General features: G+C 35.8%; 1 long non-coding RNA gene across 1 annotated transcript; it reads left to right on the forward strand.

Moving 5' to 3' along the window:
• Positions 1–22,683: 22,683 nt before the first annotated feature.
• On the forward strand, positions 22,684–121,485 carry LOC140520284 (uncharacterized). The gene is made up of 6 exons (XR_011972449.1): positions 22,684–23,147; positions 85,762–85,847; positions 92,623–92,776; positions 100,247–100,504; positions 104,057–104,109; positions 120,368–121,485. It is a non-coding gene; the product is annotated as an uncharacterized lncRNA (long non-coding RNA).
• The last annotated feature ends 22,694 nt before the right edge of the window (positions 121,486–144,179 follow it).

Consider the following 144,179-nt stretch of genomic DNA (forward strand, 5'->3'; position numbering starts at 1 on the left):
ATTAATTCCTCTGATGAACAAGAACAAATAAAAAAAAATCATGTGATTTGATAAACATTTGAAAAGTACTGAGGGTTCAGCTATCATTGCAACTGGAAATCACCATAATCTAATTACTACTCCTGAATGACTAACTAACTCCTAACCAGAATGAAGAAATCCTAAGCTTCAGATTGGTTAAAGAAATTCCTATCTAGAAGATGGTGGAGTAGAAAGACACACATAGTCAGGGTCTCCCCACACAGCCCATAAAATACCTCAATAAATTCTGGAGCAACAGAAGTGGAAAACCATAGAGTGGAGAAGATTTCCAGCCCAGGGTGACCTGAAAGGCCAACGGAAAACATCTGGAACAGATGGAGGCTAATGACTTTATGAGAAGCCAAGAAATCACAAAACAAAACCAAAAGAATAAAAAAATGGAAGATAATGTGAAATATCTCATTGGAAAAACAACTGACCTGGAAGATAGATCCAGGAGAGATAATTTAAAAATTATGGGACTACCTGAAAGGCTTGATCAAAAAAGCCTAGACATCATCTTTTATGAAATTATCAAGGAAAACTGCCCTGACATTCTAGAACCAGGGGGCAAAATAATTATTGAAAGAATCCACTGATCACCTCCTGAAAGAGATCCAAAAAAGAGAAACTCCCAGGAATATTGTGGCCAAATTCCAGAGTTCCCTGGTTCCCAGAGAAAATATTGCAAGCAGCTAGAAAGAAACAATTCAACTATTGTGGAAATGCAATCAGAATAGCACAAGATCTAGCAGCTTCTATATTGAGGGATCAAAGGGCGTGGAATATCATATTCCAGAAGTCAAAGGAACTAGGACTAAAACCAAGAATCACCTACCCAGCAAAACTGAGTATAATACTTCAGGGGGAAAAATGGTCTTTCAACGAAATAGAGGACTTTCAAGCATTCTTGATGAAAAGACCAGAGCTGAAAAGAAAATTTGATTGTCAAACACAAGAATGAAGAGAAGCATGAAAAAGTAAACAGCAAAGAGAAGTCATAAGGAACTTACTAAAATTGAACTATTTACGTTCTTACAGGGAAAGAGAATATTTGTAACTCTTGAAACTTTTTTCAGTATGTGGATAGTTGGAGGGATTACAAACACACACACACACAGAGAGAGATGGAGAGACAGAGAGAGAGCACAGGGTAAAGTGAATAAGATGGGATCATATCTTAAAATAATGAAATTAAGCAGTGAGAGAGAAATATATTGGGAGAAGAAAGGGAGAAATGGAATAGGGCAAATTATCTCTCATAAAAAAGGCAAGTAAAAGACGTTTCAGTGGAGGGGAAAAGGGGGGAGGTGAGAGAAGAAAACATGAAGCTTACTCTCATCACATTCAACTAAAGGAAGGAATAAAATGCACACTCATTTTCGTATAAAAACCTATCTTACAATACAGGACAGTGGGGAATAAGGGGATAAGCAGGGTGGGGGGGTATAATGGAAAAGAGGGCAGTGGGAGGAGGGAACAATCTTGGGGAGGGATAGGATCAAAAGAGAGAACAGAAGAAATGGGGGCAGGATAAGATGGAGGGAAATACAGTTAGTCTTACACAACATGACTATTATGAAAGTCATTTGCAAAACTACACAGATATGGCCTATATTGAATTGTTTGCCTTCCCAAAGGGAATGGGTGGGGAGGGAGGGATGAAGAGAAGCTGCAACTCAAAGTTTTAGGAACAACTGTTGAGTATTGTTCTTGCAACCAGAAAATAATACAGGTAATGGGGTACAGAAATTTATCTTGCTGTTCAGGAGAGAAAAGAAGATGGGGATAAGGGAAGGGAAGGATGTTAGAAGGGAGGACAAATTGGTGATAGGGGTAATTAGAATGCTCGGCATTGTGGGGTGAGGGGAGGGGAGAAATGGGGAGAAAATTTGGAACCCAAAATTTTGTGGAAATGAATGTTGAAAACTTAAATAAATAAATGAATGAATGAATGAATGAATGAATGAATGAATGAATAAATAAATAAATAAATAAATGAAATTCCTAACTGACTTCTTCGATAATGGCCAGAACAAGAACGTCTAGAGAGAAGATAAACCATAAGTGGTTTCAGTTTAGTTAGTCACAAAGTAAATATTTCGTGGAGTAAAAAAAATAACATTTTCCTCTATTTGGTTATATATCCTAGCTCTAAAACTTGCTAAATATATGACATAAGCAAGTCACTCATTTTCTTTGAAATTTATTTTCCTCAGGATAATAATATTTATCCACCTGATGACACAAGGTGACTATGAAAAAAATAAAACAACTTAGCTACCTATAAATGTTTAATAAATGATATTATTGCATTATTATTTGGTGAAGAGTATAATAGATTCTGAAGACAGGTATATGAGACCAATAACTGTCCCAGAAGTTGTCTAGAAGCTAGGTGATTATAAAAAGTGGAGAGGCAGGGTGATATTAAATGGAGAAAAAAAAACCAGATCACAGATTTGCTGCCTGAGTTCAAGTGAGTTTAATTCTATTCTAGCTCCACTGAACAATATTCCCTAAAGTGAACCAATTTAACTCAAAGCAACAATTATTTTCTACTGTTTGTAATGTATTATGCAAGTCTTTTGAGATACAGTGATAGATACGACACAATCCCTCCTGAGAAATTTTACATTTATTCATGCAGGAAAGCCATATACACAAAAAACTCACATGCAATGTATGTGGGAAAGAGAGCTCCAGGAAAATGACCATGAGAAATTTTAGTAAAGAGAGAGGATAGGAGAGAAGTGAAGGGAAAAAAGCAAGAGGGGGGAGAGAGAGAGAAAGAGGCAGAGAGAGACAGAGAGAGTCAAGGAAGTCATAATTGAAGAGATGGCTTATGAAAGAAGTGGGAGGAACTTGAACAGAGAGATGGTGGTGGCAGTGGTTGATTTGTTGTTGTTCTGTTTCTTTGTTGCTGTTGGGTTGTTTCATTCATATCCCCATTTGGACTTTCCTTGGCAGAGATATTAAAGTGTTTTTCCATTTCCTTTTCTAGCTCATTTTGCAGATGAGAAACACAGGGTTAAGTGACTTCTCCAGGATCAAATGGTTAGTAAGTATCTGAAGCCAGATTTGAACTCCAGAAGATGAGTCTTACTGACATCAGTATGTCAGGTAGCTGCTGCAGACAGATATGTAAAAGTCCCTCATTTATTGAATTATCAATAAAGCATTTCAGATTATCATGCAAATCTCTTATTCTACAGATGAGAAAACTAAGCTTCCAAGAGGTCACAAAAGGAATAAATAGGTGATATTTGAACCTAGCTAATCTGATTATCTTTTGAAGATAGCCTCTGAGAAGGTAAAATGGGAATTTAAAGTGATGTAAACCAGCTTAGCTAAAAAAAAATGAATTTGCAGGGGGTGGAACCAAGATTGCAGACTGAGAGCAATGATGCACCTAAGCTCTTAGACAAACTCCTTCAGATACCTCTAAAAAAGAGAATCTAAAAAATTTTGGAGGTGCAGAATCAAATAAGAGACAAACTGTGGCAGATCCAAAGCCCCAGATACACTGGAAGGTCCATGGGAAGGATCTCTTCCTCGGGGGTGAGCCCATAGCGCACAGCTCAGTGGGTTGAGCTCAGCAGATCAGGAGGGCCCTGGGGAAACCTGAGACAGCAGCGGGCAGAATCGGCAGAATGGCAGTACAGGGTGAGAGAGCAGCAGAGCCAAGCAAGTGACAGTCACTGAGCACAAAATATTAGCTGCAGCAGTTCCTGAGATTTTCAGCCCGCAGATTAAATCACTGTAAGTCACCTACTTGAATTTCTGGGAGCCAGGATGGCAGAGTGACCAGTAAATGCTCTCCTCTCCCCTCGATGACCTTGAAAGAACCTCCCCATAAAAATCCTGGATCAGTGGGAACAGCAAAGGGGGCAAATAGTCTCATAACACCTGACACTAGGAAAATAGCTAAAGGGGATTCCTCCTACTGTGGTGGAGGCAAACTGGAAGAAGAGGGGCTTCAGGGCACTGGAAACTCGCAATAGGACCCAGGCAAGCCTCAGCGACAGGAGAGGAGCCCCAGGAGGGGTGGAAACTTACACTAGGATCTAGGCATGCCTCAGCACTCCAGGGGAACTGGGAAGACAATACGGCAGCTGGGATCATCATCCCCTGAGCTTGCCTTGGCCTAAGTTCAGCTAAGGAGATCTCCTGTGACCAGACCACCCCTCCCCCACACTTAACAAGCCAACCCCAGGGCAGATTGGAGAAGCAGAAAAAAATACAAAAAGACACTTGCTTTTAGCTTTTTCACGCAAGTCAGCTCAACACCAAGTTTTGTAGTTTCTAACTGAAAGAACCAGAAGCTACAGCACACAGTCACCATCATGAACAAGAAAAAGCAAAACAAGTGAGAAAAAACCATAAAATCTTTCTGTGGGGACAAGAACCAAAACAAAAATACCAAAGAAGTCAGTAGTGAGATTGTACTTCCATTTGAAACTTCAGAAGGGACTATGAACTGCTCACATGCACATACAGCTCTCCTGGAACAGCTGAAGAAGGAAATAGCAGAAAAACTGGTCAATGATTTTAAAAGTGTAAAAAAGAATTCACCAATGAGAACATCTCTTTAAAAAGGAAAATTGAACAAATATAAAAGGAAGTACAAAAATTAACTGGAGAACATAACACCTTAAAAGGAAAAATTGGACAGATGGAAAAGGAGATGCAAAAGTTAACTGAAGAAAACAATTTGATAAAAATTAGAATTGGGCAAGTAGAAACTAATGACTCTATGAGACAGCAAGAATCTGTCAAACAAAATCTAAAGAAAGACAAGAGAGAAGAAAATGTAAAATATCTAATCAGAAAAACAACTGACCTGGATAATGTATCCAGGAGAGAAAAATTAAGAATCATTGGCCTGCCAGAAAGCCAAGAAAAAAAGAAAGTCTGGACAATATCTTCCAGGAAATCATCACGGAAAACTGCCCAGAAATGCTAGATCCAGAGGGCAAAATAATCATCTAAAGAATCTACCATTCACCTCATGAAAGGGATCCCAAACTCAAAACGCCAAGAAATATCTTTGCCAAATTCCAGAACTATCAAATGAAGGAGAAAATAATACAGGCAGCCAGAAAGAAATCATTCAAATATCGAGGAGCTACAGTCAGTATCACACAGGATCTGGCAGCTTCTACATTAAAACATCAAAGGATTTGGAATCCAATATTCCCAAAAGCAAAAGAGATGGGATTACAACCACGGATCAACTACCTAGCAAAGTTCAGCATAACATTTCAGGCAAGGAGATGGTCATTCAATGAAGTAAGGGATTTCCAGACCTTCCTGACAAAAACACCAGAACTTAATAGCAAATTCGATCTTCAAATGCAGGGCTCAAGAGAGACATAAAAAGGTAAACAGAAGAGGGGGAAAAACTTGAAACTTGTTACTCAATTTGGGCAAACTGTTTACCTCTCTATAAGGGAAGATGATAGCTGATAATCTTGAGAATTGTGCATCTATTATGAAATAAAAAAGGGATATACAAAGGGAATGGATATAAAGCAAATGATGTCATGTTAAAAATATGATTTAAGGATGTGAAAGGATTGTAGCAGGAGGTGTGAAAAGGAGGAAGTAGAAAATGGTAAATTACATTACAGGAAGAAATACAAAATTATAGTAGAGGGAAAGAGGGAGAGAGATGAGCATTGTTCGAGAGGAACTCTCATATGATTTGGTTCAATGAGGGAACAATAAACTAAAGTATATAATTCTAAGTAGCTCTATATATGGTATGAGGAGAAAGGGGTAGAAAGAGGAGGGAAAACTAAAAGGGAGGGAAGAAGAAGTAAGGGTAAAGGGGAGTAAAAGGGAGGTGGGCTAAAGGAAGGAAGAGAAGGCTGCAGGAAGTGTTGGTGAAAAGTGAAAACTATTGAAGAGGGAAAGGGGGATGGGAGAGCTAAAAGCACAAACAGTGGGAAAGAGGATGGAGGGAAATATACAGACTGTAATCATAACAGTGAATGTGAATGGAATAAACTCTCCTATCAAATGGAGACAGATAGCAGAATGGATTAAAAGCCATAATGCAACAATATGCTGTTTACAAGAAACACATTTGAAATGGAGGGATACACACAGGGTAAAGGTTACAGGCTGGAGCAGAACATATTGTGATGTAAGAACAGAAGGGGTAGCAATCCTAATCAGACAAAGCAAAAGCAGAAATAGATCTAATCAAAAGAGATAAGGAAGGAAACTATATTGTGCTAAATGTACCACAGACAATGGAGCAATATCATTATTAAACATGTATGCTTCAAGTGTTATAGCATTCAAATACTTAGAGGAGAAGTTGGGGGAGTTGAAGGAAGAAACTGACAGCAAAACTATACTAGTGGGGGACCTCAAGCCGCCCTTCTGTGAACTTGATAAATCTAACTTCAAAATAAGCAAGAAAGAGGTTAAGGAGGTAAATAAAACTCTGGATAAGGTAGATATGATAGATCTCTGGGGAAAATTGAATGGGAGTAGAAAGGAATATACCTTTTTCTCAGCAGTACATGACACATATACAAACACTGACCACGTACTAGCACATAAAAACCTCACAATCCAGTGCAAAAAGGTAGAGATAATCAACACATCTTTCTCAATAAAAATTATATGTAATAAAAGGCCATGGAAAGGTAAACCAAAAATCAATTGGAAAGTAAATAATCTAATCCTAAAGAAGGAGTAGATTAAGGAAGAAATCACAGAAGCAATCAACAACTTCATTCAAGAGAATCACTACAATGAGACAACCTATCAAATCTTATGGGATGCTGCAAAAGCAGTTCTTATGGGAAGCTTTATATCTTTGAATGCCTGCATAAATAAAATAGAGAAAGAGGAGATCAATGACCTGGGCATACAGCTGAAAAAGCTAGAAAAAGAACAAACTGAAATTCCCCAAGTAAATACCAAATTAGAAATACTGAAAACCAAGAGAGAGATTAATAAAATTGAAATTAAGAAAACTATTGAATTAACAAATAAACCTACCATTTGTTTTTATGAAAAAAACTTATAAAGTTGAAAAACCTTTGGTCAATTTGATTTTAAAAAAAGAAATAACAAAATCAAATTATTAATATCAAAAATGAAAGGAGTGAACTCACCTCCAATGAGGGGGAAATTAAAATATTAATTACAAATAATTTTGCCCAACTTTATGCCCACAAATTCGACAATCTAAATGAGACGGATGAGTATTTTAAAAATGCAAATTGCTCAGATGAACAGAAGAAGTTGAATACTTAAACAATCCCATCTCAAAAACAGAAATTGAACGAGCCATGAACGAACTAGCTAGGAAAAAATCTCCATGCCCAGACGGATTTACAAGTGAAATCTATCAAACATTTAAAGAAAAGTTAATTCCAATAATATATAGACTATTTTTGAAAATTGGGGAAGAAGGAGTCCTCCCAAATTCTTTCTATGATACAAATATGGTTTTGATGCCTAAACCAGGAAGAGAAAAAACAGAGAAAGAAAATTATAGGCCAATTTCTCTAATGAATATAGATGCAAAAATTTTAAATAAGATTTTAGCAAAACGAATATAGCATCTTATCACAAGAATGATACATTATGACCAGGTAGGATTCGTACCAGGAACCCAGGACTGGTTCAATATTAGGAAACTATTAGCATTATCTATCATATCAACAACAACACTAACAAAAACCACATGATCTTCTCAATAGATGCAGAAAAGCTTTCCACAAAACACAACACCCATTCTTATTAAAAAACACTGGAGAACATAAGAATAAAGGAAGCTTTCCACAATATAATAAGCAGTATCTACCTAAACCATCAGGAAGCATTATATGCAATGGAGATAACCTAGATGCATTTCCAATAAGATCAGAGGTGAAACAAGGAGGCCCATTATCACCATGATTATTCAATATGGTACTAGAAAGTTTAGCTGTAGCAATTAGACAAGATAAAGAAACTGAAGGAATAAGAATAGGCAAAGAAGAAACTAAGTTATCACCCTTTGTATATGATATCATGATATACTTAGAGAATCCCTGAGATTCAAGTAAAAAACTACTTGAAATAATAAACAACTTTGGCAAAGTTGCAAGTTACAAAATAAACCCGGGCAAATCTTCTGCATTCCTATATATTAATAACAAAGTCCAGCTGCAAGAGATAGAAAGAAACATCCAATTTAATGCTAGGGTAGACACTAAAAAGTATTTCGAAGATTACCTGCCAAAACAAAACCAGAGACTATATGAACGCAATTACAAGACACTTTTTGCACAAATAAAGTCAGATCTAAGTAACTGCAAAAACATTAGCTGCTCATGGGTAGGCAGAGCCAATATAATAAAAATGACAACTCTTCCTAAATTTATTTACCTATTTAGTGCCATACCAATTAAACTATCAGGTAATTATTTTCTAGAGCTGGACAAAATAATATCAAAATTCATCTGTAAGAACAAAAGGTCCAGAATATCAAAGGGAAGAATGAAAAGAAATGTTAGGGAAGGTGGCCTAGCGCTACCAGATCTCAAATTGTATTATAAAGCAGCAATTACCAAAACCACTTGGTACTGACTAAGAAACAGAAGGGTAGACAAGTGGAATATACTAGGCACTCAAGACACAGTAGACAATGAATATAGCAACCTCATGTTTGACAAACCCAAGGACCCCAACTTCTGGGATAAGAACTCACTGTTCCACAAAAATTGCTTGGAAAACTGGATAACAGTGTGGCAGAAACTATGCGTAGACCCATGCCTGACACCATACACAAGAATAAAGTTCAATTGGGTACACAATCTAGGTATAAAGATTGATGTCATGGACAAACTGCAGGAGCAAGGGATAGTGTATTTATCAGATTTATGGAGAAGGGAAGAATTTTTGTCTAAAGAAGAGATAGAAAGCATTGTGAAGTGCAATTAAACTGAAACTGATTACATTACATTAAACTGATTACATTAAAGGAGTAGATTAAGGAAGAAATCACAGAAGCAATCAACAACTTCATTCAAGAGAATGACTACAATGAGACAACCTATCAAATCTTATGGGATGCTGCAAAAGCAGTTCTTATGGGAAGCTTTATATCTTTGAATGCCTGCATAAATACTAGGCACTCAAGACACAGTAGACATTAAACTGAAAAGTTTTTGCAAAACCAAACTCAATGCAACCAAAATTAGGAAGGATGTAGTATATTGGGGGAAAAAAATGTACAGCTAATCCCCTGGGATAAAGGCCTCGTTTCTAAAATATATAGAGAACTGAGTCAAATATGCAACAATACAAGTCATTCCCCAACTGATAAGAGGTTAAACGATATGGACAGGCAATTTTCAGAGGAAGAAATTAAAGATATCTATAATCATATGAAAAAATGCTCTACATCTCTTTTGATTAGAGAGATGCAAATCAAAACAATTCTGAGGTACCACATTACACCAATTAGATTGGCAAACATGACAGAACAGGAAAATGATAAATGTTAGAGAGGATGTGGAAGAATTGAAATATAAATTCATTGTTGGTGGAGCTGTGAGCTTATCCAACCATTCTGGAGAGCAATTTGGAACTATGCCCAAAACGCTATAAAAATGTGCCTACCCTTTGATTCAGCAATATTGCTTCTAGGACTGTATCCACAAGAGATCATAAAAATGGGAAAGGATCCCACATATACAAAAGTATTTATAACAGCACCCTTTTTAGTGGCCAAAAACTGGAAATCAGGGGATGTCCATCAATTGGGGAATGGCTGAATAAATTATGGTATATGAATATAATGGAATACTTTTGCACCATAAGAAATGATGAACAAGAAGACTTCAAAAAGGCCTTGAGAGAATTATATGATCTGATGCTGAGTGAAAGGAGCAGAACCAGGAGAACTTTGTGAACAGCAATGACCACAGTGTGAGACAGGTTTTTTCTGGTAGACTTGGATGTTTATAGCAATTCAAGGACATTAAAAAAAAAATTCCCAATGGTCTTCTAAGGCAAAATGCCTTCCACATACAGAGAAAGATCTATAGAATTCAATCGCAGAATCATGTGTGTGTATGTGTGTGTGTGTGTGTGTGTGTGTGTGTATGTGTATTATGTTTTGGTTCGTTATATGATTTCTCCCATTTATTTCAGTTCTACACAGCATGAATATAATGAAAACGTATTCAGTAAGAACATATGTGTAGATCTTATATAGAATTGTGTACCGTCTTGGGGCGGAAGGGGGGTGGTGAGGGGTGGTAGGGGGAAAATATCTAAGTTTTATTTTAGTGATTGAAAAGCATTAAAAATAAATAAAATGAATATATTATAAAAATGCATTTGTGAAAACAAGAATAGGATAGAAAGATTGGTTGTAGGTCAGTTATGAATGGATTAAAATGCCAGAAGATAGAGAGATAGATAGATAGATAGATAGATAGATAGATAGATAGATAGATAGACAGACAGACAGACAGACAGATAGATAGATATAGATATGTATAAACATATATACATGTATATATGTATATATGTATGTATATACATGTGTATGTACATACATATATGTGTATGTATATTCAAGATGGGATGGGGAACTAGGGTCCTTAAACTTTTTCCACTTCTGATCCCTTTTCATAAAAAAAAAAAAAATACATAACTACAGGTATGTAAGTATACAAATCAAACATTTACAGATAAAAATCATAAAAAAACTTATTTCGAAACAATTTTGGTCATACGTATAATTTTAGCATTTATTAAAGATGAAAGCAAATTTGAGTGCTAGTGAGACAGATGTGATAGTTTATTTTTACATAAAGAATTAAATTTTGGTGGAATATTCGATACTGCAGTACATACAGAATCTACAACATTTGTAAAATATGAGGTATATTTTGATTTACAGTCATCAATACTGGGAATGCCACTATACATATTAAATACATAGCACAAAATGTTGGAAGTATATTTAAGCCATTTCAGAAGTTATTGAAAATTCTGTCCTAATCCCAAGCTACAATTCATATAACAATTTTGTACGTACAGTAAAAACACTGCAATTCATAACATACAACAATCTTGAATTTGATCCAAGGTGTTTCTGGCAGCATTCATTGGCATTGCATGTCATGATGGCATACACAAACAAGAAGTGTGCATGTTTTGTGTTCGGAATTAAGGCTACAGGGAAGTTGCACAATGCAATAAGGCAATTGCTGCCAGAAACACCTTGGATTTATTATGCATTTGATTTTGAATTAATTTGTGGTCATTTTGAACTCATAAAACCATAAAAATTTTTTGCCAAAAATTTTCGAGACTCCCCGCATTCAGTTATGCCACCCCACAAGGGGTCATGATGCATAGTGTAAGAAGTGTTGTTCTAGATCATATTTCTCCAGTCAAAAAAACAGTTGGCTGTAAGGTTGTACAATTTTTAACTGAAATATTACACATCCATTACTATTTCTCACATTGTTCTTTACCTAAATTTTTAAAGAATTAATTCAAGAAATGGGTTCTCCCAGCGTTTCTCAAGTTTTGGGATGAGATAAGCATTTACTAACAACGTTGTTCAGTGGATAGAGCTCAGCAGATAGAGAACTGATCTGGAGTGAGGAAGACCTGAATTCAAAGAGGGCTTCAAACACTTACAAGCTGCTTTACCCTGGGCAAGTCACTTAACCTCTGCTTTCCTTAAATCCACTGGAGAAGGAAATGGCAATCCACTTCAGTATTTTTGCCAATAAAACTTCATGGACAGTGTTGGCATGTTGTGGTCTGTGGAATCATGAAGGTTTGGACATGACTGAACAAAAATATTTACCGGTACTATGAATGCAATTCTGAAAGTACCACATAAAATATATTAGATGAGTGTATAGGGGAAATAGAAACTGAAAGCATATTTTATTTTTGGTTAAGAACTAATGGCCAAAAGACAATATAAACTAAGGACCAAAACACACACACACACACACACACACACACATATGCAAGCACGTACACACACATCAAATAAACCTGTGAGCCTGTGTGCATGGTAGCGTATCAATGTTTTCTATGAATCAGTAGCATTGAGTTTGTTTTAAAGATTATCCATTCTTTTTGTAGAGATTTGGAAGTCTATGTTTGAATGGACAATCTTCACTGAAGTATACTTTTAAAAACATGCTTTATTAAACATAGTTTCTCCAGTGGTAGTCTTGTTTTTATTTTTGAAATATTTTTTGACAATTCAGTTGTTACAGAAGTTTAGACCATCATAATCTAGTGGCATTCTGTTCAACTTAATACACAGGTATAGACTCAGAATTCAGACTTGGGGTGATGCATGTGCCAGTGTAAAAACTGCTGTTAAACTAAAAGAGCCTTTTTTGGGTGAAATTTGGGTGATGTAATTGTAGCTGAATTAATACGTGAATGGAAAAAATTGTCCCTTTAACAATTATAAAAATATCATAGTTATCAGGATTGGTGCTAAAGTTTGTTTTTATCTTGAATGGCCAGGAGTTAGCATGATGTTTTTTATATAAACATAGGGATAGAAAGACGTTTTCAACCTGTTATTTCTTTGGGAACTCCCAGATTAGGAAATGACCTCTTACATTGTAGGTTGTCAGTGGGGAAAGGAGAAGTTAAATGACTTGCTTAAAATCACAAACCAGTATATGTCAGAAAATAATAGGTCAGCCTGGCTCTAATCCCAATTCCTTATGGCTAATTTTATACATTGCACATAATAGTTCCCTAATAAATATTTGTTTGATTGAATTGGATTGCATTTTACCATTTTGAGGGGATAGTGTTTGATGAATACACATGAGTAATAATAGTGGTGTCTAGAAATAGTTATTTTCTTTTAATTCTATAATCATTGTATTCTTTGCTATATATCTGGGTTTTTGCTAGATCTGGTAAAAGTAGGTGCAAAGACATGAATCAAAACAAAGTGTACCTTCAAGTAATTTTCACTTAAGAAACTACGTTTACATAGACAAGGAAGCTGAAAGTATATACAAAAGTACATAATCTCATTTATGTGGGGGTGGGGGCAGTAATGATGTGGGGACATGATTGAAATATTCATATATGAAGTCATACTTGAACACAACATTGAAAGAAACTATGGATTCTAAGAGGCAAGGGTGAGAAGAGAGAAGATTCTCAATTTTGGGAGACAACCTATGTAAATGCAGAAAATGATATTCGGAATTAGTAGGGTTAACTGTTATAGGGAGTTGGTGGAACTAGACAAACTCTACATAGAGATGAGATGGGCCACATTGGTTAGTATAACAAACACTATTAAGATGAAAGAACACCTCTGAAAAAACTAGGACTGCAATGTTAAATTTTAGAAATATTGTCTTCTTTTGTACTGCTTTTGCAATCGTGTTTTTTTTTCTTTTCCCTCTTAAACTGAGAAATTGTGTTTCAATTCACTATACAAAACTCGAATGTACTCAGAATTTAACTGTTCAAATTATATGATCCTAAATTAGTGTTGAATAAAAGAAGAGGAAAGAATCATTAATAACATTACATGCATCCTAATATATATGACAAAAGAAGGGACAGATATAGTATTTATGAAGAATAAATGAATAAAAAACAGCTCTTATTAAGTCCTAACTACATGTAAGACACTGAACTAAGTGCCAGGATATATATATATCTCCAGTCTCTGCTTTTAAGGAGTTCAGATCTTAATGGGAGAAGATACTACATACAGTATTGTGCAAATGTAAATTAGATGAAAAGATCTCATGGTTCTAAGAGTGCTATGGTAAAAACAAAAAAAGATTGCAATACATCTTCTTTAATGTTATTTTCATCAATAAAGTCTCATCGATTTTTCATGTTGTACCATTTGACAGTGCCAAGGACTTTGGTAGTAAGAACTTCTATGGTTTTTCAATAACTTTGAAAGTCAGTTTTTAAGTTAGATCTAAATAATCAACAACCATTTATTGAGCACTTAATAAATGCCAAGTAATATAAAAGATGCAAATACACACAGAAAAATATTCATATTCATTTGGGAGATTGCCTTCTCTCAGGAAAGACAATACATATGTATATATTGTAATGCAATTTATAATTATGCATAACCTATATATATAAGGGAAATATATATGTTAAATAATATCAATATTACAAGATACAAATTAACACACATGTATGTGAAATCTTCTTGATCTCCTGGGGGATAACCTCCTTTTCCCATATAATCTGAAAAATCTCAGTCAGCTTTTATATGAGCAATGGTTCACCTACCTTGTAAATCTCAACTGTAATAGAATCAGCACCAGGAGCTCTGCCACATGAAAGGAGGCTAATGACACTCAAAACTTATTCTTCAGTTGGAAGTTCAGCTAGGGAGGGATTGACTTCAACCTGAGGTTAAGAATCAATGGCCTCAGCATTGATTGATGATGATCTGTTGAGAACACTGTGGAAGCGTTCAGCCTTTCTCTCTAGGATCATGTCCTTATCAGTAATCAATGTGGCTCCATCAGCACTGAGTAGTTGTGATGCACCATAAGTTTTTGATCTATAAATACCTTTCAGGGAATCATAAAAGCACTTTGGATTGTTATTATCAACATAAAACTGAATTTCATCTGTCTTCTTACTGAGCCAGGAATCCTGCATCTCTCTAAGCTTTGCTTGTACTTGTCACCAACACTGTCTTCCATTTACCTAAACACAATACAACTTCATGGATGCACCCTCACAGCAAACACTGGAATCTAAAAGGTTATGTGATTTTAAGGAGAAGAGACAGACAAGATGTGAGAATGGCAAAGGCAACGTGTGGTGCAGAGTGCTAGACTGATCACAGACTTATCCTTTCCAAGCTACATATTCGCATTCATCAGAAGTGCCACCCACAAGGCAAAATGACAACTAGAAGAATTAATGTCAACAAATTAGAGATCTTCTCTGAGCCTGAATAGCTTGCTGCTGAGTTGGAGGGAAGGTTGAGCCAACATACAGTTGGAAACATTGGAGCAGAAAACGAGTGGGCAGTTCTCAGAGATTTGGTGTACAGCACTGCATTTGCTCATCTGGGTCAGAACACTAGCAAACACCAAGACTGGTCTGATGAAAATGATGGGGAAATTTAGAAGCTGCTAAATGAAAACATGAAAGCCATAGGACTTACCAGCAAGATAGTTCATCCACCTCTAAGAGGGCAGCATTTAATTCATTCAAAAGCAAAGTACAAGCAAAGGAACATAGTAAACATTATGTAAAAGTTCACTATCTTTCTCATCATTCTGTATATTGTTATTTTTTGGATTCTGCTTTATTCATTTCACAATATTATATGAAAGCTCCCTCTATTGTTTTGATGTTCTCATCTATTACTTTGTAACAAGTAGCATTATATTCACAAACCATATTATAGTCACATCCAGACTTTATGTAGTGAACCCATATTTTAGAAAAAGGATATATCTAAAAATATTTCACACAACCATTTTCATAAAAATTGAATTATACTATATTAGTTATAATATAATATGATACAATATAATATAATACAATATGAATTATATTAGCTAGGCCTGCCCTCTAGCAACTGATGTTTTTCCAATTTTTACCTGATCATACTGTATTATTCTCGTGATAAGTTGCTGTATTGTTTTTGCTAAAATCTCATCTAAAATTTATGCATCTATATTCATTAGAGAAATTGGTCTATAATTTACTTTCTCTGTTTTTTCTCTTCCTGATTTAGGATTCAAAACCAAATTTGTATCATAAAAAAAATTTATGAGGACTCCTTCCCCAATTTTCCAAAATACTCTATATAGTATTGGAGTTAGCTGTTCTTTAAATGTTTGATAGAATTCACTTGTAAGTCTGTCCAACCCTGGAGATTTTTCCTAGGGTGCTCATTGACAGCTTGCTCAATTTCTTTTTCTGGGATGAGGTTGTTAAAATATTCAACTTCCTCTTCTGTTTATCAGGGCAGTTTATATTTTTTTTAAACTAATCATCCCTTTCATTTAGATTGTGGAATTTATGGGCATAACGTTGGGCAAAGTAATTTCTAATTATTGTTTTAATTTCCTCCTCATTGGAGGTGAGTTCATCACTTTCATTTTTGATATTGGTAATTTGGTTTTTTTTTCTTTCTTTTCTTCAATCAAATTGACCAAAAGTTTATCAATTTTATTGTTTTTTTCCCATAAAACCACCTACAACTTTCATGTATTAGTTTGTTTTCTTAATTTCAACTTTCTTCATCTCTCCTTTGGTTTTCAATATTTCTAATTTGGTATTTACTTGTGAATTTTCAATTTGTTCCTTTTCAGGTTTCTTCAGCTGCCTGTCCAATTTACTGATCTCCTCTTTCTCTATTTTATTCATGTAGGCATTCAAAGACATAAAATTGACTATATAGTGGGGCATAAAATCCTCACAATCCACTTCAGAAAGGCAAAGATAGTAAATCCATCCTTCTCAGATCATAATACAATAAAAAATTCATATAATAAAAGGCCATGGAAAGACAAACGAAAAATTAATTGGAAACTAAATAATCTAATCCTAAAGAATGAGTGGGTTAAACAACAAATCTTAAAAACAATCAACAACTTCATTCAAGAGAATGACAATAATGAGACAACCTACCAAATATAAAAGGATACTGAAAAAAACAGTTCTTAGGGAAGTTTTATATCTTTGAATGTCTACATGAATAAAATAGAGACAGAGGAGGTTGATGAATTGGGCATGCAGCTGAAAAAGTTGGAAAAAGAACAAATTGAATATTCCCAAGTAAATAACTAGTTGGAAATACTGAAAACCAAAGGGTGATTAATAAAATTGAAGTTAAGAAAACTATTGAACTAATAAATAAAAGGAAGAGTTGGCTTTATGAAAAAAAAAATAAAATTGAAGCACCTTTATTCAAGTTGATTTAGAAAAAGAAGAAAACCAAATTACCAATATCAAAAATGAAAAGGGCGAACTCACCTCCAAAGAGGAGGAAATTAAAACAATAATTAGTAACTACATTGTCTAACTGTGTGTCCATAAATTCGACAATCTAAATGAGACAGATAAATATTTTAAATATACATATAAATTGACCATATTAACAGAAAAGGAAGTTGAATGCTTAAATAACCCCAACCCAGAAAAGAAGCCAAGAATGAACCACCAGAAAAAATCTCCATGGCCAGTTTTAAAGAACAATTCAGAGGAAAGCCCTGCATAGTCTGAGGAAGCAGGATGAGAGTCAAGTCGAGCCCAGGGAGTGAGAGCCTCGGGGTGGAGGCCCAGGAATCTCTGCAGCAGCTGGGCCTCAGACTTTCAGCTAACAGACTGAATGTCTGTAAATCACCTACCTGAACTTCTGGGAGCCAAAATGGTGGAGTGATCTGTAAATGCTCTCTTCCCCCAGTTTGCTGACCTTGAAAGAACCATAAAATATTTCCCAAGAAAATTTCTGTATCAGTGGAACCAGCAGAATGGGCAAGCACTATCTGAGCACATGAAACTAGGAAAATGGAAAAGGAGTATTCCTTTTACTGTGTCATAAGACAGGAGCCCCCTGGGGGCATGGGTGGAGCCTCGCACAGGGACCTCAGGCATGCCTCAGGGGAAACAGAAAGACAATAGGGTAGCTAGGATCACCAATCCCTGAGCCTGCCTTTGCTCTAGCTCTGCTGAGGAGATAGCCAGGGACCATACCATCCCTTGCCCACACTTAACAAGCTAGCTGCAGGGCTAATCTGAGAAAAACAAACGAACATACAAAAAAAAAGCCAGCCTGCCTCTGTTTTCTCACACCAGCCACTTCAGCACCACAGTCTTTAGCTTTTAGCGGAAACAGCCAGAGGCCACAATACATAAAGCATCACCAACAGGAGTAAGAACCAAAGGAGGAAGAATAAAACCATAGAATCTTTCTATGTGGACAAGGACCAAAACACTACTACCAAAGAGGTAAGTATTGAGACTGTACTCCTATCTAAAACTTCAGAAGGGGCTATGATTTGCACACATGCACAAAGAGTTCTCTGGGAAGAGCAGAAGAAGGAAGTAGAAGAAAAAGTGGCTAATGGTTTTAAAGTATGGAAAAAGAATTCATTGAAGATAACAGCTCTTTAAAAAGGAAAATTGAGCAAATTTAAAAGGAAGCACAAAACCTCCTGGGGAAAATTGGACAAATGGAAAAGGAAGCACAAAATCTACCTGGGATATTTGGACAAATGGAAAAGGAAGTACAAAAACTGGAGAAAATAATTCCTTAAAAGCAGTAATTGGACAGATGCAAAAGGAGATGCATAAATTAAATGAAGAGAGCAATTTGATGAAACTTAGAATTGGACAAGTAGAAGCTAATGACTCTATGAGAAAAAGAACTAATTGAAAATCCCGTAAATACCAAATTTGAAATACTGAAAACCAAAGGAGAGATTATTGAAATTGAAATTAAGAACACTATTGAACTAATAAATAAAACTAAGAGTTGGTTTTATGTAAAAGCCAAAAAATTGATAACTCTTTGGTCAATTTGATTTAAAACAAAAGAAAGAAGAAAACCAAATTACCAGTATCAAAAAAGAAAAGGGTGAACTCACCTCCAGTGAGGAGTGAATTAAAACAATAGAGGGAAATTACTTTGCCCAACTATATGTCTATAAATTCTACAATCCAAATGAGACAGGTGGCTATTTTTAAAATATATATATATAAATTGCCCTGATTAACAGAAGAGGAAGTTGAACACTTAAATAACCCCATGTCAGAAAAACAAATGGAACAAGGCATCAATGAACTCTCTAGGAAAATATCTGCAGGGCCAGAATGATTTACAAGAGAATTCTATCAAACATTTAAACAACAGAAAATTCCAATACTATATAAACTATTTTGGAAAATTGGGAAGAAGGAGTCCTGCCAATTTCTTTTTATGGTACAAATATGGTTCTGATACCTAAACCAGATAGAGCCAAAACAGAGAAATAATATTATAGATGAATTTCTGTAATGAATATAGATGCAAAAGTTTTAAATAAGATATTAGCAAAAAAGAATACAGCAACTGATCAAGAGAATAATATATTATGATCAAGTAAGATTTATACCATGAATGCAGGGCCCATTCAGTATTACAAAAACTGTTAGCATTATGGGTCATATCAACAACAAACTTACGGAAATCACATGATTATCCTAATATATGCAAAAAAAGCTTTTGGCAAAACAAAACACCTATTCCTATTGAAAACACTGGAGAACCTATGAATAAATGGAACTTTCCATTAAATAATAAGCAGTATCTACCTAAAACTTTCAGCAAGCATTATATGCAATGGAGATAAACTAGATGAATTTCCAATAAGATTAGGGGTGAAACAAGAATGTCCATTATCACCACTATTATTTAATATGGTACTAGAAATGTAGGCTGTAGCAATCAGAGAAGAAAAAGAAATAGAAGGAATTAGAATAGGCAAAGAAGAAACTAAATTATCACTCTTTGCAGATGATATGATGATATTATAGAATCCCAGAGAATCAAGAAAAACCTACTTGAAATAATAAACAGCTTTGGCAAAATGGCAGGATACAAAATAAAAGCACACAAACCCACACAAAAAGAAATCCTATTTAAAGCTAAGGTAGACACTATAAAATATTTGGGAGACTACTTGCCAAAACAAACTCAGGGAATATATGAACACAATTACAAAACACTTTTCACACAAATAAAGTCAGATCTAAGAAAGTGGAAAAACATCAACTGCTCGTGGATAAACCAAGTCAATATAATAAAAATGATTATTCTGCTTAAATTAATGTAATTTTTCGGTGCCATACCAATCAAACTATCAGATAATTATTTTTTATAGCTAGAAAAAATACTATCTGGAAGAACAAAAGCTCCAAAATATCAAGGGAACTGATGAGAAAAAATGCAAGGAAGGTGGTCTAGCCCTAGCAGATCTCAAATTGTATTATAAAGCAGCAATTACCAAAACCACTTGGTAATGTCTAAGAAATTGAGGAGTAGAGCAGCAAGATAGGTTAGGTACTCCAGATACAATATTCAATGAATATAGCAATCTATTCTTTGATAAACCTAAGGACCCCAGCTTCTGGGATAAGAACTCACTGTGCAACAAAATGTGCTAGGAAATTGGATAACAGTGTGGTAGAAAGGGGGCATAGACCAATGCTTGACACAGTACACAAGAAAAAAGTCCAAATGGATTCTTGATACATGCATAAAGATTGATATCATAAAAAAAATTAGTGGAGCAAGGAATAGTGTGTTTATCAGGTTTATGGAAAATGAAGAAATTCTTCACAAAACAAGAGATAGAGAACATGAAGTGTAAAATGGACAATTCTGATGACCTTAAATTAAAAAGTTTTTGCACAGACAAATCCAATACAACCACCATTAAAAGGGAAGAAGAAAATTGGGGAAAAAATTTTTCAACTAGTGTCTGTGATAAAGACCTCATTTCTAAAATATAAGGAGAACTGTGTCAAATGCACAAGAATACAAATCATTCCCCAATTGACATATAATCAAAGGGAGTGTAGTGGAACAGCGGACTGGGCCAAGATGGTAGACTAAAAAGACACACATACTCTAGCTCTTCCCTTACAGTCCACAAAATACCTGTAAAGAATGACTCTCAACAACCTGTTGAGCTGCAGAAGCTATATACCGATGGAGTCAAGGAGATTTCCAGCCCATGGTGACCTGGAGGGCCAAAGAGAAAGGTCTGTCACAGAGTCCAGCCCAGCCTTGGCAGCACAGCACCAGGAGGAGCAGGACAGGAGCAGGCCTCAGAGTCAGAATCCCAAGCAGCAGTGGCAGTTCTCAGATCCCTCAATTGATTAGCTCGAAAGACACTGAAAATGTGAGTGAGAGAGCTTTTTCACCTCTGTGACATGGGAGCAGGGTCTTCCTAAGCCCTAGTCTCAGGCAGAAACAGCAACAGTGGGGCGGTGGCAGCTGCAGTGACAGTGGCCATGGCAGGCAGTAGCCAGCATCCATTGTTGGAGCCTCAGCTTAAAGTCCTTGAGGGAATTGAGCAGCTGATATGAATCTCAGCCAGGAGCCAGGCTAGGGAGTAAACTCCTCTCCCTTGATTTTGTCACCTTGGAGGAACTGAGACACTACAGGTCCACAGAGTATACCCAAGTCTTGACAAAGGACCCAAAGTCAAGTAACTTGTTAGGAAAATGCCCCAAAAATGGGAAAAATAAGACTAAAGAAGGTTACTTTCTTGTTGAAAAGGTATTTTCTCCCAACCTTTCAGAAGAGGAAAAACAGCGTTTACCATCAGGGAAGATATAAAATTCAAGGCTTCTGCATCCTAAACCTCCAAAATAAGTAAACAGTGGTCCCAGGCCATGGAAGAGCTCAAAAGGATTTTGAAAACCATGTAAGAGAGGTGGAGGAAAAATTGGGAAGAGAAACCCATGAAAAGTGAGTAAACAGCTTGCTAAACCAGATTCAAAAAAATAAAATCTTTAAAAATATGCTAACTCAACTGGAAAAAGAGGTTTAAAAAGTCAATGAGTAGAAGAATGCTTTAAAAAGCAGAATTAGACAAAAGGAAAAGGAAGCTCAAAAGATCACAGAAAAAATAGTTCTTTAAAAATTAGAATGAAATAGATGGAAGCTAATGACTTTAGGTGAAACCAAGAAATTACAAAACAAAACCTAAAGAATGAAAAATGAAAGATAATGTGAAATATCTCATTGAAAAAAACAAATGACATGGAAGATAGATCCAGGAGAGACAATTTAAAAATTATGGGACTACCTGAAAGCCATGATCCAAAAAGAGTCTAGACACCATATTTCATGAAATTTTCCAGGAAAACTGCCCTGATATTGTAAAACCAGAAGGCAAAATAAATATTGAAAGAATCCACTGACCACTTCCTGAAAGAGATCCAAAAAGAGAATCTCCTAGGAATATTGTAGCTAAATTCCCGAGGTCTCAGGTCAAGGAAAAAATATTGTAAGCAGCTAGAAAGAAGCAATTCAAGTATTGCGGAAATACAATGAGGATAATAGAAGATGTAGCAACTTATACATTAAACGATCGAAGGACTTGTAATATGATATTCCAGAAGTCAAAGGAACTAGGACTAAAACCAAAAATCACCTACCCAGAAAAACTGAGTATAATACTTCAGGGGAAGAAATGATCATTCAATGAAATAGAGGACTTTCAAGCATCTTGATGAAAGCACCAGAGCTGAAAAGAAAATTTGACTTTCAAAGTCAAGAATTAAGAGAAGCATGAAACAGTAAACAAGAAAGAGAAATCACGAGGGCCTTGCTAAAGTTGAACTGTTTATATTCCTATATTTAAAGATAATATTTATAACTCTTTGTAAGGGGCACTGACCACCACACCATCTGGGATGCCACACTGACGGACATCAGGTAAACTGAATCCGGAGCAGGGAAGGGTGAACAAGATGGCACTGGAAGGGACTGCCCCACCCCTGGTTTGTTGTTGTCACTGTAGTTCCAGCTTGTGTTCATTTCTATAGTTTTGGGTTTGTTTATGCGTGTTACCATGGTTCGCTGGGCTAGCTGGCAAAGACTATATAATCAGAGTGCTTGCTTGAATAAATCGGAGTTGCTTCACTGACCCACTCTCCCACCTCATTCTCTTACTTGTGAGCTCCACAGGAGGATGAGCAGCCTCCTGGCCAGGCATAAGACTTGCTCCTCTCAGTAAGCTATGCCGTAACCATAGCAACTTGGCGCCCACCAACGTGGAGCCACAAGCAGTGGGGAAAGAGCAGGAAGCTCAGACAAGGGAAATTAGGTCCCTTAAGAAACTCAGCCAAGGGTCATTAGGTCCCTCAGGAATCTGAGCTAAGGGAATCAGGTCCCTCAGTCCCCCCTGAGTGAGTCAGGCTCTCCAGAAGCCTAGACAGTGTACAGGAGCTATCAGGACAGGGTCAAAGGCTGATACCTGAGCGCAACAGGAGACGGTAGCCTGTCTGCCTCACCGAGTCCTCCAGAAGCGGATCTGAGAAGCAAACGCAGGAGAAGACGCTCGCAATTCAGCTCGGAGGGAAGAGGTGTAACCGTGAGTAAGATTGAAATGGGGCAAAGCTCACAAAAGTTGAGTCAGGGTCAGTACACATTCTTTCTATGTAACATGCTGAAGAATGTGTTCATAGAAGACGGTGGCAAGAAAGTGCAAATGAGAACATTCATCACATCCTCACAGACAGCCCCGTCAGAGTCATAGAGTAGTACAAGGAACAATAGCCCAGAAAGGCAGCCAGCACTCATATATCTAAACTTAGAAGAGAGATGGAAGAATATACAGATGGTGCAGAATTTGCAGGACAATGTTAAAGTACTAACTGATAAATGGAGAAACCTACTGAAGAAAGAGAAAAGACACCTCAGAGATAAGGCTTTGAAACTCCCAGGTGAAAAGGAGGAGACTTGGCGCCGCTGGACTTTGTTCCAGAGTCTCCTTCACTTCCACTTGCAGTTTCACAACTTTTTCTTTCAAAAACATTTTTAAGGAGTGGCCACAGATGTGAAATTTTCTTGAGTAAAAGTTAGAACCATCAAGATTTTTATTTTACTCTATAATCCAGAAATGATGTTAGAGAAAGCAATTTGTAATCTGAATTTTGTTGAAACTAAAAGATGTTGGAAAAGTTATGTTATTTAGAAAATCAAGTATTTTCACCTTTGCCTGTTTTACTGCTAAACTTAAAATTGTTAATGGATTACTATGTGTGGAAAGAAATGAATGGAGTAATAATTTATTTAGACTGGTTCTGCCCATTCAGAACAGTCCTCCTATATGTTTGGGGTTGGCAGGCATGGGATCCATGCCAATTCCTTTTATTTTGTAAAACTGCCAACGCTCCTTTTGTGTGGACATGGTCATCAGTTCTAAGAAAATTGTTTGGCTTGTATAATTCATAAATAATGATGTGACTTGCTCAAAAGTTGTAACAATGACTTTTATATCAGGACAAGTTTTAAATTTGAGAAAGAAGGATCTGAAATGAAATCTCTTATGTATGTGAATCCTGTTAATGTGCATTGCTTGTTTCAACTCCATGGGAAACTTTCACTCCTATCTGAATTCAAACAGAGTCAAAGATGTTTTATATTTAGGAATTCAGTTATACCTAAGAATTTGGTTTGTTAGAGTACTTGCATAGTGGCTAAATAAAATTTCTTTTCCATAAGGTCTCTCTCCTTAGATACCTGAGTTTCAGGTATCCAGGGCTTGTGGACGGTTGGTTGGTTACCAGCTACCAGCTTTCTTTGTGAAAGTGCTGTGGGCTGTAGCTGAAACTTGGAAGGTACCCAAAAGTTACTCAAATCTCCCCTCTTTTCTAAAGCCACATGAGCAATTAAGTTGGATATCAGGGTATAAAAATTGTATTTCAGTTTTTGTAAGTTGCCTCCCTCCACCAGGTGGAGAGGCATCTCTTTCTCGAGAATTGTAATATCACCTATCACCCTCTGAATCATCAAGTTCCTCATACTGGTTAAAGACCTAACCCCTCCAATGTTGGGACCCTGTGAGGCAGGGTCAGCCCTACGTCCAGTCTCAGCAGGAAGCAGTTTCAGAAGCTGAGACTTTCATCCCTTATCCCAAAATATGTTGGGTCCCATCTGCTTAAAGGGAGACAGGGTGGGGTGCTTGAGTACATGTACTTGGACCCCAGAATTCAGGCCAGGTAGAAAGGATGAATAGAACCTTGAAGGAATGTATTGCTAAGCTTAAGGCTGAAACTGGCAAGACCAAAAATGAGATGCTTTAAGTGTGGAAAAATAGGACATTACTGGAGGGAGTGTAGAGACAATGCAGAGGGAAGAAAAGGACTTCAGAACCAAGGCAACAGAACACGATTTAAGAGTAGGCCAACCACACCCTGTCTAAAACATTGGGCTTCAGAGTGTAGGTCATTCTCCCCTCTCAAGGGTAGTGCTCAATATTTAAACATGCAAATGGGCATCTCTCCAGCCCAGGAGAAAAGGAGGGGCTACTGGGAGGACGCAGAGAGGATCCCACAGGCCACTTCAGAATTCAGGAGGAGGTACCAGACACTCAAGTCGGTGCCATACAGTCAAAATTAATTAGAAGCCTAAGGAATTTCCTGATACCTCCATGCACAACACCATCATTACCAATGGAAGGTACTACCCCGAGGAATGAAAAACAGTCCCACAATTTGTCAGTGGTATGTAGACAAGACATTACACCCAGTCAGGAAGAGATTTCCCCAGGTGTTGATACTCCATTATATGGATGATATCTTAGGAGCTCATGATAACATTGAAATTTTAGAAATGACATTACAAATGACAAAGAGAGAATTCCTCAAACAGGGCTTAAAAATAGCATCTGATAAGATACAGAAAGACCTGCCTATACGTTATTTAGGACTCACCATATTAGAACATCAAATCCATATTAAATCACCTGTAATAGATGTGTCTAAAATCAAGATTCTCAATCATATGCAAAAGGTGATAGGAAAGCTTCAGTGGATCAGACCACAATTAGGAATACCTACAAGTGAATTACACCCATTGTATGACATGCTGAAAGAAGATCGTGACTTAAATTCACCACGAGAATGGACTCCTCAAGCGTTGGAGTGCATCTCCAAAATTCTTTCTCCGGTTTCAACATGGCTACTCTATGCACCGGAGAGGCAGTTAAGGACGTGTGTAGTCACATGCTTCAATGTTTTGCAGCTCATGGCATCCCACGACAATTAAAGACTGATAATGGCCCAGCATACACTGCTTCGGCCTTCCAAAAATTTCTCTCAGAATTCGGAATCTCTCATGTGACTGGAATCCCCTATAACCCCACAGGACAAGCCATAGTAGAACGTGCGAACCGCACCATAAAACAATATGTCCAAAAACAAAAAGAGGGAGCTTCGGGACCCAGGTCCACAGCACATAATCAATTAAAATTGGCACTTTACATTATCAATTATTTAAAATTCCATGAGCACGGTCTTACGCCTGCCATGAAACACATGGTCAGATCAGGCAGACCACCGGATGATTTTAAGAAAAAATTGGAATGGAAGCCTCCAGCCACGGGACAGACAGCCATGTGGCAAGATCAGGAAGGGCAATGGCATGGACCACATACCATAATAACTTGGGGCAAGGGTTATGCTTGTATCTTTACAGGAGACAAGGAGATCTGGGTACCAGTGAAAAGACTACGGGTCGTACAGCACCAGGAAGAAATCACAGGGAGTCCGCCAGAGAAAGAAGAAGAAACTACAATGCCTGAGCCATGAAATTAGTCAGCTGCATCTTACTACTTCTAACAGTGAGCCAGGCCAAGGACCAGTATTGGACCTTTGGACATTAGTAGACATTTCTACTTTACAGGACTGGTGAAGGGCTATCCTTGGTGTTTGTGCAAATAATGTATCAGTGGGATTTAGGGAACAATTGAAGATGGATCATGAATTCTATCAGGCCATTCTAATGTTATAAAATGATGTAATAGCTATTGGAGATGTACTGCAGGCCATAGAAACACAATTGGCTTTAAGATGTGATTACAGATATCGTCATTTTTGTATGATGAACAAATTGTACAATGATACTGAATTTAATTGGGAAGAAATAAGAGCTCAGTTACATGGTTTAACACTCACCAACGTTTCAAGTGAAATGAAACTGTTGGAAAAATTGGCATTGGATATAAATACTCAAGGGACAAAAAAGTTAATACCTGAAAATTTTGTTTCAGACATGATGCAACTTTTTGGTCATTCCACCTCATTGTTTAATTGGCTAGGTCCATTGTTGTCAGGAAGTATTGTTATCCTGATTGTTATATGTCTCATACCAGCATGTCTCAAATGTCCCCTACAAACTGTAAAAGATACAATGAAGATGCTTACTGAAAATCAGTTTAAGCTGAGAGATGTACAAACCCGTGAAGGTCATCAGGCCTAAAACAAAAAGGGGGAGTTGTAAGGGGCGCTGACCGCCACACCATCTGGGATGCCACACTGATGGACATCAGGTAAACTGAGTCTGGAGCAGGGAAGGGTGAACAAGATGGCGCTGAAAGGGACGGCCCCACCCGTGGTTTGTTGTTGTCACTATAGTTCCAGCTTGTGTTCATTTCTATAGTTTCGGGTTTGTTTATGCGTGTTACCATGGTTCGCTGGGCTAGCTGGCAAAGACTATATAATCAGAGTGCTTGCTTGAATAAATCAGAGTTGCTTCACTGACCCACTCTCCCACCTCATTCTCTTACTTGCGAGCTCCACAGGAGGATGAGCAGCCTCCTGGCCAGGCATAAGACTTGCTCCTCTCGGTAAGCTATGCCATAAACATAGCAACTCTTGAAGCTTTTCTCAGTATCTTAGTAGTTGGAGGGATTACACACACACACACACACACACACACACACACACACACACACACATAAAGAGAGAGACAGAGAGAGACAATGAGCACAGGGTGAGTTGAACAGGAAGGGATCATATATAAAAAATGAAATCAATGGATGAGAGGATATATTAGGAGGAGAAAGGGAGAAATGGAATGGGACAAATTATCTCTCATTGAAGAGGCAAGAAAAAATTCTTCCAATGGAGGGGAAAATGGGGGAGGTGTGAGGGAAAAAAGTGAAGCTTACTCTCATCACATTTGGCTCAAGGAAGGAATAACATGCACACTCAATTTGATATGAAAATCTATCTTATACTACAGCAAAGTAAGGGAGAAGGGGATAAGCAGGGTGGGAGGGTTGATGGAAGGGAGGGTAAATGGGAGTAGGGAGAAATTAGAAGTAAACACTCTTGGGGATGAACAAGGTCAAAAGAGAAAATAGAAGAAATGGTGAGCCGGATTGGATGTAGGGAAATATAGTTAGTCTTACATAACATGACTATTATGGAAGTCATTTCCAAAACTACACATATATAGCCTATATTTAATTTCTGGCCTGTTGAGTGGGGATGAGTGGGGAGGGAGGAAGGAAGAGAAGTTGGAAATCAGAATTTTAGGAGAATTGTTTTTGTGTACAACTTGGAAATAAACAATACAGGTAATGAAGTATAGAAATTTATCTTGCCCTACAATACAAGAGAGATGGTAGGGATAAGGGAAGGGAGGGTGTTAGAAGGGAGGGCATATTGGTGGAAAAGGCAATCAGAACGCAAAGTGTCTTGGAGTGTGGGTAGGGGAGAGATAGTGAGAAAATTTGGAACTCAAAATTTTGTGGAAATGAATGTTGAAAATGTAAAATAAGAAAATAAAAAACAAGATATGTGGTCAAAGGATATGGATATACTGTTTTCAGAGGAAGAAATTAAAGCTTTAGCTAGTCATATGAAAAAATATTTTAAATCTCTATTGATCAGAGAGATGCAAATCTAAACAACTCTGAGGTATCACATCATAAATATCAGATTGGCTAACATGAAAAACCAGGAGCATGATAAATGTTGGAGAAGATGTGGGGGAGTTGGTACACTAATTCATTGTTGGTGGAGCTATGAGCTGATCTAGTCATTCTGGAGATCAAATTGGAACTATGCCTAAAGGGCTTCAAATACGTGTATACCCTGTTACCTAGCAATATTGCTTCTAGGACTGTATCCCCAAGAGACTGTAAATATGAAAAAGGGTCCCATATGTACAAAAATATATATAGCAGCTCTCTTTGTGGTGGCCAAAAACTGGAAATCAAGGGAATGCGTTTCAGTTGGGAAACAGATGAATTAATTGTGGTATATAAATGTAATGGAATACTCTTGTAGTATAAGAAATGATGAACAGGAGGAGTTTAGAGAAGCCTGGAAAGACTTATATGAATTGATGCTGAATGAAAGGAGCAGAACCAGGAGAACTTTGTACACAACAACCACAGTGTGAGAAGAATTTTTCTGGTAGATTTAGTACTCCCTTGTATTGCAAGGACTTAAAAAATTTCTTGAGGCAAAATACCTTCCACATCCCGAAAAAGTACTATGAAATTTGATCACAGAATGAAGCAGATCATTTTCTTTTGTATCATGCTTTGTTTTGTTTCATGATTTCTCTCATTCATTTTAATTCTTCTCTGCAACATGACTAAGGTGAAAATGTATTTAATATGAATGTATGTGTAGAATCTATATAAAATTTTATGCTGTCTCTGGGAGGGATTGGAGAAGGAGCGGGAGGGAGGGGAAAAAATTTAAGATATATAGAAGTGACTGTAGAACACTGTAAACAAATTAATTTGATTGTAAAACAGAAGTTCAAGTAGGTGACTTTCTAAGATATAATCTGTTGGTTGATAGTGTCAGCAGTAGCTGCTGCTGCTACCTGAGGTCTTGCGAATCTCCCTTACTCAGTTCCACTGAACTCCCATCCTGTGCTGATAAGTTTGTTAATCCACAAAGACAGTCCTGACTCAGTCTTTCCAGGGCTATTCCCACTTCACAACGGCCAAATATGCACTGTTGCCATCCATGTACTCTGCATTCCCACAACAGAATGTAAGAGATTATTTCCATTAACCTTCTGTGCTACCCTGGGCTAGAAATGTGCCACTCACTATCTTCTAGTTGATTCTGCACTCTCAAATTTGTTCTGATTTAAAGATATCTTAAGTATATCTTTGTGGAAGAGCTCACTCCACCATCATGGCTCCACCTAAAATAGACACATAATTTTTTAAAGAACTTTCTTTTTAATGGAAAAAAACTGATTCACATTAACATGCAAATATTAATAATTCATATATGCATATTTAAAAGTATATCATTTTCTCATAGTAACTAATGAAAATACTTGGAAAGCATACAATATATTTACATTATACATTTACACAACACATTTACATTACAAACCAGCCCTTATAATCTTCCATTCTATTATGGATTGATTTTTATCAAGTGCATTCAAATGCAATTCTCCCACATTATATCATTTTTATTAAGAAATATTTATTACATTGAAAAATTTCATAATGATTGGCATTTGAAGAATAACAAATATTTTTATATTAGTATCAACATATCATATATATACGTATATACTTAATCAAAATAATGTATTTAACTATATGTGCTGTGTAATTTACATGAAATTCAAAATAAGATATTATTTAACTTATTAAATGATTGCAAACATTTTTAGTTGCACACCCAACACTATTTCCCATGGAACTATCTGAAAGTCAAGTTAATTGAAACTACTTCCATCTTATTTGCTAATGAGTTGCCTTAACAACTAAAACCCCACCAAATATGAAAATTAAAGTTAAATTCAATTTTTGAATATGTCAAATTTTCATAAATATTTTTGAGTTATTCTGATTTTTAAGTTATGTTTTCTAAATGTTCCTCACTTTGAGGATGGCAGAGTAGAAGGACACACCTCTAGAAGCTCCCCTCCCATAAAATACCTGTAAAAATTGACACTAAACAAATTCTATAGCAGCAGAAGCCTGAAAAAGATAGAGTGAAAGATTTCCAGCCCAAGGCAGCCTGGAAGGTCGACAGGAAAGATCTATCATACTGGGTGCAGAACAGAGTGCAACCCAGCTTTTTCTATGCCTCAGTTAGGACAGGACTAAAGTGGTCTTCAAGGCGCCACCAACAGCAGTAGCTGTGGGTCCCAGATTCCTCAACTCGCAAACCCAAAGACAGATGCAAAGATCAGTAAGCAAACTCTTTTACCTGGGAGAGAAGGGAATGCAGCAGTCTCATTCTGGGCCCAGGCAGTAGCAGCTTCCATTCTTGGAGCCCCAGCTTAAAGACCATAAGGAAAATGAGCAGCTGGTCTAGATGTCAGCTCTGAGTGGTGGACCTGGGATGAAGATGAGTACTGGCTGACATAGTGGAGTGGGTGGAGGCTCTGGAAATGGAATCCTGCTCACAGAGAAGAGAGCAGGAGAGGAGGAAACCCCTTTCCCTTGATTGTGCCACCTTGGAGAAACTGAGAACTTACAGGTTACCAGAGAATATCCTCATCTTGACAAAGAACGCAAAAGTCAAGTAACTAGCTGGGAAAATGCCCCCCCCCAAAGGGAAAAAGAATGACAATAGAAGGTTACTTTCTTGGTGAGCAGGTATGTTCTTCCATCCTTTCAGATGAGGAAGAACAATGCATACCATTAGAGGAAGACCTAAACGTCAAGGATTCTGCATCTAAAATCTCCAAAATAAATATTCATTGGTCTCAGGCCATGGAAGATCTCAAAAAGGATTTTGAAAATGAAGTAAGAGAAGTGGAGGAAAAATTGGGAAGTGAAATGACAGTTATGCAGGAAAACCATGAAGAGCATGTCAACGGTTTGCTAAAGGAGACCCAAAAAAATACTGAAGAAATTAACACCTTTGAAAATCGACTAACTCAAATGGTGGAAGAGACCCAAAGAGCCAATGAGGAAAAGAATGCTTTAAAGAGTAGAATTATCTAAATGGAAAAGGAGGTTCAAAAGTTCACTAAAAAAACCAGTTCCTTAAAAATTAGAATAGAACAGGTGGAAGCTAATGACTTTATGAGGAACCAAGAAATTACAAAAGAAAACCAAAAGAATGAAAAAAATAGAAAGCAATACGAAGTATGTCATTGGAAAAACAACTGACCTGGAAAATAGGTCCAGGAGAGATAATTTAAAAATTCTGGGACTACTGGAAAGCCATGATCAAAAAAAGAACGTAAACATCATCTTTTATGAAATTATCAATGAAAACTGCCCTGATATTCTGGAACCAGTGGGTAAAATAAATATTGCAAGAATTCACTGATCACCTCCTGAAAGAGATCCAAAAGGCAAAACTCCTAGGAATGTTGCAGGCAAATTCTAGAGTTCCCAGATCAAAGAGAAAATTTTGCAACCAACCAGAAAACAACTATTAGAGTATTTCAAAAAAACAACCAGGATAACACAGGATCTGACAGCCTCTAAATTGAGGGATCAAAGAGCTTGGAATATAATATTCCAGAACGCAAAGAGATTGGGATTAAAACCTACCCAGCAAAACTGACTATAATACTTCAAGGAAAAAATAGTCATTCATTGAAATAGAGGACTTTCAAGCATTCCTGATGAAAAGACCAGAACTGAAGAGAAGCATGAAAAGGTAAACAGGAAAGAGAAAGAGAAATCATAACAGACTTACTAAAACTGAACTGTTTACATTGAAAGATAATATCTTAAATCTTGAAACTTTTCTCAGTATTTGAGTAACTGAAGGGATCACACACACACACACACACACACACACACACATAGGGCACATGGTGAGTTGAATAAGAAGAAATTATGTAAAAAATAAAACTGCAGTGAGAGGGCAATATATTGGGAGAAGAAAAGGTACAAATGGAATGAGACAAATTATCTCTCACAAAAATCCAAGAAAAATTCTTTTTCAATGGAGAGGAAAAGGGAGGGGAGAGGGAAAATATGAATCTTTCTCTCATCGTATTTGGCTTAAGGAAGGAGTAACATGCACACTCACTTTGGTATGAAAATCCAACTTACACAACAGGAAATTAGGGGAGAATGGGATAAGTGGGGTATGGGGGGAATGATAGAAGGGAGGGCAAATGAGAGGAGGGGGGTAATTAGAAATAAACACTTTGGGGGAGGGATAAGGTCAAAAAATAAAAAAATGGGGGGGCAAGATAGGATGGAGGGAAATATAGTTAGTCTTTCACAACATGACTATTATGGAAGTCTTTAGCAAAATTGCACACATATAGACTATATTGAATTGCTTGCCTTTTCATTGGGGATGGGTAGGGACAGAGGATGGGAGAGATGTTAGAACTCAAAGTTTTAGGAACAAATGTTGAGAATTGTTTTTGCATGTAACTGGGAAGTTAGAAATACAGTTAATGGTGTATAGAAATCTATCTTGCCCTACAGGAAAAGAGAGAAGATGAGAATAAGGGAAGGCAAGGGTGTGATAGAAGGGATGGTATATTGGAAGACAAGGTATCACAATGCATGGTGTTTGGGGGTAAGGGAGGGGAGATGGGGAGAAAGTTTGAAACTTAAAATCTTGTGGAAATGAATGTTGAAAATAAAAAATAAATAAATAATTTGGAAAAAAAGTAAATAAATGTTCTTCATTTTGTACATTCCAATGCAAATGGTATCGAAAGCTTTGGCAGACATTGCAATTGCTTTGTGTACTTCCATACCTAATTTATTTAAATTTATACCCCTTACATTTTGATGCAACAAGCAGTAGAATGACAAAGTTCTTATTGAATCATAGAATGACTACATTTGACTAGCAAATATCTGTCTTACAATGAATTTCATCCTGTTCTAACTCAAATTTTCCTTAATTTCTGCATATCATTTAATATATCTACATTCGCTGTTAATTGGAGTGGTCATTATTTTAATCTTTTCTGTGACTTTTTAAACTGAATTTTGTTTACATTGAAATAAAAATGATTAATTTATGTGGGAGTCATATTTTTAAAAATCTAATAATTGTGGTTGTTCCTTTTCTCCAAATTGTCAATCCTTTTGACTCCAGAACATACTTGTATTGGGAATATTATAATTTTTTTATCTATTCCTTAATAGTTGGATGAATATTTTAATACCATTTTGTTATTTAAAATGGCAAAGCTGTGACTATATTTACACAAATATTTATCTGTCTATATACATATATGTATATATTCACGCATGCATACATATATGTATATATGTATATATTCACACATACACACTTACATATGAGTTTCCCTATTGGCAATTACCTCTTTCAGATACAAAGATATAAAACCAATACTGGAAATACCACAAGAAAAGATATTATCAATGTTTTTTTTTCTTTTTATTTTAATGGTGTTGTTTTGTTCATATGCAGAGTTTTCATTTTTTTACGTGATCATAGTAAGCTAGTTTGTCTTTTATGTTATTGTCTACCTGGTGGCTAGTTATGAATAGAAAACTTACCTACAGTTATTATTTATAGCATTTCACAGTTGTGATGTTTCATATTTATTTTATTTTAACCTTCTAAATTTTATCTGGTATAATGTAAGTTATACATCTAAACCTATTATGCCACAACTTCCTTATACTCAGCAATTATTGTTGAATAAAGAAATCTTTCCCTACTACATTTTTGAATCATCAGACTATGTTTAAATATTAGCTTGATGAATAGGTAATTGATTGAGTACATGAGGTATTAAACTTAGAAAAAAAGAATATTCTAGGGAAAGTAACACTGGGGACATTTGTTTGTTGTCCTTCATTCTTGAAGAGGATCAAAATGACATCACCATGTTATAGTCAAGTTTCAGTGCATCTGATTTTGGTTGAACAGATCCATAGGAGCTCAAAATGCTCTGCACCTTCTCTGATGAAGGCACACTATACTGAGCAGTCCTATTCCAATGTCTCCCATGTCACACAATCAATTCCAAAATTTTTAAGAGAGACTTTGAGTCAGTGACTATAAAAAATTCATTTAACCTTCAGAATCTCAGTTTATGCATCTTTTCTATGAATATAGCAACAGCCATAGAATCTGTCTCAATTTTGCTATGAGGACCACTTTTTGAAATGCATTTGCAAACCTGTGGAAACTTTAAACTGCTAAGCATATTTTCATCATTGTCCCTTAGAATTCAAAGTATGTCAATTAGACAACTTATTGTGGAATTTTTTTTTTTCTAAGTATAAAAGATTTGTCTTTGGTATTTGAAAGATCTGGGAGAATGGGACAGAAGCCAGAGGATAAAATGTCTTTTCTTTAACTTTCTACAATCTTGCTCTTTGAACCTTCATCAGTTCTCATGGGTTTGATCTATTGATCAACACACATTTATTATCTATTATGTTTCAAGCTCTGTGATAAACACTGGGCATACAAAATCAAGCAGAACCCAATGAGCTTATAATCTAATGGGGAATACTACATGCAAAAAATTGCATAAAAAGCAATTTATGTACAGGATAAGTTGAAAATAGTTTACAGAGGGAAACACTAGGATTAAGAGTGGTTGGGAAAGACTTGCTTTAAGTGACAGGATTTTAGTTAAGATTAAAAGAAGTCAGGGAAACCATTAAGTAGAGTTGAGGAGGCATGGGGAACAGTCAAATAAAATGCCCAAGGCAAAAATTCAGTGTCTTGTTCCTAAAAGAGCCAGGAGATTGATCACTTTGGATTGAAGAGCACATGTCAGAGAATAACATATAAGAAAATGGGAAAGGTTAAAAATGCCTGGGTTGTGAAACGTTTTGAATTCTAAACAGAGCTTTTGTTTTAATTGGAGAAGTAATAGGGAGCTGTTGGTACTTGTTGAGTGGTAGAGTGGCATGGTCAAACCTACATTTCAGAAAAAAAAAAAAAACACTTTGGTCACCAAATGGATGATGAATTGGACTGGGAAGAGACTGCAAGCAGGAAGAGCCACCAGCAATCTATTGCAATAGTCTAGGTATGAGATGTTGAAGGTCTATATTAGGTTCATAGTACTGTCAGTGGAAAGAATGGAACATACATAAAATATCTCAGAGGTGAAATCAACTGGCATTGTCAACATATCATTTATGAGGAGATGAAAAATAGTAGAATACTCAAGTGTAACTGAGATTGTCAGCCTTGTTTCACTCAGGGCTGCTATTTGGATATGATACCTGTTGAGTTCTCTTGCAACAAGGATAGTTCTTTTTTCAGGTCTACTGGATTTTGTGTTGTCTATTAGTGTATGCATGGTCCATGTGCCAGTGGTGAGTGGAATCATCTTTGCAGATGTTTTCATACATTTTTTTTTTGTGTTTCGACTACATAGTGGGCTTCCCCACCTGCCAGGTGGGGAATTCATTAGGCCAGGGTTGGGTAAGCAGGCAATGTTTAGGGCCCCTTCTCTAGCCTCCTTCCTCACATCAGGGAGTGAGCAGTGTGATCCTTAAAAGGCTGCTCAAACACCCAGGAGGCTGGTGAGCGATACTGTTGCTTCCAGTGAGAAAAGACCTTATTACCTAGGTCGCCTATATGCAGGGTTGTGACTACAGCTCCCAGTGTATCCGTACCTGCTGCTTCATCACTTGCCTGTCGCACAGGACTTTGAGGATAATAATGATATGGTCTGGGTGATGTCTTTTGATTCTTGCGTAAATTGAATTTAAGTGAGGCAGAGTTGCATGAAGCTGTCAGCCTCACTCTCTCCTCCTGAGTCATGATAGACTAGATGCAGGACAGAGTCAAGATGGCTGGCCATGGCTCAGGATGCAGTGGACGGCCTTGGTGTCTTCAGGGTCTTACCAAGCTCTAAGTACTCCACATTGCCTGCTTCATCTGCCTTCATGGCCTTTGGAATTAATTGTTCTCATCCACCCATTCCACCAGATGAGCTCTTCTCATGCTTGGGATAGAAACCCCCCTAACTCACCAATGGGTTTGAGAACTCTTGGTTACCCTCAAACTGGTTTGGCCTGTCTGCTGAAGTGGTTTACCAGGGTGTGGCCCCTGCACATGCTGCAGCTTCTTGGAGCCACGGGTGAGAGTTAAGTGGAACAAGTGGACACCAAAAGTGGAAAGAGTCCCCAAAGGGGCTTGGCAGCCATCACACCAAATATACTGGTACTGGTCCTCCCTGAGCACACAGTTAGGGGAGAATAGCTTGCCATCTCCAGTAGCAGGGAAGGTATGTGGGAGGTTTAGGGTGAAAGATAATGAGTTCTATTTTGGACATAATATAAGCTATCTACTTGACCTCCCAATTGAAATGTCTGAAGGGGAGTTGGACAGGTGAAACTAGAGATTATTAGAGAGGTTGGATTAAGTGAGCTAGACTTAAAAATCATTAGCATATGCATGTTAATTAAATCCATATGAGCTTATGTTGTCATTATGTACAGTAGTATAGAGTGAGAGAAGAGAACAAGGCCCACAGTAGACCCCTGAAAGACATCTACAGTTAGAGGGCATGACCTAGACTTGAACAAAGCAGCCTACAAAAGAGCAGGTAGGTAAGAGAAGAATTAGGAGAGATTAGTGTCCCAAAAATGTAGAGAAGAGAGTGAAGGATTGTTTCAAAGGCTTCAGAGAGATCAAGGAGAGTGTTGTTTGAGAAAAAGTCATTGGCAACTAAGACATTAATGGTAACTTTGAAGAGGGAAATTTCAGTGGAATAGTATCAGAAGCAAGATTGTACGATGAGACAAAGAAACTAAAAAGAGAGAAAGTGGAAACACATTAAAAATGGCCTTGGTAAAAAGTTTTGCCTCAAAGGGCAGAAAAGATATAGGATGATAACTAGCAGCAATGGAAGGAGCAAATAGATATTTATTTTTCAGAATGGGGAAAACATGGACATGTTTTGTCCTCTTTTAAAAATTTTTTTTAGGTAGTATAAAATGAGTTAATAGACAGGGAAAGATTGAGAAGTGATACAGAATTTCTACATCACGTGAAAAACAAGATGGAAGATTAGACTTTTTCCCCCAATACTTCTCAAACTTCCCCTAAAATGAAATTATTTAACAAGACTAAATTAATTTCAGCAGGTTCCATAGTATAGACCACTCAGAATACAAAGGTTACAAAACGAAGCAAGTAATCCTCACTCATCTTGAGCTTATTCAGGACTGCTCTTCCACCTCCTATGTTACCAGCAGTGATGTTGCACTAACTAACCCAAGAAAATGAGATAGCATTACATTAAAACACACTTCTATAATCTGGACCTCCCTCCTTCTTTCGGATGGTATAGAGATCACAATTTCAGGCTACATAAATTGGCTTGGGCCTTGGAAGGGTCATAATGCTTCAGAAATAAGAAGCTTCCAGGGACTGCAACCCAGAAACATCAATGCAGCAAATCACTGGAAAGTGAGTGCTGGAGAAAATATGGATTGAACAGAGGCCTGAAAAACAGAGGAGGGGGGTACTATCAGATCACTAGAACAGGACAACTTATGCATGTTGTGTGCGTGCGTGCGTGCGTGCGTGCGTGTGTGTGTGTGTGTGTGTGTGTGTGTGTGGTGAAGGGGTCATGCAGCACTTCACTTTTGTACTGAGAGAATAAGCACAGCATCCATCTGGGACCAATTCTGATGATGCAAAAGTCCAGCGAATCAGAGACTAAGACTGGTGAACCATGAATTGCCCACAGTGGAAGAAAGTTGAGACACTTTGACATCCAGCCCTTAAGGAAATTACTATCAGCGGGAAGGGAGTCGAAAACCAAGTGATACTGAGATTAAGTAAAGGGGGGGGGTGGACTGAAAGTAATAAAAATCTCTGGAAGAAAAAATATCAAACATGTTGAACATAAGCTGATAAATTAAAAAGAAAAATGGTAGCAACAAAGGAAGTATGAAATTTAGATTTAGTGAATGAGTTCAGACATCTATGTATAATCCATGCAAAATAAAGGAAAATGGTTCAACTTTAAAAAACAATAAACCCTGTGGAATTTGAGGAGAATATGGAACTACAGTACACTGCTCCTGGGTGGCTTTAAAAAAGAAATGAGAATTATGAAAACAAAATTTATGCCCTGCATACTAAAAATCGTGAGCAGAATAGAGAAACTTGAATGTTCAATGATAAGCCTCACAAAATAAAGAAAAGAAATAATAATGTATGGGGAATGTAGTTAAGCAGAAATAAAGTATAAACTAGAAGAAGAGAAGCAAAAAAGTGACACTAAATGACATGCTCTTTGTACAAAAAAACCCCAAACATACAGATCTCAAAGCTATAGATAAAGACATAGGAGTTTTATAGGTCTCCAGAAAAGCATGGCAGGACAAAAAAAGTCATAACTGAATCATGAAAGAAATAATACAAGAGAACTGAAAATTTCTGAATGTAGAAAATGAAATTCCAGTAGAAAAATTTCATAGATATGGTCCATAAAGAAACCCAAGAGACCAAACTAAGACAAAACGATTTAACTTAACAATTAAATGCAGAAAAAGCAATTTCTGCAAGTAATTTGAATCATTCAAAACTATTACTTGCTCACTAGAAAGAAACAAATTAAGAGGGAATAGAGTGATATGTTCAAGAGAGCAGTGAAACTCAGAATGAATCCTAGGATGACCTCTCTGGAAAATCTGAGCTTACAGTTCAAAATAGGTAAAAAAAAAAGTCGTTGAAGGTACATGATATTGTGGTCATAATAAAATAGATGAAAATATCATACCTTAAAAAGTTTTAAAGAGATGGAGGAAAATTTACACCTAATACATATAACTTTTAATGTGAATGGATTAAGCAATCCAATAAAGTGAAAAAAGAGTGACATAAAGATTGAGAAAATGAAATCTTGCATAGAGTAAAGATGAGGAAATATAAAATAATTGATAATCAAGTGAATAAAAGAATGGAATTATCTTTATAGTATGAAGCAAATCAAAAACAAACATTGAAAACATTTTTTAAGGAAATTTATTATTGAAAGGGACAAAATCAACAAGCCAATATCAGTACTAAGTTTGCATGCTCAAAATGCCTTCAAATACAAATTCATAAATGAAAAGTTATTATTCCTTTGAGAAGACATAGCTGGTAACACAATAATCACAAGAGACTTCAATATCCCTCTATCAATTTACAATAAGTCTAACAGAATGTTTTTAAAAAAAATTTAAAAAAAGTGGAACTGAACCAATTTCCAAAGAAACTAGAGGTAAAAGACTTATGGAATCATCTAAATAGGACAGGACAAGAGTATACATATTTCTGTGCATGAATGTCATTTTTACAAAAAAAATAGCCATGTGATAGACTATAGAAATATTGGAGACAAATACAAGAAGACAAAGAGAGAGAGAGAGAATATATTCTATACATACCATTATATAGTAAGAAAAGAAATTCGTTCAGGGACTAAAAACAAAAGATACAGATTCAAATACATACTTACCAAGGAAATTTTAAATGAGTAGGTCAAAAAACAAATGATAAGGATAATCACTTGTTTCATCTGTTTTTGACTCTCTGTGATTCCATTGAGAATTTTCTTCATAAAGATAATGGAGTGGCTTACAATTTCCTTCTCCAGCTAATCTTATGAATGAGGAAACTGAGGCAAACATGATTAAGTTACATGCCCAGGATTACACAGCTAGTAAGTGTCTGGGGCAAGATTTGAACTCAGGTCTTCTTGATTACAGGCCTGTCACTCTTTATACTATACTGGCTAACTGATTCTAAAATGTGTAATAATGATGTAAAAAAACTGATAGTGATGAAACAATAAACTAAAATATTTGAAAAAATGCAGTCATCAGGGGGAAATCACATTCTTACAATTGCACATAAAAAAACTTAAAAAAAGAATTATTGAACCAAATATTAACTTAAAATAAATGATATACATGAAAGCACAAAATAAGGGATATTAAAAACTATAAGGGAAATAGTTAAAATGAATATAAAAACAAAAAAGGCTAAATTAACTAAAAACTTTTTTTGAAAAAAATAAAATTAATGAACTGTTTCTACGTAATAACAACAAAATACAAGAAACAATAATAAAAAGGCAAATCATATCTCAAATAAGTATAAAACATAAAATATCAAATTCTTAAAGTAAATAGAGCATTTGCATATTCTTAATTCCAAAGTATTCCACATAGAATTGAAAATGGGGACAGAGGCAATATAGCAGAGTTAAAGCAGGGACTTGTTTTAGCTGTCCCCCAAACCACATCAAATACCTGTAAACAATGACTCTAAACAAATTCTAGAGCAGCACAACCCACCAAACAACAGAATGAAACAAATTTTCACCTCCCCAAGACAATTGAGAAGTTCAATAGGAAAGGTGTATTGCACTGGTCTGAAAGAGGAGTGCAGCCCAGCGTGTATCATGCTGGCATACACTAGGCCCTAGCAAACCCAGAGAAGGCCTCAGGGCATTGAATCACTGGCAGGTGTGCTAGTTTCCACACTTCTCAACCCACAAATTACAAAGACAACTTAGAAGGTGAGTAGGAAAGGTGGGGAAGACCTGTGTAACAGAGTAGTGCAGTCTGGCCCCAACCCCAAGATGGTAACTATGGTGGCTTTCAGAGCTATCAAACCACAGATTGTGAGGAAATCAAGTGACTGATCAAAGGGAGATTGGAGGGATTACTTTGCTGGCCCTGAGACAGGATTATCTTGTTTTGCCAATGCTTTAATCTGTGTTATAATTCTAGATGGCAGTCCTGGCATGAGGAGGAGTAGTGGAATGGTAAAACTTATGGCTGTAGTGGAGAAGGAATGATGGTCACAGTTCCAAGGTTAAAAGAGTGCTTGTAGTCATTCACAGACCAGATCACAGGCCAGGAGACAAGTATAAACTTCTATTTTGATCATACTACTTTGGAAAAACAGGAAATTTACAGCTCCCTAGAAATATCTCTGAAAACAACTGCACAAACCTGTGAAGCTTGTGACATTACCCCCTTCACACTGGAAGCAGACTCCTAACTTAATAAAGAGCTAAAAATCAAATAATTGACTGAGAAGAATGAGCAAACATTAGGGAAAAAAAGTCAGACTATAAAATCTTATTTTGGTGAGAAGAAAGATCAACACACGTAACCAGAAGAAGATTATAAAGTGAAGGCTGATGCATCAAAAGCCTCCAAGAAAAATATGAATTGGTCTTAGGCCATAGAAGAGCTCACAAAGGATTTTGAAAATCAAGTAAGAGAAGCAGAGAAAAAATTGGGAAGAGAAATGAGTAATGCAAGAAAATCCTGAAAAAATGATTCAATAGCTTGCTAAAAGGAGAATCAAAAATAAGGCTGAAGAAAATAACATCTTAAAATAGACTAACCAAATGGCAGAAGAGGTCCAAAATGCCAATGAGGAGAAGAATGCCTTCAAAAGCAAAATTGGCCAAATAGAAAAGGAGGCCTAAAAGTTCACTGAAGAAAATAATTCATTAAAAATTAGAGTAGAGCAAAGGGAAGTTAATGACACTATGAGAAATCCAGGAATTATAAAACAAATTTGAAAGAATGAAAAATTAGAAGGTAATAGAAAACATCCCATAGAAGAAACAACTAACCTAGAAAACAGATCTAGTAAAGATAAATTTAAAATTACTGGACTACCTGAAAGCCATGATAAAAAAAAAAAAAAGAGCCCAGGCAGCAGCTTTCAAGAAATTATCAAGGAAAACTGCCCTGATATCATAGAAATGGAAAGTAAACTAGAAATTGAAAGAATCTACTGATCACCTCCTGAAAGAGATCCCAAAAAGAAATCTCCTTTGGAATATTGCAGTCAAATTCCAGAGTCCCCAGGTCAAAGAGAAAATATTACAGATACAAAGAAACAATTTTAGTATTCTGGAAACACAATCAGTATAACACAAGATTTATCAGTGTCTATATTAATGGAATATGATATTCTAGAAGTCAAAAAGCTAGGATTAAATCCAAGAATCATCTACACAGAAAAACTGAGTATAATCCTCCATGGAGAAAAAAATGGATATTCAATGAAACAGAGAACTTTTGAAGAAAAGATCATAGCAGAATAGAAAATTTGACTTTCAAATATAAGAATTCAGGGAAGAATGGAAAGGTAAACAAGAAAGAGAAATCATAAGAGATTTATAAAAGTTGAACTGTTTATATTCCTACATGGGAAAAATGATATTTGTAACTCATGAGACCATTCTCAGTATTAGGGTAGTTGGAAGTGCTGGTTAGATAGATAGATAGATACATAGATAGATACATAGATACATAGATAGATACATAGGTAGATACATAGATAGATACATAGACATAGATAAACATAGAAAGAGATAGATATGTCTACACAGTTATATCTGTCTCTATCTACGTCTATATTTGTATCTATACATATATTTATGTATGTCTATATCTATATATATACATACTTATACATACATATATGCACATGCACACATGTTTGTATACACATATATATGTATGTATACATGCACAAATATACATACATATACAAACACATGTATAATCAGATGGAGGGCAAAGCGTTAGTTTTATTTGAAGTGATGGTGCCTAAAAAATAAAGTTAAAGGGTGACAGAGGAATAGACTGGGAGAAGGAGAAGGTGTGAGGTAAAATGGGATAAATTAGCTTACATAAAAGAAGTAAGAGAAAGTGTTTACAGTGGAGAGGAAGAAGGAGAACGTGAGGGGAATGAGTGAACCTTCCTCTCATTTCACGTGGCTATAACAGGGAATAACATACACATCCAATTTGGATGAAAATCTATGTTACCCTATAAGAAAGTTGGAGGATAGGGGATAAGAGGGGGAACGATAGAAGGAAGTGCAGATTGGATGATTTGGTAATCAAAAGCAAACACTTTTGAGGAGGAACAGGGTTAAAGGAGAGAACAGAGATAATGGGGGAGTGGAATAGGATGGAGGGAAATATAGTTAGTCTTTTATAAAATGACTTTTAAGGAAGTGGTTTCCATGATCACACATGTATTGCTGCATGGAATTTCTTGCCTTCTCAATGAGGGTGGGTGGAGAGAGAGGAAAGGAGAGAAAGTTTAATGGAGTTCTAAAAACAAATGTTAAAAATTTATTTTTACATGTAGAAATCTATTTGTTCTGCAGGAAAATAGAAAAATAGAAGGGAAGGGAAAAAGAAAAGGGAATGGGAATAGAAGGCAGGGAAGATGGGGAAAAGAATAATCAAAATGCACACTGTCTTAGAGTGAGGGGAGGGAAGAGAAGCGAATTTGAAACTCAAAATCCTGTGGAAGTGAATTTGAAACCTAAAAATAAATTGGGTGATTTTAAAAAAAAAAATGTCTAGAAATTGAAAATAACCAAGTAGATTAACAAATGCTCATTGCTAAAAGCTAGGCCACATTTAAACAATAAAAATACTCATAACAGCAATATTAATTGATACTTTTAGTGCTCTATCAATCAAATTACCAGGGAGATACTTTACAAAACTTGATAAAACAATAATAAAATTTATTTTTAAAAAAGATGTAAAATATAAAAAGAAGTAAGGAGAAAAAGAGGAATAGCATTTTCACTTTTCAAACTATCCTAAAGCAGCAGTCATCAAAACCATCTGGTTATTAGCTAAAGATAAAACTATTGAGTCCAGCAAGTGAGAGTCACGGAGCGCCAGGTATGTGCAGCAGCTGTTCCTGAGAATATCAGCCGACAGATTAAACATCTGTAAATCACTTACTTGAACTTTTGGTACCCCAAATGGTGGAGTGATCAGAAAATGCTCTCTTCTCTTCCCCTTGTTGACCTTGAAAGAACCATAAAATATTTCGCCAGAAAAATCCTGGAACAGTGGAATCAGTAAAAAGTGAAAACAGGCTAACAGCATGTAAGGTTAGGAAAATCTCTAAGAAGGATCCCTCTTGCTATGGTGGAAGGAGACTGGTGCAGGACCAGAGCTGTCCCAGACAGCCTCACTTCAGTGAACCAGGAAGAGATCCAGAGAACCTGGGGAGTGAAACCTCACAACAACCAACACCAGGACCCCAGGTGTGCCTCACCAACACAGGGGAAATGAGAAGACACTAGGGCAGTCAGCATCACCAAGGACTGAGCTTTTCTTTGCTCTAGTTCACTTGAGGAGACCTCTCATGGCCAGATCACCCCTCACATACACCTAACAAGCTAGCTCCAGGGCAAATACAGGAAACAAAAAAGGACTTCCCAAGGCCTCTGCTTTCTCACACCAGCCAGTTCAGCACCAGGTTCTTTAGCTTTTACATGAAAGAACAAGAAACCACATCACACAAAACCTCATCGTCATGAATAAGAAGCAAAGCAGGAAAGAAAAGACCACACTTTTTTATGGGGAAAAGGACTAAAATACAAATAACAGAGAGGTCAACATTGAAACCATATTCCCATTTGAACCTTCAAAAGGGAATATGAACTTATAGCAAACACAAAGAACATTCTAGAAAGAGCTGAAGAATTTAAAAAGTCATATGAGAGTAGTAGAAGAAAAACTGGCTAATGATTTTAAAAGTATGAGAAAAGGATTCACTGAAGAGAGCAGCTCCTCAAAAAGGAAAATTGGACAAATGGAAAAGGAAGCACAAAATCAAACTGGGAAAATTGGACAAATGGAAAAGGAAGTACAGAAGCTAACTGGAGAAGATAACTTCTAAAACTGAATAATTGGACAGATGGAAAATGAGATGCAAAAGTTAAATAAATAAAGAAATTTGGTAAAAATTAGAATTGGACAAGTAGAAGCTAATCACACTATGAAACATCAAGAATCAGTCAAACAAAATCTAAAAAATGACAAGATAGAAGAAAATGCAAAATATTTAAGTGGAGAAACAAGTTACCTGGAAAATAGATCCAGGAGAGAAAATTTAAGAATTACAGGCCTACCAGAAAGTTGAAAAGAAAGAGCCTGGACAATATCTTCCATGAAATCATCAAGTAAAACTGCCCAGAAGTGCTACATACAGAGGGTGAAATCATCATCAAAAGAATCCAGTATTCACGTCCAGAAAGGGATCCCAAACTGAAAACACAAGGGAATATTGTTGTCAAATTCCTGAACTATCAAGCAAAGGAGAAATACTACAGGCAGCCAGAAAGAAACCATTCAGATATCAAGGAGCTACAGTCAGAACCACACAGGGCTTTTCAGCTTCTACATTAAAAGACTGAAGGAATTGGAATACGATATTGTGTAAGGCAAAGGAGCTGAGACTACAAACAAGGATTAATTACTCAGCAAATTTCAGCATGATATTTCAGGCAAGAAGACAGACATTCAGTGAAATAAGGAATTTCAAGACCTTCCTGATACAAAGGTCAAAAATCAATAGAAAATTGGATCTTCAAACACAGGTCTCAAGAGAGGCATTAAAAGGTGAACAAGGGAAAAAAAACTTGTCACTCATTATGGGCAAACACTTTACATCACGGTAAGGGAAGATGATACTTGTTAATCTTGAGAATGTATATTTATAATGAAATATAAAAGAGATATACAGAAAAATAGAGGGAGCATTTACAAATTAAATGATGTGATGATAAAAACATGATTTAAGGGTGTGAAGGGATGGTAACAAGAGATGTGAAAAGGAGGAGGCAGAAAATGGTAAACTGCATTACAGGTAGAGGAAAAAAATATACTGTAGTAGAGAGAAAGAGGAGAGTGAGATGAGCATTGTTTGAGAGGTGCTCTCATCTGATTGGATTCAAAGAGGGAACAACAAACTTACTTAAGTATAGAAATCTAGCTAGCTCTATGGGCAGTAGAAGTAGAAGGTGGAAAGAAAGGGGAGGAGAGCCTAAAAGGAAGGGAACTAGTAAGGGTGAAGGGGAGTAAAAGTGAAGGGGGTTGAAAGAGAAAAAGGAAGACTGCGGGAGGTCGTGTTCAAAAATTAAAACTCTATTGTGAAGGGAAAGGGAGAACAAAAACACAAATGGTGGGAAAGAGGATGGATGGAAAGACACATATATTTATCTGAACTTTGAATGTGAATGGGATGAACTCTCCCATAAAATGGGAACCGATAGCAGAACGGATTAAAAAAAAACTATAATCCAACAATATGTTGTTTACAAGAAACGTCTTTGAAACAGGGGGATACACACAGGAAAAAGGGAAAAGAATGCAGCAGAATATGTATTGTGCTTCATCTCATGAGAAAGAGTAGAGGTAGCAATCCTAATCTCAGAAAAAGGAAAAGCAGAAATACATCTAGACAAAAAAGATAAGGAAGGAAGCTACATTCTGTTAAAAGGCATCATAGACAATGAAGCAATAACATTATTAAACAGATATGCTCCAAGTGGTACAGACTCCACATTCTTAGTGGAGAAGTGAAGGGAATTGCAGGAAGAAATAGACGTCAAAACAATTTTATTGGGGGTCTTCCACCTCCCCTTCTCTGAACTTGATAAATCTAACCTTAAAATAAACAAGAAAGAAGTTAAGGAGGTAAATAAAACTCTCGGTAAGAAGGTAGATGTGACAGATCTCTGGAGAAAATTCAATGGAGATAGAAAGGATGGTAAGATTTTCTCAGCAGTACATGGCATATATGCAAAAATTGGCCATTTACTAGGGCATAAAAACCTCACAATCCAGTGCTGAAAGACAGAGATAGCCAATGCGTACTTCTCAGATCACAATGCAATAAATATTATATGCTATAAAACGCCATGGAATAGTAAACAAAAAATTAATTGGAAATTAAATAAACTGATCATAAAGAATGAGTGGGATAAACAACAAATCATAAAAATAATCAATGACTTCATCAAAGAGAATGGCAATAATGAGAAAATCCACCAAATCTAATGGAATACTGAAAAAAGCAATTCTTAGGGGCAGCTTTATATCTTTGAAAGCCTACATGAATAAAATAGAGAAACAAGACATCAATGAATTGGTCATGCACCTGAAAAAGCTAGAAAATGGACAAACTGAAAACTCCAAATAAACATCACATTGGAAATACTGAAAACGAAATTAGATAATAACAAAATTGAAATTAAGGAAACTATTGAACTAATAAATAAAACTAAGGTTGAGTTTCATGAATAAATCAATACAATTGATAAACCTTTGGTGAATTTGACTAAAAAAAAGAAAGAAGGGAGGCAGAGCCAAGATGGTGGAGTAGAAAGACTCACATACACATAGCTCCGAACCCACAACCCATAGAAGATCTGTATAAAGTAACTCACGGAGAATTCTGGAGCAGTAGAGGCCACAGAACAGTGGAGCGAAGGAGATTTCTGTTCCAGAGGGACCTGCAAACATCTCGCAAAAGGTCCGTCGCGGTGCAGACGCGGAGCCCAGCCCAGCCCTGCAGCGGCCGCAGCACGAAGAGGAGCGGATCTGAGCGGGCTTCAGGGACAGGATCTCCAGCGGCCGCACAAGTCCCTCCACCCACAGGTGATGGGGGTCAGTGAGAGGGTCTTCTTGGCAGGTGGAGAGGGGAGTGGGGTGCCCCCATACACAGGCCCCCTCGGGAGGCAACAGCTGAGGTGGGAGCAGACGAGGGCTCCCCAAGCAGGCAGAAGCCTGGATGCATTGTGGAAGGTCTGCGCATAAACCCCCTGAGGGAACTGAACCTGAGAGGCGGCCCTGCCCCCACCTGACCACCTGAACTTAATCTCACACTGAATAGCAGCCCTGCCCCCGACAAAAGCCCTGAGGCTGGGAAAGAGCATTTGAATCTCAGACCCCAAGTGCTGGCTGGGAGGATCAGAAGGTGAGGTGGGTGTGAGGAGAATATTCAGAGGTCAAGTCACTGGCTGGGAAAATGCCCAGAAAAGGGAAAAGAAATAAGACTATAGAAGGTTACTTTCTTGGGGAACAGGCATTTCCTCCCTTCTTTTCTGATGAGGAAGAACAATGCTTACCATCAGGCAAAGACACAGAAGTCAAGCCTTCTGTATCCCAGTCCACTCAATGGGCTCAGGCCATGGAAGAGCTCAAGAAGAATTTTGAAAATCAAGTTAGAGAGGTGGAGGAAAAGCTAAGAAGAGAAATGAGAGACATGCAGTAAAAGCATGAACAGCAGGTCAGCACCCTGCTAGAGGAGACCCAAAACAATGCTGAAGAAAATAACACCTTGAAAAACAGGCTAACTCAGTTGGGAAAAGAGGTCCAAAAAGCCAATGAGGAGAAGAATGCTTTCAAAATCAGAATTAGCCAAATGGAAAAGGAGATTCAAAAGTTCACTGAAGAAAATAGTTCTTTCAAAATTAGAATGGAACAGATGGAGGCTAATGATTTTATGAGAAACCAAGAAATCACAAAACAAAACCAAAAGAATGAAAAAATGGAAGATAATGTGAAATATCTCATTGGAAAAACAACTGACCTGGAAAATAGATCCAGGAGAGACAATTTAAAAATTATGGGACTACCTGAAAGCCTTGATCAAAAAAAGAGCCTAGACATCATCTTTCATGAAATTATCAAGGAAAACTGCCCTGAGATTCTAGAACCAGAGCGCAAAATAAATATTCAAGGAATCCACAGAACACCGCCTGAAAGAGATCCAAAAAGAGAAACTCCTAGGAACATTGTGGCCAAATTCCAGAGTTCCCAGGTCAAGGAGAAAATATTGCAAGCAGCTAGAAAGAAACAATTCAAGTATTGTGTAAATACAATCAGGATAACACAAGATCTAGCAGCTTCCACATTAAGGGATCGAAGGGCGTGGAATAGGATATTCCAGAAGTCAAAGGAACTAGGACTAAAACCAAGAATCACCTACCCAGCAAAACTGAATATAATACTTCAGGGGAAAAATTGGTCTTTCAATGAAATAGAGGACTTTCAAGCATTCTTGATGAAAAGACCAGAGCTGAAAAGAAAATTTGACTTTCAAACACAAGAATGAAGAGAAGCATGAAAAGGTGAACAGCAAAGAGAAGTCATAAGGGGCTTACTAAAGTTGAACTGTTTACATTCCTACATGGAAAGACAATATTTGTAACTCTTGAAACTTTTCAGTATCTGGGTACTGGGTGGGATTACACACACACATATGAACACACGCACACACACATAGAGACAGAGTGCACAGAGTGAATTGAAGAGGATGGGATCATATCTTTAAAAAATGAAATCAAGCAGTGAGAGAGAAATATATTGGGAGGAGAAAGGGAGAAATGGAATGGGGCAAATTATCGCTCATAAAAGAGGCAAGCAAAAGACTTATTAGTGGAGGGATAAAGAGGGGAGGTGAGAGAAAAACATGAAGATTACTCTCATCACATTCCACTAAAGGAAAGAATAAAATGCACACTCATTTTGGTATGAAAACCTATCTTACAATACAGGAAAGTGGGGGATAAGGGGATAAGCAGGGTGGGGGGGATGATGGAAGGGAGGGCATGGGGAGGAGGGAGCAATTTGAGCTCAACACTCATGGGGAGGGACAGGATCAAAAGAGAATAGAAGTAATGGGGGACAGGATAGGTTGTAGGGAAATATAGTTAGTCCTATACAACACAACTATTATGGAAGTCATTTGCAAAACTACACAGATTTGGCCTATATTGAATTGCTTGCCTTCCAAAGGGAAAGGGTGGGGAGGGAGAGAGGTAAAGAAGTTGGAACTCAAAGTGTTAGGAACAACTGTAATGTTCTTACCACTAGGAAATAAGAAATACAGGTTAAGGGGTATAGAAAGTTATCTGGCCCTACAGGACAAAAGAGAAGATGGAGACAAGGGCAGAGAAGTATGATAGAAGAGAGAGCAGATTGGTCATAGGGGCAATTAGAACGCTTGGTGTTCTGGGGGGGGTAGGGGAGAAAAGGGGAGAAAATTTGTAACCCAAAATTTTGTTAAAATGAATGTTAAATAAATAAATGAACAAAAAATAAAATAAAATAATAATAAAATACTCGTCCATCTCATTTAGATTGCGGAATTTATGGGCGCAAAGTTGGAACAAAGTAATTTCTAATTATTGTTCTAATTTCCTCCTCACAGGAGGTGAATTCACCCCTTTCATTTTTCATATTGGCAATTTGGTTTTCTTCTTTCTTTTTTTTTATTAAATTGACCAAAATTACATGGATTTTATTGGTTTGTTCCTAAAACCAACTCTTAGTTTTATTTATTAGTTCAATAGTTTTCTTAATTTCAATTTTATTAATATCTCCTTTGGTTTTCCGTATTTCTAATTTGGTATTTATTTGGGAATTATCAGTTTGTTCTGTTTTGAACTTTATTAGCTGCATGTCCCATTTATTGATCTACTCTTTCTCTGTTTTATTCATGTAAGCATTCAAAGGTATAAAACTTCCCCTAATAACTGCTTTTTCAATATGCCATAAGATGTGGTAAGTTGTCTCATTATTGTCATTCTCTTGAATGAAGCTGTTGATTTGTTGTTTTACCCACTCTTTATTTAGGATTAGATTATTTAGTTTCTAATTAATCTGTTCTCTATCTTTCCATGGTGTTTTATTACATATAATTTTTAGTGCATTATAATTGGAGAAGGATGCATTGACTATCTCTGCCTTTCTGCACTGGAATATGAGGTTTTTCTGCAGTAGTGCATGGTCAGTGTCTGTATATGTGCCATGTACTGCTGTGAAAAAGGTGTATTCTTTTCTATCCTCATTCAATTTTCTCCAGAGATCTCTAATATCTACCTTATCCAAAGTTTTATTTGCTTCTTTCGTGTTTATTTTAAGGTTAGATTTATCATGTTCAGAGAGAGGAAGTTTGAGTTTCCCCACTAGTATAGTTTTTCTGTCTATTTCTTTCTGTTACTGCCTTAACTTCTCCTCTAAGAATCTGAATTCCATACCACTTGGAACATATATGTTTAGTAAAGATATTGCTTCATTGTTTATGGTACGTTTTATCAGGATATGCTTTTTTTCCTTATCTCTTTTGATTATATCTATTTCTGCTTTTGCTTTGTCTGAGATTAGTATTGCCACCCCTGGTTTTTTACATCAGATGAAGCACAATAAATTCTGCTGCAATCTTTTACCTTCACACTGTGTGTATCCCCCCATTTCAAATGTGTTTCTTTCAAACAACATATTGTTGGATTATGGTTTTTAATCCATTCTGCTGTCTCTCTCCATTTTATGACAGAGTTCATCCCATTCACATTTACAGTTATGATTACTATCTCTGTCTTTCCCCCCCATCCTCTTTCCCATCATTTGTGCTTTTAGTTCTCCCTTCTCCCTTCCCCTCCAAAACAGAGTTCTAATTTTTGACCACCACCTACTTTAGTCTTCCTTTCCTTCTTTCAGCACCCCTCCCTTTTACTCCCTTTTTCCCTTACTACTTCTTCCTTCCCTTTTAGCTTCTCCTCCCCTTTCTTCCCCCCTTCCCCTCATACTGACTATAAACCTTGCTAGATTTATATACTTTATTAAGTTTGTTGTTTTCTCCTTGAACCAGATCAGATAAGAATACCTTGTGACTTCCAGTTTCCCCTGAAGTGTTGAGGCACACCTGGGGTCCTGTTGGTGGTGGTTTCAAGGCTCCACCGCTCCCTGGAGCTCCAGATCTCCTCTTGGTTCTCTGAGGTGGGGCTGCCTAGGACAGCTTTGACTCTGTGCCACAGTAAGAGAAATACTCCTTAGCGATTTTCTTAGCCTCACATGCTGTGAGACTGTTTGCCTCTTCTACTCTTCCCACTCTTCCCAGATTTTTCTGGATAAATATTTTACGGTTCTTTCAAAGTCAACAAGGGGAGAGGGTGAGAGCGTTTACTGATTACTCCTCCATTTTGGCTCCCTGAAGTACAAGTAAATTACTTACAGACTTTTAATCTGTGGGCTGAAACACTCAGGTACAGCTGCTACAGATATTTGGGGCACCGTGGTTCTCACTAGTTTGGCTTAGGTGGACTCCTACCCTGGGCTGCTATTCTGCAGTCCTGGAGCTGCCTCATACTGCCCGGGGCTTTTCTGCTCTGCCCTGCTGTGGCAGGGATGCACTGTGTGCTGTATGCTCCTCTACCCCCATGGAACAGATCCCTCCCGTTGACTTTCCAGTCTGTCCTGGTCTGTGAATCTGTCACATTCTGTTTCATATTGGAATCTGCACCTCCAAAATTTTATCAAATTCTTTTTTTAGAGGTATCCGAAAGGAGTTTGTCTAATACCTTAGGTGAGTAGTTGCTCTCACTTTGCCTTCTTGGCTCTGCCTCCTCCTAATTATCACTTCTAATTAGGTCTATTTTTGCTTTTATTTTGTCAGAGATAATGATTGCTAACTCTGCCTTTTTTTAAAACTCAGCTGATGCGTAACAGAATCTGCTTGAGGTCTTTATATTTACTCTGTCTCTTTCTTTTTCAATTATGTTTCTTGCCTATCACATATTATTGTTTCTAACCTATTCTACAATTTCTATTTAATGTGCGAATTCATTTCATTCACATTCACCATTGTGATTACTTTGTATTTCTCTCTAGTGTTTTTTTCTTCTCTTTTTCTCTGTTTCTCAAGTCTGTTTTCCTTTTGTTCACTGACTCCTTTAATGTTGCTTCCATTTTATCACTCTACTTCTCTTATCCCCTTCCTGTTTAACTTATAGATTTCCATATGCATACTATTTTCTCTTGGAAACAATTTCAATTAGAATGAGGTTCAAGTGTTGACAACAACTAGTCTGCCCCCATTCTTCAGTCCAACTTGAAAGTTCTTCCTCATGCTCTTTTTTATTGGAGATATTTTTTCTATTCTTCCTCTCCCTCCTCATTTATCCCAAACCATCACTCTTTTTCACACCTTCATGAGATCACACCAATGGAATTGAATCATACTCATGTTCAGTCAATCATGTTTGATTCTTCATGACTCCACTTAAGGTTTTCTTGGCAAAGATGCTGAAGTAGTTTGCCATTTCCTTCTCCAACTCATCTAACAAATGAGGAAACTGAGGCAAACAGGGTTAATTGATTTGCCCAGAAAAACACAGCTATTAAGTATCTGAGGCCAGATTTGAACTCAGGAAAATGAGTCTATCTGACTCCAGTCCCAGCACCATATATACTGTGCCACCTAGTTACCCAAACCTCCACCACCTCTGACTATGTAAACTCCTCTTAACTACTTTAATATACTAAGGGGTTTTTTTATGAGTTATATTTAATCATGTAAATATTTAATTTTATTAAGTTCCTTAAGATTTCTCAATTTGTCATCATTTCATACTGTTGTTGTGTTTGAAAGTCAGATTTTCTATTCAGTTCTGGTGTGTTTATCAGGAAAGCTTCAGAGTCCTCTATTTCATCAGTTACTCATGACTTTGCTGAGCTAATACATTAAAAATGGCAATTTTACCTAAATTGATTTACATATTCAGTACCATATCAAGCAAATTACCAATAAATATTTTATACATAAAGTCCAGAGTATTAAGGTCATTAATGAAAAGAAATGCAAGGAGCCCCATGTATAAAATTGTTTTCCAAAGGAGCAATCATAAAAACTATTTAGTATTGACTAAGAAATAGAGTGGGTGATCAGTGGAATAGGTTAGGTACACAAGACACAGTAGTGCCAAATCTACCTTTTGATAAACTCAAATACTCCATTATCAGAGATAAGAACTCACGATTTAACAAAAACTACTAGGAAAAATGGACAATAGTATGGCAGAAACGAGATGTAGGCCAACATCTTGGCATATACCATATGAGAAGATAAGATCAAAATGAGTATGAGATTTAAACATAAAGGGTAATACAATAAGCAAATTAGGAGAGCAAAGAATACTTTACTGTCACATCTATGAAGAAGGGAAAATTTTATGACAAAACAAGAGATAGAGAACATTATGAAATGCAAAATAGATGATTTTGACTACATTAAATTAAAAAGGTTTTGCACAAACAAAACCTATGCAACCAAATTTAGAAGGGAAGCAGAGAGCCAGGAAAAATTTTTATTGCTGGTGTTTATGATAAAAAGCCTCATTTCTTAAATATATAGAGAACTGAGTCAAATTTAAAAGAATACAAGGCATTCCCGAACTGACAAATGGTCAACAGATATGAAAAAGCAGTTTTCTGAAGAAGAAGTTAAATCTACATATAGTCATGGGAAAAAATGAATCCTCTAAACCATTATTAATAAGACAAGTGCAAATTAAAACTACTCTGAGGTATTATGTACACCTATTAGAATGGCTAATATGACAAAAAAAGAAAAAATAGACAAATGCAGGAGAAGATGTGGGAAAATTGGAACATAAATGCATTGTTGGCAGAGTTATGAACTGATCCAACCATTCTGGAGAACAATTTGTTACTATGCCCAAACGGTTATGAAACTGTGTATACCCTTTGACCCAGAAATACCTGCCGGTATACAAACCAAAAGAATCGCATAAAAGGGGAAAGGTGCCAAAACATTTTTCTTCCCCTATTTTTTTAAGTTAATTTATTTGTTTTCAGTTTTTTATAATCACTTTCATAAGTTTTAGATTTTCTCCACCTCCATCTTCCCTCCCTTCACAAAATATCATGCAATCTTATATGGGTTCTACACATACATTCTTATTAACCACATTTTGACGTTAGTAGTATAGCAAATGAATGGAAGAAACTATAAGGAAAAAACACAACACAACAAAACATAGCACAAGAGAAAATATTCTGCATTCTAATTCCATAGCTCTTCTGTAGATGTAGATGGCATTTTGTGTAGAGTCATTTGGGAATGTTTTAGGTCATTGCATTGCTGTGAAGGGCTAGTTTTACCAGAAGCATTCCTCACACATTCTGGCTGATACTGTGTAGAATATTCTCCTGGTTCTACTCATTTCACTCAGCATCACTTTATATAAGTCCTGCCAGGCCTCTCTGAAGTCCTTCTGTTCTTCATTTCTTATAGCACAATAGTATTCTATTACATTCATATACCACAGTTTGTTCAGCCATTCCCCAGTTGAAAGGCATCCCCTTGATTACCAGTTCTTGACCACCACAAAGAGTGTTGCTATAAATGCTTTTGTACATGTGGGACTTTTTTCCCATTTTTGTGATCTATTTGGGATACAGCCCTAGAAGTTATATTGCTGAGTCCCAAGGTATGCACGTTTTTGTAGCCCTTTGGACATAAACTGCTCTCAAGAATGATTGGATCAGCACATGACTCCACCAACAATAAGTTAGTGTTTAGACTTTCCCACATTTTCTCCAGCATTTATCATCTTTCTTTTTTGTCATGTTAGCCAGTCTGAGAGGTGTGATGTGGTATCTCACAACTGTTTGATTTGCATCTCTCTAATCAAGAGTGATTTAGATCATTTTTATATGAATACAAATAGCTTTAATTTTTTCCTCAGGATACAGTCTTTTCATATCACTTCAACATTTATCAAGATACAAAAAATATTTTTGTGGTGGCAAAGAATTAGAAACTGAAAGGATGCCCATCAATTGGAGAATGGTTGAACAAAGTGTGGTACATAAATGCAATGACATACTATTATTCAATAAGAAACGATGAGCAAGTGGATTAAAAAAGAAACCTCGGAAAACTTAACATGAATTGATACTGAATGAAGCGAGCAGAACCAGGAGAATATTGTATACAATAACAGCAACATTGGGTGATGACCAACTTTGATAGACTTAGCTCTACTCGACAGTACCATGATCTAAGATAATTTTAAGACTCATGGTGGAAAATGCCATCCACCTCCAGAAAAATATCTATGAAGTCTGAATGTCGATCAAAGCATACTATTTTCTTTTTGTGTTGTTTTCTTTCTCATGTTTTTTCCCCTTCTCTTCTGATTTTTCTTTTACAGCACGACTAATATGGAAATATGTTTAACATTATTGTACATGTATAGCCTACACTAAATTGCATTTCATTTTGCAGAGGGGGGAGGGAAGGAAAGGGAAAACATTTGGCAATCAAAATCTTATAAAACTGAACGTTGAAAACTAAAAATAAATAAATAAATAAATAAATGAAATTTGAAAAAGAAAGTCTTCTATTTCATTAATACCTATTCTCTCCATATACACCCCCAAAGGATTACACGCAGTTTTATTTTTCTGAGAAGGTTATTCTCGGTTGAACTCCAAGATCATTACAATCCAGAATATCATGCTAGAACATCATATTTAATATTTAATATGATATTCCATCACTCCTTCAATGTAAAAACTGTTAAATCTTGTGTGATCTTGCCTCTGTCTCCACAACATTTAAATGGTTTATTCTGACTGCTTATTTCCTTGATCTAGGATTTCTCAGATTTGACTATCATATTCCTGAGAGTTTTCATTTTGGAGTCTCTTTGAGGGGATGATTAGCAGATTCTTTCCTTCTCTATTTTACTCTTTAGTTTTAAGATACCAGTATCATTTTCCTTTATAATTTCTTTTAAAAAAAGTAATATCTAGAATTTTTTGCTATGGCTTTCAGGTAGTGTTAAAATTCATAAATTATCTCTCCTTGATCTCATTTCTAGATTAGTCCTTTTGCTGATGAGATATTTTACATTATCTTATGTGTTTTTTAATTCATTTGACTTTCCTTTATTCTTTCATGACATCCCATTGAGTCATTGGCTTCTAACTTTTAAGGAATTGTTTCCTCCAGTGAGTTCCTGTACCCCACCCCACCTCAATTTGGTCAGTTCAGGTTTTAAGAAGTTCTTTTCTTCAGTGAATTTTTGTACCTTTTCGAAACAATTTGACCAATTTGATTTTTAAGGTATATTTTTCTTCAGTGTTTTATGTCTCTATTACCCAGTTGTTACTCATTTTTCATTATTTTATTTTGCCACTTTTTATTATTTTCTCCATTTTTCCTCTTCTACTTATATCCTTTAGCTTTTAAAGCCATTGTTGTTGAGTTTGTTTATAATTTTCATTTTCTTTGATTTTTTGCTTTTAGTTGTTTTTGCAGTTTTGCAGTTTTTGAGTTTGAGTCTTGATATTTCCTCTCTTCATGGCAACTTTTTAATGGTTAGGTTTTTGTTATTTGGTCACTGGATTCAGATGACTCCAGAGGAGAAAGTGAGACTGGTGACCTTGCACAGCCTTCACTCACTCAAATCAAAGTCAAGTGCAAGTCATGTCATCATTTCCCTGATGCCATGGTCCTCTTTGAAAATGAAGGATGAACACAACCACAACAACAAGGGTTCTGCTTAACTGTGGATGGGAACTATTCAAATTTTCCTGCTTTTTGACATGTTGTTTTCAGAATTAGTTCCTTGACTCGTTAAGTTTTCTATGCTTCCAAGGTGATGTATTCCTGCAAAAGATGTGGTCACTGTTCTCTTCTATATATTTGGCCTTCAGCCAAGAAGGACCCTTGTTCCTTTGTATCTACAAGTATATCTGCTCTCCTTGGCTGAAAAATCAGTGATTAGTCTTTCCTTATGACGTAGTGCAAGCTTCCTTTCTGCCCTAGAAGTACAACACAGAACCTCATATGGGAGTTGATGAAGAGAGGTAATTCCTGAGCTTTGTATCAGCTCAGGATCCCATGTATACTCTTTCTGACCAATTATCAAATCCACTGTGTGTCTCTTGTTTGAGAGCTCCTAAAAGTGTTGCTGCTATTGTTTCAAATGTCTCCAAGGCTTGCTATTATTGTTATATTAGCTTTAGGTATTCACAAATCAATATCTCTTCCACCAACCTCCTGAGTTGTCTTGAGATGGAAAAAAATCTTACCTTGAGCTCTTTTTGTCTTACCTCTAGTCCAGAATTTGATCTGATATGCTATTTCAAAGTTGTTTCGGGGGGAATGTTGAGAGTGTTATCTGGTTTGCTTCTTCTATTCTACCATTGTGGTTCTGCCCTTCACTAAAACCTTTTCTAATTGTTCCCTGGAATCGTATGTGATATTTACAGATTTTTTTCTTTTTGCCTAGTGTTGTGATTTAAGTTACTCCAGAACTCATTATTAAAATAAGGTAGAAAGCAATAAAAGATTTAAATCCCCCTCTAACCTAGCACTGACTTACTAGGTCAAGCTGAGTCACCTTACTTTATCCTAAAGAACAGTCACCAAATAGCGGATATTTGGAAGTGCTAACTTGTCAAACTATCTTTTCTTTATATCTTGTTGACAAACCCATTGGTACAAGGATTAATATCATGATCTTATTAGCATAATATTCTAGAAACTTTTTGACCATGGAGGAAAATCAATTAATTAATGTATATTTAATGAATACTTATTGTGCACTCAGCTCTCATTATATATCTTTAATAATATGTGTAAGGTTAGATTTTAATAATGTAGCATCACAATTTCTGCTAACATATTTATCATTATCTGGCTCTGAATCATGTTCCTTTCCTTACTATAATTCTATCTAAATAGTAATAACCAGGGATGCAGACTTTCTTGCTTGTCTAAAATAGAATAAATTATTACTTTAATTTAAATGTATTGTCTGCTGTTGCCCATAAATAACTAGTTTTTTCCAGAATTTATTTTCTACTTCCAATTTTGCATGTAAAATATTGCCTTAGGTTTCTACATGGCAGATGATCATACATCATAAGTGCCCTTTGTCTCAGAGCCCATCACCTTGCAGAAGCTGACCACAATAAGTTATAATCCACTTGTAAATACTCAACTCTATGGATTTTTCTAGATCATTCTAAGTTGAGAGAAGGCTATAGTCTCTTCATTCTGGTTCAAAGAATGTGTCAAGAAATTCAGGACAAGAATTAATAGAAGATTCTTTGTGATTTTCATTTTAAGGAACAACTCAAACTATGTGATTGCCTCCCCTTAAATTTATTCCAGATCCTTATGGTGATATGTGGGTGATCTTATGTTCATGAATATGATTATAGAAGAACCAAATGTAGTAATATAAAGTCTGGAAGTTAACATATGTATAAGAATATTGATTTTATTTCTCTTGGCAGAAAACTATCCTCATTAAGTTTAGTAGATTGAACACAAAGCTCATCCAGAACACCTCTGGAAACTACAAACTGAGTTGCAGAGATGGTAAAATATGGGTCATTAGAAGAAGTAATCACATCAATTTAACAATGCAATGCCTGAATTATTAAAGTTGTAACTACATATGAGACAGAAAAGATATTCAATGAATAGGGAGAATGAAATAAGTTCAACTCACCAGGAAAAATCATAATCAAAGACTTTTTATATCAAACAATACATTTTCAGGCAAGCAAGAAAGCAAAGACAGGAAAAAAAGTCAAAGTTAAGAGAATTAAGCAATTTAACATTTTGACAAAGAAAGATTATTTGACATATCCTGAATAAATTCTAAATAAAAAAGCATATCTTAAAAATTTGAATGCAAGCCTTAAAGAAAATCATTGGATATTTTGAAAAAAGAAAAGATATTAGATCATGCCTTTAAAAGGAATGAGAAGCAATGAAAAAATAGAAATCATATGATTATCTCAATAGATGCTGAAAAATCTTTTGGCAAAGTGTAAAGCCTACTCCCAATAAAAACACTAGAGAGAATATGCATAAGTGGAGCTTTCCTTAAAATGATAAGTAATATCTATCTAAAACCACCATGAAGCATCATCTATTATGGAGTTAACTAGAAGTTTTCCCAATAAGATCAGAAGTGAAAAAAAAAGAATGCTCTTTATCACCACTATTATTTGATATTATAATTGTTAACTTTAGCAATAAGGGAAGACAAAGAAATTGAAGGAATTAGAAAAGACAATGAAGAAACAAAACTCTGAAAATGAAATGATGATGTGCTTCAGAGAATACTAAACAGTCAGCTAAAGAACATTTGGAAATAATTAACGAATTTAACAATCACTGGATACAAAACAAACACACAATAATCATAAGCATTGCTATATATTACCAACAAAACTTAGGAAGGGAAAATAGAGGTACTACTGCATACCTATCATATTGGCTAATGTGACAGAAAAGGAAATTGATAAATGTTGGAGATGTGAGAAATTTGGGAGTGTAATTCATTGTTGGTGGAATTGTGAACTGATTCAACCATTCTGTAGAGCAATTTGGAACTATGCCCAAAGGGCTATAAAACTGTGCATATCCTTTGACTCAGTAATAACATTGCTGAGTCTGTATCTCAAAAAGATCATAAGAAAAGGGAAAAGAACCTACATGTATAAGAAAAAATTACTTCATTTCATTTTGTGATGGCAAAGGAAAATTGGAAACCAAAGGGGATGCCTATCAATTGGGGAATCTCTGAACATGTTCTGCTATGTGAATATAATGGGATACTATTATGCCATAAAATGATGAGGAGGCAGATTAGAGAAAAACCTGGAAAGACTTTAATGAACTGATGCTGAGTGAAGTGAGAAGAATCAGAACATTGTACACAGTAACAACACTTTTGTATTGCTGGATACTTTCCAGCAATACAAATGATCCAAGACAATTCCAGAAGAGTCATAATGAAAAATGATATCACATCAAGAGAAAGGAAGTATGAAATCTGAATGCAGGGCAAAACATACTATTTTCACTTTTTCTCTCAGTTTTTCTTTTTGCTATTTTTCTTCTTTCATAGCATGACTAATATGAAAATGTGCTTAATAATTACATATGTACAAATAATATCAGATTGCTTCTCATCTTGAGTAGGCTGAGTGAGAGGTAAGCAGGGAGGCAGAAAAACTACAACTCACAATCTTATAAAAGTGAATGTTGAAAGCTATCTTTACATATAATTAAAAGAATTCTATTTACCAAAAACAAAAAGTAAATAAATAAATAAATAAAAGGAAAGGAAGTAAAATAACCCAGAGGTGAGAAGGATATACAAAATAATTATTGAACAGAAAAAAAAAAATCGGACAGAGTGAATGGGTGTTAGACATGTTCAGAGCTTTATTTTCGCAAGATAACTTTACTAAATTAGTGGAAAATAGACAGGAGTAAGGAGAGATTTGCATCAAGGAGACCAGACTGCAAGGTGTTTTTGTTTCATCCATCACAAAGAGGCCATTATCTCTATCAGGATATAAGCAAAATGAGTCATGAGTAGTTTTTTTGAGTAATGATTAGTCATTGCATTAATAAGAATGCTAAATATATCCAAATTATCTGTCTTTTTAATGTCATTATTATACAATAGATATCATAATTCTACAAAGTTTGCATTGTAAAAGTACATAAAAGTCCTTCTAGGTTCCTCTGAAACCATCTCTTTGTATTTTAATATTTCATTGTATTCATATAATAAAATTACGACAATGTGAAATTAAATAAAAATTTTTTTTGACTAGAAATATAAATAAGCCCACAGTTTCACAATGGGAGGGATTTTTCCATCATTTGATTTATTTTTAAAAATCAGAATGTTTTCGAAGAAATATTGAAAGGGACAAGAGAATGATAATGGAATGAAGAATCTAAGGAAATAAAAATATTAAAAGATCAAAATAGTGGGAATTGAGTAATATTTCATTAAAATATGAATATAAATCATAGTAAATAAATATCTTAAGCAGTGAAATTATATAAAAGAACTTTTCTCAGGTAGGGCAAGGAGAAAGTGCTGTAAAAAGACTAGTCAAGACACATGAAAAGGAGACAAAATGTTTTCAATTTTTCTCCTTACTTTTAGAGTGCTGGCAGAGTACATAGAGAATAATGAATGTGGGGAGAATAAGATCACAGAAGAAGAAATGATTATTAGTTTTGGCCAAAAGAAATGAAAAACATTGTTTTGACAGCATTGAGAAGTGATTCCCAAGAAGCAAAAATAAGTAAGAATACAGTCTTTCAGAAAACCTTTTTGGGAATAAAATTATTTCTCCAAAATGTGATTCTATGTCTCTGATTCAACTCCCACTGGGAGTGGAAGTGAAGCAATTGGAAATGGGGTGAAGTGATCATGTCACAGAAAGGGTTAAATACAGCTTCAAAGGATATGAAGTCATACCAAAACAATAAGTGTAAAGGGAAAGGGCAAAGGGCAGGATGAGACCCTAGACTCAAATTACAGAGTGGTTTCAACTGTGTTACAATGCCTCTCTTAAGAGTTAGCAATCATATGAATACATCCTAGAATGTCCTGAAAAGGATGAGGTGTACAAAAGGGTATGTCATGAACCCATTTCTTGTCATGGGCATCACAAATGAATGACATTGAAATAGGAGGGGTGAATGAGTAGAATAGGGAACATTAGTCATCACATTCTTAACTAATTAGGAAAAGAGTTGGTCAAATGACAAAGAGAAAGAAAGAGAGAGAGATACAGACAGACAGAGACAGAGAGAGACAGAGAGAAAAGGAAACAGAGAGAGAACAAAAATCAAAGTAAATTGAAGGAACTTTGTTAGAATTAGGCAGGATAACAGGAGGAAGATTCTGGTGAGATTAGTGGCTAGAAGGCTTCTTAGAGTTTACTGGGTTCAATTGTGCAATGGAGGTGAATTGTGAGGCGCAACTGGGTTAAGTGATTTATCCCGATACATACATATGAGGTGACTTTTGCTCTTGTTCTTGTTGATGTTTTTTTTTTTTTTGCTTGATGAGAATATAAGAAAAAACTAAACAAAAATAAATAAATGTCTAACTTTGTTGGAAGAGGAGACTTAGAATTCTCTACATACTCATATGCCCCAGAATTGTTTTCAGCAGCCCTTAAGTACATACTCAAAAATTCTTTAGATGAATGTGAGTATATAACATAGATAAAACTGTAGGAGAATTTGCAAATTATCATGGTTTTTTTTTTTTTTTGGTGCTTTTTTGAAGGTAGATGAAGTGCAAATACAGCAGAGTGAGTTTTGGAAATACAAGGTCTATGTACACAAGAAAGAAATGAAAATATATAATTGAAGGAACATAGGTATAGATTGCAACTGGAAAGATTTTTATTTAACTACTTCCAAGGAAAAGTTCACACCAATTTCTTTTCCTTCCAATTATATGACCTTCTTCACTTTTCCATGCTTTCTCTGGTTTTCTCTGACCACTTTTTTAGCTTTTCGCAGATATTCTGTTAGGGACTCTAAAGGTGGAGAGTTTTTACACCGAATGTGCTGCAATTTTTATTTGTTTTGTTTTTGTTTTATTTTGTTTCCTTAGATAGGGTTGTGCACTTACATTTACTCAGTGGAATCCAGGAGCACCTTATTCTATCTTCTACCTTAAATTACCAATAAGCTAACTTATTCTTCTCAATGGGATAAAACTGTAATTTCTTTCCCTTCATTTCAGATTTAAAGCTATAATTGACTGAAAGATGTTTAAATGAGACAGAAGCTACATTAACTTCTGAAAGCAAACATCTTTTTGCTTTCAGAGTTAAGTCTTATTTCTATCAATCATAAAAGGCACCAAGATGTCTTTCTATTCATGAAGATTGTTTTCTCTTCAATTAGATCTCTCTCATCCAGAAAAAAACTGTTTTTTTTTATTTTGAAGATCTCTGCTATAATGATATATGTAGCCTTATTTTCTATTTTCATACTTATCTCAGAGAAATAATTTCCACAAAATACTATATTAGAAAAGCTGTAATCTGTGTAGAACATGCCTGGTTCAAAACACAATGATCTATTTTAAAGAATACAGCTGTATGGAACATCATGCCCATTTCACATCTATTACTTTTATGCTACTCTCTTTCCACTTGGTCAAATACGCACTGTCATTCAAAATTCAATTTTTCTGAGGCCCCCAAAGAATGCTAATTCTATGATATAGATCACTCAATTGTACTATTTTAGCCTTCTATGGCAGCGAGAGTGTTTATAAAATCAGCAGCGAATTGAGATTATTCTTCTTTAAAATTTTAATTAATTTATTTATTTTTAGCTTTCAACATTCATTTCCACAAGATTTTGAGTTCAAATTTTCTACCCATCTCTCCCCTCCTCCCATCCCCAAACACTGGGCAGTCTGATTACCCCTTCCCCCAATCTGCCACCTCTTCTATCACACCTCTCCCTTCTGTTATCCACAAGCTCTCTCTTTTCTTGAAAGGCAAGATAGATTTCTGTACCCCACTACCTTTATTTCTTATTTTCCAGTTGCATGTCAAATCAATTTTCATTATTTATTCCTAAAACTTTGAGTTCCAACTTCTCTCCCTTCTTCCCTCCCCACACATCCCCACTTAGAAGGCAAGCAATTCAATATAGGCTATATATGTATAGTTTTGCAAAAGATTTCCATAATAGTCATGTTGTGGAAGACTAACTATATTTCCCTCCATCCCATCCTGGCTCCCATTTATTCTGTTCTGCCTTTTGACTTTGTCACTCGCATAAAATGTGGACTTCTAATTTCTCCTGCTTCCCATTTACTCTTCCTCCTATCATCCTTTCCCATACCTCACGTATCTCTTTCTTACTTACTTTCCTCTAGTGTAAGATAAATTGTCATGCCAATTTGAGTGTGCATGTTATTCTATTTTTAAGCCAAATGTGATGAGAGTAAGCTTCACTTTTTCCCTCTCACCTCTCCACTTTCCCTTTCCATTGAAAAAGCTTTTTCATGTGCCTTTTTTTGAGAGATAATTTGCCCAGTTCCATGTCTCCCTTTCTCCTCCCAATATATTCCTCTCTCCCCTCTTAATTTTATTTTTAGATATCATTCCTTGCTATTCAACTCACCCTGTTCCCTCTCTCTCTCTCTCTCTTTCTCTCTCTCTCTCTCTCTCTCTCTCTCTCTCTCTCTCTCTCTCTCTCTCTCTCTCTCTCTCTCTTCTATCTCTCTCTTTATATATATCTATATTATATATAGATATATACATATTTATGTGTGTGTGTGTGTGTGTGTGTAATCCCTCCAACTACCCACATACTGAGAAAAGTTTCAAGAGTTGCAAACATTATCCTTTCATGTAGGAATGTAAACAGTTCAACTTTCATAAGTCCCTTATGATTTCTCTTTCTTTTTTACCTTGTAATGCTTCTCTTGATTCTTGTATTTGAAAGTCAAATTTTCTATTCAACTTTGGTCATTTAATCAAGAATGTTTGAAAGACCTCAGTTTCATTAAATGACCATTTTCCCCCTGAACTATTATACTCAGTTTTGCTAGGTGGGTGATTCTTGGTTTTAATCCAAGTTTCTTTGACTTCTGGACTATCATATTTCAAGTCTTTTGATCCCTTAATGCAGAAGCTGCTAGATCTTGTGTTATCCTTATTGTATTCCCACAATACTCACATTGTTTCTTTCTGGCTGCTTGCAATATTTTCTCCTTGACCTGGAAACTCTGAAATGTCGCTACAATATTCCTAAAAATTTTTCTTTTCATATTCCTTCCAGGAGGTGATTGGTGGATTCTTTCAATGTTTATTTTACCCTTTGCTTCTAGAATGTCTGGGCAGTTTTCCTTGATAATTTCATGAAAGATAATGTCTAGGCTTTTTTATTTTGATCATGGTTTTCAGCAAGTCCCATAATTTTTAAATTGTCTGTCCTGATCTATTTTCCAGGTCAGTTGCTTTTCCACTGAGATATTTCACATTGTCTTCTTCTTCTGCATTCCTTTGTTTTGTTTTGTAATTTCTTGGTTTCTCATAAAGTCATTAGCTTCCATCTGCTCCATTCTAATTTTTAAAGAAGTATCATCTTCAGTGAACTTTTGAACCTTCTTTTCCATTTGGCTAATTCTTCTTTTTAAAGAATTCTTTTCCTCATTTGCTTTTTGTACCTTTTTGGCATTTGAGTTGGTCTATTTTTAAAGGTGTTATTTTTTTCAGCATTTTTTGGATCTCCTTTAGCAAGCTGTTGACTTGTTTTTCATCATTTTCTTTCATTACTGTCATTTCCCTTCCCAATTTTTCCTCCACCTCTCTTACTGATTTTCAAAATCCTTGTTGAGCTCTTTCATGACCTGAGAACACTGCAGATTTTTTCGAGGTTTTGTATGCAGAAACCTTCATGTCTTCCTGTGATGGTATGCATTGTTCTTCCTCATCAGAAAATATGGAAGAAAATGACTGTTCCCCAAGAAAGTAAGGTTCTGTAGTCTTATTTTTCCACTTTTGGGGGCATTTTCCCAGCCAGTCACTTGACTGATGAGTCCTTTGTCAAAAGGAGGGTATACTCTAGGGACCTGTAAGTTCTCAGGTCCTCTAAGGTGGCAAAATCAAGGGAGAGGAGTTTACTCCTCTCCTGGCCTGCTCTTTGATCTGGGATCAACCATAAGCACACTTCTGTCCAGGATCTGCAAGTAGGATCCCCTGTCCAGAACCTGCACTAGTCAATGGTCCTCCTCACTCCAGGATGGTTGAGACCCAGGTCATGCATTTGATTTCCCCAGGGTCTTTAGTCTGAGGGCTACAAAAATGGAAGCTGTTGCTGCCTGGGACCAAAGTTAGACAACGTTCCCTTCTCACCCAGGTGAAAGAGCTTTCTCACTGACCCTTGAAGCTGTCTTTGGCATTTGTGGGTTGAGTAATCTAGAAACTGCAGCTGCTTCCTGTGATTCTGCCCCCTGAGGCCTGTTCTAGTCTTGTCCCTGCCTTAAGATGTGGCCAAAGCTGAGCTGTGCTCAGCAGACAACGCTCTGCTCAGAGACTGGTGCGATAGATCTTTCCTGTCAGCCTTCCAGACTGTCTTGGACTGGAAATCTCTTTCACTCTATCATTTCTGTGGCTTCTGCTGCTCTAGAATTTGTTTAAAGTCATTTTACAGGTATTTTATGGACTATGGGAGGAGAGATTTTACAGGTCTGTCCTTGTATTTGGTCATCTTGGCAACATCCTCTAATTGAGATGATTCTTGTGAATTTCTTTCTTCCCATCTCTCCAGGTTCTATCAGGAGGTCACTTGGTAAGTTTACTATGTTAGAAAATAAATTGAGTAATGCATCATGCCATAACAGTGAGCTCTTATATGTAAGCTAATACATAGAACATAACAGAATTATATAATCTGAAACTGGTAGGGACCTTAGTAGCCATCTATTCCAACTGGTACATGAAATATATCCTCCTTATAAGATATCTGACAAGTAGTCATTTATCTTGTCATCTAAAATCTTTAAGGAGGAGCCATTACCCCTATAAGCAATTCGTTGAATTTTTGGCAGATTTAATTATGTTTTATCTTTTATTTTCCCCAATTACATTTAAAAACAATTTAAACATTTTTTTCTTTTAATTTTGGATTCCAAATCCTCTTCCATTTGCCCTTCATTCCTTCCTTCCTCATTAAGAAGGTAAATAATTTTATACAGATTGTACATGTGCAGTTATCCAAAACATTTCCGTATTAGGTATGTTATAAAAGAAAAAAGAGGAATGACCCCCTTCCCCCAATAAAACACCAAGAAAAATAAAGTTTTAGATAAGCTTGCTTAATTCTGTGCTAAGACACCATCAGTTTCTTCTCTGGAGGTGGATAACATTTTCCATCATGAGGTGTTTTCATTATGTTAGATCATTACATTGCTGCGAATAGCTAAGTTATTCACAGTTGACCATCATACAATATTATTTTTCCTGTGCAAGATGTTCTCCTGTTTCTGCTCACTTCACTTTACATCAGTTTATATATGCCCTTCCAGGATTTTCTAAAAGTGTTCTGTTTGTCATGCATTATAGCACAGTAGTATTCTATCACACCCATACGCTACAAATTATTCAGCCATTCTCCAATTAAAGGATGTGCCCTGACTTACCAATTTTTTGCCACCATAAAAAGAGCTGCTAAAGATAGTTGTATATTCATCTGTCCTTTTCTTTTTAAGAAAATAATATTTCTTTGGAGTGTGTATTAGTAATGTTATTGCTGATTCAAAGGGTATGCACACTTTTATACCCCTTTGGACATAGTTTCAAATTGCTCTAGAGAATGGTTGGATCTCTTCACAACTTCACCAACCTAATTTTTAATTTAATTTGCATTTCTCTAAATAATATTGATTTGACAGGATTAATTGTTAAGAGCATTTTTTGAAATTAAATGCAGATTTGTCTTTTTGGAAATTCCATTCACTTTTTCAAGTCTTAGTCTACAGGCTCAATCCAATAGTATGTAATATCTCTTTCACATATGCAATAGCAAGAAAAGTGGGATTTTTTTGTTGTTTTCATCTTGGAGTTCATTGTCCCAGGTTCAAAACAAATTGTGAGCATCTGAAGGTTCAATGCCCTTTGAACCCTGACAGTTCACAGCTGTGTTGAGTCATGTAGGTTTCATGCTTGCTGATTCTGAGCTAATCAGGAGTCAAGGCTTTGTTCTATATACTGTGAGGTTGGTATTTTGCTTTTGGGTTTTTCTTATAAGAAGGACCTTGTAATTATCTCTTTGAAACTGAGTGACTGTATGTTCAGATCCCCTGACTGCTCAGATGTAAAGGCTCTCTCAATCCAGGAATGTACATAAAATATGTAGCAATATTGCTTTGATTCAGGCAGTACAGCCCTATCTTTTGGTCTTTATTTCTCTGCTTATATATTCTCTGTATTATTTATGTATTTTCTGAATATAATTAAAATATTTTTGACCCCTTAAACTGCTATCTTTCCTAGTAAAGCAGATCCAAGAAACTGTGCTAGAAGCAATCCTGGGCATGCCAAAGTGATTGCTTTTACAACATGGCAGCCCTTGAAATACTCAAAGATTTGCAGCTATTTTCCCACCCTGATTCATATAACATGGATTCATGGTTCTTTACCATCTTGGTTTCCCTCCTCTTAAAGATCCTTAGCTAATAGATTTCCTTTGTAAACTATTCCATAGATAATTATTCCTGAAAAAATGCTTTTATGGAACTTTCATGTTATCAAATTCTACTGCAAGCATAATTTCTCCATTTTATATATGTGTAAACTGAGGCTGAGAGAAGTAGAAAGGTCTTGATATAGGTCACATGGCAAGTGAGTATCAGAGGTGGGATTTAACCCAAGTCTCTCTGACTCCAATCCAGTAACCAATACATTAAACTACACTGCCTATTCCTCTAATGTGTTTAGAGGAATTTGTAAATTCAACATTGCAAACATGATGTGATTCAATATTATAGAAGCCAAGTAAAGGAACATGTAGAATTAATGGAAATCATTTCCTCATCTGTGGAATAAGGATGTTGAATTGGATCATCATCAAGCTCCTTAACTTTCTGTAACTCAGGGATCAAGACCTCATCTATTATCTCCCAGGGACTAGTTCCAATTGTTGAAGTCCAATTAATGAAATTTTTAAAATGTCTTGGGCCCCATTCCATATATAGTTCCTGGAATATATGAATTTAGTTCCTATCTCTACAAAAAGGTTCGTGGCCACCCGGTACTTCTGCAATCAGAGAAACATATTAACCATTTTAAAAATGAGGTTTATTAAAACAATAATGATAGGAAATACCAAATCTCTGTTTCTTTTTGCATATTCTCCTTTAGTGGCAGGACATCATATTACAAACTGATGATCAAAACATTTGCCTTACTTAATAATTAGAATTAGAAGAAACTTTAAAGGTCATCTAGTCCAACCCACTAATTTTTAATATGAGGAAACTGAGTCAGAGAATAAGTAACTTACATAGATCATAATTTCTCAATATTGGTGGCTTGAATCAATCTTTTGTCTCTAAATTCAGAACTCTTTTTAATACACTATTTTATCTCTGCATTAAATACAATGTGAAGTTGACATAAGAAAAGCATATCCTCAATTATAGTAAACTAGGACAATTTATCATGAACTATGGACTTCAAATACCCCCTTTAAATCCTAGATCTCTGCAATCCTGCCTTATTCTTCCTCAGGAGACTATATGAGAAAATCATCACTTAGATTAGGATATGTTTCTCATCAGCATAAGAAGCATTTTTGGTTCCTGAACCATTAAAATAAGCAAGAGGGAGATAGATTCTAGGACACCAAAAAGTTACTTTATTCAAGGTGACTTTTAATGTTTATGAATAGAGATAAGAGAATAGGGATCAAAGAGCAGTATACCTGTGAAGGACGATGATGGGTTTAGGATTCAGATTTCTATTGGCTTCCTACTACTTCAATTATTCTTGTTAACCAAATGCTAAACTCAGTTATTTCTGTGTTTTAGAAGGAATGCAAGTATTCTCAGTTCCCTGTAAATTTCAGCACCCTTGAGAAAAATTCTAGTGGCCTGCCCTAGTTAAAACTATAATTTTCTTCTTAGGTGAATGTGAAGTGTTATAGGGAATTCTTCACCACATTCATCTTCTCCAATATCCTTTCCTACAAAGTAAGCTCTTTTTACTTACTTTCCCTCAAGGAATGAATTAGTTTTATTCTGCCTTCAATACACATAGCTAACATCCAGAGAAGGCCAAATATAGACTCAATTATGGAAGAGAGATATTTTATCTTTTTGTATCCTTACTGATTATGTTGTCCTTCTCATTTTCATTCCTCCTTTACTTACAGGACCCCATCCCTACCCCAACCCTAAAATTTCAGAGACTGACATTTTAGTTTTGTTAAGGCCTACATCCTTAAGGTAACGTTGATATCTGCCAAGTTTCTCTGAACTTCTCATATCAAAATGTGCTTGTTCTGTCCTATGCTTCAAGTTCTCTGTTATGATGTCAATAAGTTAACTAATAATGAATTCACGATAAAAAGCTATTGGAAGTTTTATTTCAACTTTTGCCTAGGGCAGTATATGTGTATTTCAGTAGTAGTTTTCTGGAGACTTTAACCCAGGGATTCTCAACTTAAAGAACCCCACAAGCAAAAATTGAATGGATGGATTTCAAGAGGCCTGTGAACTTCGATGAAAAAAATACACTTTTATTTCAATGTAATTGATTTATTTTTAAGTCTATGCACTTTACATTATGAATTTTAAAACAGCATTTTAAAAAGGTATTCATAGGTTTCAGTAGATTGTTAAAGGGACTCCTGAAACACACAAAAATATTAAAGGCCACTCTTTTAACCCAAGGAGGAACTCAAAATCAGAAGGGAATGGATGGAAAGGTAACAGAGAAGGAGAAATTTGTAGTCAGTTAAGGTTTTTTTGGCATGCTTTAGATTGCTGTAGACAGAGCCCTCAATGTTCCACCCACTGCTAGGACCAGCACTGCAACTGACTCTAAACCTTCTTTATAGTCAACCTTCTGACTCTGCACACAACTGAAAAATCCAAAATACCTTAGATTTTTATTATAGCCCTAATTTTCCTATTAAATACCTTTGTTACTAGGACTTTGTTACTAGGTCATTAACCGAGCATATAGACCAAAATTACCCAAGTCAAATTCTTCCTTTAGTTGGAGTGAATACACCATATTATCAGTTTTCTCCACCACAATGAAAACATGGCACATTTCTTTGAGCAAGTCAAGAAATGATGGTGAGCAATTAGAGAACAATAATCATATTAATGGGTGTACTGGATTTCCAAAGATTCAATTTAGAGCTAGAGCTGAACAATAAGTGGGGGGCAGTAGGTACTGCACACATCACTATTGCTCTTTTGTCCCAGTGGCCCCAATTATACTTCTATGCTTTTCTTCAGAAGAGTTCAAATCACTAACCATGCAATACCTCGTTAGCAAATCCTGTGTCCTCGTTAAATTCAAAATAATATGTTGTTGAAAAGTTAAGCAAGGACAAGACTGCAATTTCTTTTGTATTGTGTAAGGTCACATTCCAACACAGTAAATAGCATTATATTCAAAACCTGCATCACATGGAAAGATTCATAAATTCACTCATTTTGAGCAATATTTAATACAATCAAAACCCAGTTCAAAATAATGCATTCATTGGCAGTTCATTACAACAGCATTTGATGGGCACTATTTAATAGATGGAATGATCTGACTGATCCTTTATTTGTATATTTATTATGTCCTCGTTTATGTACTATATATTAAAGAAAATCAGCTCAGATCAATGAGAAAATTGATAGAATAGGAGCCCACTGTGAAAATTTTAGTACATACTGCTTTTTAATACTTCAATATGAGCAAATACATATGTGGTGTTTATAAAATATCATTGTGTATTTGCCAGGAACCTTCCCCATCCTCATCAGGTAAAGACAAAGGAATGCTACAAACATTCAGTTGTAAATTATTCTTATGGAGAATGGAGAAAATACATTCAAGGACTTTTATAAGGATTAGTTTAGACCACAGGATCTGTGATTTAGAGCTGGAAGTCATTTACTCTGATCATCTCATTTTATATATGAGGAAATTTTTGCCCCACGAGGTTAAGCAACTTACTCAGGGTTACCCTAGTAGTAATTGTCAGATGTGAAATTTGAGCAACAATCATCTTGCTCTATAATGTTTATTCTTTCTACTTCATCATATTCATCTTTGCCCAATGATAGTCCCAAGTACAATAGAGTTTGTTCTAAATGTGAAAGGGGAGGGATGTTGAGGCTCAATCCACTTCAACACAGTTGAATATAATTATCTATTAAAATGGCTAGTTAAATGAAGAAATTAGCCATACCCTTGTTGACTGTACAGCTAAGTCTTAGGCAACATCATTAATTCAGAATTTAACAACAAGCCAGGAGTTGTCTCTGGTGACCCTCCCTCACTCAAATCAGTCAATTGCAATTCATGTTATGATCTCCCTGATATCATAGTCTTCTTTGAGAATGAAGGAGGAACCACAACCTGTGAGTAGTCCAAGCTGCCTAAATAGGGATCCATCTGGTCAATTCCAGATGAATAACTCTTCTCCTCTCCTCTTCCCTCCTCTTCTTTCCTCTCCTTTCATTTGACTCATTTCTTAAAGAGGCCTACTCACTGACTGGGCATTGCCTCACTCATAGGGAGAATTTGAAAAGACCACAGCTTGGAAGGGTTGAGATCTCCCACTGCATCCTGGCCCATTTCTAGTCACTGGCCACTGGATCTCTTTGAGAACAAAGGAAAAAATCCACAGCCTTCATCGGAGATTTAGTTCTCTCCCTCTCCGTCTCCGTCCTCCGTCCCCCCTCTCCGTCTCCGTCCCCTCTCCGTCTCCCTCTCCGTCTCCCCTCTCCGTCTCCTCTCCGTCTCCCTCTCCCTCCTCCCTCTCCTCCCTCCCTCCCTCCCTCCCTCCCTCCTCCCTCCCTCCTCTCTCTCTCTCTCTCCTCTCTCTCTCTCTCTCTCTCTCTCTCTCTCTCTCTCTTCTCTCTCTCTCTCTCTCTCTCTCTCTCTCTCTCCCCCACAGTCCTACCTCTATATAATTTTGACAGACAATTCAAAACTCAATGGAAGTAATTGAATCTAGTGGGAGGAGAGGTACATACGTTAGAAAATCAGCCTGTAACCTAAGTCCAGAAGTAGCATATAAGATTCTATGAAGACTATGAAGAGTAGTCAATCTATAAAACATAACATATCAAAAGAAGATGCTGAAATGAGGGGAGACTCAAGTTCAGCAGACTGCATAGAGAAATAAAAAGATTACCAGACCCCTTAAACATCGTTCAGATATTGATAATTTTATCTGTTAAAACATACAATCTATAAACGTGTTTCACTAACATTATACTTTATTTAAGGCCACTTTTTTATGCACATGAATGTATTTCTTGGGGAACATGGCACAAGTTTACAGGATGTTTTTATAGATGCTGATTTTCTATGATATACTCCATAAATGCCTTTGTTAAGAGCTAATTATATGTACTGGCTTATTGCTAATGAGAAGCATACCAATAAAGATTCATTGACTAGATGCAGATGTTTCCAAACTTATTTGGATTACCATGCAATTTTAAAAGATTACTCACTGCCCCTCTGGAAATTTACTTTCTTGCACGTCATAATTATTTTTGAAATTTTATCATTTCAAAAAATATAAAATATGTTTTAAATAATACATCTTAAATTTGATAGTTTATTATAAATTTGTATTTTTCTGCATTGAAATTTTGACTATGCAATGCTGAGTCATGTAACCATATAGCATTATAGTGTATAAGTCATTATATATATATATATATATATATATATATATATATATATATATATATATATACACGTGTGTCTGTCTGTGTGTGTGTGTGTGTGTGTGTGTGTGTGTGCATTCCTGCCAATCCATGCTGTACTTCCTGACAATGTACAACATGCTCACCTGCCAACATTTTCCTGTTAAGACCTGTCAGGGACTTCACCACTGATTGGTTATAACTTGCTCTTTATGTGTTTATTTTGGAAAATAATGTAATCACTATGACTTTAACTTTGACACACAACAGATGAAAAATGTACTAATGGTTTTTCAAAATGTTTTTCTCTTCTTTCCCTATTCTTTTGCTGCACCCTTACTTTTATTCAGTACCCCCAAATTACACCTGAGGTTACTACTGCCCCCATGAATCATTTCAGCATCACTAAGGAGGTTGTATCACCCATTTTGGGAGCCTATGATAGATGATAGGAGGGTAATTCCACAGAGTTACTTGAAAGACTTTAGATATCAATCACTCATTGGGTACCAAAATCATAAATTTCGGTGCAAAAAGAGGAAAAAAAAAATCCAAGATGGAATGTGTAATGTAAAATTAGTCAAAATGTTTTGAGTGTATACTAACAATATATTTGGGAGACTCTATATGTTTGTGTAGCCATATAGCAGCTAGTTTCTGACTCATAACACCATTGCCCTAGGTATGATCTTGGGAGATGTTACATCTTTCAAATATGTATTGTGACCCCCATCAAGGCTCTTTCCTTGAAATATCTATCAATAATATGAAAACAGTGTGATATGGTGGTAAAGTACAGAATAATTTGTTTCAGCCTGTGGCTTTACCAATTATTACCAGTATGTTTTTAGGTAAGTCACTTAACCACTCTGAGGTCAATTTTGCACATTAGCAAAATGAGAAGTTTGGACTACATCATCTTGAAAATTGCTTCCACCTCTAAAACTTAGATTTCGTGACATTCTGAAACCTGTTCTTTACTCTTTGTTTTGGGGTCCTCCCCTTTCATGTCTCCATCTAGTTCTATTTACTAATATAATAGAACTTAAGTTCCTTGTAAAGGAGGGAATAGGTTTTTTGTTTGTTGGTTTTGCTTTTTTTCATTCCCAATGACTAGCAAGATACCCAGAAAATAATGAACACTTAAGAATATGTTGCAGAATTTAACCAAATGGAATTGTTGAAATATCTGAAAAGAAAATTGTTTAGAAGTGCCAAGGTCCTAGCCTGACTTTCTAATTGTTGCAAAAGGTCCAATCAAAAATATCAAACAGAATAAAAAAACTCACTTGTTTAGGTTTTATTTTAAGCTGATTGGTAGAGTTATCAAGAAGCAGTGTTGATTTTCTTACACTGTTGACAAAAAGATACCTATAAAAATGAGAGAAGGAAGTGTTCTTTGTTCTAGAACAACATTCTACAATGATCTTTATCTGAATATCTGCTTTGACATCAGGTGTAATGCTAACAAAGAAGTTGCTAGGAGAGATCATAGTGGGAGAAGATCAGCAGATTTGACATTTAGTAGTGAGGGTTTTACATTTCTAACTTGTCTTGTTGAGATAAGGCATTTTAGTTATTAAAAGAAAAAAGTATGAAGACCTGGAATTTCATTTTAATTCTTTTCCTAAAGACTGATATAACTAGAGTGAGTCGATGAGTTTCACTTTTAATTATCCTCTACTTTTAGATCATTGTAATTGAAATCATTAAAGTGAGGGGATACAAATGTGAATGAGAAGTGATCCTGCCTTTCAGGAGCTTCTAATCTTATGGGTGTACATGTAATACAAGGTACAGAAAAATAACTACAGTACAGCACAATATTGGAGGGAGAAAGTGTAGTATAGAAAGGAATCATTTGCATAGACATGATAAGAGTGTGTCAAATGTGCAGAGTACCTCTGATAGATTCTTTCAATATAGAGCAGCAAAAGAGCTTGTTTCCCAGAGAGTAATAATGATGTGAAAAGCCTTGGAGAGCCTATAAACATATTTTTGAAATTCCTTCTAGTCAGTTAAACTTTTGATGAATTGGATGCCCGTTGAGTGTAGTTCTGGAAAGTGTAGATGCACTCAAAAATGGGGAAAATAATGTATGTGAGGAACTCCCTACAATAATGGTAAAGAGGGGAGTAAAAAAGAAAGGTCAGTCAGATATTGAAATACTTGAAGAAGGAGCGACAGTATGTTGATAGATAACTGCCATCACATTCCAGATTGGTAGATGAATCTCAGGAGACTGAACAGGTGACTCTTTGGTAAAATGACTACATAGGGAGTGTTTGCAACTGATGGTGGCTAGCTAAGTATTTGTCATGTCCTCTTTCTCTTTGGATCTTTCTGGAGGATATATGAGAGAAAGTGCTCACATTAGAAAGGGGTAAAGAATCTTTCAAAAGGACTCATATATCTGTGAGTATGAGAATATGAAAGAAGGTAATCAATATAGTAATCTACTCTTTGATAAACCCAAGGATCCAAGCTTCTGGATTAAGAACTCACTGTTTGACAAAACCTACTGGCAAAGCTGGATAACAGTGTGGTGGAAACTGGGCATAGACCAATGTCTGACACCATACACAAGAATAAAATCAAATGGATACATGATCTAGGTATAAAGATTGATACTATAAACAAATTAGTGGAGCAAGGAGTAGTGTATGTATCAGACTTATGGAGAACTGAGAAATTTTTGATCAAACAAGAGATAGAGAGCATTATGAAGTACAAAATGGATAATGTTGATTTCATTAAATTGAAAAGTTTTTGCACAAACAAATCCAATACCACCAAGCTTAGGAGAGAACCAGAAAACCTGGGAAAGAATTTTTACCACTAGCATCTCTGATAAAGGCCTCATTTCTAAAATATATAGAAAATGGAGTTAAATGTACAAAAATACAGCTCATTCCCCAGTTGATAGATGATCAAAGGATAGAAACAGGCAGTTTTCAGGGGAAGAAATTAAAGCTAACCATAGTCATGAAAAAATGCTCTGAATTACTATTGATTAGAGAGATGAAAATTAGAACAACTCTGAGCTACCACATCACACCTATCAGATTAGCTAACATAACAAAACAAGAAGATGATAAATGTTAGAGAACATGTGGGAGAATTGTGACAGTAATGCATTGTTGGTGGAGCTGTGCTCTGATCCAACCATTATGTAGAGCAATTTGGAACGATGCTCAGAGGGCTGCAAAAATGTGCATACCCTTTGACCTAGTCATATCACTTCTAGGACTGTGTCCCAAAGAGATCATAAAAATTGGAAAGGATACTACATGTACAAAATTATTTAGAGCAGCTCTTCTTGTGGTGGCCAAGAACTGGAAATCAAGGGAATGCCCATTAATTGGGGAATAGGCTGAACAAGTTCTGGCATGTAAATGTAATGGAATACTATTATGCTGTAAGAAATGATGAACAAGACTTCAGAGAGGCCAATAAATACTTATTTGAACTGATGCTGAATAAACAGAGCAGAACCAGGAGAACTTTGTATACAGTAACAACCACAATGCATGAGAAATATTTCTGGTTGACATAATCCTTCATAACAAATCAAGAACCTAAAAAAATTCCCAGTGAACTTTTGAGGCAAAATACCTTTCATATCCAGAGAAAGAACTGTGGAATTGGATCACAGAACAAAGTGTAAAATTTACTTTTCTATTATGTTTTGTTTTGTTTTATGATTTCTCTCATTCATTTTAATTCTTCTATTCGACATGACTAATGTGAAAATGTATTTAGTGGGAAGGCATGTGTAGAATCTATATCAGATGGCAAGCCATCTCAGGGAGGGAGTGGGGATGGAGGAGGAAAAGAAGGGGAGGAAAGGGAAAAACTCTAAGATACATGAAAGTGATTTCAGAAAACTGAAAACAAATAAAATAATTTTAAAAATACGGAACAAGAATAAATGGAAAAAGAGATAGAGTCAAGATGTTGGAGTAAAAGCAGGAATTTTCTTAAGTTCTCCCCAAAAACACCTCCAAATACCTCTAAACAATGACTCTAAACAAATTCTAGAGCTAACAAGCCCACCAAATAACGGGGTGAAACAGATATCTAGCCCAAGGCAACCTGGAAGGGAAAAAGGTCAGTGAGAAAACCCCGTGAGAAAACTGTTTGAACGAGGAGTGTTTGATCTATCTGGGGTCCTACCCCTGCCCTGGGACAGGAGAGGTGGCAGCTACAGTGGCAGCAGCAACAGTAGCAGGGACTGCTTTTGGAGCTCTGGACCCACAGACAGTAGGGGATTGAGCAGCTGATACAAAACAACTGAAGAGTGGAGCACTACACCCACCCAAACTCCACCACGATGGAATAGCCTGTTACCTTGACAAACAGTCAAAAAGTGAAGCATGTGCCTGGAAGATGAGCAGACAGTGTAAAAATACCCAATATGTAGATTCTTACTTTGATGACAACCAGAAGAAGACAATAAAATCAAAACTCCTACATCAAAAACCTCCGAGAAAAATATGTATTGGTCTCAAGTCATGGAAGAGCTCAAAAAGGATTTTGAAAATCAAGTAAGAGAAGAAGAGGAAAAATAAAGAAGATAAATGAGAGTGATGAACGAAAATTATGAAAAAAAAGTCAACCACTTGCTGAAGGAGACCCAAATAATTACTGAAGAAAATAATAACTTAAAAATAGACTAACTCAAATATCAAAGGAGGTCCAAAAAGTCACTGAGGAGAATAATGACTTAATAAACAGAGTTAGCTGGATGGAAAAGAAAAGCCAAAATCTCACTGAAGAAAGTAATTCCTTAAAAATTGTCATGGAGTAAATCGAAGCTAATGACTTTATGAGAAACCAAGGAAGTATAAAGCAGAACCAAAAGAATGAAAAAATAGAAGACATTATGAAACATCTCATTGGAAAAAAAACATTGACCTGGAAAATAGGTCCAGGAGAGGTAATTATATCTGAAAGCCATGATAAAAAATAGCCTACACATAATCATTCAAGAAATTATTTAGGAGAAAGAAGTAGAAAACTTGGAAAGACTTTTTGTAACTAGTGCCTGTGATAAAGGCTTCATTTCCAAAATATATAGAGAACTGAGTCAAATTTACAAAAATACAAGTCATTCCCCAATTGATAAATGATCAAAATATATGAATAGGCAGACTTCAGAGGGCAAAATTAAAGCTATCTATAGCCATGAAAAAATTGTTCTAAGTAATTATTGATTAGAGAGATGAAAATCAAAGCAACTCTGAGGCACCACATCACACCTATCAGATTAGCTTACATGACAAAACAGGAAGATAATAAATGTTGGAAAAGATGTGGGAGAGTTGGAACACTAATTAATTGTTGGTGAAGCTGTGAACTGATTCAACCATTCTGGAAAAAAATTTGGAACCAAGCCCAAAGGGTTACAAAAATGTGCATACACTTTGACAAAGCAATTTCACTTCTAGGATTGTATCTCAAGGATATCATAAAAATGAAAATGAGTCCCACATGTACAGAAATATTTATAGTAGCTCTCTTTGTGGTGGCCAAAAACTGGAAATCAAGCAGTTGTTCAATAATTGGGGAATGGCTGAACAAGTTGTACTTTATGAATGTAATGGAATACTATTGTGCTATAAGAAATGATGAATAGGAAGACTTCAAAGAGGCCTTGAAAGACTTATATGAACTGATGTTGAGTGAAAGGAGCAGAACCAGGAGAATCTGTATATAGCAACAACCAGAGTGTGCAAAGATTTTTTCTGGCAGACTTAGTCCTTCATAGCAATGTAAGGACTTCAAAAATTCCCAATGAATTCTTGAAAAAAAAATGCCTTCCACATGCTGGAACAGAATTATGAAATTGGATTGAAGAATGAAGCAGACCATTTTCTCTTGTGCTATGCTTTGTTTTGTTTGTTTTGTTTTATAATTTCTCCCCTTCATTTTAAATCTTCTATGCAATATGACTAAGGTGAAAATGTATTTAATAAGAATGTGTGTGTAGAACCTATATAAGATTTCACCCCGTTTTGGGAAGGGAGCATGGAGGGAGGGGGGAATGAGAGGGAGGAAGGGGAAAATCTAAGATATATGGAAGTGATTTTAAAAAACTGAAAAAAAATAATTAAAATAAAATAAATTGTTCAGGAAAACTGCTCTGATGTTCTAGAACCAGAGGGTAAAATAGAAATGGAAAGATCCCACTGATTAGTTCCTGAAAGAAATCCCCTAAGGAAAACTCCTAGGAATATTGTAGCCAAATTCCAGATTTCCCAGGTAAAGTAGAAAATATTGGAAGCACCCAGAAAAAACAATTTGAGTATTAAGGAAATACAATCAGGATAACACAAGATGTAGAAGTTTCTTCATTAACTGATCAAATGGTTTGGAATATGACATTCCAGAGTTCAGAGGAGCTAGGATGAAAACTCAGAACCATATACCCAGGAAAAATGAGTATAATGCTTCACAAGAAAAAATGGGTGTTCAATGAAATAGAAGACTTTCAAGGTTTCTTGATTACAAGATCAGATCTGAATAGAATATTTGACTTTCAAATACAAGAATTCAGAGAAACATGGAAAGGTTAACAAGAAAGAGAAATCATAAAGGGTTTATTAAATTTGAACTGTTTACATTCCTACAAGTAAGGATAATATTTGTAATTGACCTTTCTCAATATTAGGGTACTTGGAGGAAATATAGATAGATAGATAGATAGATAGATAGATAGATAGATAGATAGATAGATAGACAGATAGACAGATAGATGACACAGGGTAAGTTGTATATAAAGGGATGATATCTACAATAAAATTAAGAGGTGAATGAGGAAGACATTGGGAAAAGGAGAAAGGGAGAGATGGAATATGATAAATAATCTCACATAAAAGAGACAAGAGAAAGATTTGACAATGAGGGGGAAGGGAGAGAAATAAGAATGTATAAGCGAATCTTATTCTCACTGGATTTGGTTTAAGGGGGGATTATGTTTAGTCCACTCAATTGGGAATCTTACCCCACAGGAAAGTAAGGGGGAAAGAGATAAGGGAGTTCATGGGGAGGGTAGATTGGAGGAGGGAGTAGTCAGAAGCAAAGACCTTTGAAAAGGGACATGGGCAAAGGAGAGAACAGAATAAGTGAGGGGCAGGATAGTATGGTATAACAGTGAGGACCCCAATATAAACAGGAAAGTTTGCTTGTAGTAGTCCTTAGATCTGCTTTTCTTTTCTTTTTTCTTTTTCTCTTGTTTTTTTTTCTTTTTCTTTTCTTTTATTTTTAGTGTTCTACAATCACTACCATAAAACTTAGATTTTTTTCCCCCTTCCCTCCCCAAGATGGCATACAATTCTATATGGGATCTACACATACTTTGCTATTGAATACATTTTCACTATAGTCATGCTGTGTAGATGAACTAAAATAAATGGAAGAAATCATATAACAAATCAATACATAATACACACGCACACACACACACACACACACAAATGATCTGATACATTCTGCAAATGAATTCCATAGTTCTTTCTCTGAGTGTGGAAGGCATTTTACCTTAGAAGACCAATGGGAATTTTTCTTAAGTTCTTGCATTGTTACAAAGTTCCAAGTCTACCAGAAAAAACTCTCACACACTGTGGTCATTGCTGTGCACAAAGTTCTTATGGTTCTGCTCCTTTTGCTCAACATCAGATCATATAAGTCCTTCCAGGCCTCTCTGAAATCTTCTTGTTCGTCATTTCTTATGGCGCACTAGTACTCCAATCCATTCACATACCATAATTTATTCAGCCATTCCCCAATTGATGGGCATCCCCTTGATTTCCACTTTTTGGCAACTACAAAAAGTGCTGCTATAAATATTTTTGTACATGTGGGACCCTTTCCCATTCTTATGATCTCTTGGGGATACAGTCCTAGAAGCTATATTGCTGGGTCAAAGGGTAAATCTGCTTTTCTTAAAGCAAAGCAACTTTTGAGGGGGTCAATAATCTTTTTAATCTAGTACATCTATCATTTACTTAGTTCAGGGAAAAAACTCAGCATCCTGAACTTCAAAAAAAATACAAACCGAAAAACAAAGATCAACCAACAGACATGACTTCTAACTGTCTGACTGTAAGCAATACATACATCACAGACCAACAGAGAGATCCAGCTCTCTGACCATACATACGTAGTTACCAGAGAGAGAAGCATAAACATCTGTTTTTTCAAAGTTGGATGCCTTCTTAATGACTTCCCAGAGTGGCCAAATAAACACTTCCAACGAGTAAGCCCAAAAATAAAACCTCACCTCAGAGTATTTATACACTTTTCAGAGCTGGAGGGCAGAACCCTCTGAACTAGTGCCTCAGTAGAAATTAATAAAAGGTACTTAAAACCTATTAATGAGTGGGGAAGATCTAATTAACATTGCAGTTGGAGGGCAATGTAGTTAGTCTTTCACAATATGACTATTATGGAATTGTTTTGCATAACCACACATGTATAACCTATGATGAATTGCTTTCCATGTCAATGAAGTTGGGTGGGGAAGGAAGAAGGAAGACAATTTGAAATTCAAAGTTTTAAAAACAAATGTTAAATGTTGATTTTACATACAACTGGGAAATAAGATATATAGGCAAAGGTGATAGAAAGGGAAAAGGGGGGGGGGGGGTGTGTGTGTGAGAGAATGAAGGGCCGAATGGGAGAAGGGGTAATCAGAATACATGCCACCTTAGGGAGGAGGGAGGTGAGAAATGAATGGAAAACTTGTAACTCAAAATTTTGTGGAAATGAATGTTGAAAACTAAAAATAAATTAATTATTTAAAAAAAAGAATAAGAAAAAGTAACAAATGGAAAAAAGTAGAAGATGAAGAATGATAGAACACACTACAAGCTCCAAGGACACAAGAGAAGGGGAGAAAAGGCTGTACAGGACTTTTGGAATGGGATGACAGAAATGGATGGGTTTGAGAGAATGGGGAATGGTAACAGAAGGTTGTTGATTTTTGCTTATGAGCCAGAGTTAAGTATATCAAGTATTAAAGGCTCACTTTAACAGATGAGGTAACTGAAGGTGAAACAGATATAGTGTCTTTCCTACAAGTAGAAAACATTAGAGTTGCGGCTGGGACACAAGTTGCTGACTCCAAAAATATGGAGTCTTTCTATGACACCAAATACCTCTCACCTCAGTAAAAGAGTTAATCAATATGGTATTGTGTAGGAACAAGAAACTCCTGGAATTTCTGAAAAAGAAAGCTCTAAAGAGAGCATAATTGTGATTAGTTTTGTTGTTGATAACTGTAAGATTTTATGAAAATTGTATACTAGAAAAATGACAAGGGGGAAAACATTGTTAGAGTTGTTAAAGTTGGGTGCAGAAAAATATTCAGTTACATTCAGTAATATCTCTACATTTTAGAGGAAAAGACCAGGGAAAAGCAGGAAATTATTTGAGTAAATATAGAATAAATAACATATGCTAGCAATTACCAAGTCAACTATTGTACCTTTCTATAATGCCATTACTCCCACTCCAAAATGTCTTCATGGGCTTCCACTGTTTTCTCCATAAGGTGTTCATTTCTAAATTAGCTCTTCTTGGTAATCTATGATGTTCAATCACCCAGCATTTTGTGTTTAATGTATCTCCTGAGAAGTGTAATTGTTTTTTTAAGTTCTCAGTGACTATTTAACCTCTGAATCATCACACTGCTTTACGATATCCCAGTCTTCAATTTAGCTTTTTAGAGAACTTTGCTCCTTGCTACCTTTACCACTGAAACTTCGATGTTTGATTACGTACACATTGATATTTTCTAAGGTATTTTCAAAAATCCAACAGATCTTATTTTTTCTAGTTCTACAAGTTCATAGAGTTTAACTGAGAGTTGAAGCTTTGAATCATTACGTTTAAAATATTATGTTATTTTAATTAATTTGCCAAAATGAGGCTAAATGATAGGAATCATGAAACAGATCAGGGTTTATTATGCTTAGTCCACTTCCATCTATTAAAATATGCTATTAACAGTTTTTTTGTTTTCCTTTTTTTCTCATTTAAGCTTAAAAATATTTTCAAAAAACCAGAATACAGATTATTGGGATAAAAAAATCACTTAAGTGTCAGTGAAGTCTCCTTAATGATATGGGAAATTAGAAAAATGCAGAGACTGTATTATGGTCCATTTATCATCTATAGTGAAATCCAGAACCACTTTGACTCACGCTGTAACTTTCCATTATTAACTATATAATCTTCCTAGCGACATGAATGAGGTTTATTTTTTTATCTCTTTCACAATTAGATCCCATTTTATCTTTGAAATAGCAATAATGACAATAATGATAATAATAATAATAATAATAATATCTGTTCTTAAAGTTTCCCTCAGCTGTGCTTGAAAAGTGTCCTTTTTAATCTCAGCCATGACTTTGAAACGTCACCTATATATAACTCTTGTTAAAAATGACAGCAATACTTATGTTAAGACTATGCCTACCGTGATAACCAATACCAAGATGAAAATATAAACCTTTAGTCAACTGGACAAATACTTGATATTATTAGGTAGAATGGCTATATGTAACAGATTTTTGTTTCTATTTTCATCTAGAACTTTTAGTAGCAGGTAGACTCAACCTGAATGCTAATTGACTGAATACATATTATCACAGAAGAGATGTGAAATTGAAATGTATTATTTTTCTTTGTTTCATCATAAGTGTAGTCTCCTACCTTCTATGATTTTTTAGGGAGTCCTTTCTACCTCCTGTGAACAGGTATAGCTCATATAATCCTAACGAGGAGGAAATTATTTTGAAATTTCAAGAATATGCTCTTTATACCGACTCACCTAACAGTGAATTAAATCTAGAGTCAACTATGTTCCTTCTCTATGTTCCAGAAGGAAATGTGGATAACGATTTACTTGAAAGATGGAGTTCTAAATTAAATTTCAAGGACCAATACATTTCTCTCCTTCCCTTTTCCTCTCTCTCTCTCTCTCTCTCTCTCTCTCTCTCTCTCTCTCTCTCTCTCTCTCTCACTGCTAAATTCTTCCTAATTTCCTCATTTTCTTCATTTATATTTTTCTTCATTCTTCACTCTCTCACCCTCACTGATTTCTTTCTCACCTTTCTTTCTTCCTTCCTTCCTTCCTTCCTTCCTTCCTTCCTTCCTTCCTTCCTTCCTTCCTTCCTTCCTTCATTACTTCTTTTCTGTTAAACACACATTATATTCAAGACATGAGCTAGACTCTGAAGGGACTAAAATATGATTAAAAAGCATTCCTAATTCCTAAAGAGCTTGCATTATAATGAAGAAAAGTTCAAAGTATTAAAGCAGCAGGTAATAAACATCATGATACTAAAGCAAATCTGATTTAGGCCTGACCTTTTATGTCATTATAGGTGCTCAGTCCACCTCAGAAATGGTTACCCTTCAATCTGAAGTACCATCAGGTGTGATTGATTTGGTGGATCCCTTGAAGCTTCAGGTAATTATTGAGGTGTTTTGTTTTTGTTTTTGTTTTTGTTTTTTTATTTCTGCTTTGTTTTTGTTTTAAGTACAAGGATCTAGTTTGCTCTAGGAATCTCCACAGTTATTCACTGGCACAAGGGAATGCCACATTGAACAAGAATTTAATCAACATCTTCATGATTATTAAAAACCCTGCATGATTAGAGATTAGATAAATTCACCTGTGATGTTACTAATGGAAATATAATTCCATACAAACTAGACGTTTCTTGCTCTTGGAACCAAATGGGCTGGTCAAATGGACTCTACTGTGCAACACAGCAAATTTTTCTTCAGTCATCCTTCAATCATTTCCAACCATCTGTGACCACATGTCATGTGTTCTTGACAAAGGTAATAGCGTGCCTTGTCTGCCCTTCTCCAACTCATTTTATAGATGAAGAAATTAAGGAGACCAGAGCTAAGTGACTTGCCATGGGACACACAGATAGTAAGTGTCTGAGGCCAGACTTGAACTCAGGAAGATGAAACTTCCTGACTCCAGACCTGGCCTTCCATATATTGTACCACCTCACTGCCAAAAAGAGAAAATTGGAGAGTTATTTTTCACAGCCTATGTCCCATCTAAGATAATTTCTGTAGGTTATTGATTCTGAAAATTCAAAGGATTCCCTTTGATCCTATAATATAAGGGGATGGGGAGTTTATAATCCTAGTATCTTTCAAATCCATAGCTATATATTTCAAATTTTGCCTAATCTAATTATAATATTCCCTTAAAATCTTCCTTTAAAAGCTCATGATTTTCACCTTTTAACATTAGACATGATATTTGCAACCTTCATTTTACTTCCCAATTTTGTTTAATTCAACCCAGAGTACCATATATGAGAATCAATAGACTGAGAAAATTCCACTTAACAGGAAAATGTTAATTCTAGTTAGAAACTCATTAGGCTCTCATGACTCCCTCTTCATAGAGTTGATAAGAAAATATAGATATAAAAAAGCATTTTTTGTAATTGTTTTAGTCATCAGCTGAGTGAGGTTCATTCTATAAAATGCAAACAAATCATCATTTCATTCATTTGTCTGAGGTGGATGTTAACAATTACATAAGTCTTTCATCGCAACAGTACTGGGTAACTTTGTTTTCCCATTTGTGATGGCAAATTTCCACCTGAATATCTTGAATCATTGTCACTTCGCCAATCAGATTAATTCCTTTTCTTTTGTTACTTTCTCAAGTTGTCTAAACATCTAAGGATAATGGGAAAGAATTGGGAACCAAGCATTTTGAATCCTTTACTGTGTATATGTGAAATTCATAAATACAGCATATAGGTTATATTACATCTCTATTCCTAAGTATAATGTGGCATATACACACATATGAACATATACTGTGCATTTCTGTAAGTATAAACTATTATATGCATATGTTTATTTCTGCATAATTATGTTTAATATCAATATGATCTTTTAGACATAATATTCTGGTTTTGGACTCAGTACTATTTAAGCTCTAACTCCAATATTTACTATATGACCCTGGAAAAAAATCATTTAATCTGTATTTAATGTATTCCTTGGTTAACTTGCTAGAACTTATTTTATAGAGCACAGCATGTTACGTGGAAAGGGCATTGGATTTGGAGTAAAATTTTCTAGATTCTAATTCTGACTCTGGAGCTTAATGTTTGCAGCTTTTGCTACCTTAGGGAAGTTATTTCACCTCTCTGAACTTCATTTTCTATATCATTACAAATCAGGTTGGACTAGAGACTTTCTTAAGTCTTTTGCGGCTGTTATCATTTGCTTATAATAATTTACTCATAATTTTTTATCTCCATTGGGTAAAGGAATTCACCATGCTGAAGAAATCACAGGTTTTTTAAGTGTTCAATGATTTTGTTATAGATTCAGTCTGTAGGTAGCACAAAATGATGATTTTGGTAAAAACTTAAAGCAATAACAAGGAGTAAGGAAGAAACTGAAAACTTGTCTCATGCAGAATTAATATTTTACAAAATATTTGGGTTTGTATGATCCCTAATTTCACTGAAGTCACAATGAAAGGTGACAATAAAGTAACACAAAACAATAGCAGGGTATAGTGTGCCAGGCCTGAAGCAAGAAAGACCTGAGTTCAAATTCAGTCTCTTAATAGCTGTGTGACCTGGGACAAGTCACAAAGTCTGTTTATCTTAGTTTATTTATCTAGAAAATGATCTGGAGAAATAAAGGCAAAACACTCCAATACCTTTTCCAAGAAAACTCCAAATGACAAAATACATTGTAGAAAATCTAGGTCTTTCCTGACATTTGGGCCATTTCTTTCTTCTCCTTCCACCCAGTTACTCAATGTCTTTGAAAATTTAGTCCTTTCTCTTTAGCATAAGTTTCATATTGACATATTCATATATATATATATATATATGTATATATATATATATATATATATATATATATATATATATATATATATATATATATATATATATATATATATATATATAGTATCTCTGAAGTAGAATTTAAGCTCTTTTCAAGGCAGGGATTGTTTCATTTTTGTTTTTGTATCCCACTATCTATCCAAGTGCCTTGAACATTGCAAGAACTTTATAAATATTCATGCAATTAATCTGAAAATGGCCAGTTACTTGGCATAATTTTATATAACTTAAAATCTAGAATTTTGAGTAGCCATTGAAAGAACAGTAGAGTTACATGTGTTGACTATAGCAATCTTAACATGCACTTTATATTTTCCATAACAGAGAAGTTCTGATTCTGGAGCACATTTAAGGGAGGCTTTTTTATTTTTTTTTTGAATTACGAAAGAACAGAGGCCAAAGAGCTTTGCCCATTAATTCAGCTTTAATAAGGAGTTTTATGTACTTTAACATTATCTTCCATGCACATTGATGTTCCTGTTTCCTTTGACTTCATCTCCTTAGTGGAAGGCTGTCTTCTTTCACTAATTAAAATTCATTACCCCCTACTGGAGTGAAGAGACTGAGAAATTGATGGCTGACTGCCTCTGACATGCTTAATAAATCCCCAGAGAACATATAATGTCCCTTTGGGATTTCTTTTTAACTTGTAGTCTCTTTGGTAACACAATATCCTCAACTCCTTGGATTTATGTGTCAGTCTTAAGTTTCAGGTACCACTGTTCAGTGTTTCAGAAAAGTCAGCATCAGTTTTAGGGTGGTTATTCATTTCACAGTTGATCTTGCTACTCTCCTTGTATTCTAAACAAGGCCTGAACAGAGCTATTTTAGTTTGCACACTTGGCCCCAACCTGCCATACAATCCATCCCCAGTCATTAATAAATCTAGGGATTTAACTACCTCCTATTCATGTGCTTACTTGTAGCCCATCATATGACCTCCTCTATTTTTTCAATGAACTTTTGCCTGGAGCTCCAAGAAACTATAGCACACATAGCAGCCACATCCCAATAAATCAACTTGCCAGATTTACTAAACCAAGTTGAGTATAACCAACAGGCCTTAAACCCATAAGTGAGTTAGGAAGATGTCTACCCCAAGCATGCAAAGGTTTCCACTGGTGGAATAGGAGGATGGGAACAATTCGTCCCAATGGCCATGAAGGTAGATGAAGAAAGCATGATGGACTGCTTAGCACTTGCGCAGACAATGAAGATGCCAAGGGCATGCCCTGCATTTTGGGATATTGCCAGTAGTCCTAACTTTTGTCTTGCCACTGGACTTCAGCAACTAGAAGAGAGAGCAAGGCTGAAAACTCTGCAACTCTGTCTCACTCACATAAGCAAGGCAAGAAATTACCCCATGATGTCATTGATCCTCTTAGAAAATGAAGGACAAGCAACAAAAACAGTTCAGGAAATTTAACATGGAGTAGGTATTTCTGTTACTACATTATTGATTCTTGTAGATTTCCAAGAGTTTTTTTTTCTGTAGTTTAGGTACAAATTTCCTCTGTTTAATGATGTGTTTGATTGACCTGTCTTTGAGTGTATCTGTAGATATTTGTACTCTCTATCCATCACATCTCTACCTCACCACTCCCCATCCAGCCCCCTATACTCAAGTAAGAAATTTGTCCTAAGAGACAATTTTTTGAGAAAGGAGGCAGACATATATACGTGAGGCCTGAAAATGACCAATCCAGCACTCACTTGCACTTTTTTCCTCATTCCCTATTTCATGAATTTCTAATATTCCTTACTTTCTTTGATCTAATTTAAGCCATGATACAGAGATCTATTATGTTACATATTACTGATCTAACTGATTCTTTTTTTGGTGCTAACTTAACTCCAAAGACCTCTGATATATACTATTTCAGTTCCTTTCTTGTTAAGCTTTAAGCTGGTGGTCCACATTCCTAATGCAAATAAAATCTTAGGAGACTGTGGTCTTCCATATCTTTCAGATACAAGGTAATATCAATAATATTTTGGTATTTTTTAAATGGATATTCTTTCTGGAAGAAATATTGAGTCATAAAAGCAGCTTTTCAATTTTCTGGAAAACACTTATTAAAAATGAAAATTCCATATCAGAAAAGGGAGAGTGGGATGGTGAGTGTGGGAAAGCTGTAATATGTAAACAATGAGAAGCTTTGTTGAAGAACAATGAGGAAAGTCAGTCAGCTAAATGTTTCCTCGTTTATTTTGACAATATTAGGGAAAAATGAAGATAGTCTTAAAAACATTAGATGTACCTCATTTGCTAAACTTATGGATGCAGACATTTGTCTAAGATAAGAAGAAATTGATGATTTGGCATCTGCATCAATGAAGGGAGGATCCAACTTGACGTCATGATACCCTGGTAATCTGATGATTATAACATTATTGTACTTTGACTTATTTTCCAAGAGAGTTGCTCTTGATACAAGGTGGTTTAGATTTTATTCATTTATTTTAATACTTTGACTTTATTCTAGTTGTTCTAGCTTTTTTTTTTCTTTTGGAGTAGTTGATTTCTATATGTACTTCGATATATGTAGAAATATACTAAATACATAAATACAAACATGTAAACATATATACACATCTTTGCTCAAGAAAAACTCAGCTGTTCTTCCATTTTCTCTAAAATTACAAAATGCATAGTTATATTTACATTAGAAATCTTTATATTCAACGGTAAGGGTACATTGAAAAACCAATTAAAATGTCTCACTTTCTCTTCTGGAGGAAAATATGGATACTGGAGCATCTATGACTATTGAAACTATTTCTAAGCTCCATTATATACAAAAGGAATTTGTGTTCTATGATCATAATGCAACTCAAAGTCCTCCAAGACTGAACATAATTTTCCCCTACCAACTGCCTCTATATCTGCTACTATTTTTTCCTGGCTGAGCATAAAATGAAGTCCTTAACATATTTTTTTGCAATAATTCTTCTCTTACTTTCTATCCCCCAAGAATTCAAAGTTCTGGCGATTTAGAGCACATTCTTTAGTCTCCAATGTGTCAAAATGCACGCTTTCAATGTATCCCAAATCACTCTTAATATGACCTTCTGGTGTTGCTGATGTTTTGAAAAAACGACATTCACAGCTTTGATATTAAGTGATTTCTTTGTTTTGTTTTGCTTTTTCTTTCCCAATATGCCCAGTTTATTGGTGGAAAGCACGAAAGGAAGCCACTATGTGTGTTATTCAAGGACCTTTTTTTTTTTTTGTAGGTGAAGCTTATGGAGACAGAATCATTTAACGTAATTCAGTTTAAGAATTATTTCTAAGTGTCCACTACATACAAGATATTATGTTGAATAAAGATAAAATGAAAAACAGAATTTTCTTCAAGGAAATTTTATTCTACTATAGGAGCTAGAGCATGCATATGGTGGAGTATAAAGATGGTCATTGGAAGAGAGAACTCATTCAACTAGGAAAATAAGGAAAGGAAGGCATCTTGTAGAGTGGCACATGAGGTGGGCTTTGAAGGAAGTCAGGGATTCTAAAAAGTTTTGATGAGAAACAAGTAAATTTTAGACGCAGGGTCAAGATTGGGATGAGGGTAGCCTCTTAAAAGCCATGAAACAGGTGGTGGAATGTTGAGATCATGAAAGTGAAAGCAGTTTAATTTGGCTCTGGAATACAGGGCAAGGAGAGAATAATGTTTAATAAATCTAGAAGGGCACATTGTTGGAGTCATATTGTGATACGTTTTAAAAGTAAACCTGAAGAGTTTGCATCTTTTTTTACCTAGAGGTCAAAGAGGAGTCCTAAAAGTTCTTGAGTAGTAGAGTGCCATGTGCCTTAGGATGATCATTTTGGTAATACTTTGGATAGAAAGGAGAAGTTACAAATTGGAACCTGGGAAAAATTAAGAGAATGTTACAATACTGTATTCAAGAAGTCACAAAGACTAGGGTATTGTTCACAGGAATGGAAAGAGAAGAAATGAGATGGTATGGCGGTAGAATTGACAAGATTGGATATGGAGCATGAGAACAAGTCACAACAATATATAAATAAGAAGTTGACTGATACCCTTTCAATGCAAAAAGACTTAGCAGAAAGCTCTCAAAATTCTGTAGTCAGTGAAAAAGTTATGAGAGGACCAGTTGTTATAATAATTTGAAGTAGTGTATGGGTTGCAATTTTTATTACTGGAACTCAAATTTACATTGAGATCACAGATTCATTGAAGTTGTATAATACAATTATATAAATACTTTGTCCTCACAGTATTTATTACTTTCAGTTGATGCATCAAATATAATTAGATATTTCCTTCTTTCCCAGGATGTAAGTGGGTATTTTGTCATTTTTTTCAGTGTAATTCAATTCATTGGCTCACAGGAAGAGAGATGTGAAACATTTTAAGGCATTACGACTATGAGAAGTCTACTCAACATGACATCTAGTCTGATCTCCTAACTTTGTAGAGGAAGAAACTGATGCCCCAAAAAGATATCTGTTCCTGATCACGTGAGTATTCTTTCAATTACAAATCCAAGGTTTTTAGAACTATATCATGGTGTGAAAACAAACATCTTTAGCTTGAATTAAAGATGGTTCAAGTACTAAAATGTTTGTGTCTCCTATTACTTTGAATTAGCCAGCAAATACATATTCTGCAAAACTCTAATACATTCTTAGACAAGTTAGTTTTTGTTTTATCCTTTGATTTCCATATTTCTGTCAAATGATGGACATAATAATGCATTTCATTAGCTTGATTTTATGGAAGAGATCTAATGTTGGGTTTATCAATTTGTTTGGTGACTCATTCTTTTAGATATAATAAAAATTTAGAAAGGCTGTCCCCAAAGACAATATCTGCATGTCTCTCATTGGGAAATGTAATGATTCTAATGCTAGAATTTGTCATAAAAGACAATAACTCTATCAAGATCTTACTGGTTAAAGAACTTAAGAAAAAGATGAAAAAATAGTCAATATTGGCAAAGGTGATAGAAATGGAAGAAGCTAATGAGGCACTGCATGTTTAGATAATGGGGATTCCCAAAGCAATCATAAATCGGAGAAGTTTTAAAGACAAGTTAGAAATTCACATCTCAATATACATTGAATTGGTTATCTTATTGTATTTTCCATAAGGTAAATAAAGGAAGTTTCCCATAGTGTTGGATGATTTAAAACAGGGAAATATAAGAAGGTCTATATGAATCACTTGGTCAAGCAATTTAACTGGAAATTGCTAGTGAATCACCCAGTCATTCAAAGAGTAATTATTGAGTGCCACTTTTATGTAGGAATTTTGTGAGTATAAAGAATAGAAAATATTTTCCTTTCTTTTAACCTAGTTGGGAAAACAGTATACATACATAAAATATATCTATAAATAAATAGTCATAAAGAACAAATTTGTAACACTTCCAATAAGATGAATACCAGAAAAGAACAATTTCACACTGATACAGAGTCTAAGGATTTCTTTGTAGTTTAGGGAGAATTTAGGTTAGGTTTTAAAGGATGGGTAAGATTTAGGTAGCAAGAGAAAAAAGTAAAGGGAATTCTAAGAGTAAGCAGTGGTTTGAGCAAAGTCTTAGAGAGAGAAAAGCAAAAGACTGTTTCATGACAACAAGTACACCAGCTTGCCTGGAGCACAGGTTTTGTGTAGGAGTAGTGGGAGAGATGGCTGAAAGCAGAGGTGTGGAATTTAAGGAGAATATGAAAATACAACACAATTTCAGAGTAGTTGAAAATGAAAAGAGAAATGAAAATTAGAGTAGAATTCATGGTCAGCACAGCAAATATAACGGGGCAGGGGGACCTTGAATCTAAGATGATGAGCCTCAACAAAGAAGCAAAAGACAATAAATTAGGCATAATAATACAGAGATTTCAAGGACAAACTAGAAAAAGATAAACAAATAACCCCCAATAACATTTTTTAAAATATGCTTTCTATCTAAGCAAACATACTGATCTCAAAGAAAGTATGCATCAAAATAACCTAACAATCGTAGGTTTTCCAGAAGAACCCAACTTAAGAATCCTGAATGTCACAATGTAAACATGTGTGTGTGTATGTGTGTGTGCCTGTGTGTGTGTATATATACATGCATATATATGTACACCCACACATATATAGGTGTGTGTATGTATATACATATACATGTTTATGTGCATATATGTATATATGCATGTGTGTATATGCATGTATATATGTATAATGTATATATGAAAATTGACCAGACTTTCTGAATAGATAATATGAAATACTAATTGAAAGAATTTACAAATCAGTTCCATAAAACAAAACACAATGTGGTTAAATTTGACAAGTCAATTCAGAAGCAAAAAGTTTTATAAATTATTAGAAGAAATACTTTCAACTACAATTGAAAGGAAATTCAAATAACACAAAAATAATGTGCAGGGTGGGCAAAACATAGGAAGGAATGGAATATGTTTCAAAGAGCAATGGAGACTAGAAGTCACACAAGTATGTCTTACTCTGAAAATCTGAGCTTAACCATAAAGGAAAAAAGATGTATATATAATGATAGAGAGGTCTTTGACATATTCTTAGAAAGAAACCCAGATCTGAAGATATTATTTGCTTTTCAATAGTCCCAACAGAGAAATGTGGGGACAGTAGGGAGGAGCTAGTGAATGAAGCAGCCAATAACAGCAACGGAGTGACAACAAAGAGACATGAGATGTCTTTTTATAGCTACTGTTTCATTTATTATTTATTGTATTTCCCTTCATCCTATTCCCTCTGTCCCCATTTATTCAATTATCTCTCTTCTCTCACCCTGTCCCTCCTCAAAAGGGTTTTGTTTCTGTTTGCCCCATTATAACATCCCTTCTATTATCCCACCCCTTTTCCTAATCCCTTTCCCCTTCTGTTTTCCTAGAGGATTAGATAGATTTGTATAACCCATTACCTGTGTATCTTATTTCCAAATTACATCTAAAAACAAATTTTAACATTCATTTTTATAACCTTTGGTTTCATATTCTCACCCTTCTTCCCTCTCTACCCAGAAGGTAAGCAATTCAACATATGTTGTATATGTGTAGTCGTACAAAACACTTCTATAATAGTCATGTTGTTTCCTTTCACCCTACCCTCCACAAAAGTGTTTACTTCTGACTACCCCCTCCCCTAATCTGCCCTTCCTTTTATCAACCTCATTATTCCCTTCCCCTCTACTTTCTTGTAGGGTAGATTTTGATACCCAAAAGAATGTCTATATTATTCCTTTCTTCAGCTAATTTCGATGAGAGTAAGGTTCACTCATTCTCTCTCACCTTCCCCACTTCCTCTCCATTCCAAAAGTTTTTCTTTTCCTTGCCTCTTTTATGTGAGATAATTACCCCATTCTATCTCCATCTTTCTATTACTCCTAGTACATTCTTCACTCACCCTGTGCCCTTACAAATACTTTCAAATTCAATAGTTCCTTATGATTTCTCTTTCTTGTTTAGCTTTTTATTCTTCTCCTTATTCTTGTATTTAAAAGTAAAATGTTCTATTTAGTTCTTTCAAGAATGCAGTAAATCCCTCTGCCTCATTGAATATCACCTTTGCCCCTCATGGAATACACTCAGTTTTGCTGGGTAGCATATTCTTGGTTTTTTTTACTAGTGCCTTTATCCTCTGGAATATCATATTCCAAGCCTTCTTACTGTAGAAACTGCTAAATCTTGTGTTATCCTTATTATAATTGAACAATATTTAAATTGTTTATTTCTGGCTGTTTGAAATACTTTTTTTTCCTTTACCTGGGAACTGTAAAATTTGGCCACAGTATTCCTTGGAGTTTTTATTTGGGAATCTCTTTCAGGAGGTGATCAGCAGATTCTTTCAAGTTCTCTGCAATTTCTAGCATATCAAGGAGGTTTTCCTTGATAATATCTTGAAAGATGATATCTAGACTCTTGGACTGATCATGGCCTTTAGGTAGTCCAACAATTTTTAAATTATCTCTTCTAGATCTAGTTTTCACATCATTTTCCCCCCAATGAGGTAATTCATGATGTCTTCTATTTTTTTCATTCTTTTGATTCTGTTTTATAATTTCTTGATTTCATTTGATTTAATCAAATTTTTAAGGAATTATTTTCTTCACTGAGCTTTTTCATCTTCTTTTCCATTTAGCCAATTCTGCTTTTTAAGGAATTCTTCTCATTGACTTTTTAAACCTCTTTTACATTTGGGTTAGTGTATTTTTTAAAGTCTTATTTTCTTCAGTATTTTTTGGTTTTCCTTTAGCAAACTGCTGACTCTTCTTTCATGATTTTCTTGAATCACTTTCATTTCTCTTTCCAATTTTTCCTTTATTTCTCTCACTTGATTCTCAAAATCCTTTTTTTAGCTCTTTCTTGTCTTAAGACCAGTTCATTTATTTTCCTTGGCAGCACTGGCAGTAGGAGTTTCTAATTTGCTATTTTCGGTGTGTATGTTTTGATCTTCTTTGTCATCAAAGTAAGATTGTGTACTCTGAGTTTTTTCCCGTTGTTTTCTCATTTTTCCAGCCTATTTCCTTACTTTTTAACTCTTTATTAAAATAGGGCTCTGTTTCCAGTGTGGAGAGTGTACTATCCCAACCTTCATGGTTTTGTGCAATTGTTTTCAGAGATACTTCTAGGGACCTGTATGTGTTCAGTTCTTCAAGGTGGTATAATATAGGGAAAGGTGTTTACTCTTCTTGGCCTATACTCTGGTCTGTGAGCGACCACAAGCATTCTCCTCTACCCTGCAACTGTGAGGAGGGTTCCCTGTCCATTGTTGCTACAAATTTTGTTATGCCAGTGTTCCTTCTGACCTCAGAATTACGATTCAGGATTGTGACCCAGATTCAAGTATGTGCAAAGCAACAGAATCCTGCCTCAATGCCACCAAAGAGACCCCTGTAATCACCTTCTGACCAGCTGTTCAATCACTTTACATCTCTGGGTTGAGAGGTACAGAAATAGACACTAGCACTGTAGCTGCCCTTCACTGGACCACTGCTACTGATTCAATCATTCCCAAGGCCTCTTCTTTGTGTGCTGGGTCTGGAGCTGTGTTGTGCTCAGGGTTTGGAATGCACTCCTCTCTCAGCCAGGTCTGACAGTCTTTCTTACTTTTTTTTTTTTTTTTTTTGCTGTGGCCTGATCTCTGCTAGTGTAGCTTGCACTGGACTGTGCTCCTCTCTCAGTCTGGTTCAACATACCTTTCCTGTCAACCTTTCAGTCTTTACTTAGGCTGAAAACTTGTTTCACTCAGTCCTTTTGTAGGTTCTGCCATCCTAGAATTGGTTAAGGATAATTTTCACAGGTATTTGGTATGGTTTGTGGGAAAGCTCTGGAAAGTCCCTGCTTTTACTCCACCATATTGGTTCCACCCCCACAGACTTTTTTTTAAAATGTGTACAAAGACACAAGGGTAAAGGTGGAAATCAAGTGGAAATGGTAGTACAGAGGTGGACCTGAGGTAATGCAGACAGAATATTGTAGCACCCTTCTTAGAGATCAATTGATCAACTTTTTGGAGAGATTATATTAAAAATAGGAGAGTGACTAATCAGGGACATGTAGGGGCTTCCTATCCTTGGGTACTTTTATTTCTGAAACTTAGAAAAATTTGTATCATTCTGGAAATGAAACATAATGGAAAAGGGCTATCTGTGGGACAAACTTTACAAGACTGTGGTAGAAACTTCCTAAAGGGAGAGCTAAAAGTGGATAACTTCAGGATTTTGTTTACATGAGAAATACAGAGAATAAAGAGGGAATAAATAATTATAGCAATCATGAACTAGAGAATGAAGAGCTAGAGCAGAGAGAGAGCATGGATAATGAAAGGAGTAACAGAAATAAACTCTATAAAGGGCTACAAAGTGAATTTTAAAAATGAACAAAACTATTTTAAATGTTTCCTATTTGAAAAGAGAAAAAAAGGAAGGAACAAATAACCAAATGAAAGTAGGAAAGGAAAAAAATAATAAGCAAAATTTCAAAGGAAAGGAGTGATAAATAGGAGGGGATATTGGTATTTAGAGAAAAAGTCAGTGGAAATAGGGTTCCCTTACATAAGATTAAGCTAATTTTATTAGATTTAAATATAAACTCAGTGATACATCTAGGTGGTGCAGACGATTGAGTATTAGGCCTGGGGTGAGGATGAGTCAATTTCCTGAGTACAAATATGGCCTCAGACACACTAGAAATGTGAGCCTGGGCAAGTCACTTTAACCCTGTTTACCTCAGTTTCCTCATTTGTAAAATAAACTGGAGAGATTTCAAAAGACTCTAGTAACTTGGCCAAGAAAAATCCCATTTAGCAATCAAAAAGAGTCGGACATGACTGAAGTAAATTTAACCGAAGAGACTTCACTTCTTTTTTTCAAATTCGTTTTTTTAAAGGGAGAAGAAAGAGTAAAACCAAATCTTGAAAATAACAATATTAGAGGCAGATGGAGGAAAATATAAATGTGATTCTTATAGTTTTCAAAGTGAGTAAATTAAACAATCCAATAAAATAAAAAAAGAGTAACAGAATACTAAGAAAACAAAACCCTACAATCTATTGCTTACAAAAAACACTGTTAAAAAAAAAACATGACATGAAACTGAAAAGATGGGGAAAATATTAAGAAAACTAGTTTTAAAAAAACAAATGATTACTATAGGGTTAAAACCTAAGTGAATTTTGGATAATAAATTTTAAACAAAATTCTGACATGTTATTGCAAATTATCCAATAGTAACTAATTATGACCTAGTAGAATTAACATGGGATAAAGGATAGTTCAACATTGGGAAAACAACTTAATTCTGTTGAAAACAATACCCAAAACTGCCTTATCATCTCAACACATACAGAAAAAGTCTTTAACAAAATACAATTCTCTTTCATTCTAAAACTCTTACAAAGTGTAGGTCTGGAGGAATCCTTTAATTTTTTTTTAAAATCTATCTAACTGTGACATTTTCGTTGAGTTCCTAATTTTATTCCTTCATGCTACTCATCCATATGGCTTAATTATTACTCCTAATTATTTCTATCCTTAAAGCAAACCTTTATATGCTTCTCAGACTGACCTCCCATCTGTTTATAGATTCTCATAGCTCTCTTTTACTCAAAAATCTTAAGTGGTCCTCATTTCTCATGAGCAATACTCATAGGCCTTTGATTAACATTCTGATCCTGATACAATCTGGCACTGATGTACCTTTTTAACGGTTATTTATTTTCCTTCTGTATATACTATTACCTAGTCAAACTGAACCATTTTCCCCCTTTTAATATCTTTTGCCTTCCTTCTTTTCAACTATGTACGTTTGCTACTTCACGTGCTTGTACCATATCACTTCCCTCTTCTGATTCTAAAGCACAAATCAAATGTGAACTCATTTAAAGTTCCCTTGGTCTCTCCTCCTCCTCCTTTCATATTGAAAATAACACCAACTTCCATCTTCAAATCTCACAAAAAATGTTATGTTATGGTAATATTTTTGTCGTCTTTTTCTGTGTTCCCATTACATTAAAGGTTTCCTGAAGACTGAGAAAAATGATGTTTCTAACCCTTTATATTTCTCTATGTGTCTGTACTCAATGATGTTCACATTGTAGTCACTTAGGGATATTGAATTTAATATTCAGGAAATAGCACAATTAATTATAAACAGATAGTGGCAGATTGAAAATAAAACTAAGTATGTTGACTTGGCCAGTTTTAAATGATCAAAGTTCATGAAGTGCTAGTACTATTTAAAACAGAGTTAAAAGTAAACAATGGTGTCTGATTAGCTACTATCCCATATAGTTCAATATAACAAATTTATCCAGTTATTTCCTTCTCCAAAATCTTATTAAGAATCATATAGCGGGGCGGAGCCAAGATGGCAGAGTAGAAAGACACATACACATAGCTCCTAACTCACAACCCACAGAACGGCTACAGGGAACTAACTCACAGCGAATTCTGTACCCAGAGGCCACGGAACATTGGAGTGAGGGAGATTTCTGTTCCGGAGAGACCTGCAAACCTCTCGCCGTGGGTTCTTCGCCCTGCGGACTGGGTGCCGGGACTGGGAGCTGAGTGCAGCCCTGCCGCGGTCGCGGCACTGAGAAGAAAAGATCCGAGTGGGCTTCAGGGACAGGATCTCCAGCTGCCACGCGGGTCCCTCCACCCACAGAGGGACCTGTAAATCTCTCGCAAAAGGTCCGTCGCGCTGCAGCGGCACCGAGAGGTACAGATCCGAGCAGGCTTCAGGGGTGGGATCTCCAGGGGCCGCACAAGTCCCTCCACCCACAGGTGACGGGTGTGGGTGAGAGAGTCTCTTTGGCGGGTCGAGAGGGGAGTGGGGTGCCCCCATACCTCAGGACCCCCCAGAAGGTAGAAGCTGAGTGGTGGCTGCAGAATGGGGCTCCCCAAGGGGGCAGGAGCCTGGATCCATCGTGGAAGGTCTGTGCATAAACATCCTGAGGGAAATGAGCCTGAGAGGCGGCCCTGCCCCCACCTGACCACCTGAACTTAATCTCACACTGAATAGCAGCCCTGCCCCCGACAAAAGCCCTAAGGCTGGAAGCAGCATTTGAATCTCAGACCCCAAACGCTGGCTGGGAGGATCAGGAGGAGAGGTGGGTGTGAGGAGAATATTCAGAGGTCAAGTCACTGGCTGGGAAAATGCCCAGAAAAGGGAAAAGAAATAAGACTACAGAAGGTTACTTTCTTGGTGAACAGGCATTTCCTCCCTTCCTTTCTGATGAGGAAGAACAATGCTTACCATCAGGCAAAGACACAGAAATCAAGGCTTCTGTGTCCCAGCCCACCCAATGGGCTCAGGCCATGGAAGAGCTCAAAAAGAATTTTGAAAATCAAGTTAGAGAGGTAGAGGAAAAGCTGGGAAGAGAAATGAGAGACATGAAGTCAAAGCATGAACAGCAGATCAGCTCCCTGCTAAAGGAGACCCAAAAAAATGTTGAAGAAAATAACACCTTGAAAACTAGCTTAACTCAATTGGCAAAAGAGGTTCAAAAAGCCAATGAGGAGAAGAATGCTTTCAAAAGCAGAATTAGCCAAATGGAAAAGGAGATTCAAAAGCTCGCTGAAGAATCATATAGCATCTTATCATGAGATTAATACATTATGATCAGGTAGGATTCATACCAGGATTACAGGGCTGGTTCAATATGAGGAAAACTATTAGCATTAGCAATCACATCAACAACAAAGCTAACAAAAACCACATGATTATCTCAATAGATGCAGAAAAAGCTTTTGACAAAATACAACACCCATTCCTACTAAAAACACTGGAGAACGTAGGAATAAAGGGAACTTTCCATAAAATAATAAGCAGTATTTATCAAAAAAACCTTCAGCAAGCATTATATGCAATGGTGATAAGCTAGATGTATTCCCAATAAGATCAGGGGTGAAACAAGGATGTCCATTATCACCACTATTATTCAATATGGTACTAGAAATGTTAGCTGTAGCAATTAGACAAGATAAAAATATTGAAGGAATAAGAATAGCCAAAGATGAAACAAAGTTATCACTCTTTGCTGATGATATGATGATTTAATTAGAGAATCCCAGAGATTCAAGTAAAAAATTACTTGAAATAATAAGCAACTTTGGCAAAGTTGCAGGTTACAAAATAAACCCACACAAATCTTCTGCATTCCTATATATTAGCAACAAAGTCCAACAGCAAGAGATAGAAAGAGAAATCCCATTTAAAGCTAGGGTAGACAGTATAAAATACTTAGGACTTTACCTGCCAAAACAAATCCAGGGATTTAATGAACACAATTACAAGACACTTTTTGCACAAATAAAGTCAGATTTAAGTAAGTGGAAAAATATTAGTTGCTCATGGGTAGGCTGTGCTAATATAATAAAAATGACAATTCTACCTAAATTAATTTACTTATTTAGTGCCATACCAATTAAACTATCAGACAATTATTTTCTAGAGATGGATAAAATAATATCAAAATTCCTTTGGAAAAACAAAAGGTCCAGAATATCTAAGGGACTAATGAAAAGAAATGCTTGGGAAGGTGGCCTAGCACTACCAGACCTCAAATTGTACTATAAAGCAGCAGTTATCAAAACCACTTGGTATTGGCTAAGAAACAGAGAGGTAGACAAGTGGAATAGACTTGGCACTCAAGACGCGGTAGTCAAGGAATATAGCAACCTTCTGTTTGATAAACCCAAGGATCCCAGCTTCTGGGATAAGAACTCACTGTTTGACAAAAATTGCTGGGAAAACTGGATAACAGTGTGGCAGAAATTAGGCATAGACCCATACCTGACACCGTACACAAGAATAAAGTCCAAATGGGTACATGATTTAGGTATAAAGATTGATACCATGAATAAACTGGAAAAGCAAGGAATAGTGTATTTATCAGATTTATGGAGAAGGGAAGAATTTCTTACTAAAGAAGAGATAGAAAGCATTATGAAATGCAAAATGGATAATTTTGATTACATTAAACTGAGAAGTTTTTGCACAACCAAACCCAGTGCAACCAAAATACAGAGGGATGTAGTAAATTGGGAAAGAATTTTTACAGCTAAGCTCAGGGATAAAGGCCTCATTTCTAGAATATATAGAGAACTGACTCAAATGTATAATCATACAAGTCATTCCCCAATTGATAAATGGTCAAAGGACATGAACAGGCAATTTTCAGAGGAAGAAATTAAAGATATCTATAATCATGTGAAAAATGCTCTAAATCACTATTGATTAGAGAGATGCAAATCAAAACAACTCTGAGGTACCACATCACACCTATAAGATTGGCAAACATGACAGAACAAGAAAATGATAAATGCTGGAGAGGATGTGGGAGAGTTAGAACACTAATTCATTGTTGGTGGAGCTGCGAGCGCATCCAACCATTCTGGAGAGCAATTTGGAACTATGCCCAAAGGGCTACAAAAATATGCATACCCTTTGACCCAGCAATATCGCTACTAGGACTGTATCCCCAAGAGATCATAAAAATGGGAAAGGGTCCCACATGTACGAAAATATTTATAGCAGCAGTCTTTGTAGTTGCCAAAAACTGGAAGTCAAGGGGATGTCCATCAATTGGGGAGTGGCTGAATAAATTATGGTATACGAATGTAATGGAGTACTATTGTGCCATAAGAAATGATGAACAAGAAGACTTCAGGGAGGCCTGGAAGGATTTATATGACCTGATGCTGAATGAAAGGAGCAGAACCAGGAGAACTTTGTGCACAGCAACGACCACAGTGTGCGAGATTTTTTTCTGGCAGACTTGGAATTTTGTAATAACGCAAGAACTTCTTAAAAAAAAATAATAAAATCCCAATGGTGTTTCTCTAAGGCAAAATGCCTTCCACATTCAGAGAAAGAAATATGGAAGTCATTCGCAGAATGTAGCAGGTCATGTTTGTGTATGTGTATGTTTTTGTGTATCATGCTTTCATTTGTTATATGATTTCTTCCATTTATTTTAGTTTGACTACATAGCCTGACTATAGTGAAAATGTACTCAATAGGAAAGTATATGTAGAACATATACAGAACTGTATGCAGTCGTGGGGAGGGAGTGGGGTAGTGGGGGATAGGTGTGGTGGGGATAAAATCTCAATTGTATGGCAGTGATTGTTAAACATTAAAAAATAATTTAAAAAAATAAAAATTAAAAAATTAAAAAAAAGAATCATATAGATATAACATTTTCCTTTCAGATAGTCATTTGTTTCAATGTCATGTTAATAATTGATTTTTTTCATTTTATTACAGCCATGGCATGCATTGTAGAAGATATCTTAAGAAGGTTCCAAAAGTAAGGGGAGGTGAGGTTTAGAAATTATTTTTTCACTAACTTACTTTTTGATGTTGAGAGAGTTTCCTCAACTTGTCCAGTTTCTGTACTCATCCTTAAAAATGAAAAGGTTATGTTATTCGAACTCCAAATCTATTCTACCTCTAAAATTCAATGATCCAAATTAATTTGTGTTTAAAAATCACAGTAGTCTTGAAATGCTCAATATTTTAGACATGTATATTTTAAGAACAAACCATAGACACTACTTACTTTATAATATGTAAAAGTATGAACATCCTGGAAATGTTAACAATCCTTTGAATCCTCAAGGACTTTCCCTCTCCTGTTGACCTTGGACAGGAACCAATTTGATTGTTGGTACAGGAAATGTACCTCCTCTACTAACAGCTTTATTTTTTCCTTGTTAAAGAAATTGTTTGCCTTCTATGAATCCACATTTCTATCTTTCATTACTTACAGAACGGTGACTATGCACACTTTCTCTATTTCTTCCTCAATTTTTCTTTTCAGTTTTTGTTAACTGTCTTCAGGAAATTCTCTCTCTCTCTCTCTCTCTCTCTCTCTCTCTCTCCTCCCTCCCTCCCTCCCTCCCTCCCTCTCTTTCTCTCTCTCTCTCTCTCTCTCTGTCTCAATATTATTTTCTAAACTCGTAATTGTGACTTTTAATTAAGGTTCCTATTAATGAAAACTTTAAAGTCAAAGAAAACAAAAAATACTGAAGTGAACTTTTAAAAATTAATTTAAAAATCCTCAAAAATCTCTATAGATCTCTAAATCTTTTCCCCACTTCCTTTAATAAAATTCTTTTACCTCAAAATGTAGCAATTATAACAAGTTAAACACACTCCCACAATTCCTTATTTATTTTATTACTTTTCTCATATTTAATTATTCATATTGTTTTTTACTATTTTCATTATAAATGTTCACTATTTTCTCTCTCCTTTATGAATTACATTCTCCAGCAGATGCTCTCTCTGAGGACTTTGTAATGTACGGTTTACTGTGGTTTTTACAAAAGTCAATGTAGGATAAAGGGAATCTGTTTAGTAAGGGATACTAAAACTTACAAGATTCTGCTTTAATTATAACTCAGTCACAGACAGATATTTTTCAAAAATTGGTTTAATTGACATATCCTGAAATATCCCTCCTACTGCTCCCTTTTCTCAGAGAGTCATCGCTGACAAAGAATATATATTTTAAAGAAAAGGAGGATAATTCAGAAAAGAGTTGTTCAATAGCTCAAAATCATCTGACACTATATAGAATGTCCTTTTTATTTGTACCTCTCAGCTGTGAGGAGTACTATAATGGTTGGTTGGTTGTTGTCCTTTGTCTTCGAACAGCACCAAAATGACATCACCATTGCAAAGTGAAATTTCAGTGTGTCTGACTGGGGCTGTTCAGACCAATATAAGCTCAGAATGCTCTACCACGGTTTGGGCACAGATAGTCCGTGGGAATATTTGGGATGGATATCCCAAATTTGCATATCCTATGTTTACTTTGTGCTCTCTCAGTTCTGCTTTGCTCAAAGAGCACAACACCTTTTCTTATGTGGGCACACATGCAGAGCCATCCTATGTCAGTGTTTCCCATGTTGCACAGTCAAATCCAAAGTTCTTGAGAGAGACCTTGAAAGTATCCTTGTATCATTTCTTCTGGCCACATGTGATCGCCTGCCCCATGCAAGTTCTCCATAAAACAGTCTTTTTGGCAAGCATGCATTTGGCATTCGAATAATGTGTCCAGCCCATCCGAGTTGCTCTCTGAAGCAAAGTTTGAATACTTGCCAGCTCAGCTGGAGCAAGGACTTCAGTGTCTAGTACCCTATCCTGCCAGATGATCCTCAGAATCTTCCAAATTTGATTGCCTAGAGCAGTTCATCAGTATTATACGTCAATTTCATGATGACATGTTTGTCCAGGTTCTGGATAATGGACAAAGCTCTTGTGCACTCCAAGTCACCAATGGAGTGAAACAAGGCTGTGTGCTTTTTAGAATGATGTTTTCAGCCATGTTGACAAATTCTTTCAATGAGCATGAACACAGCACCAGGGTTAGCTACCATATTGATGGTAAGTTCTTCAATTTGAAAAGGTTACAAGGTAAGACCAAAGTGGAGGGAGTGTTGGTACATGATTTTCTGTTTGCAGATGATTGTGCACTCAGTGCAGGCTCTGAAACTGAGATGCACCAAGGTGTGGATCAAATCTCTGTTGCCTGTGCTAATTTTGGCCTAATAATTAACAGCAAAAAACACAGGTGCTCCATCAGCCCCACCACATCATCCATATGTGGAACCTTCCATTAAAACAAATGGAGAAATTTTCAAAGCTGTGGATAAATTCACTTACCTTGGTAGTGTACTTTCCAGGGCTATACACATTGGCAATGAGGTTGATGCATGCATTGCTAGAACTAACTCACTGTTTGGGAGGCTCTGAATAAGGGTTTGGGAGAGAAGAGGTATTAGACTGACTACCAAATTGAAGGTCTACAGAGCCTTTGTGCTGATCTCCTTGTTAAATGCTTGTGAAACTTGGACAGTCTACCAGTGTCATGCCAAGAAAATATAATGGTAATTCAAAATGGAAAGGTCTTTCTCATTCAATAATATGCGCATGTGACCTGTCTAGGTCACCAGGAAGTATGAGTCACGTGAGTCTGCATCATATGGAGCCTGTGGTGGGAGAAGTCTGCTGAATGGATGGAACAGGAAGAGTCAGAGGTAGAGCAGAGCTGAGAGGAAGTTAGTGAGAAAGCAGTCAGAACTGAAGGATACAGGCAAACCCACAACTGGCTGTGAGTGTGAGAAGGGCATTTTGTGATTTGTTTAAGGGACCTAGTTTGTGGGAAGCCTATCAGGGAAAGACTTGGGGATGGTGTTGTCTTTTGCATGTTATTGTGTATAGATTTTATTATGATGATAGAGTTGGCTTTATGATGTCTGAATAAATGATTTGGTTCTGTCTTTCGTGTGGAGAAGCTGTTGTATTTCACTATTCAGAACTGCATTGTGAAATTCATTGTGCTGTGAATATTGCATTGGTGCTGCATGTACCTAGAATTGTGTCCTCATATCTCCTCCTCGAGGTCACATTTTCCCCATTGTAAATGTATAAAATTCGTTTTGAGTGTTTTGTTATTACTTTCTCTATTACATTATTATAGCCACTTTCCTGACTCAGGTTACTTTACCTTTCTATGTTTTTTTTTTCTATATTAATATTGTTCATTATTTCTAAGTACATGGTAATATCCCATGATATTAGTGTTCCCCAGTTTGTTTAACTGTTCTGCAAACTATTGACATCTATTTTGTTTCGAATTCTTAACTTATTTTTTTAAAGTGATGCTAGATGTATTTTGGTGACTTATTTGTCAGTGAATTCCTTGGGGTATATAATGAGCAAATGAATAAAGGTTTTGGGAACTTAATTTTATTTGTGTAATTCTAAATTTTCCAAAAATTTCCAGGGCTCACTTATCCATTATGAATGCATTACCATGATTTTTTTTATCATTTCAAACACTGATCTTTCCAATCCTTGGAAGTCATGCCATTTTGTTGAGTGAGAAGTGAAACTTTAGAGTTAGTTCTTTCTAACTGCTAATAGTTTGCTAATATTTATTATTTTATTTCTAAAATCATTCTATTATTTTATTTATTGGTTAATGGCTTCTAGTCTAATATACTTCTCATAGATGTCTACATAATGTGGATAATAAATTCTTATCTGAGAAATCTGATGCAAAGATTTTCCCCCTAATTTATCACTTCCATTATTATGCTAGATGCATTAATTTTGCTTTTTCAAAATTGGGAGGAGAGTGCCGTCTTAGTAATCTATAAGTCTTTGAACTCTTTCACTTTTTGAATTTTAACCTATATTTTCCAATGTATAGTCGTTCTCACTTGTATGTGGATTTTATGGAAGCCACTGAGCATTAAAGTATATACTAACTTGATTTGGAAAATATTAATTTTTTTCACAAAAGTTTTTTAGCTTATCAACAAGAGATTTTCATATATAAGAGTAATTACATTGGTGGGCTATTTACTTCTCTGTACTGAGAATGTGACCACAATGCATAAAATTGTATTTTACTCTTTCATTGGTCACCATTAGTAAAAGCTGATCACTTTGTGGCTAACTGTATATAGCTTGGTTGATTCTGTTCTTACTTAGACCTACTCTAGCTTATGCTCAGACATTATGCACTTGGGCTCACCCTTAGGCCGATATGAGCAACTGCACCAAGGCTTTTTATTTAAAAATGATTTTTATTAACAGATAATATCTCTAATTTGAAAAAACTACTAGGTTGTGATTAACCTTCCTTACTTGCAAGAGAATTTAATAAATTCTTTTGGTAATAAAAGGAGATTTTTTTTAAAATTAAATATTGGGACAGATTGGAAAGACAAAAAGGTTATGCTTTTAATTTCTGAGAGTTTGTTGCTATAACGTTAATCTGATTCTTCTGTATTTTCTTTAAATATGTACAACTATCCTACTTTTTCACAAACACAAAAAATTTTTCCTTTTGAATCCTATTTTTATACTGGAGACAATTATGTGGTCACTACAGCTAAGCATATTTATAATGGTTCTGCTATCACACACCTTTCCTTTTGAAGGCCAGAGTTTCCTGAGTAGCTCTTATTTCACTTGAATGGAGAATATAAATCATCCATGAGTGATTATATGTATGCTAACTCCTTTTGCCTTCAAACTGAACCAGACTAGGCTTAGTGTCAAAAATATTGTGTTCTTATTATTGCTTTCTGCATATTTTTCTACAAGTTCAGTACTCACTGTAGTGATGGTTGCCTGCTCTTCATGATAAATTGGCATTGAACTATATACTAAGTATTGTTTATTTGGCTCATGGAATATGAAAAAAAACATTATTTTGTCTTCTCATTTTTAGCAACCTATCTAAGAATCTGGACAGAAGAAGACATTTTTAACTTCTAATTGTGATTTTTTCTTCAGAAATAGAACTATTCAAAAAATGATTATAAGCATAAATATCCTATATTCAATATTCTAAACATTAGAAAGGATTTTAGCTAAGTAAATTTAGAATTGCTATGTTATACTGTGACAGCACTGATTCATAGTCATCTAAACAGTCAAGCAACAAAAATTTATTAAGCACTTACTATGTGCCAGACACAATGTTATAGCCTGGGCATAAAAATATGGCACTAGAAAACAAAAATAAAAACAAAGACAGTCCCTGCCCTCAAAGAGCTAACATTCTAACGGGGAAAGACAATATATAAAAGATGAAACAGCATTTTGAAAAATAAAAGCATGTTTTAATGGAGGCTTTAGAAGGAGACATTCATTCAAAGGGAAAGGCCTTAGAAGTGCAGAGAAATTCCAAGGTGTGAATGGCAGAGATGTCTGAAGTGATAAATGAAAACATCAAGAATGTAACTGAATATTTCTGCTAAAGTAGATCAGAGACTCACTATTTTTAGAGGGAACCTGAGCCACTGATGAAAATATCTAACTAAAGACACCAAAATCGTGTTCCTTGAAACTACAATTAATATTTCTAGTTTTGCCTTCGGAAATAAATAAAATGGAAAGCCATGGTTAAATTTTAACTCTGGTCACTAATCAGATGTATGACCACTTGAAGGTCATCGAAATTCTTTGGAACTCAGGATTTTCCTTTCAGTAAAGTGACAGTTTACATAAAGCGTTTGCTTAGGTCAGTTGCAATTTTAATATAGAGGTGAGCATCAGGTGGAGTCTAGTTGAGGTTAATGCCTTGCTTACTTTGACTTTGCAGGTTAGGATAAGGTGGGGCTTTTAAAAATTTTTAGTATTTTATTTGTTTTCAGTGTTCTACAATCACTTTCATATAACTTGGATTTTTTTCCCCTTCATCCCCCTCCTTCCCCTTTCCCTCCCCACTCCCTTCTTGACAGAGCATACAATTTTATATAGGTTCTACACATGCCTTCCTATTCATACATTTTCACCTTCATATTATTGCATAGAAGAATCAAAATGAATGGGAGATATCATACAACAAGCCAAAATGTAATAACATAATATTAAATCACATTACGTGATTGAATTCCATAGTTTTTTTTTTCCTCTGGATGTGGAAGGCATTTTGCCTTAAGAGTCCATTGGGAATTTTATAAGTCCTTACATTGCAATGAAGTTCAAAGTCTACCAGAAAAAATCCGCGCATGCTGTACTTTTTGCTGTGTACAAAGTTCTCCTGGTTCTGCTCCTTTCATTCAGCATCAGATCATATAAGTCTTCCGGGGCCTCCCTGAAGTCTTCCTGTTCATCATTTCTAATAGCACAGTAGTATTCAACTACATTCATATGCCACAATTTATTCAGCCATTCCCCAATTGATGGGCATCCCCTTGATTTCCAGTTTTTGGCCACCACAAAGAGTGCTGCTATAAATATTTTTGTACATGTGGGTAACTTTTTCCATTTTTAGAATCTCTTGGGAATATGGTTCTAGAAGCAGTATTGCTGGGTCAAAGGGTATGCACATTTTTGTAGCCCTTTGATTATAGTTCTGCTCTCCAGAATGGTTGGGTCAGCTCACAGCTCCACCAACAAAGAATTATCCTTCCAACTCTCCCACACCTTCTTTAACATTTATCATCATCATGTTTTGTCATGATGGCCAATCTGATAGGTGTGATGTGGCATCTCAGAGTTATTTGGATTTGCATCTCACTAATCAATAGTGATTTAGAGCATTTATTTCATATGACTAAAGATAGCATTAATTTTTCCTCTGAAACCTGACTTTTCATATCCTTTCAACATTTATCAACGGAGGAATGACTTGTATTCTTATACATTTGATTCAGTTCTCAATATATTTTGGGAATGAGGCTTTTATCATGAACACTAGTTGCAAAAATTCTTTCCAGCTTTCTGTTTCCCTGCTCATCCTGGTTGCACTGGGTTTCTTTGTGCAAAAACTTCTCAATTTAATACAATCAAAATTATCCATTTTGCATTTCACAATGCTTTCTATCTCTTGTTTAGTCAAAATTTATTTCCTTCTTCATAAAACTGATAAATATACTATTCCTTACTCCACTGGTTTATAGTATCAGTCTTTATACCTAGATCATGTACCTATTTGGACTTTATTCTTCTGTAAGGTGTCAGGCATTGGTCAAAGCCTAGTTTCCACCACACTGCTTTCCAGTTTTCCCCACAATTTTTGTTGAACAGTGAGGTCGTTTCCCAGAAGCTAAGGTCTATGGGTTTAATCAAACAGTAGATTGCTGTATTCAGTGACTACTGTATCTTCAGTGTGTAACCTATTCCACTGGTCTACCCTTCTCTTTCTTAGCCAGTAGCAAGTGGTTTTGATAATTCCTGCTTTCTAATACAATTTAAGATCTGATAGGGCTAGACCACCTTCCTTAGCATATCATTGCATTAATTCCCTTGATATTCTGAACCTCTTCTTCTTCCAGGTGAATTTCAGTATTATTTTTTCTAGCTCTACAAAGTAATTATCTGATAGTTTGATTGGTGTGGCACTGAATAAGAAAGTTGATTTAGGCAGAGTTGTCATTTTTACTGTATTGGCTCAGCACACCCACGAGCAACTGATGTTTTTCCACTTACTTAGCTCTGACTCTATTTGTGCCAAAAGTGTTTTGTAATTGTGTTCACATAGTGCCTGGATTTGTTTTGGCAGGTAGACTCCCAAATATTTTATAGCTTTAAATAGCTTTAAATGGGATTTCTCTTTCTATCTCCATCTGTTGGACTTTGGTACTAACACATAGAAATTCAGAAGATTTATGTGTGTTTATTTTGTAACCTGCAACTTTGCCAAAGTTGTTTATTATTTCAAGTAGTTTTTTTTTTTTACTTCATTCTCTTGGATTCTCTAAGTATATCATCATGTCATCTGCAAAGAGAGATAATTTAGTTTCTTCTTTGCCTATTCTAATTCCTTCAATTTCTTTTTCTTCTCTTTTTGCTACAGCTAGCATTTGTAGTACCATGTTGAATAATAGTGGTGATAATGATCATCCTTATTTCACCCCTGATCTTATTGGAAATGTTTCCAACTTATCTCCATTGCATCTAATGCTTATGGAAGGTAGATACAGATTATTATTTTATGAAAAGTTCCATTTATTTCTATGTTCTCCAGTGTTTTCAATAGGAATGGGTGTTGTATTTTTTCAAAAGCTTTTTCTGCTTCTATTGGGATAATCATTTGGCTTCTGCTACTTTTGTTCTTTATATCATCAACAATGTTAAGTTTTCCTAACATTGAACCAGCCCTGCATTCCTGGTATAAAACCTACCTGATCATAATGTATTATTTTCATGATAAGTCGTTGCATTTTTTTTTTGCTAAAATCATATTTAAACTTTTTACATCTATATTCATTAGTGAAATTGGTCTATAATTTTCTTTCTTTATTTAGGTATCAAAACCATATTTGTCTCATAGAAAGAATTTTGGATGACTCCTACTTCCTAAATTTTTCTAAATAATCTATATAGTGTTGGAACTAACTTCTTTAAATCCTTGGTGCAATTTACTTGTGAATCCACCTATCCCTAGAAATTTTTTCCTAGAAAGTTTATTGATGACTTGTTCAATTTCTTTTTCTGAGTTGGGGTTGTTTAAGTATTCAATCTCCTCTTCTGTTAATCTGGACAATTTATATCTTTTCAAAATAATTATTCTTCTCATTTAGGTTGTCGATTTTTGGGCATACAGTTGGAAAAAGTAATTTCTTATTTTTTTTAATTTCCTACTCATTGGAGGTGAGTTCACCTTCTTTATATTTGTTATTGATAATTTGATTTTATTCTTTCTTTTTTTAAAATAAATTGACCAAAGCTATATCATTTTTTTTCATAAAACCCACTTCTAGTTTTATTTATTAGTTCAATAGTTATCTTAATTTCAATTTTAGTAATCTCTCCTTTGGTTTGCAGCATTTCTAATTTGGTAATTACTTGAGGATTTTCATTTTGTTCTTTTTTTGAACATTTTCAGTTGCAAGACCAGTTGATTGATTTCATCTTTCTCTATTGTATTCATGTAGGCTTTCAAAGATATAAAACTTCCCCTAAGAATACCTTTTGCAGGATTCCATAAGATTTAGTAGATTGTATCATTTTTGTCAGTTTCTTGAATGAAGTTATTGATTGTTTCCATAATATGGTGTTTAACCCACTCATTCTTTAGGATTAGATTGTTTAGTTTCCAATTGGTTTTTACTTTATATTTCTATGGCCTTTGATTACATATAAGCTTTATTACATTATAATCTGAGAAGTATGCATTGACTATCTCTGCCTTTCTGCACTGGATTGTGAGGTTTTTATGATCTAGTACACTGTCAATTTTCATATATGTGCCATGTAACCTCCTTGAATCCAATCACACAAGAGTACCTCTCAAACAATGCTCACATCCCTCACCTCTTTCCCTCTACTGTAAGGTATTTTTGTGTCTCTTCCTCTAATGAAACTTATTTTTTTCTGACTTCTCCTTTTCACATCTCCCATTACAATCCCATTGATTTGTAGGTAAAGATGATACAGAAAGAGTACCAAGTCAGAGGATGCCTTTTATAGCCTCCATGGGTAAAAATACACACGTATGTATGTTTGTATGTATGCATATATACAGTTCTGTTGTTGGCTACCTTCTAATAAATTCATGACCAGACATAACTAATCCAGAAAGGTATGTACTATCTTCATGTAGTAAATCTTTTTTTTGCTATCAATATTTATTAAAGGGATATGTGGAATAGAGGAACTCTATAGGAAAGAATCCCAGTTTTGGAGTCAGACAGGCTGGGTTTAAATCCTCCCTCTGAAGCTTAATAACTGTGTAAATTAAGGCAAGTCACTCAGTCACTTTGAGATGAATTTCTTTTTTGGAATGGAGTTTCTACTACTTGGATTGCTTCATATGGTTGTTGTGAGGAAAGGACTTTGTAAACCAAACAGAGCTATACAATACTATGCAATTATTATCAAAGTATTCTCATTGTCTGCATTTGATCTTCTGAGAGAAATAAGAGATATATAGCTCTAATTATAGCTAATGCAGATTTTGAAGATTCTGGAAATTATCTTTTCTATGAAAACATTTATTTTTGAGAGCTACTGGTTAACGTTCAGCTTTAGTCTCTTGCACAGTTATTAGCTATGGGACAATGCTTACATTTTCTCAATGTATTCAGAAATATTTCCCAAAGTTCAGGCCACATATCTTGTGTTTGGTGTTCTCTTCCATTTCCATTATTAGCTTCAAAGTAATATAGTTATTTTTACTTAGTACTGTCATTTCTTCATTGCCTGCTAGTTCCATATTTTAGATAAAAATTGAAACCAAATTTTTAATTACTTTTTGTCATTTTATTTGAATTCCAGGTGGTTAAAAATTTACAAAATTTCAAAGATTCAACATTTTTTAACTTAATGAAACTGCAATTTACCTGCTCAATTGTATTCACAATCCCTATCAATGAATCACAGTAGCTCTCTGTTACTACCATACAATAACCTCCTAAGTCTACACAGATTTTCTTTTGACTTATTGCCAAAATGTAGTGCTAACATGAATCTGATTTCATCAGTGTGAGTAGTCTCTTATCCAATAAGGATTATGCCATTTCACTTTATATTCCTTCTATTTAACATTCCTTTTGGGGAAATGATACTTTATTATGATATTTCTCATGACATCGACTTAATATTTCTATGGCACTAAATTTGTGATCTTTTCATTGTCATTTCATTACATTTTCAAAATAATTGTAATTTGTCCCATTGTTACTGATATTCTTCACAGTTATTTTTCTAATAAGGGGAAAGAGTGGATAGAGCACTGGGTCTTGGAATCATAGACTCATATTTATGAGTTTAAATCCACCCTCTGATACTTACTAGCTGTATGATGCTGACTAAACCCTGTTTGCCTCAGTTCCTCATGTGTAAAATGAGGTAAAGAAGGAAATGGCAAACCACTCCAATATCTTTGTCAAGCAAACGCCAAATATGAGGTCTCAGAGAGTCAGACATGATGGAACAGCAATAAAATACAACAACATGCTAAACAATTATATCTCGTTCTATAAAAACCACTTTATCCTTGACATTATTGAACTTTTACCCTTACTCTATCTCTACTTCTTTTTCCAATTCAGATTTCTATCAAGAGCCATAGTGCTAGGGAACATCATTCATTCATTATATTTTGTAATCAGTGTTCAGGTTATTATTTTTGTATCATCCTTTTTCAGTTTAGGAATCCCAGGTAATTAGATTATGATGTGCCTTCATTTAAGACTCAGCAGAAAGGCTACTCCTTTATGTATTCTGATAAAGTGTAATTTCACAAAGAACGCAAAGTATATTGTTTTTTTTTTCCAAACTTATTCTATTGAGATAGATTTATCTAATAAGTGATGGGAAAATAGATCCAGGAAAGGCAATTTAGAAGTTATGGGACTACCTGACAGCCATGATCAAAAGAGAGGCTAGACATCGTCTTTCATGAAATTATTAAGGAAAACTTTCCTGATATTCTAGAGCCAGAGGGCAAAATATATATGGAAAGAATTCATCAATCACCTCCTGAAAGAGATCTGGAAAGAAAAAACCCTAGGAATGTTGTAGCAAAATTCCAGCATTCACAAGTCAAGAAGAAAATATTGCAAGCTGATAAAAAGAAACAATTAGCATATTGTGGAGATCCAATCAGGATAACACAAGATCTAGCAACTTCTACATTAAGGGAAGGAAAGGCTTGAAATATGTTATTCCAGAAGTCAAGGGAGCTAGGATTAAAACCAAGAATCACCTACCCAGCAAAACTGAGTATAATACTTCAAGGGAAAAAATGGTTATTCAATGAAATAGAGGACTTTCGAGTATTCTTGATGAAAAGGCCAGAGCTGAATAGAAAGTTTGACTTTCAAACACAGGAATCAAAAGAAGCATGAAAAGGTAAACAGGAAAGAGATATCATAAGGTACTTAGTAAAGTTGACTGTTTGCATTCCTACATAGAAAGATAATATTTATAATTCTTGAAAGTTTTCTCAGTATTTTGGTAGTTGGAGGGATTACACACACACACACACACACACACACACACACACACATACACACACACACATACAGATGGAGGGCACAGGGTGAGTTAAATAGGAAGGGATAATATAAAAAAACAAAATTAAGGGGTGAGAGAGGAATATATTGGGAGGAGAAAGGGAGAAATGGAATGAGGCAAATTATCTCATATAAAAGAGGCAAGAAAAGCTTTTTCAATGGAGGATAAAAGGGGGGAGTTGAGAGGGAAAAAGTGAAGCTTACTCTTATCACATTTGGCTTAAAGAGGCAATAACATGAGCACTCCATTTGGTGTGAACATCTATCTTACACTACAGGAAAGCAAGGGAGAAGGGGATAAAGTGTGATGGGGAGTATGATAAAAGAGAAGGTAAATGGGAGGAGAGAGTAATTAGAAGTAAACACTTTTGGGGAGGGACAAGGACAAAAGAGACAAGGTAGGATAGAGGAAAATATAGTTAGTCTTACACAGCATGACTATTATGGAAGTCTTTTGCAAAGCTACATATATATATATATATATATATATATATATATATATATATATATATATATATATATATATATATATATATATATATATATATATAACCTGTATTGAATTACTTGCCTGCTCAGTGGAAATAAGTGGGGAGGAAGGAAGGGAGAGAAGTTGGAACTCAAAGATTAAGGAAAGAATGTAGAGAATTGTTTTTGCATGCAACTGGGAAATAAGAAACAGAGCTGATGGGGCAAAAATATCTATCCTGACCTGCAAGAAAAGAGAGAAAATGGGAATAAGGGGAGGGATGTGATAGGAGGGAGGGCAGATAGGGGAAAGGTGTGACCATAATGCACAACGTTTTGGGGTGGGGGAGGTGAGAGATGGGGAGAAAATTTGGAACTCAAAATTTTGTGTAAATGAATGATGACAACTAACAATAAGTAAACATTAAAAAAAGAAATTGTGTGGTTGAAGTGGCAGAGCATAGATGATTTTGACAGACTGTTTAAGATAAATTGCATGTGCACAAGACAAAAGTCAAGGAGGCCAACATGGAAAGGAAGATATTTTTCCTAAGATATTATAAAGACAGTAGAAATGGGAACAGATAGGAATGAGGGTCAATGTAGGTGAAGGTCCGTTATGTCTAACTGGCATATGACTCTCTGGTGAAACAGATTGAGACCTAGGGGTCAGGTATGAAAAGGAGAGAGCTAATTATGACCCCTAGACTCTGGGCCTCTGGGACTAGTAAAATGGTGGTTCTGTCAACAGCAATGAGGAAGGTAGGCAGGAACTGTCATTCCATTTTCGCTCTGATGAATTACTTCCCCCTTAGTAGCTCCCTAGGTGGAGGGAAGGAAAGAAAACTGTTGTATTATCATCACTCTGCCTAGGAAAGAAATACAGAATATAGACTGTGAATAAAAAAGAATTTAGCGGTACATTGTGGAAAACAAACAGAGGGTTTATTCTCTGCCTTGGCTGATAGACAATAGCAGGAAATATGTTGCAGATGGAACATGTGGGAAGGGGTGATGGAAATGATAAAATGAGAGAATTGGCCAGAGTTTACATAAGTAAAGGGGTTCAACATATGTCAGAAAAACCTGTTGAGATAGTTATGGGATTTTTCATCTTCCTTCTTTATTGGTCATCTTCCTTGAACTTCCACAGCATACACACAGTCAGTAGTACTCAAACAAATTCCAAATATTTTATTTATGCTGAATAGCTGTCCTACTTTATTCAAAGATACTTTATCATTCAGTACTGCATAATGTACCACAAAGAGTGAATGTTTTGTGTCAGATCTTTGGTCGAGAAAAGCAATTGATGTAGCAGCCAGGCCAGGGTGAGTAGGTTCTGTTTTGCCTTTAACAACAAGTTGTTTTAGCCATAGGTAGCCATTTTAAATGACTTTCTTATTCATTTCATGTGGGTATATAATAAGCTACCACCTGGAAAAGTCTAATCATAAAACCAGTACTGATATTTTGTTTTGTTTTGTTTTTTGCTATGCCACAGAGAAGTTAATTCATGTAACCCTGTTTTTCCTCTTTGATTTGTCCCTGCTTTTTTGCTTTCTTTAATTTAGACAAGTTGTTATCATGTCAACCTAGCACTTAAGGAGTATTGAAGAGTTCATACAATGTACTGTCAAACAGTGAAAATTACATTGATAAGAATACTCAAAGTTCTGTGGAAACCTCACAGTCCCATGATAAACACAGTCCTCTGTCTAAAAGTAAATTCGCTTAGGGGTGAAATGCAGGGGAAAAATCTCCATGACCCAAATGGTGACTCAACTATTCTAGTAGAGAAAGGGCTGTGATGACTTATGAGTATTTATATGTATTATTTAAAGTAATGGAAAGTGAAGGAAATGCCTTTTATATTTCACCCTTTACTGAAAATGTTTCTAACATTCTCCTGTCTCAGTAGTGGTAATGAATATTAATGAATCTTCTTTGATTATTGAGTTTTGGGATGTCTTATAGCCATCAATTTAGGAATGAATTTTTATGAGAGAATACTTCAGAGTAAATTGTATAAGGTACAAGAATTGAGCCAAAGTGACTAATACCAAGAAATAACTGAAAAGTTCCTGCATTGTTGCTGCTTTTCTTTAATCCACAAAATTTCTTCACTGTTATTATCCAAAAATAAATGCAAACATATTCTGGCACTTGATCATTCCTAATTGTTGGTTTCTAATGAGATAAAGTATAACACACATTTAATGATTAAACACCAGATTTCAGAATCACAACTTTGGAGCGTAAACATAAGAGGTGATCTAGTTCATCCCTTTCCATTAAACATAGTTTAATATTGTGTCCAAGACTGTGAGGATCAAGCAGTGATTTCATCCCAGGTCAAATTACATTAAGTTCAGTGCTACCTCCAATCTACTAAAGTAAACACCTATGACTGGGTCTTGGGAAAGGGGTTTCACTCAACTTCTCCTTGTCTTTTCCTCTGACAATAATTCTGATCCCTTTGGCTTGTGACTTGCTTTTGCATATTAATTTACCTATGAGGAGAAGAATGGAGAGACTTTACTATACACTTAAATATGTATTAGTCATTTTCAACAACTATAATACAGTCCAAAAAAAAAGCATTCAAGCAAGACTAGGTATAAGTTATAATAGTAGATGATCTTTATACAGTGCTAAAATATTTGAAAAGCCACCATATATAAGTATTGTCTCATTTTATTCTGACCACTACCTTGGCAATTATGCACCACAAGTATGTGTCTCAATTTGTGTGGAAGTAGAACGAGGTTGAGAAGAAATACAATACGAGAACAGAATTCAGGTCTTTTTGCCTCAGATCCTTTCCTCACTATATCCCCCCACATAATAAACATCAATAAATATAGAATTAAACAAATGAAAAAACAGATAAAATAAAAAAAATCAAAACATAAATATGTGCATATTCTTGTATATATTTTTAAAAATTACTTTTGTTATTTTATAGATATATGAAACCCTAGATGAACTAACCACTACTAATGCTGATTTACCTGATATCTGTCTTCTATAAAACTTAAAATCATAAGAAATTATCTAAGTAAATTAAAACTGTAAATAGCTTAGTCCAGATCTATCCAGATGCAGTGAGCCCAGCTAAATCTGACACCACAGGAAAGGGAAAAATGGGGGGGGGGGGAGGCAGAGAGAGACGCAGAGAAATGTAGACACAGAAACAAAGAGTGATACAGTGAGAGGGACAGAGATAAGTAGAGCAATCTGCAAATATATTTCACAAGTAAAGATATTATAGCCAATAAACATTTAGTCTAACTTCATAATTCTCATTTGGCCAAAATTTGAAGTAGAAATAGAATTAAAATAAATGGAAAGCCCATTGCTATTACTCTTGTGACGCAATGTATTCACCTTTAAAATAAATCTTACAGTTTGGCTGAAATCCTTGTCTTTGGTACTTCTTTACAGGTCCTCATCTGTTATCTCTTGCAACCTGTTCACCCCTGCCATGTGCCTTTCCTTTGTCTTTTGATACTTATTTTAATTCTTTAGAAATTGTATTGTTCAGTCACTTGAAGATATGAAACAATACCAGCATAATATTGATTTTAAAATGAACTTTTTATTCTCGTTCCAGAAGCCAAGATGGAGGAGTGATGGGTAACTGCTATCTTCATCCCTTGTAGACCTTGACAATCCAAGAGACTATTTCCCCCAGAAAAAGCCCTGAAACAGTGGGAGCAGCAGAAGTGATAAACAGACTCTCAGCACAGGGGGCCAGAAAGATCACTAAAGAGGGTTCCTCTTGCTGTGACCAAAGGCAACCAGTGCAGGATCACAGCAGTCCCATACAGCCCCACCTCCACAAACCAGGTGAGGAGTCTGAACCCCAGGAGGGTGAAGTCAGCAACTGTCAACACCAGAACTGCAGGTGTGCCTCAGCACCCCAGTGGAATTGGGAAGACACTAAAGAAGAAAGCTTAGCTTGCCTATGCTCTAGCCCAGCAGGGGAGCCTCCAACATCCATATTACCCCTCCATACACTTATGGAGTTGCCTGCAGGGTAACTGCAGGGAAACGCAAAAAGACCTAATCAGCTTTCAAATACCAGCCAGCTCAACACCAGAGAAACTGCAGCATTTGATTTCTAGCTGAAAGGACCAGAGGCCACAACACAAAAACCTCAAGTTTTAGGCACTAGAACTGTGAGACAGAGCTCCCTTTGCCACAAACACAGGAATCTACTTTAAATGACAGGAAAAGGGTTATTATCATGAGTAAAAAGCAAAGCAGAAAAGAAAAAAAACATAGAATTTCTCTATGGGGACAAGGACCTAAACACAAATGTGAAAGAGGTCAGCATTGAGACTGTATTCTCATCTGAAACGTCAGAAGGGAATACGAACTGGTCAAAAGAACAAAGAGACTTCTTGGAAGAACTCTGGAAGGATTTTAAAACCCAAATTAGAGAATAGAAGAAAAATCAACCAATGATTTTAAAAATATGTAAAAAAGGATTGACCAAAGAGAACAGCTCTTTAAAAAGGAAAATTGGACAAATAGCAAAGGAAATATAAAATCTAATTGGTGAAAATAACTCCCTTTGAGGAACAATTGGACAGATGAAAAGGAGATGCAAAAGTCAACTGAAGAAAACAATTTGATAAAAAACAGAATTGGTAAGTAAAATCTAATGAACCTATGACACATCAAGAATCAGGCAAACAGAATCCAAAGAATGAAAAGATAGAAGAAAATGTAAAATATCTAATTGGAAAAACCAAGAAAGTAGATCCAGGAGAGAAAATCTAAGGATTATTGGGCTACCAGAAAGTCATGATGAAAAAAAGATCCTGGAGAGTATCATCCAAGAAATCATCAAGGAAAATTGCCCAGAATTCCTAGATCCAGAGGACAAAGCATTCATTGAAAGAATCCACCATTCACCTCCTGAAAGGGACCCCAAACTAAAAACACCAAGGGATATTATTGCCAAATTCCAGAACTATAAAGTGAAGGAAAAATACTGCAGGTAGTCGGAAAGAAACAATTCAAATATTAAGGAGCTACAGTCAGGATCACACAGGACATTACAGCTTGTACATTAAAAATTCAAAGGAATTGGAATACCATATTCCTTAAGACAAAGGAGCTGGGACTATCACCAAGATTTAATTACTCAGCAAATTTGAGCATAATATTTCAGGCAAGGAGATGGACATTCAATGAAAAAAGGGTTTTCCAGACCTTCTTGATGAAAAGGACAAAATTCAACCGAAAATTTGATCTTCAAACGCAGGTCTCAAGACTGACCTAAAAAGGGGGAAAAAAACTTGTTACACAATATGGGCAAAGTGTTCACATTCCTATATGGGAAGATGACAATTGTTAATCTTAACAATTGCATATTTATTATGAAATGTAAAAGGAATATACATAGATAGAGTGAATGGGTATAAATTAAATGATGTGATGATAACAAATGTGATTTAAGGATGTGAAGGGATTGAAATGGGAGATATGAAAAGGAAGAATCAGAAAAAAATAAATTCCACCACAAGAAGAGGCATAAAAAGATATTACAGTAGAGGGAAAGAGGGGAGGGAGATGAGTATTGTTTGAGAGGTACTTTCATCTGATTGGATTCAAGGAAGCTACAACAAACTCAACTGAGTATAGAAATACAATTAGCTCTATGGGCAATAGGAGGGGAAGGGGTAAAGAAAAGAGAAGGGAGGCCAAAAGGGAGAGAAGAAGTAGTAAGAGAAAAGAGTATAAAAGGGAGGGGGGCTGAAAGAAGGGAGGGAAGATTGAGGGAGGCAGGGGTCAAAAATTAAATCTCTATTGGGTAGGAGAAAAGGAGAAGGGAAAAGTAAAAGCATAAACAAGGGGCAAAGGGATGGAGGTAAAGACAGAAATAGTAATCATAACTGTGAATGTGAATAGGATGAACTCTCTCATAAAACGAAGTCTGAAAGCAGAATGGATTAAAAAACATAATCCAACAATATGTTGTTTACAAAACGCACATTTGAAAGGGGGGGGGGGAGATATATATAGGGTAAAGGTAAAAGGTTGGAGGAGAATTTATTGTGTTTCAGCTGATGTAAAAAAAAAAGCAGGGGTAGCAATCCTAATCTCAGTCAAAGCAAAAGCAGAAATAGATCTAATCAAAAGAGATAAGGAAGGAAACTAAATCCTTCTAAAAGGCACCATAGACAATGAAGCAATTTCATTACTAAACATATATGGTCCAAGCAGTATAACATCCAAATTCTTAGAGGAGAAGTTAAGGGAGTTACAGGAATAGATAGTAAAACTGTACTAGTGGGGGACTTCAACCTCCCGCTCTTTGAACTTGATAAAATCTACCCTCAAGATAAACAAAAAAGAAGTTAAGGAAGTGAATAGAACTCTAGGTAAGGTAGACATGATAGATCTCTGGAAAAAACTGAAAGGGGATAGAAAGGAATACACCTTTTTTCTCAGCAGTACATGACACATATAGAAAATCTGACCATGTACTAGGCAATAAAAACCTCACAAGCCAGTGCAGAAAGGCAGAGATAGTCAATGCATCCTTCTCAGATCATAATGCAATAAAATTTATGTATAATCAAAGGCTGTGGAAATATAAATCAAAAACTAATTGAAAACTAAACAATCTAATTCTAAGAAATGAGTGTATTAAACAAAAAACTATATAAACAGCCAAAAATTCATTCAAGATGATTACAATAAAGAGATAACATACCAAATTTTATGAGATACTGTGAAAGCAGTTCTTAGGGGCAATTTTATGTCTTTGAGCACCTACAGGAATAAAATAGAGAAAGAGGAGATCAACAAATTGGACATGCATTGAAGAAGCTCGAAAAAGAACAAACTGAAAATCCCCAAGTAAATACCAGATTGGAAATACTGAAAACCAAAGGTGAGATGGATAAAATTGAAATTAAGAAAACTATTGAACTAATAAATAAAACTAGAAGTTGGTTTTATGAAAAACTCAACAAAATTCATAAACAGTTGGTCAATTTGATTAAAAAAAGAATGAAGAATCCAAAATAACAATATGAAAAATGAAAAGGATGAACTCACCTCCAGTGAGGAGGAAATTACAACAATAATAAATAATCGCTTCGCCTAACTGTATGCCCACAAATTAGACTGTCTAAATGAGATGGATAATGATTTTAAAAGATACAAATTGCCCAGACTAATAGAAGAGGAATTTGAATACTTAAATAACCCCATCTCAGAAAAAGAAATTGAGTGGGCGGAGCCAAGATGGCGGAGTGAAAGCAACGACTCACCTAAGCTCCTGGAAAAACTCCTTTGGATATTTCTGGGGGGAGAGTCTGACCAGACTTTGGAGGTGTAGAATCCAGTGGGAGACGGACTTTGACAGATTCGGAGCCCAGGCTGGACTGGAAGGTCCACGGGAGGGATCTGTTCCGCGGGGGTAAGAGCCCGGCGCACAGCGCAGCGCGGTCGGCGCGGCAGGACGGAGGCGACCCGAGGGGCCCGAGAGTGGCGGGCGAGACCAGCGGAGCAGGAGATAAGCCAGGCCGAGCCAACGATATCAGCGCAACAGCCTTTGAAATCTTCAGCTTAAAGACGGGACTTCAGTGGGTCACTACTTGAACATCCAGAAGCTGGGATGCCGGAGTGATCAGTAAGTGCTCTCCCCTCCCCCCCGATGACCGTGAGGGAACCATAAAATTCTTCCCCAGATTGATCCTGGATCAGTGGGAGCAGCAGAAAGGGGCGAGTGGTCTCGTAACACCAGAGGCTGGAGAGGTGGCAAAGGGGGATTCTTCCTACCGTGGTGGAGGCTATCTGGAGGGACAGACGACCCAGGGCAGAGAAAAATTCGCACTGAGACCCAAGCAAGCCTCAGCCCGGGAGACGAGCCCCAGGAGGGGCGGGAACACGCATTAGCCTCTAGGCGTGCCCCAGCCCTCCAGGGGAAAAGGGAAGACAATAGGGAAGCTGGGATCACCATCCCCCCGGACCTTGCCTTTGCCTCAGGCCAGCTGAGGAGATAGCCTGAGACCAGACCACACCTCCCACACACCTATCAAGCTAAACCCAGGGTTGATCTGGGAAACAACAACAACAACAAAAAAAAAAAGCCTGCTTTTAGCCTAGACAAACATCAACTCAACTTAAAAGATCTGTATCTTCTGACTGAAAGAACCAAAAGCTACAACACTCAGCCAACATCATGAATCGGAAAAAGCAGACGAAAAGTGAAAAAACCATAGAATCTTTCTATAGGGATAAGGACCAAAACACAAACACCAAAGAGGTCAGAGCTGAGACTGTACTTCCATCTGAAACCTCAGATGGGACTATGAATTTCTCGCAAGCACAACTAGATTACCTGGAACGTCTGAAGAAGGATATAAAAGAAAAACTGGCCAATGATTTTAAAACCATAAAAAAAGAATTCACTGATGAGAACATCAATCTGAAAAAGAAAATTGAAGAAATGGAAAAGGAAGTTCAAAAATTAACTGGAGAGAATAATTCCCTAAAAGGAAGAGTTAATCAAACGGAAAAGGAAACTCAAAACCTAATAGGGAAAATTGATCAGATGGAAAAGGAAACCCAAAACCTAACTGGGAAAATTGGTCGAATGGAAAAAGAAGTACAAAAATTAAATGGAGAAAATAGCTCCTTAAAGGGAAAAATTGGCCAGATGGAAAAGGAGATGCGAAAGCTAACTGAAGAAAACAATACGACCAAGATTAGAATTGGGCAAGTAGAAACTAATGACTCAATGAGGCAACAAGAGTCAGTCAAACAAAATCTAAAGAATGAAAAGATGGAAGAAAATCTAAAATATTTAATTGGAAAAACAACTGACCTGGAAAATAGATCCAGGAGAGAAAATCTAAGAATTATTGGCCAGCCAGAAACCCATGATGAAGAAAAGAGTCTGGACAATATCTTCCAGGAAATCATCAAGGAAAACTGCCCAGAAGTACTAGACTCAGAGGGCAAAATAGTCATCGAAAGAATCCACCGTTCCCCACCGGAAAGGGATCCCAAACTCAAAACCCCAAGAAATATAGTTGCCAAATTCCAGAGCTATCAAGTGAAGGAGAAAATACTACAAGCAGCCAGAAAGAAACAATTTAAATATCAAGGTCACACAGTCAGGATCACACAGGACCTTGCAGCTTCTACATTAAAAGATCGAAAGAATTGGAACCCAATATTCCGTAAGGCAAAGGAGTTGGGACTCCAACCGAGGATCAACTACCCAGCAAAGTTCAGCATAACATTTCAGGCAAGGAGAAAGTCATTCAACGAAATAAGGGATTTCCAGAGCTTCCTGACCAAAACACCAGAACTCAATAGACAATTTGATCTTCAAATGCAGGTCTCCAGAGAATCATAAAAAGGTAAACAGAGGGGAAAAAACAAAAACAAAAACTTGCAACTCAATTAGGGCAATCTGTTTACCTCCCTGTAAGGGAAGATGCTACCTGTTAATCTTGAGAACTGTGCAGCTATTATGATAAAAGGGATATATGTAGAGGGAACGGGCATAAAGTAAATGATGTCATGTCAAAAATATGATTTAAGTATGAGAAGGGAATGTAATAGGAGGTGTGGAAAGGGGGAAGCAGAAAATGGCAAATTATATCACAGGAAGAAGTACAAAACCATAGTAGAGGGAAGGAGGGGAGGGAGATGAGCATTGTTTGAGAGGTACTCTCATCTGATTTGTTCAAAGGAGGGAACAATAACCTTAAGCAGATAATCCTAACTAGCTCTATAGGTAGTAGGAGGGGAAGGGGGAAGAAAGGGGAGGGTGGCTAAAAGGGAGGAAAGAAGCAATAAGAGTAAAGGGGACTAAAAGGGAGGGGGGCTAAAAGAAGGAGGGGAAGGCTGCAGGAGGAGGGGGAGAAAAGTGAATACTATTGAGGAGGGGAAGGGAGACGGGAGAGTTAAAAGCACAAATGGTGGGAAAGAGGGTGGAGGGAAATACACAGATTGTAATCATAACTGTGAATGTGAATGGGATGAACTCTCCCATAAAACGGAGACGGATAGCAGAATGGATTAAAAGCCATAATCCAACAATATGCTGCTTACAAGAAACACATTTGAGACGGGGGGATACACATAGGATAAAGGTCAAAGGATAGAGCAGAATATATTGTGCTTCAGCTCATGTAAGAAAGGCAGGAGTAGCAATCCTAATCTCAGACAAAGCAAAAGCAGAAATAGATCTAATCAAAAGGGATAAGGATGGAAACTATATCCTACTAAAAGGCACCATAGACAATGAAGCAATATCATTACTAAACATGTATGCTCCAAGTGGTATAGCATCCAGATTCTTAGAGGAGAGGTTGGGGGAGTTGAAGGAAGAAATTGATAGCAAAACTATACTAGTGGGGGACCTCAACCTCCCCCTCTCTGAACTAGATAAATCCAACCTTAAAATAAACAAGAAAGAGGTTAAGGAGGTAAATAAAACTCTGGATAAGGTAGATATGATAGATCTTTGGAGAAAATTAAATGGGAATAGAAAGGAATATACCTTTTTCTCAGCGGTACATGGAACATTTACAAAAATTGACCATGTACTAGGACATAAAAATCTCACAATCCAGTGCAGAAAGGTAGAGATAATCAATGCATCCTTTTCAGATCATAATGCATTAAAAATTACATGTAATAAAAGGCCATGGAAAGAGAAACCAAAAATCAATTGGAAACTAAATAATCAAATTCTAAAGAAGGATTGGGTTAAAGAAGAAATCATAGAAACAATCAACAACTTCATTCAAGAGAATGACAATAGTGAGACAACGTACCAAAACTTATGGGACACTGCAAAAGCAGTTATTAGGGGAAGTTTTATATCTCTGAATGCTTACATAAATAAAATAGAGAAAGAGGAGATCAATGACTTAGGCTTGCAGTTGAAAAAGCAAGAAAAAAAAAAAAAAGAACAAATTGAGAAAAAGAAATTGAACAACCAATCAATGAATTTCCTAGGAAAAAGTATGCAGAGCCAGATGGATTTACAAGTGAATTCTATCCAATATTTAAAGAATAGTTAATTCTAATACTATATAGATAAATTAGGAAAATTGAGAAAGAATGAAAATTCTCAAATTGTTTTTATGATACAACTACAGTTTTGATATCTAAAGCAGGAAAAGCCAAAACAGAGAAAGAAAACTAGAGACTACTTCATCTAATGAATATAGATGCAAAAATATTAAATAAGATTTTAGCAAAAAGAATGCAGCAACATTATGATCAGGTAGGATTTATACCAGGAATGTCAGAATTCTTCAATATTAGGAAAACTATTAGTATTATTGATCATATCAACAACAAAACTAACAGAAATAACATTATTATCTCAATAGATGGAGAAAAGGCTTTTGACAAAAAACAACACCCATTCCTATTTAAAACACTGAACAACATACGAATAAATGGAACTTTCCATAAAATAATGAGCAGTACCTACCTAAAACCTTCAGCAAGCATTGTATGCAATGGAGATAAGCTAAGGGCACCTAAGAGCAGGGGTGAGACAAGGATGTCCATTATCACCACTATTATTCAAAATTATACTAATAATGTTAGCTGTAGCAATAAAAGAAAAAAAGCAAATTGGAGGAATTATAACAGACAAAGAAGAAACTAAGTTATCACTCTTTGCAGATGATATGATGGTATACTTAGAGAATCCCAGAGAATCAAGTAAAAAACTACTTTCCATAATAAACAACTTTTTCAAATTTGCAGGTTACAAAATAAAAACCGCACAAATCTTCTGCATTTCTATGTATTAGAAACAAAGCTCAACAGCAAGAGATAGAAAGAGAAATGCATTTAAAGCTACAGTACACATTGTAAAATATTTGGGAGTCTACCTGCCAAAACAAACCTAGGGATTATATGAACACAATTACCAAACACTTTTCACACAAATAAAGTCAGTTCTAAGTGGAAAAGCATCAGTTGTTCGTGGGTGGGTGGAGCCAGTATAATAAAAATAACAATTCTACCTAAATTAATTCACTTTTTCAGTGTCGTAACAAAAATCAAACTATCAAATAATTATTTTATAGAGCTAGAAAAAAATAGTATCAAAATTCATTTGGAAGAGCAAAAGATCCAAAATATCAAGGGGACTATTGAAAAGAAATGCTAGGGAAAGTAGCCTAGCTCTACCAAATCTCAAATCATATTATAAAGCAGCAATTATTAAAACCACTTGGTCCTGGCAAAGAAACAGAAACGTAGACTAGTGGAATAGATTAGGTACTCAAGACCCAGTAGGCAATGAAAAAGCAATCTACTGTTTGATAAACCCAAGGACCCCAGATTCTGAGATAAGAACTCAGCCTTTGACAAAAATTGCTGGGAAAACTGGATAACAGTAAGGTGGAAACTAAGCATAGACCAATGCCTGACACTGTACACAAGAATAAAGTCCAAATAGATGCATGATCTAGATATAATGACTGATATTATAAACAAATTAGTGGAGCAAAGAATAGTGTATTTATCAGATTTATGGAGAAGGGAATAATATTTGACTAAACAAGAGATAGAAAGCATTGTGAAACGCAAAATGAATAATTTTGATGACATTAAATTGAAAAGTTTCTGCACAAACAAACTCAATGCATCCAAGATCAGGAGGAAAGCAAAAAAAGGGAAAAAAATTTTGCAGCTAGTGTCTGTGATAAATGCTTCATTTCTAAAATATACAGAGAACTGAGTCAAAGGTACAATAATACAAGTCATTCCCTAATTGATAAATGGTCAAAGGATATAAACAGGCAGTTTTCAGAGTAAGAAATGAAAACTATCTATAGTTATATGAAAAAATGCTCTAAATCACTATTCATTAGAGAGATCAAAATCCAACATACCTTTCAGATTCGCTAACATGACAAAACAGGAAGCTGATACATGTTGGAGAAGATGTGGGAGAGTTGGAACATTAATTCATTGTTGGTGAAGCTGTAAGCTGATCCAGCCATTCTGGAGAGCAATTTGGAACTGTGCCCAAAGGGCTACAAAAATGTGCATGCCCTTTAACCCATCAATACTGCTTCTAGGATTGTATCCCCAAGAGATCAAAAAAAAAAAATGGGAAAGATTCCCACATATACAAAAATATTTGTAGAAACACTGTTTGTGAGAGTATGCTCATCAGTTAGGGAATGGCTAAATAAGTTGTGGTATATGAATGTAATGGATTGCTGTTGTGCTATAAGAAATGATGAACAGGAAGACTTCAGAGAGGCCTGGAAAGACTTGTATGAACTCATGCTGAGCAAAAGGAGTAGAACCAGAATTTTATACACAGCAGCAACCAAAGTGTTCGAGGATTTTTTTCTGTAGACTTAGAACTTCATTGCAATGCAAGGAGCTATAATATCCCTAATGGTCTCTTATGGCAAAATGCATTCCACATCCAGAGAAAGAACTATGGAATTAGATCATGGAATGTACCAGACCATTTTCTTTTGTGTTACGTTTTGGTTTGTTTTGTGATTCCTCCCATTCATTTTAATTCTTCTGTTCATCATGACTAAGGTGAAAAGGCATTTAGTAGGAATGTATGTGTAGAACCTATATAAAATTGTATGCCAACTGGGAAGGAGGCGGGAGGGAGGGGAAAATATTTAAGTAATATGGAAGTGATTTTTGAACACTGAAAACAAATAATAATAAATAAAAATGGAAAACAAAAAATAAATAAAATCAACTTTTTATCTGGGAGAAGTTGTCATTAAATAAGCTTTCCTAAATTTTCCAAAAACTAGTTAGGGTTTTCTACTTTCCTTTGGTCCTTAACCAAACTCATTATCCATTTGTACTAATTGTCAACATCAACCTATTGCCTCTCTCCTTGGTCTGTTCCTGTCTCTCTATCTCTGTCTCTGTCTTTTTTTATTTATCTCTGTCTCTGTGACTCTCTGTGTGTATCTATCTCTGTCTGTCTCTCTCTCTCTTTTTCTCTATCTCTGTCTCATTCTCATTCTTTCTCTCTTTCATTCCATAGAGATTATTGCAATTTTAGCGTCATTTCTGTCTCTGCTTAGCCTATCATGGACTATGATGTTATAGCAACTATTCAGTGGGTCATTTTTTTGGTAACTAAAAAAAATAAGGATTTATAGATGTTTTTAACTTTTTCTCTTTTTTTTTTTTTGGTTTACTTTAGATTTCTGTCCTTTAATGTTCTCAAATTGATTTTGTTGGCTTCTTTATAAGTTTCCCTTAAAGTGGCTTTGAGCTTTCACTGCTTCTCTCCATTTTATTTGGTGGACCTATACATGATTTTCTACCTTTTTATTCACAACATATTGTGGAAAAGTATATATTTTGTACCATTATTTTCCTCGGTGTATACTCTCTTCTCTTGGACAGAAAGCCAAATATTTGCAAATATGAAAGTTTTTAATCTCCTTTCATTCATTCATTTGAAGACTGATCGCTATTTGTTCAACTTCCCTGTGAAATTATTCCTGCCAATGTTCATGCTATTTCTTTTATTAACATTCCAGTTTCATCATCAAGCCCTTGTTTAAGTGAGAATGGGATTATTTTAGTTGCACGCTATTTGTGTTTTAATAGTTTTTGCTGTTCTTTCTCTTAGTTTTTTATGAATTCTATTCCTTTCATTATATCTTAGTGGTCTGACTTCATTAACTGCTAGTTCAAAAATAATACTATGTCACTATTAAGTCACTTCTTATTCGTTAAATTGCAATGAGTTGTTTATTTATTTTGAAAGGTACTATTTGATATTTATCTTGCCCAACACATTGCAATTCATTCTTCAAGAAAATATTTTTGGGTGAAGGGGGGACACAATATAAGGTGATAAAGTGAAAGTGTGGACTTGTTAGAGCTCTCCCCCCAAAGCCAGGGAATACCTGTAATAAACATCCTAAACAAATTCTGGAGCTGTAGAACGCATAAAATAATGGAGTGAAGCAAATCTTCTGTCCAAGATCGCCTGGAAGTTCAATGGGAAGTATCTATTATGCTACATTGGGAGCAGAGTACAGTCAGAAATGGACCATGTCAGCACAGATGAAACCTGAGCAGGCCTGGAGTGAATGAATCTCTGGCATCTGTGGCAGTTTCCAGACGTCATAACCTGAAAACACCAAAGACAAATTGGAAAGTCAATAGAAAAACCTTTGGGATCTGTGTGACACATTAATGTAGTTCAGCCCCAGCCCCAGGGCAGCAGAGAGGGGCAGAAGAGCATGCAGCAGACAAAACAGCAGCAGGATCAGTGGCAGCAGGCATTTCTGGAACTCCAGTCCCACAGATTGTGATGGCATCAAGAAACTTTCAACACATCCCCACCCACACTTTGAAGCAGAATAATACCTTGCTAAAGACCTCAAAAGTTAAACAAATGGCTGGGGAAATGAGCAAAATCTGGAAAAAAAGAATCAGATTCGATAATTTTACTTTGGTGACAAAGAAGACCAAAGCATGCAAACAGAAAACAACCAAGTCAAAGCTACCCCATTCAAACACTCCAAGAATAATATGAATTGGTCTCAGGCCATGGAAGCATTCAAAAAGAATTTTGAAAATCAAGCAAGAGAAGTAGAGCAAAAATTGGGAAGAGAAATGAGAGTGATTCAAGTAAATCATGAAAAACTAGCCAACTACGTGCTAAAGGAGACCCAAAATGATGGAGAAAATAATACTTTAAAAAATAGACTAACCCAAATGACAAAAGACATCCAAAAAGCCAATGAAGAGAAGAATGCCCTATAAAGCAGAATTGACGAAATGGAAAAGGAGGACCAAAAGCTCACAGAAGAAAATAATTCATTAAAGATTAGAACGGAGCAGATGGAAGCTAATGACTATTAAAAAAAAGAAATTATAAAACAAAGTCGAAGGAATAAAAAAAAAAACAGACAATGTGAAATATCTCACTGAAAGCATAAATGACCTGGAAGATCGATCCAGGAGAGATAATTTAAAAGTTATTGGGCTACATAAAAGCCATGATCAAAAATAGAACCTAGACATTATCTTCCAAGAAATTATCAAGGAAAACTGCCCTGATGTTCTAGAACCAAAATGTAAAATAGATATTGAAAGAATCCACTGATTGCCTGCTGAAAGAGATCCCAAAAGGAAAACTCCTAGGAATATTGTAGCCAAATTCCAGAGCTCCCAGGTCAAGAAGAAAACATTGCCAGCAGCCAGAATGAAACGAAGTATTTTGGAAACAATCAGGATAGCCCAAGATCTAACATTGTCCAGACTAAGGGATCAGAGGACCTGGAATATGGTACTCCAGAGGGCAAAGGAGCTAGGATTAAAATCAAGAATCACATACCCAGCAAAACTGAGTATAATATTTCAGGGAAAAATAGTAATTCAATGAAGGACTTTTAAGCAATCTTGATGAAAAGACCAGAGTTGAATAGAAAATTTGACTTTCAGAGGGGTGGAGGCAAGATGGTGGAGTAGAAAGACACATATACTCTAGTACTTCTGACACAACCCACAAAATACCTGTAAAAAATGACAATTTCTTAATAAATTCTAAAGTAGCATAAGCCACAGAACAACAGAGCGAAAGAGGTTTCCAGGCAAAGGTAACCTGGAAGGCAGGCAGGAAAGGTCTATCTCACAGGATACTGAACAGAGCCCAGGCCTGGCCACATGGCACTGTGAGGAACAGAACCTGAACAGAACTCTGGGGCAGAGGTCCCAACAGGAAGGGTCCCAGATCCTTCAACCCACAAGCGACAAAGAAATCTACAAAAGTCAATGTGGGAGGGCTTTCACAACTGGGCAAGAGGGGAATAGGGTTCCTTTAGCAATAGCCCCAGGTGATGGCAGCAGCAGACTGTAGGCAGCTATGGTGGCTGGGAAGCAACCTGGGTCCATAGTCCAGGCAGCTCAGCTTAAAGTCTCTGGTGGTAGGGAGCAGCTGATCTAAATCTCAGCCCTGAGTTACAACCCCACCCCCACGCAAAGCCCTGGGGGAATCCAGCAGTTGAGTTGAATCAAAGCCTTGAACACAGTACTGGGGAGAGGAGGGGAAATGGGATCACCCTCTTGACAAAGGATTCAGAAGTCAAGTAACTGGCTGAGAAATTGCCCAAAAAAGGGGAAAAAAAATAAGATCATAAAAGTTTACTTTCTTGGTGAACAGGTTTCTCCTCCCATTCTTTCAAATGAGGAAGAACAAGGCATGCTGTCACAGAAAGTCAAGGCCCCTGCATCCAGGGCCTCCTAAGTGAGCTTAAATTGGGCTCAAGCAATACAAGAGCTTGAAAAGGGAGTTAATGGTTTGCTAAAGGAGAACCAAAAAAAGTGCTGAGGAAAATAACACCTTTAAAAAGAGGCTAACTCAATTGGAAAAGGAGGTCCAAAAAGCCAGTGAGGAGAAGGAGGCTTTGAAAAACAGAATTAGCTAAATGGAGGAGAAGGTTCAAAAGTTCAATGAGCAAAATAATTCTTTGAAAGAGAGAATTGAGTTCAAGGAACTCAATGACTATGAGATAAACCAAGCAGTTAAAAAACAAAACCAAATGTTTGAAAAAGTAGAAGGTAATGTGAAATGTCTCATTGGAAAGACAACTGACCTAGAAAATAGATCCAGGAGAGGTAATTTAAAAATTATGGGACAACCTGAAAGTAATGATCAGAAAAAAGATCCTAGACATTGTCTTCCATGAAATTATCAAGGAAAACTGCCTTAATATTCTAGAACCAGAGGTCAAAAAAATATTTAAAGAATCCATTGATCACCTCCTGAAAGACACATGAAGAGAGAAACTCCTAAGAATACTGTGTCCAAATTTCAGAGTTCCCAGGTCAAAGAGAAAATTCTGCAAGCAGCCAGAAAGAAAAAAAATCGAGTATTGTGGAAATACAATTAGGATAACACAGGATCTGTCAACATCAACATTAAGGGATAGAAGGGCTTGGAATAGAATATTCCATAAGTCAAAGGAACTGGAATTAAAACCAAGAATCACCTACCCAGCAAACGTGAGCATAATATTTCAAGGGAATAAATGGTATTTCAATGATGTAGAGGACTTCAAGCATTCATGATGTAAAGACCAGAATTGAAGAAAAAATTTGACTTTCAAACACAAGAATCAAGAGAAGCATGAAAAGGGAAACAAGAAAAAGAAATCATAACAGATTTTCTAAAGCTGAACTGTTGACATTCATACATGGAAAGATTATATTCATAACTCTTGAGACTTTTCTTAGTATTTGGGTAGCTGGAGGGATTGCACATACACAGACACAGACACAGACACAGACATAGACACACACACATACATACACACACACATAGAGAGTACAGGCTGAGTTGAATCAGAACAGATGGTATCCACAAAAAATAAAAATAAAATAAAATAAAATAAAAATTAAGGGTTGAGGGAGGAAAATACTGGGCGGAGAAAGGGAGAAATGGAACGGGGTAGGCTATAACTCATAAAAGAGATAAGAAAAATCTTGTTTGATGGAGGAGAAAAGGGAGGGGGTACAGGGGAAAAGTGAAGCTTACTCTCTTCACATATGGCTTAAGGAGGGAATAACATGCTCACTAAATTTGGTATGAAAATCTATCTTACACTACAGGAAAGTAGAGAAGGAGACAACAGGTGGGGTGAGGGGAATGATAGAAGGGAGGGCAAATGGGAGAAGGGTGTAGTTAGAAATAAACACTTTCAGGAAGAGATAAAGTCAAATGAGGGAATAAAAAAATAAGGAAATAGAGTATATTGGAGGGAAATATAGTTATTATTACACAATATGATTATTATGGAAGTCTTTTGCAAAATGGAATTGCTTGCCTTCTCAGTGGGGTTAGGTAGGGAGGGCGGGAGAGAGAGAGAAGTTGGAATTCAGAGTATTAGAAACGAATGTTGAGAATTATTATTGCATATAACCGGGAAATAAGAAACAAAGTAATGGGGTATAGAAATTTATCTTGCCCTACAAGAAAAGAGAGCAGATGGCTATAAGGGAAGGGTAAAGCGTAAAAGAAGGGAGGGTACATTGAGGGAAGGGGTAATCAGAATGCAAGGTACTAGGGGGTGAGGGGAGGAGAGAGATAGGGATAAAAATTGTACATGTTACAAAGTGATGTAAAATCAATTAGTATGAAAACTATTGACTGAATTAATTACTGAGACTAAATCAGGGACATCTTTAGCTTGGGGAAAAGAATTTTAGTCTAAGTATCCTAGAGGCAGGTATTTGGCATTGATGGAAAAGTTAAGGTTTTAATGGTAAATTTGAATTTATGACTGTTATTTAATCAGGAACTAGAACATGTATAGAAAGACACGTAAGCCACTTAAGACTTGCCTCAAAATATGTCCCTTAGCCAATGTGAAATTATAGTCATATCTGAAACCTGGTTAATGGGACTTGCTATTTTAAGATGCTATGGAACTATTAACTGACTGTTCTTCTGAGTCTAACTGCAGGTATGGATAGCAAGAAAGGTAGTCTTAGCCTCCAATCCATGATGCCAGTAAGTCTGTGAGATGCTGGTATGAACTGAAGAAGGTGATCTCATGGGAAGGGTGGGAGAGTGGCTGTTCAGCCTGAGTTGAAGTAGGATTCTTCTGACTCAATTTCCCTACTGACACCTGGCAGACTTTAAGCCTGACTGAATGCAAATTGACAATCTAGCCTTGCCTGGAACTGACATGAAGTTGGGGAGATATTGTTTCCCCATAATGTCCCTACTCCTATAGGGAGTCAAAAGGTTTGTAAGTTTAATACCAGATCTATGAAATTATAGATTGTTGGTAGGGGAACATCCGAATTTAAGTCTAAAATTAAGCTATTAGGCTTAGGATTTTAGCCCAACAACAATAAGTTACGTTCCTTTAATTTTTCATAATAGGGTGGAAACAATTATGTCAAGGGCTTGTGAAGTTAGCATATATAGTTATTATTTGTGTCTCAGTTGGTTAATGCTTAAAAAAATTCGTTTGTGGTCTATACTGTAAATGCTTTAAAAGAAGCATCACCTGACCAACATTTGGAAATGATTTATGTGATATGAACTTTGTTAAAAATGAATTTTTTTTTTTAAAAAAAGGCCCTGATAGGCAAGACCATCACCCTGGAGGTAGAACCCAGTGACACCACTAAGAATGTCAAGTCATAATCCAGGATAAAGAGGACATCCCTCCTGAGCAGCAGAGGCTGATCTTTGCAAGGCAAGCATCTGGAAGATGGCCACACCCTGTCTGACTACAACATCCAGAAAGAATCCACTCTTCATCTGGTTCTGCGTCTTAGGGGGGCCCTATTCGTTGTTGAGTTTCGTGAAAGCATAAATTGCCAATACTAACACTGTTTTGCACTTATGAGCTCTTTAAAGTCTTAATATTAAGTTTTGAGTATACCAGGTTCAGTAACAGCTGAGATAAATGCTAATGAAGGCTTTTGTTGCACATTGAAAAAAAAACAAAATTTGACTTTCAAACACAAGAATCAAGAGAAGCTTGGAAAGGTAAACAGGAAAGACAAATCATGAGGGACTTACTAAAGTTGAACTGTTTACATTCCTACAAGGAAAAAAGAAACATTTGTAACTTCTGAGACTGTTCTCATTATTAGTGCAGTTGGAGGGATTATATACATATAGAGAGAGGGCACAGGGTGAGCTAAATAGGAAGGCATATTATCTAAAACTAATCAAATTAAGGGGTGAGAGGAAAATATTGAAGAAAAGAAGAAATAAAATGGAGAAAATTATTTCTCACCAAAAAGATGCAAGATAAAGCTTTTTCAGTGGAGGGGAGGAGGAAGGAGGTGAGAGGGCAAGAGTGAACTTACACTCATCGCACTTAACTTAAGGAGGGAATAACCTGCACACTCAATTTGGCAGGAAATTTTATTTTACACTACAGGAAAGTAGAAGGAAGGAGATATGTAGGCATTGAGAGATGATAGAAGGGAGGGCAGATGGAAGGAGGAGTAATTACAAGTGAACACTTTGAGGAGGGAGAGAGTTAAAAGAGAGAATACAATGAATGGGGCATGATAGGATGGAGGAAAATATAGTCTTTGACAACATGACTGTTATGGAAGTGCTTTGGATAGCCACACATGTATAATCTACATTGAATTGCTTGCCTTCTCGTTGGGGATGGGTGGGGAGGAAGGAAGAGAGAGAAGTTGGAACTCAAAGCCACAAAAACGAATGGAAAAAATTGTCTTTATATGCAACTTAGAAATATACAGGCATTGGGATATAGAAATCTATCTTGCCCTACAAAAAAATAGAGGGAAAGGGGACAAGAGAAAGGAGGGGAGTGATAGAAGTGAGGGCAGATTAGGGGAAGGGTAATCAGAGTGCAAGGTGGCTTGAGGAGGGGAGAGATGAAGAGAAAATTTGGAACTCACAATCTTGTGGAAATGAATGTTGAAAACTAAAAACAAATATTTTATAAAATAAAGGAAGCAATTAGAGTTTCCCTGAAAAAATATGGGAGGAATACTCTTACTACACAATTTTGAGGCTTCTGTGCAATCCATGAGTTTTTGACCTCATTGATTCTTTGTTTTTTATCAATATTTCCCCAAAATTTGTCACTCTCCTCACTCAATTCCACCTGTGAATTCACTTCCTGAGTAGCAGAAAATATGTTACATTTATTTGGGGATTGTTTTCAAATTCTTCTTAAGGTTTTCCTATATCTTTATGCACTTCAATGCGTGCTAATAAATAAGTTAAATTTGTCTAATTTTCTTTACCAATACCTTTTAAACTCTACAGTATGAGAACTCCAAAGGTCAGATGATATATTTTTTCTCATTATCCGTGGACACGTGATAAGGCTGTTTCTATTAAATTTTTTGTCTTTCCAAGGAAAACTTTGAGGCATATTTTGATTTAGCAGCAACCTTCTACTAGTTTCATCTTTAGCAACACTAATACTATAGATGTGATCCAGTTCCTCCATTTATATTTGTAATCTCTGTATGTGGCCATTGAATTAGTATCTCAGTCAAGTTAAAGGTTAAGAAGTCTAAGAAAAGTTTTGATTATTATGACTCTATGCTCCCTTTTCCTCTACCATACCACCAACAGAGAAGGAAAAAAATTGCATGAAACTGAGGAAAATTTTTGATTTTTCACAGAATCATAGATCTGATGTTGAAAGAAAGCTGTAGTTCATGTATTCCAATCTCGTCATTTTGCAGGTGAAAATAAACTGAAGACCAGAGATAGAAAGTATTTCCTCAAGACCACAAAGACAGTAAGTTACAGAGCCAGTATGTCAATCTATTATGGTGGTCATCTCTGTACTCAGGTCTTTGGAAAGTTGAGTGATTCTATTTGCCACACATATATTGCAATTAGTGTTGCCTTTGATAATCAAAGTATCATTCTATTCTAGGTAGCGAAGTAAGGAATATTTTTCTAAAAAGCAATTAACTTTCACCTACCAAATGACTGGGGGAACTTTTATGGGAAGAATTAGAAGAAGAGAAAAGAAGTCATTATAAGAAATACACTTTTTTTTTACTTGCCTATAGTGAAAGAAATACTAATATTGGCCATGTCCAAAATATATCTCATTTTACGTATTAATTTATTATCTCCATGTCAGGAAAGTGGTAAGATCATCACCTGTCTTATAGAATAATGACTGATCATTGTGACAATTGGAGTTCTTTTGTATAAAAAAGTTCATATTTATTTATGTATGTATGTATTTATTTTGCTGCATTTGAAGTTCTAAACAGTCTCTCTCTCTCTCACCACACCATATTTGGCCATCATTACAAACACACACACACACACACACGCAAATGCACACACTCATACATGTGCATATGATATATAAATATACATACATAAAAGTATGCCTGCGTATTTGTGTGTGTCCATGAAACCATAATACATATGCTTTTGCTTATCCATCTCTGGAGATGGATAGCATCTTCATTCATAGGTCCTATTGTATTTGATTTCAATATTCATAACATTCAGAAGAGCACAGTTTTTACAATTATTGTTTGAACAATATTGCTCTTACTGTATACAACCTGCTCTTGGTGCTTTTCATCTTACTCTTCTTTATTTGATGCAAGTCCTTTCATGTTATTTCTAAAACCAACTTGCTCATAATTTCTTATGGCACAGTAGTATTCCATTACACTCACATATTACAGCATGTTTAACTATTCCTTAATTAATGGATATTCCCTCATTTCCAGGTCTCTGACACCACAAAGAGAGTGACTATAAATATTTTAGAAGATACAGGTTCTTTTCATTTTTCCTTTATCACTTTGAGAAATAGACCAAATTATGATATTACTGAGTCAAAGGATATAAACAGTTTTATAATGTTTGGAGCATAATTACAGAATATGTTGCAAAATGGTTAGATGGGTTCATAGTTTCAACAACAGTGTACTAGTGTTCCAATATTTCCATTTTCCCTGCAATATTTGTCATTTTCCCCTTCTTTTAATTTTAATCAATCTTACAGGTATAGGATGATATCTCAAAGTTGTTTTAAAATTGCCATTCTCTAGTTAATAATGATTTAGAGCATTTTTTAAATGACTGTATATAGTTTTGATTTCTTCATCAAAAACCTTCCTGTCTGTATTCTTTGACCATTTATCTATTAGGGAATGGCTCATCTTCCTATATTTTCACAAAGTTCTTCATGCATTTGAAACGTGGGACCCTTATCCAAGAAATTGTCTATTCATTCCCCTATTTTCTTCTTTCCTTTTAATATTAGCTACATTGGTTTGATTCGTACAAAAATATTTTAATATATCAATAGTACACATTTTACATCTCACAGTGCTCACTATTTCATATTCATTCATAGTTTCTTCTATTATCCATTAGTCTGATACCTGTTCCTCTAATTTCTTATGATAGCTCCGTTTACATCTAGGACATGTATCCCTATATTGATAAAAGATATAAGGTATTAGTTTACATCAAGTTTTTTTTTCAAACTGCTTTCCAGTCTTTTTCAAAACAAAATTGCCAAAGAGTTAATTCTTATCCCTAAAAATTTATTTTCATCAATCACAAAGTTACTGTGATCTTATACTACTGTGCACTATATTCATTTTCCAGTTGTGATTGAGTCTTCATGATCCCATTTGGGATTTTCTTGGCAAAGGTACTGGTGTGCTTTGCTATTTCCTTCTCCACCTCACTTTACAGAGAAGGAAAGTATTCCAAACAGGGTGAAGTGACTTGCCCACAGTAAGGGAGTAAGTGTCTGAGAATGGATTTGTATTGTATGTTTGCTCTGTTCCAATGATACACCTTTCTTTTTCCTAGGTAGTATTAGATGTTTTTGATAATTATCACCTTGTAATACAGTTCAAGTTCGGGTATTATTAAACTTTTATTCCCATTAATTCCTTTGATATTGTCCATCGTTTGTCCTTTCAAATGAATTTTGTTATTTTTTTCTAGCTCAATAAAACGTTTTTGGTACTTTAATTGGGATGGTACTAAATAAATAGATGAGGTAGAATTGTCATTTTTATTGGCTCAGCCTACTCATGAACAATTAATATTTCTCTAATTATTTAAATATGACTTTTTTTGCATAAAAAGTTTTGTAATTATCTTCAAGTAGTTATTGGGCTTCTCATTACAGGTATACTTCCTGGTGTATTATGCTATCTTCAATTATTTTAAGTGGGGTCTCTTTTACTATCTCTTCTTGCAGAATTTTGTTGGTAATATATAAAATTGCTAATAATTTAGGCGGGTTTAAAAATTGTTTATCTTTACAACATTGATGAAGCTACATGAATGGTACATTCATAAACCTATGCAAAACATGTACAAAATGAATAAAAGGTAATTGAGAGGGCACTAGCATCTTCAAAGGATGGTAAATGTCAATGTCAAAGGTGACTTATGTTAGCTTTTATTGTGGTAACTCCATGAAGCTACAAAGTATATATGGCAATAAAGAATAACTAGCTGTACTGTTGCAGCAAATCATACAGCCAAAGACATGCAATAAAAAGTATACACATTATTTGAGTCTCTACACACACTGATATCTTACAAAGTCACATGAGGAAAAATGTTCTTTGCAGAAATATGTTGTAACTGTTCTACAACATGCCTCGAAATAAAAAAATTGGAGATGTCTTCTTTCTACTGGGGAAAAGAAGCAGTTGAACATTTTTTTTTAAATAAAAATAAAAGGCTCCAATGGGAAGAAAAAAAAGACTTGTTTAAGAGGAATCATAAAATCTGATAATGAGCTTAAAATATTGAAAATAGAGCAATCATAACTCACTTCCTATTTCCCTCAATGGAATAAAAGATCATCAAGGGCAGGAGCAGTTTCATTTTTGTCTTTGTAACCACAGAACTTACAGTAGCATCTAACACATAGCATGTTCTTAATGACTTTGCATTGATTGACATCTGGCTAGCACTTTCTTTTTTTAAAGTACTTCATGAGCAAGATTTTATTTATTCCTCTTAACAGGCCCGTCATGTTCATATAGAGATTATATCCCTGTTTTCCAGATGAGGAAACGAAGATCTGAGAGAGGTTAAGTGATTTGCCCAGTATTACCCAGTAAGCTTTGAGAAAGAATGTTAAATCCTGTCTTTCTTAATCCAAATCCTGCCCTCTATCCACTAATGAGGCTTCATTTCAAGATCTAGCACTGAAGAGGACATAGAGAGAGTCTATTTAACTTGCTCTGGAGAGCATCTATTACAGGCACTGAGCAGATAGGCACTTAATAAAAGCCATTTGATGGCCTGAATTAAATCTCCACAAGGAGATTTTCATTGATGTCTTTAACAAAGAAAAGAACAGAAGGTCAGATTTTGCTTTAATTTCATCAGTGTTTTAGGGGAACTTCTTAAAAATTGAATGTCTATCTTCACTAGAAAGAAAATGTGAACAGGAGAACCTCAAAAGTACATTCTGAAGTGTCCACAAAAGGAAAATACTTTCAGTAGACTCTTGAAAGCTACCTATTCTGTTATGCTTCTGGGAGGATTTCTTTCACAGAAACATTTTCTCTAAATTAAAACATCCCCCCTCCCTTCTCCATCTCCCAATGAAACAAAATAGCATAGCCAATCACACATTAACTTTCCCCTCCAAAAAAAGTGACAAAAATATTCACACAATTATCATGAAAACTAATGATTTCTTTTTAGTGTTTCGGAAAGCAGCCAGATTTTTATAGCTATTCAGAAGCAAGAGACAAAAGGTCTAAACCAAATCTCTGAAGCGTGTGTGTGTGTGTGCGTGTGTGTGTGCACGTGTGTGTGTGTGTGAAGATTTGTTCATATTTTTGGAAAAAAATTGAACTTCTAACCGATTTTAAATGTATACATATATGATGATTATCGTTATAATTATCATATTACATATAAAGTATATATGGCATAAAGCTGATATTTGTCCGTCATTTTTTGAAAAGCACCAAAAGCACATGAGTGGTCTTTATTTGTGCATGAATTGGATTTAATTGAGAGAGGTTTGCAAAAATTGACCAGCTTTATTTTCTTTTCCAGTCACCAATGTCCAGTGACAAGACAAAAGTCAGGAAAACTAATAATGGCCTGAGATGTAGTGGATGACCTTGGCATCGTTGATGCCTGACCAACCTCTAAGTACTCCACACCACCTGTTTCACCTCCCTTCATGGCCATTGGAACAAATTTTTCTCATCTGTCCATTGTGCTCTGGAAGCCTTTGTTCATTTGAAGTAGACATCCACCATCATAAATAGATATAGAAATATGGATATAATTTTGATATGGTATAATCCTGAATGGAGTCACAAAGAATTTGACATGACTGAAATAAGTGAACAACAACAATAAATGCCTATGCTTTTGTTAAAAAAAATAAAACAAACAGGAAAACTGCAGAAGTACGTAAGGGACAGAAATGAAATAACAATTGTTTGTTTAAAAAAAGAAACAGATTTCAGCTAAATGGAAGGACATCGGATAAAAATGTGACATGCTATCCAATAGAGTTAATGAGGTCTTAGACTTAATTTATACTCCGGGGTGGGGAACCTACAGCCTCAAGGACACATGTGGCTCTCTTTGTCCTCAAGTGCAGCCCTTTCACTGAATCGAAACTTCACACTTTAATAAAGGGATTTGTTCTGTGAAGTCTGGATTCAGTCAAAGGGTGGCACTTGGAAATCTGAAGGGCCACATGTGTCCTTGAGTCTGCACATTCCCTACCCCAAACACAAACTTTAAAATGAGTTAGATCATAATCTAAATGTAACTTTCCCTGTAACTTCATATAATCTTCCCTTGTTCATCCCATTTTTTTATGTCTCTGAAGCATTTGAAACTGTTGACCACACACTCCTTAGATACTTTCTTGCCCCTGGGTTTCCATGACAGTGCT

The sequence above is a fragment of the Notamacropus eugenii genome, chromosome 1, assembly GCF_028372415.1.
Source record: "Notamacropus eugenii isolate mMacEug1 chromosome 1, mMacEug1.pri_v2, whole genome shotgun sequence".
NCBI lineage: Eukaryota > Metazoa > Chordata > Mammalia > Diprotodontia > Macropodidae > Notamacropus > Notamacropus eugenii.